Source organism: Erithacus rubecula (genome assembly GCF_903797595.1).
Source record: "Erithacus rubecula genome assembly, chromosome: 5".
Lineage (NCBI taxonomy): Eukaryota > Metazoa > Chordata > Aves > Passeriformes > Muscicapidae > Erithacus > Erithacus rubecula.
In genome coordinates, this window is record NC_136687.1 from 55171860 (window position 1) to 55302627 (window position 130768).

Consider the following 130768-nt stretch of genomic DNA (forward strand, 5'->3'; position numbering starts at 1 on the left):
ATTAATGAAACAAATTGTGTGGGCAGACAAAGACATGATGAAGGAGAAGGAACATCAAAAGCACAAATGGAGGAGCAATAAGAGGTCATAAAACCAAGTGAGTCAGATGCAGAGGTTCAAACTATTGGGGAAACCCAGAGGAGTGACTGGAATGTGCTTAATATATTCCATGTGAATATATGTCTGCCAGCTCCCTTTCACCATCTTCTGTTTCCCACAGCCCACCACACTTCTCCTGTGGAAGAACCTGCTTGGAAAGGCCTCAGATGGAGGACTTCCCACATACCCTATGTGGCTCTTCCAAGACACCCTATGCATAACTCACTTCACATATCTAGGGCCTTTTTATAGATTCTGGGATGAAGAAACAAAAACATTAAAAAAGAGGGAAAGTTGAACATATGTTTCAGTGAAGTCCAATAACTCCTGTAAACAAGTACTGTGTGTACTATTTCAAAACTATTGTCCTATGAAAACCCTTAAATTAGAAATATCTGGAACACAACAGTAATGGGATCTGTTCCCTCTGGCCCGTATAATCCTTCCTAGCTTACACCACCCACTCAATTTAATGTTGCTCTGTCATAAAATTGGCAAAAGTATATGCAGAGGTCAAGATAATATATTGCTAGAAGATTGTTTGAATCACATTTCTTATTCAAGAGTCTAATTTCCTAATAAATATCCTAGTGATCTGTGGTTTTGACTCTTGCATGTGGTTCTGTGAATACTAAAAAGAAATTGTCAAGTGCACAGTGAAGACTGGGTGGGCAATAATGAGTGATAATAGATCTAATGGCAATCGGGAACTAGCTGGAACACTCTCTTCATTCCTGGGTTTTCCTCATATTTGAGGTTTTAGAAGTGTAGATATTTTCAGTATGTACATTGCTCTGGGTTCTTGGTAGGGGTCCATTAAAAGGCTTTTGGGTTTTTTCTGTTGTTCTCGGTGTTTTGCTGGCTGAGAGATGTGGTCCCAAAAGGGGAAGCGCGCAGTGCTCACATCCAGTACCTGAATTTCAGTCCCTCTAGGTATCTTTAACCTCTTTTTTACTCCCTTTGAGTTGTTTCATTAGAGCTAACTCAGTTTTCACAACTGCTGTTGTGATTGCTTGGTGACAGTCAGTACTACTTCATTTGAATGAAAGGAACCTGTTTAGATAATCACAATGCCATCACAATGAATAAATAACCTGTCATGTCACCACAGCTTTCCAACTACATGACCTGGGACAGCATCCAGACAGCACAGAATCAACATTTCATATTGGTATAATTAGAGAGGGTAAGAAAGAGATCATCATAGTGTTGTCTGAAAGTCAAAAAACCAATCTCTTGACAATGAATAATTTAACCCCTTGCTTCCAACTAAACTTATGAAACATTACTGTGGTCAAACTTATGAATTTTTTTCCCACACAAAAAAAGTACAATATGTGACACATTACTTCTGGTAAACAGTGTAATATTGACGTGCTATTTTAATTCCATTGCCTTTTTAATCACAACTACCATACCTTCATTCTTAAATGCTGTATTTGATGAGATCCCCCTTCAAATTTATGTGGAAAAAAAAAGTTCTTGTCCAAAGTAGTCAGTATTGAAGATTGAGTGCTAAAGATTGTATTCAGTGATGTAATGAAATAATTGTTCTATATTGCTGAGGCATACATCTAGACATATATTTTTTTTCCCAGTAGTTTGATAGAGAGATGAAGACTGCAAAGTACTTTCATCAAAACTCAATAAACACAAAAACTCAGTTACATAAGTAAACTTAAAGCAGAAGATTGGAGTATGTTCCTAAGAAAAAGCAAGGGACACTGAATTGTGAATATTTTTTGTGTTATGTCACAGGTCTTGCCTCACAACCTTACTGAAATTAGTTGCAATGAACTGCACAAACATCTAAAGAAAGGCAGAGCCTGGTCCATTTAATCATAGACACTTCTCAAAACTGATGGGTTGCACAAACGTGACTATAAACTGAAAATAGATGACTGAGTCTGTCATGTTCCCTGCAATTGCTGCAACCAAGGACAGCAGTCTGTGCAAGGACAGATGCAGTACTTTGAAGAGAGTATCCTGGCAGGCTTCCAGCTACAGATGCCTTTTCCTCTCTGCTGAAAATCTCACCACCACATTGTATCTCTTGGTTTTGTGTTTTTTTGACAACCTATACCCACCGCTGTCACATTATTGATTTTAAATTGCTGTGTCAGCTTGGAGATTTTTGCTTCACAGCAAATAATCTCACAAAATAAGTACAACTGAGATGCGAGATGTGTTGTCCCAGAAACTAAAGAATTGTAAACACATGCAAATAAAAATAGACTTTGTCCTGTCAGTATTTTTCTTTGCAAAATTATTTACATTACACTGCAGTTCTGCAGAGACAACAGTGACAGTGGCTCCATTTCAGTTATCCCTACAGCTGGGATATAAGGGTAAGCCATGTGTACAAGCTGCACACTTTAAACAGTTGTATTCAAACAGACTGTTTCATAGTACAAATGCCTCAAAACCAGACTACATCTAAACTGCCCAAATTCCAAATCTAAGTACATCAGCATTGTCTTAGAAGCATGTTCTCTTAAGGAAGCAAATACAGGCTTGGCTTTAGTGACACCAGTGGAGCTACTCATACACCTAAGTTGGTGCCTCACTAAATGGCCTTGGCCAGTGCTGAAGAGAAAACCTTGTGTAGTTCTACAAGAAATATTAAAACAGGAGTAAGTAGTGCTTTTAATTCTGAGCTTTGATCCCTTTGGTTGAAATCCACTGTTGAAATCCATGTAGTCCAGTGCCTGATGCACGAAATTCTAGAAATAGAAGTATTATGTGGTTTTCAAGTCACGTTTCTTTCCTGTTTCATTTTCTAATACATGCATCCCTGTTTTGTATTTGATTGGAAATATCTCAGGTAAAGAATATGTCTAGGAGTTCGAAAGAAATTAGCATCCTATACATAGAAGCAGAAGCCCATGTTATTATTCTTCTGAATGATAATTTGAAATTGTATTACTTTTCTAAGTGTTCAGTGATACAAAACTCACAGTTCTTAGTGGGAATTTTGCTAAACTCAAGAGCTTAAAAAAAACCTGAGAAGTATTTCAAAATTTAGTTAAAAAGAAATCATTATTGATGAAAGAGTAAAGTTCAAAATCCTATTTAAAAAGCAAAACTTCCATTAAATTCAGTAGTGGTGTAAAAATCAAATGTTCAGGCTTTAATTACACCTTAAAAAGTGATATTTAAATATTTTTTTCAAGGAAAAAAACTATAGGGTAGTGCAGCAATCCAGAAACTTTTGATTTCTGAGAGTATTTTTGCTTTATCTCTCAATTGGCCTGGATATATAGAATTGCATCAATGACACACTTCTGTTCTGTAAACATTTTAGAGCCTTTTCTTCAAACAACTGTTTCATAGCAACAGAATATTACCTTAGAGCTGACAATTAGTAAAGCCCATTAGAGTGTTTCACACCATGCTTGCCATATCCTACTGTCCTTTTTTCCCCGAAAACAATTACTTTTCATATGCTCAGTGTACATTTAAATGGCTTTTTGGAGCATAGCCCAAAAATTAATAAACCTGAACTCCATCAGGGCAAACTCCAGAACCAGAACCTTTCAAGCTGCTACCTCTTTATACTTCATGAGAAGTATAAAGGTGCTCCTCTTTTTTATGCTCAGATTTGTTTCATAAATAAAAAATGGGCATTGAAGCACTTCTGTCTCACATGCTCCTGTTACTTGAAGAAAGTCAGGAAAGGGTAAGAGGTGCTGGAACAGTAAACAAGGCTTTTGTAAATTAAGCCCAGTGTATTGCTTTCTTATTTGACCCCCAGTAGTATATTGCTTACTTTTTCCATTAATTCAATAGATGTATGGGCATTCATTTAAGTGAATGTGTTCCTCAGTACAAGATAAATTTGCATAACCCAGAGACATGACATAATCTACATGATGGCTATAGAATGGCATTCTGCTTTTCTCTTTTATACTTAAACTCTGTGGTAGAACCACAGGCAAAAAAAAAAAAAAAAAAAAAAAAAGGTAATCATTGTATTCAGTAGCCATGATTTTGACAGGACTGTGCAATTTTGTTCTGTATGTGTCTTCTGAGATGGAAAAACAGGAATAAAATAAGAAACAAACTGAAGACTAGTATGGTGTTCATGATTTCCTACAGGATGAAAAGACAGACAGAAAAAGGCAAGGAATGGTACATGGACACATGGGCAAACACTGCAGATCCAAGAATATGAAGATGAAAATTTGAGAAAAAAGAGAATCCTTATTTTCATAACAAAATAGAAACAAATATTGTTTGGACAAATATTCATTCTCCAGCTGAGTCAGGTGGTGAAAAATTAAGTTTTAACCCCGATTCAGCAAAATTGTTAACTTTGAATGCATGTAAAAATGATTCACCAACATTTACTAAATATGTGATTAACTGAATATATGACTAAAATTAAACCTCACACATATTAATGGTGGACACTATAACTCTCAGCAAAGAGTAACTGAATAGTCAACATAACAATATGCAGAAATAAAAACAAAAATCCCATTGCTGATTATGTCACAGATGGAAAGTTTTGCCCAGCAATGACACCTTAATTAGTACCACTGTCAGCTGCAAAAGGTCATCTATTTTCAACTGCAATAGCAGCATTGTACAAATTATGGTTGGCAGACTGGTATCTCCTTAATCAAAATAAAACATAAAGTGATCCTTAGTGGACCAACTGCAGCTGTCCAATCATAATAAACAAAATTCCTTAGTTGATTTCTTTTTCTCAATCTATGTTTTCTTCACCTTTTCAAGAAATTAAATGGATATAACAGAGATGAAGGAAAAGACATTTCAGGCTGATTTGTGTATGTGTTGGATTATCTCAGATACACAGCTAAATCTGGGTGTTAGCCTGAAAACTGTGCAGTGTCAATTTCAAAATAAATAATGGTTATGGTATTTTCGGGATCAGCTATTTTTTTTTCCTTTCATGTTCATTGCCAAAGCATTTAGAGGACCCTGTTGTACTTGTGATATAGTGAAAAGATTTACCTCTACAGATCTGTTGTTTCTAGAGAACCTATTGCATGTTGCTTGAGAGCACTGAGTGCAAAAATTAACATAATTAACCTTGATGCTACCTAGGATGTGAAAAGGCGCATTAAGCAAGGCTCTTACAATAATAGCATTACTAATTAAATACTGAGTTTCATATGTTTACAGTAATTTGCCCTAGGAAATGTTGTAGAAAGAGCAAATAAAGCATGTGTTTTCTCCAGTCCAAATTTACTTGCACAAAAACCCAAAGTCCTTAGTAACACAGTAGCAGTTTACTGAGATGTCAGACTCAGACAGTATTTATTGAACACTACATATACATTCACTACCAAGCATACAACAAAACACAAAAAGTCCCTCCTCTAAGGTGTGAGATCTGGTCTACTGTAAACCAATCAGTGCTAACAAGTCTTTGGTAGCCATTGCAAATGTGTTATTGCACTATGAATGGCATTCATCTCACCTAACTCTAACAACTGCATCTAGTCTAAATGTACAAGCAAAGCTCCATTTCTAGTAGATTCAGAGAGATAGGCACTTACACAGGCAGAATTTTGATTCAACTTGACCCCAGCTTAAGCAGAATTAAATCAGTGTAACTGAGAATAGGAAGAATGCCTATGGAATATTTGCTGGACTTAAGAGCTTTGAAGTTACTCTGTACCTTCTTTCAAGACACAGTCTCCAGCCACAGTTTGTCACTTTGGAGTTATTTCATAAAATTTTTGGTTATTATTTACAGCTAAGAAGTAATGACTAAATTAATGTCATAGCAGATCTCCTTTCAAAACTCTCAGGCAGAGAAAAGTTTTATTGCAGGTCTCAGTTTAATCTTCCTTCCCAGAAGCTGCTGGGTTTTAAGTACTTTGATCTTTTCCTCAGCATCACCTTCCCACTAGTCATGTGTCAAGCATCCTTAATGGGTGAGTCTCAAATGTTCTTAAAGTCCTGTCCTGCAGCCTCAGCAAAATGGCCCTGTGAGTAGCAACTCTTCCTCAACCAAATATTGTCAGTCAGACAAATATTCATTCCACAGTGATTCCTAGCAACCAGCAAGGACTTTGTGGAATTTTTTGAAGATAAATACCAACAACAAGCTTCATTTTCCACAATTCTATATAACTAAGCCATCATTTTACCTAACACTTTTCTTATCTTGCTTTCTAATGTATTTTGATTCGATTCCAGATACTCTGCAATGTATTGGCCCAAGAGCTACATCAAAGATTAGCCAGACTTCAGAAAAAAAGGATGGCACAGTAAAATGGACATAAAATCATGAGGAAGCAGACTTAAATTCCAATCCTAGCTTTATACCTGATTTGCTAGACAGCCCTTGTTTCTTGGCTCCCTCTTTCACAACTTATTTAGAGTTCTGCACCATCCTTTAAACAAAGAACATCAGTTTAACTGGCTTTGAAACTTCTCTTCTGTGCCCAAGACTGCATCCTGAGTCACACAGTGTAAACAGGCCACAAAAGTGAGTGGTACAAGCTACAAAGTGAGGCAGCAGTCCCTGCAAGAGATTGGCACTGTCACAATTGATCTACTGCCTGAAGGTGAAGAAATTTCTCAAAGGAAGCTGCTAGAGGAAGAACCATCAAGGTGAGGTAATTCCATAGGACTGATTAAGCCAGTGGAAAAGAGTGCTGCACTCAATGTATTTCTCCATATATTCATCAAATTCCACAAACCCAGACTTTGCAGGGTTAGGTAATGTCTGTTCAAGCCAATGGTTCTCAGTCATTTCAGATGTGCAATATACTTCAAATAAGCTGAAAATGCTAAGGCATCGTTATGCTAATTTAACAGTCTTCTGTCAAAACGAATATTATGTAAAAGCAAATCAGTCTTCTCTAGTTTTCATAAATACTGCAGAAAAAGCTAAAAAACCACACATGAAGTTAATGACTTTATGTCTGATGATCTTCTCCATCTAAAAGACACTTTTCATAGTGGTGACTCGAAAATTGCACCCAAAAAATCCTCAATATCTTCTGCATGAAGATCTCCCAGAAGCTACTTCCATTTGTTTTGCAGAATTTTAGTAACTTATTTTCTTGATTATTTTTTTCAAATTAAATCTGTATTGACACTAGAAGTGTGAAGATGAACATTTTAACCTGTTTTCATAGACAACACTATTTTTCTCTTAAACGCACCCTTACAAAACCAGATTTAATTAAACAAAGTTTAAAGATAGATAACGATCTGTTGATGAAAGTATATGCAGAAAGATAAAAAAATTAATATTTCAGTTGCTGGTGTCCTCATGAAAGACAAAATATTGGTGATACAATCCATTAGGTGCTTTCAGAAAGGCTGAATCTTAGGAGGCCTTTTACAGTATTGTTTAATTCCACGGTGATAAAATAAGCAATTTAAAAAATATAAGAGAAGTTTTGGGGAGGAAAAAAGATAAATTTAACAATTACCTCTATATTCTACTCCTGTAAATGTTTATAATTTTAATATATTTTGATCTACAAACATATTTATACCAACCACAGTAAGAGTATTTGTGAAAGGACTTCATTGGCCTCACACAAGCTGAAGTCAGGGTGGAGGTGATGCTAGATGTTTGGGAGGGAAAAACAAGATTCCATTGCACTTGAGCATGACCTAGTGGCTGGTTCATTGAGTGGCATTTATGATAGAAACAGAAAAGACTACTTGTCTGCTCAGGGCAATTAAAGTGTGTGCAGCAGCTCACTGAGGATTGGATAAAGGGAAAAAAGGGTGGCCTAGAATGAGGTATGTAGATGAAAGATCCATATGCCTACACAAATTGGCCAGTTGGGACTCATGTGCCTGGTATATAGACCAACCAAATGCACTCTATTTTGTGACTGAACAAAATGCTCAAGCAGATTTGCACAGAGGATCAAAATCTGTAAACTTTCTCATTCTTCCCAAAGTATTTAGTATAAAAGCTATTTAAACTACATAAAGGCTTAATGGGCTAAAAAAATAGACTTAGTAGCTCACAGCTGCTATCACCATTAAACCAGAGGTTGATACTTCTATTATTCTGTATTTAAATTGGGATTTCAGTCAGACAGCAAGTGAAAACTCCTTTAATAAAATAAATGGTAGAAGAGTATATAATCTGTATTGTTTACATGTTCAAATCGTATCTATAGTTTGTCCAGGAAGACTGTACTTTAGACTTATGAAATAGTTTCCTCAAAGTCAGCCAAATTGTTATTTAACTTTAGTATCCTGGCTAAACTATCTGGTAAATGAAGCAACTGACATCTGTGCCTATTCAAGAGTTATTGATGCTACTCACATTATAAAAAATTTATTGTGATTGCCTTCAATTTGAAAAACATTAGTTTGCTTTAACCATGAAATATTCCACCATAATATACTCTACATACTTGAGGCCATAAAATACAAAGCTGTTTGACCTGTACTAGTCAAACTAAAATGGTAAATGGATATTTGTATTACGCTTTCATTACCAATTTTTAGCTAAATCCCTTGAAATGTAAAACAAACTCACGTTACTGAAGCTGAAACAACTCTAATACTGCTGTGTCAACAGAATCTGAATGCTTGTTGATGATGACTGACAGATAAAGATAAATATATATAAAATGTTTTAAATCCTCATCCTCTTTATCCACATCCTGTGTCATCAAACAGGCTTTTGCACCCCTCCATGTTAGTGGTCAAAACACTTAAGGCTTCTAGTCATTAAAAAAATTACTTACATGTGCATTACTTAATCACTCTTGCTACTCCCTGACAGTCATTCAACCACACAAAACATTCACCTTGCTATCAAGATCTGATCCACACCAAAGATGAAAGTCTTGGCTCTGATCTATGCTTTCATTCATTCTGCTGTCTTCTCCCTTAATAAATCAAAAGGATTAAAAAAAAAAAAAAGGTATAAATTTAACAGTTCAGTCACACTTGTCTATGTTTCAGCAAGATACAGCTTGCCCTCATGATGACCCTTAGTTTGAAAACCCAGAAGCAAAGGGAATAGGTATGTAATTTAGCTTGTAAATCATTAAAGCCAGGACCTATTACTTGGACTGTGCGATCAGATTTTAGTCTCAAAATTTTCTTTCAGGCTGCCAAAAACCACTTCACATAGAAGCAGAAAATATACAATTTTAGTGATTGGTATATTCCTTTCTGAGTAAACACGTGTCACTTTAAGAAGAACAGAACACATAGGGAGTGAGTAAATATATTCCAAAAAGAACTAAAATAACATTGTCTTTGGTCCTGATTCCTGAATGGGACATTTTGAAAAGTCCAAGGGAAAAAAACCAGGGACTATGTCATCTCCTGTTTAACTAATGAAAAATTATTCTTAGTTGAGATAATTCTTCGTAATGCCACCCTACAGAGTTCATAAGTCAAATTTATATGCAGCCTTTTTGGATGAGCAAACTGCACAAGGCTACTTACTGTACACAGGCTGCAAATAACGTCAACCAAGGGAAAGGCAAGCCTACTGCACAAAGCCACATAGGAAAGAGGAGAAACCTCCACAACAGGAAGTTGTGGAGCTGCCTGTGGGGTGGAAAGCACATGGAACTAAGCTCCCTGCCACCCACACACTCACATTTTACTGGAACCAGGTACAGTATCTTGTATGACTTCCTTCTGTGTCAGTGCTTCAGTAACTTTCCTGCACAGGCCTGCAAGCATAAAGAACCTACTCTGTTAATTTGCTTAGGGGAGGAAGAGAAAGAGAGGAACATTTTGTGGTAAGGAATAATGCCTTCCTTTCCCTACCTCCCTCCCTTCTTCCCCGGCTATCATTTTGTTTTTGTTGGATTTGTTATAATGAAATGGCCAATATTCTCCAGCACAGAACATCCACAGCTATGTAATTGTCAGGCGTCTTCAGGTTTCATATGAACAGAATTAGGTAGAACCAGTAAATCCATCTCAGAAAAGTAACCCCAGGATAGCTGTAGTGACAGACCAGTATTTTCATAATCCAAATGATATCTAGTCATTACTTTACAGTTTCTAAGAGGGAGACACGTACACCTGTGTTACCTCCATATTTTCACCCAGCACCTCCAGGTTTTAAAGCACACATTCACTTGGTCTTCAATCCCACACCTAATTTGCAGCTGGTGGCAGGAATTAAAGCCCACACTGTGCTTTTGCTTATGCTGGACCGCCCACATCTGCAGCAAGGCCCAGCCTTTCAACACCTTTTCCACACTTCTTACCAGAAGACAGACAAGTTCTTCTGCAGTAGAACTAAATAACTGCAAAAGAACCCCAGCGTGGGCACACAAAATCAAAGAGTTATGTGGACTACACAAATAAGAAGAGCACATCAGTCCTAGCTGACTTGCTCTGTAGAACCCTCACCACTGATACTTGAGCAAGTGCTTAGCTAGGCAACTGTGGATGGTTTTTTGCTGTAAAAGGACAGTAGGAAAGGAAAGAGGATGAGAAGAAAGCGACCACAAATGAGCAAAGAACTCTGATTCATGAATGAGAAAACACTGATCTTGGCAGCATTACAAAAGTAATATTTTCACTAGAATGAACAGTTTTCAAACAATTTATCCAATATGTTAGATACAAACAAGTTCTGCTTCAGTATTAGGCATGCATGTCTTCTCTTTCCACCTCCTTTTTTTCAGTTCCAAACCCAAATTTATTGTGGCCAAAAGTACTCAAAAAATAAAAATAAAAATAAAATACAAAAAATATTCTAGTCTCTGTTTGCATTTTAGCTGTGTTTCTCTCTCATGGTATACCACAGCAGTGATGCAGTATGAGAACTCATTCCAGAACAATATTTCCCTTTCTCGATCCTTTTCTTCTAATAGTCCCGTCGCAGAGAAACTACCAGCATTTAGGGATTTTCTATGTGGCACTTGGTTTTGGAAATTAATGAGATTTTCTTTGTCTCTCAAAGATATTAGTAAGTCAATACTAATGCTTTGACAAACTCATAGTAACCAATAACATGTTATGGATTAGTTAAACCACAAGTGAAACATAACTGCCTGTGGGAGGAAATGTGGCAATTGTTAAACATTGGCTGGCTTCAAAAACACTTTAAAGTTTAGACAAGCAGCAAAGTAAAGAACCAAACTTAAGAGAAACTTGAAAGGAGATGCAGACAGGCAAATCAAACCTGGAGCTTGGTCACTATAAACCCCCCTGCTTTTGTAGGTCCAAGTTAATAACTCCCTATGATAAAAATCACCAGTTTGCAGGTCTGATGAAATACAAATCAGCAGTTTTCTAAAGGAATGCAATTCCACACCTTTTCACGGGGAAGCTGAATATGGCCTTCTAATTCCAAAAGCACTGCAGTAGAGGACTTGCTTTGGTATTGATTCAGATGAGATACCTGAAATTAGAACTCTCGTGTGTGAGGGCAGCCTGAAGAGATAGATTTTGTGCTTGAAAATTATATGCTATTTCTTTATTACAGTGGCATTAGCAGCAAAGAGATTCCTGTTGGATATCATGAGAGTGGATACTCATTAAGCCTTGGGGTAGGGACAGGACTTCCCCATCTGTTTTGGCTACATCTAGAAACTAAACTGGAGTTCATGGAGTCTGGAACTGTAAACAGGGCTCAAATCCCTACTACAGAAAAGCTTACTACAAAGTTTAAAAAGCAGTTTAAATCCTGCCCCTGAAAAAGACTCTAAATATCAGCATTACAACACTGAAAACCTGCACTCTTCTGAGATCACACAGAATTATCTGAATTAGCTTCCTGATTTAGAGATTTCTGAGCTTCTTACACATTCCATAAATTTTTTTTTCAGAAAACTAACTTGATGTCCTAAAAAGTATGAAAATAAATTGACTATCCTCCATTATATTAAACCAACCACCAGAAGCCTCTTTTCAGTGGCTATAATTCCTATTTATTACTTGAAAAAGGTAGAAACTAGATAAAAGTCTTAAAATGTCCATAGAAGATAATATTTCTGGAAATATTTTAGCATGATGTTGTAAACTCTTGGCTTTCATTGTTACTTCAGCTCTCTCCCTATCTTTCTCTATATCGACATTAAATTCAACATGACAAAAAACCTTGGTGTGTGATGTTTTTGCAAAATGGACATGTTTCAGATGTGAAAAGTTCATAGATTTAAGCTCCAATCAGGTAAATTATTTGGATCAAGAAAATTTACTCCAAAATACTCTGAGAACTATCAGTGAGACTTTAAACAACAGCCTGTCAGATCATTGGTGTAAAATAAATTTTTGATGTTTTAAGAGATTTGAAGAAAACAAATCCAGAAACAAACGGCTACCAGAAAATCCAATTAAAATGGGACAAATGAGGCTACCACAAATATACAGTTTGGGTGGGTTTGTTTAGCTTTTTGCAGGTGTAAGTCTTTTAAATGTATGTATCTGAATACTGTCAGGAAGTAAAACCTAGCAGAGGGAAGTTTTCATGGCAGGGACTTCAGGTCTGTGAGATTAACTGCAAGGAGTAAAATATCAGGGAAAGAAAGGAATGCACAGTATGAAAATAGGATGTTAGATAGAGAGATCTGCTTGTCCATCAGAGAATTTCCATTGTCCCTATTATTAAAAACTGACAAAGTAAACCTTGCCTCTGAGACAGTGCTACATCCCCCACAGAACTAGCTATCAGTTGGGATTATGAGCTTTTTACATGGACTAATGAGGAAATGACTGAATGTCCTAAGGAAAATCACTGTTGTCAGATCCACAAAGTATGGATTCTGAGAGTTTTGGCTGAAGTCTCCCAATGTTGTACAACAGCAATCTACCACATATTTTCCTGGCTAGGTAACAGCAAAACAAGTGGTAATAACTCACATGGCAGCAATGTAGCATTTTGCATTTCTGTACAATAAACATGGGATGGAAAGTATGTCCTAAGTTCAGAAAGGAGCTTTGTTATCTAGCTTCCACAGTAGATTTAAAACAGCAAACTATTGCAAGTCCTCTCCAGCAGCATCTCAAATTACAACTATATTTGTCTGTGTATGAAGCAAAATACACTGCACAGTGCATTTGTAGCAACAAAAGTGAGCAGATAACACTGTAAAACCATAACGAAATAAAAGCCTCACTGGGTGAAGGAAAGGTCTATCCAGCTCACTGTTCTGTTTTCAACAGTGACAATAACTGATGGGATTTCAGGAGAGTAGTCAAGCCTGGCCTTGTCTACAGGTACCTATTTTTAAGGCTTTGTTTTAATGACACTGCCAATATTGCATGTTGTTGCTGCCCATGCTAATTTATTAGCTGTCACAAGGTTTGTAAAAATCCATACACTGTTATAAAAACCAGACTCTCTGCAATACAAAGTAGTAGGAATTCTTTAGGTATTTCCATTGAAAATTACTGTGAGCAAAATGTTGCCTTACAAAAATACTCCCAAAATTGATCTGACAACACTTATCTGAAAAGCACATATGTTAAAATGCCACAAATAGTTTGGTAAATTCTGAGTCACACAGATTTATTTCATTTATGACTGAATAAATCAAAATGTTGATTTAGATCAGTATTGGAACACTGTTCATCAGCATTTTAGATGCTGCTTCCATTTTACAAGTGCTGCTAAAATACAATGGAATTTCGGATGCTCTCCACACTGACTTAACTCATCTGTTACAGAAATCAATTGGGAATTATTCTAAATGTCCCATTTGTGAGAGAACAATTTCACCAGCTCATCCTTGTCTCCAAAAGCCAGAGTTCCAGTGCAGTAGTTTGCTGTTGTGATTTAAATATTTCCATGAAACCAAATGTCATATTTTTCTGACAGTAGAATGTGTAGTGAAAATTGAAAACATGTTATAAACAGACTGAATTACTGTATAATTAGGATTTCCAAGAAAGCAGATTGCAGACTAGTCAGCATTTTAAAGATGCAGAAATAATAAATAATGGGATTGTTCATGTAATTGCTTCTCAATAAATATAGGTCTGTTATCACAGACCCAAATGACACGGATCCAACCTTTAATGATCAATATTTGTTAGTCTGTGATTTCATTCACTTTATCAAAAAACAGTGGAATATTAAAATAGTCTATCCAGGTGAAATTTAAAAATAGAATGAAATAAACAGAAGCTGTGAAGCTTCCAGTGCTCAGAGTCACAAGTGCAGGTGGCTATGGAGGTACAGAACATTTTTCATCTAATTCTCTTTATGTATTGGTATAAACCCTTTGCTTCTATATTCTACCTCAGTAAAACACAGTTGCATTCTTCCTGGTCTGATCATACAAGTCCAAACTCAGGGAACCCAGCTGAATTAGAAGCCTGGAGCTGAAGTAGACTATATGCTACATGGTGCAATGCACAAAAATGATTCAGGCTTCCTCACCATTTCTTGAGCTGCACTCTTCCCCTGAGAATCTTTGTCTAACTCAATGGCAGTTTTTACTTATCTGAACCATAACAAGATGATATTTTAATATTTGCTTGATCAGACTAATCTCAATGCCTTGCTTTTGGCAATGAAGTAGGATTATCCTTAAGAAGGTGGTAACAAAAGCATACATAGAATCACAGAATCATTTAGGCTGGTAAACTCCTCTGAGATCCTTAAGTCCAAATGTTAAATCCATTGAATTAAGTTTTCTAAGTCTACATTTTAATACATTAAAGTTCTAGTGGAACTGTAGGAAGTGAACTGACTTCCAATTTTAAATTGGCTAAGGAGCAGAGCTCATCCTCATACCTTTGCTGGGTTTATCTGGACAAGAGCTATCAGTCATTGAAGTGAAAATAGATAGGAAATTATTGCTGGCATAAACTACCAAATAATGTTTTGTCACCAGAATAAAAAGTGACATATGCAGGGTACTCCAGGGATGAACTGACAGCAAATTCCAAAAACTAATGACTTGCCTGAGAATACTCCTGTAGTTTCAGTGAATATAAACATTGTAATAATTTTTAAATCACTCCAGTATAACTCTTTTTTTCCCAAACATAACTTTATACGTAAGAATAAATAATTACCAGTTCTCATGCTCTTGCACATTAAAAATAGACAGGAGTTATGGTGTTATTTCATTTTAACTGATGCAGTTGATATTGTTCTTATAAGTAATTTGAACATATCACTATGTGTATCACTTTGCTTTTAAAGTACAGAAAGAAATCCAAAACATGGTTAAGAGTCAATCCTGCCATTTTATTAAGGCCATGAAATATCACAAAAGTTATGACTGCAAGCTGTTGTAACAGTGGTCATAAAATGTCTGTTATCTCAGCATAATCTTTACCACACATCTCAGGAGATGCATTATTCTCACAATCAGCTCTCCCTGGCAACCTCCTTACACTACACCTTCCTCCAGAGCAATGTCTGATCAAGGGCACATGTGATTTCTTTCTGTGAGGTGATTTGGAGTTAGATAGATAGTCCTATACTTGAATGGGAAGCCACTGGAGTAAACAGGAGAGTTTGCTTCAAAAGATTCCTGTACTGAAAGTATTAATCAGACAATTCAAAGGCATTTTATAATTCAAACTCCTAAAGCAGGCCATGTCTGTCTCTTAGGGATGTTGTAAAGCTGGCCACCTCTGTCTGTCTCTGACAAGGGGCAGCAACCTGTCACTTTGCAGGCCTAGAACCTTCACAGTTATCACTCTTCACACCCAGGACCATCACCACACTGACCAGGACTGTATCTGTTCCAGCAGCCTGTTCCTAGGACCATTCTTACTGGGTCTGGCACTTCAAGAGATATTTCATCCAAAAAATATTTATAATGCAGTTATTTCAGATGTGTACGTGAACAACATGTAAATACAACTGTCTTTGTTTCTTCCAACTATATTTCTTCTCATTTTTTGAACTACTAAATCCTCTTCATAGGAACAATCATGTACAGAATCTGTTTTTTCCTTGGTGACCATGTGGGAGACAAATCGAAAATGTGAGCAAAACTTGCACTTTGCAAGCAAGCAAATGTGCAGGTGCACATTGCCATTAAAAATAGCACCATGCAAAATATGACAATGCATATAGTAGAAAAATACAGCATCCAGCCAGAGCCAAAAAACACTGAAAGTAATCTGAAATATCTACCTTAAGTATTTCTATGTGGAACATCCATTTAAATACTTCACATGTGTTCTTGGAAAGGGGTTGGTGAGCAATCAAAGGAAAATTATTCTAACTGTGAACTGCCCAAATAACAGGTAAGAATGCTGTCATGAACTGTGATACACTTTTGAAAGATGAGCAAGGGAAGGAAGAAGAAACAACAGTAGGACCACATTGCAAGCTGAAATCAGCTTGGATGCAGTATGTTCTCTTGCTACAAGAACAAAAATTCCTGAATCTTCTGGATATTTCTGAGGATCAAAACAAGATACAATCACCTAAACTGAGTGTTTTTCTCCATTTTCATTCATTCTTTCAAGTTTCCTGCTACATTACTTCTTTGTGAGCAGTAAAGATGGGAGGAAACCTTGTTTCATTTTTAAAATACTTTTCTATTAACATTTAATGTTTTTACAATTTGCTTCTTCTTTTTATGGAACAACAGTATGTAGCAGCAACCAAAGAACCCTTTTTTTCACAGTGATAAACTGATACAAAAGTTGGAACAGTTTATTACCAACATTTTCATGGTGTTCAGTCAGAGTGATGTCATACTTTTGATAATATTTTTCCAAACTCCAATTATTGGTTATAAAGGCATCTAACAGAGATTAACATCACACTCTGTATCAAGTGATAATCTAAAGACTGAAGTGATTGGCAGTTAGAGTGATTTGCTTAGATTTCAAAACTCTTCTGAATAGAGGAGAGTAAACATACTGAGATTTTTTCTTTCCCCTACAAGACAATTATTCATAGAGGCTCTTCTTTATCAACACAAGGAAACAGATGAAGAGAGTCATGCTGGTTGGTAAATATTGATGTGTTTAAGATACTAACAGTATTTGTCTCTCCAGAAGTGTTTCATTACCAAAAAAACTACTAAAGTTTGGTGTGGAGAAATCCTGCACCTTCTAGTACCATGTTCCCTGGCAATTTTTCAGAACTACTTCTAATTTTCTGTCTCCTCAAAGAATCAGTTGTCAATGATATATCAATTCAATATCCCAAATTAAATGGTTTTTTAAATGCAAAATTTATTTCTTGTCTAATTTGCATATTTCATTATGTCTTTTTAGCTGCCAAATTTACAACAAAGTGATAAATAGAGCTTCTTAAGGGATTTATTTTACTTAAGCTTGGCTTCAGGGTGGTCCTTATTTCAGTCAAAACTAGAAAATTGATGCATGATTTCCAAAGCAAAAGCCACACCAAGTTGCAAAAAAATAATCCATTCTAATGTTTTACAGAATTCCACTGATGTGCGTTCATGGTATGTTCAATATTTTATTAATTACTTATGTATTTTTGTTCTGTATTTCCAACAGCCTATAAAAAATCTTGAAATGGAGCTATAACAAGTGGTACAGCTAAACATATCCTTTAATTTTTTATTCTGAAATAGATTCTTTCACTGGTACTTCTAATAAGCAAATACTATGTTTTTTCAAACCCCAATTCTTACAGAATACTATAGAACATTAAAAAACTTCTATTTTTTTTTCTTTTTTCAGTGCTTTTAGATTAAACCTGTTGAAGTTAACACCATGTTGCACACTTAAAACACTTGGGTACAGATGTATGCTCCTATTTGGACTAAAGACTAAAACTGTATGATCACAGTTGGATAATTATGGTGCTGAATGTTCTCATTCACAAAAACAACATATTTTAATTCCAACCTGCCATCCACAAAAGTATACACTGTATTTTTAAAAAAGCATTTGCTTTGTATTTAAATGCCAATGCCTCAGGAACCCAAGTTTTCAGGTACATGATTAAACAGAATTACAGCATTTGCTGATGTCAAAACCATAGTACTGTCAGTTTCTGTCTTGGCACAGTTTATATAGCAATAAGCCCATTTGTTTGTAACGGAGTCAAATAAACATTTATCTTAATTTTTATCTATAGAAATAGTGTCTCAAACTATATTAAATAGGTTGGTTTGTCACATAATACTCTTTCTGAAAGCAAATATTAAAAGTTTTAGCATTCGCACTAAATAGAATTCCTAGTGAAATGAAAGAAACAGAAATTTTAAGGCACCTTCTTTTAGTGCAATTTACTTAAAAAAGCATAATGTGAAGATTAGAGTCAATTACTAAAAAATCCTGGATGTTGCAGTGCTATTGCCTTAGCAAGTGTCTTACTGAAAATAATCAAGCCTAGTCATGACTAGAGAAACAGGCTTCAAGAAGTATTACTTACTTAAACTGTGTTATTACTGTTTGATATGACTATACCTCAACCTCCTGCAAATTGCAGACGCAGACTCATCCTCTACATCAGTAATTAGTAATTGCATGAATTTATAAGCAGTAATTTCCATCAGTTCAATTTCAGTCAAAAGAAACAAGAATTACTTTTCCATACAAAAATTAAAACAGTACCAGTGTATTCTATGATACATACAGAGAAGCTCCAGGCAAATGCCAAATAAAGGAAGACATAAAATTCATGTCTCAAAACTAATTCTGATAAAAGTGACATTTACAGTTCTTAGCTCGTATCTTGGAGCATAGCTTAAAGGGACTGAAATCAATTTGCCTAGTTGAGCTAGGAGAACTATCATGCCTAAAATACAACTTAAAATATTTTTTCACACCTTAAGTCCAAATAAATCAAATGGGAAGTTCAATACATCAGGCAGTAAAAAACCCAAATGTACTACAAATAGCTGCAATGGATGACAGCAACATTCTTTTGGTACTTTCAGTGAGCATGCCACAAACATTGGTCAAGCACACTATCTTCACTCTGCAAGCACTTCTGTTCCAACTTTTAGCAGGGATGAGCCAGCCATGAATAGCTGTAGTGAGCTTTCTTCTTACTTCAGTTCCTACCAGTGTTGCTGCACTGTGTATGCTGACATACTACAGCTGGCAGAGTTCTAAAGTCACCTCACCCAGCCCTCGTGCATTCAGAAGTGCTTTGTGCCTTTCACTTATCCTCTATCATGACTAGATTGAAGCAATAAGATTTCTCCTAATTAGTAAGGAAATTTATTCTACGGTTCCTTGAAAGCATTTTATTTTTCCCTTGGTACATTCATCTTTCATGTATTCTACTTATGAGCAGAGCTGTGAACATTCTCTCTTCTTCCTAGCCTTTCTTTACATCTGTACAGTTCTTTACAATGTTCCTGTATACATCCCTGTCATCCTTTGGTTCCTGCTGTTCATTCCCTGTAGTAATTCTGCATGAACTGCATGGATTAGATAGTGAGCTCTGAGAGGAAACAACCAGATCTCTGGTACATATGGCATCATTCTCCTAAGAGGTTTCTTGAAATATACTTCTAATAAACTCCTATGAACATCCTCCACACAAAGCACAGATAAGATGACCAAAATTAAGGTCCATAAAGAAGTCTGTTGAATAATAATGACAGCAAACTGAGGTTAGCCACTCATTGCCAAATAAGCCACTTCTCTGATTATTCTAGGTCACTAATATCATGTAGGAGAGCCAAATATTTGGGGCCAGATGGTCCAGTTAATTCCACACTTCATGGCAATCATTAGAAAGGCTAAGCACTTCAAAGGGTGTCACAGGAACTTACGCTACTTGGCCAGACACCACAGGACACAACACTGGAGAGGAATAAATAGCAGAGCCTGATTGGAATGAGGTAACTGCCTTTGAACCAGAACTTTGCACCACTGTGATGACCAGACTTCAGAAATTAAGACTTCTCATCCCACAGAACTGAAACCCACCTAAGAAAATGATTGAGGACATAGATCTGAGTGTTTCCATGTTTTATATGCCTTCTCTCAGGTAAAAACTGAAATATCTGTAAAACAACATACATGTAGGTAGCCACAAAGTTTGGCCTATGTGATGTAATCCAAACACATTTAAGTTAAATTACGACAGCTTCTTCAGCATGACCATTGCCTTTTCTCATTCTTCTCCAGAAAACTGGAGTTTAGCAACCTACCATAAATCATGGAATGACAGAATGGTTTGGGTTGGAAGGGACATAGTAACAGAATCAACTACATTGGAAAAGATCTCTGAGAAGATCAAGTGCTATGGACAACAGTACTTGGTGGATGATATATTTTCAGGCTCTGATGAGGATAAGCCACAGAAGTTGTTGTCTAGTAAAGTGTGCCTAAGAAATAATCCTGCTATGCATAACATACTTTTGCTACCTAAGAGCAGATAAATAGAATAGCTGAATAGTCAGAAATGGCTGCTGCCTGGAGAGCATTAAAAAAGATGTCAGCTATTAGAGAACTGTACTTGTTTCAAGAATATCTTGAGGCTGGGCTGGAACAGATTCTACACAGATTCCAGAAACTTGACCCAGGTATGCAAAACAGAGGTTGGTATTACAGATGGTAATTATATTCATACCATATGTCCACTGTCATCTGGTGAAGGCACAGCTGGATTAATGGAGTTCTCTAATATTTATTCAAGTCCTGCTGCTTGTCAATACCATTCTCAAAAAGTTGTCTTTCCTCAAAATCCTTGTGTGGTCAGTTTTCAGCTTTTCAAATCCCCAGGCACTTGATTTGTTCCTCTTATTATTCGCTAGCCTTTTAAATTCTCCAAGTATCCTACAGGCCATGGATTGGCCAATGGACTATTGGGCTGTGCAGTTAAAAAATCCAGTGGACCAAGGGCAACACTCATCAAAGACTTGGATGGAGGTGGCCAAAGGCATGACAGAACTGAGGGTGGGCCTGTTCCACAACTAAGCCCTGCATAGCCTCAGTCTGCTCAGTAATTCTTTTTAATTCATGCCTCCCCCATGGGGTAAGAAAGCTGGAGTAGGTGGCCTGCTGGTCGTCTGCCAAGCTTGTTTCCCCAGCTCCTACAAATGCCCAGACTTGACTAAGGGAAAACATACTGACCAACTTACCAAGACCTCTTTCCCCTGCACAGCTCACCCGCTAACCCTTCCTGTCCCACACCTCTAACATCAGTTTACTGCTCTTGTGGACAGTCTCATCGTCCCCCGTGTGTCCCTGATAAATCTGTTGCTGTTTCCCAGTGCATCCCATCTCTCCTAATACATGCCTTCTGTGCCTCTGCTCCAACTGTCTGCTAACCCAAAGGCCTGGAAGAGCATGAGGGAATAATGGCTTTTATGCTATAAAGTGGGCAAGCCTTGTTCCCAGTTTCAGAGCCATGGTTCTGATCTTCCTGGGTGGGCTAGTCATGACCCTGTCTTGACAAGAATTAAGGACTTTCCACATGGGTTGGGCAATATTTAGGCACACGGCATGAGGGAAATGAATCAAAACAGGGATGGGTGGAGGACAGAAGGCTAAGTTGGCAGGGGAGAGTCGAATGAATGTGAGAAAAGCAACTTAGAAGGCCAGAGGACTTTGTAAATCTAATTCTGGAAGGCTATCTGAGTTAGATGAATACTGCATCCTTGGGAAGTGGGATTAAGGTCAAGAGGAGGAAAAAAGGCTGATAACTAAGAGAGCAACTAACTTAACTACTAACCTTCACCTAACTAATCCTAATATTAATTTCAAGAATTTTTTCCAGGAAAAAAAATTACTCATTCAGCTATACTAAAAATGTTTTGAAAGCTATACTGAAAATACAATATTGAAAAAAATATATACCTTATTTTTTTAAAACACAGTGGTATCCTTGCCCCCTCACTGCGTTCTCCAAGGTTCTTTGAAATTTGATGGTTAGAAGCAGGCTGCAATTTTCTGGGATAAATACCATAATCTCTTTAAATCCATGAAGTTATATTCAAAGAAGAAATTAACTATCTGTGATACCATCTATATTGCATTTGTCTCAACAAGTACCTCTATTATGCCCAATAAAAGTAGCAATGAAAACAAAATTAAGCATTTGCTTCAGAAATTGGAATTTAAGAGAATTATATCTTGTATTTGACCAGGATGCAGTAGTAATACTGTGTAACTTTTGTGATAATTGCTAACCAAATATAATAAACTTTAAAATATTTTTTTCAAACACCAAGTCATACTACGTTCCAAATTCGTGAAATATTTTGTTAATACATTAAGTTTCAAGTAACTAAATTTAGTAATTTCAGTGGTTTATGGATATTCAGTGAAGATTTTTTTCCTTGGTAAACTTGTCACTACTATTTTTATTTCAGCCACTCAATTTGACTCATGTTCCAACTGAAAATTGACCCATCTTTATTAAAAACATGATCATTTTTCTATGGACTCATAAGAGAACTGGAGTAGGCCCACAGAGAAGAAATACTCCCTCCTTACTCCTTGATACAGAGCATTAACTTCAAAACAGCGTTTTGAGTTTCCTACAACACTTCCACTGATTATGCTGTACCCATTTACAACTTGTTAGTTCATTTTTTATTTCTCCATCCTCTGTAGACCATGTTGTTGATCACAATTCAGGCACAGTTTCACAGCTAGTTTCTTTCACAATCCATGGCCACGTTGCCACCAAAAGGGAAAGTTCTCCCTATTTCATTAAGCCTTTGGCCCCTCTTTTGTTCCAGCACCGGATCAGATGGATTGACTCTATTCAGCTGAAAACTATAAAAATTAATTAATTAGTTTTCAGGCAGATCAGCTTTTTGATCTAACCAATTACACAGCTGCCTGAATGTTGGTGCCAGCTGAAGAAAGGCGTTATAACCCATTGCCTGGAGTGGAAAAGTGATGGGACAGTAGCAGAATAGACTTAAACTGGTTTACACCAACTGTGAAACTGCAGCCCTAAAATCACATGGTACTTTGCTGAACATACTGATCACCATCTTTGGCAGCACAGCACTTTGAATATTAAATGGTCAAGTAAATGGTTGTTGATGTGGCATAGTTAATACGTACAAACAAGAAATTAATATATCACATTAGCAAGCACTGAATCCCCTGCTTATTAAAATGCATACTATTCTACATTTGCCTTAGGATCTTACTGAAAAAGGGAACTTTTAGATAAATTTTTGCTCCTCATCTATTTTTTCTCCTTCATAAATATTAGCATTTTTTTAACTTGCTATTAAACCTAACCTGACAAAAATACGTGTATTGTCATTTCATCACACAATGAAAATGTTAAATAAATTTTATCCTCATTTTATGTCAGATCCCTTAAAAATTATTTTTATTGTTACTATACCCATACTAGTCATACATTCTAAAAAAAAAAATAAAAAAAATACATTATTTTGATCAGTCTAAGAATATTTAATATATTCACATACAAGTTTCATCTGCTTCCTCTCTGTTCATATGCTTTGTTTTATTTGTAATTTTTAGCCCCACTGAAGTTCCTAATAGTTAAACCTAAATGGGTGTTGCATATGTGAAACAATAAAGACATATCAAAGGTAATAGGACACATAGCAGGAATTTTCTAGAAATGTACTATTCCTATCTGTTGAAATTATTTTATTTCTAAAATAAAAAAGTAAGTACAAACTGTCTTCTTTACTCCTTTCTTCTTAACTATATGATGCTCAACATGAATTCCATGAATTTGAGCCAGTCAATAATTTTATGTCAGCTTTGCAAAATGCTGTTGCAGAGCTCTGCTGAAAAATCAGTGTAAGATTTTCCAAGGAATTGCAAAGTCTATTGTCAGATATTACATAATTGTAGGCAGAAGTTTGTCCCAGAATACTGATGAGAATTAGAAATCGCCAGCTTCCTTTCCTCAAATATTACATTCCTAGCCATTCCAGCAAGAACTTCATTTTGCTTATTTCTCCCATGGACTCTCTAGACTATGCTACCTAACTACTTTACTATAACTGATATCCTTGTACTCTACCTAATTTCTGAACAGACCTCTAGAACTTTCACTGTTATCAACATACTGCAATCACAAATTTTTAAAAATTCCAAGCAAAAAAAACCCTAAAAAACAAACATAAAAGAGCCAGAAATGTCAGGTTTCTGGCTGTAGTTATTTCATTTCACCTTTAAATGCCAGAAGTCATTTGTCACTTCTATTGGATTACCTCATAGATGTACAAAGTCCGCCAAGTGCTTTTCACTATTATTTCCACCAACCTTTCAGTGTGATGACTAATCTGCTGCAGGACTACGTGATGTAACACAATGGATAAAAATAGTAAGGAATAGCTTCGCTTTCTTATATTGCCAGTCATTTCTGGAGTTCTTCATGCCCTCATGTAACTTTCTGTCCTTATAAAATGAAAATTAAAGTAGCTTTCTGTCCTTCGGTAGCACTTATACATCAGTCTGTCTGCTCACAATATATGACATACATATATTTATATATTTATATATTCATATAAAATATATAAATATATAAATATATAAATGCATATGTATAATTATAAACAACAAAAATGCATATATTGAGATTACAACTGGAAGCACTGAAAATTTATAAAACACTGGGATTAGTGTTGTTGGTACAACACCACTCAAAAAGTAAAGCGTGACAAAAGTCTTACAAAAATCTCAGAAAAAAAAGAATAATTCTACCTTTGAACAAATATTTGGAATGTCTGTAACAAGAAGGGCTTGGAGCCATGCATGATAAGGGCTAAGCAATGTATTTAATAGCTGCTCATTAAATGCATCCTACATGAGTTAGGAATTCTGTGGAAAAAAAGTGTAATCTCAAAATTAAATGTAAACACATGAGGGACCAAGTTTATTCCATCAAAACCTCCCAGGCATTTTCTCATTCCTTATCCCTTATTGAAGCTCTGTTATACCTACTGTCCATGCCTCTCTTGTTCTTGTCCCAATTCTTTCCATTTATTTATATGTGTTTGCCTTTTCCCAGCCTACATTCCACCAATCAACTCCTCCTCTATGTTTCCATGGGTGTTCAAAACAAAAAACAAACAAAAAACCCCAAAAAAACCAAAAGAAAAAGAGCCTGATTTATTTGTTCCAGTGACTGGACCTAGACCCAATCCAGTTTAAAACAGTGCAGAAATACATTTGTACAAAGCAGGAGTTCAGTTCAAGGTTATTATATCTAAAGAAGAACACAGCTGAAAACTTGATTTTGTTACAGGTGGAACTCTGGAACTCCAGTAATAGGCAATCCCATGAGCCTGCCCACAGCAGCAAAGTCACATCTTAGGCTGTGTTTTTCTGCTGTAAGTACTGTTGAACAAAAAGTTGGAGGTCATGTAATTAAGCATGGTGCATACACAAAAAGCTCAAATCAAGCTGCACAGGTCATGCTAATGCATTAAGTCCTATGATTTGACTTCTGGATTTGAGAACTCTAACACTGTTCTCTTAATACAGGTTGTGCACTTATATGCCTGTGTTTGTACACAATGTATTTCAAAATAAATTTGATCAATCCTCTTGATCTAGAGGAGGTGTGATTATCTTCCCACACTGCTTTACACTACTTTGATTTCAGTCTAGTTATTTCTGATGCATATTAATCCACCAGTAAATTATTGGCTCTTGTCACACACATGAGTACCCCCCACATATAAATCAAGTTTTATAAATCATAGAGATGCAGGTACCTGCATACTCAAACATTAAAACAAAGAGAGTGTAGAAAGCATTTCATGTCTATTACAGTTTGTGTATGGCCATGTCTGACTGCGTTTGTTCTACTGCATTTTCAGGATGATTATCTTACTAAGATCCTATTCAAGCTTGCTGCCAGAAAAATTTAGTTTAGCACTATACTGAAAGCTAAACTAAGGCAATAAACTAAACTTACCCCTTACTCCCAGAGGGGGTCCAACAAAAAAAGAACATAAAAGCTGCTTGTTCAGCTGTGGAACTCCTCCTTTAAAGCTATTGTATGACTGCCTCTATTTCAATGACACATGCTGCCTGTCAGAAGGTGATAGTCTGTCATACTTATTAAAAGGCATTTTGGAACTAAGCAGTCTTAAGTAACTTAACTAAAGACTGTGATATAAATTGTGTGGCATTATAAGACACAAAAAATGGTTCTCAAAGTAGTTAGCAATAGTGACCCCACTATATAATATTTTTAGCAACACAAATAGATCAGAAAAATATTGTCTTACAGGGCAGAAGCTTCAAAACTTTTGAATGTCAAAAGCCATCACTCTCAACAGTTGAATTTGATTTTGCCTCTCTCTGGTAACTGAAAAGGTACAGAATCCTGCAAGCTAGAAGCTTTCTGATAGCTATGCCTTTCCAGGGGCTCATGAGAATATTTTCATCCAACTCACTAACTCTATTTTTTAAAGTGTTCCCAATTGCTGATCAAAATACACAATAAATTATACTTTACTTTAGCAGTACTTATTTACTATACCTTTTCTAAACATAATCTTCTAATGCATTATTTTTTACACAGCAATAGCATAACATTTAAGGGTGGTATGCCACTGCTAATTTGCATCACAGCAAGAACTGTACAAAAGACTGAAGTGCAGAGATGTCCAAGCTCACTTTAAGCCACCTACAAGAAGACATCCTGCTGCATGGCCATGGCCAAACATATCAGCTTATTTAGCCTGGAAAACATGCATGTTTCCCCAGCAAGATTTCTGCCAGTGGTTAAACTTGCTTATTTATACAGGTATTTGGGTACTTTTACATTATGCTAGATGTGCAGATTTCGTTTACACATCTCTGGTCCAGCCTCAATTTAACAAGACTTCTTGACTTGGCAGCACTTTCCATGTTGCTGCTATTATAAACTTGAAAAGTGTATTTATTTTTCCCTTGGAGATGGCTAATATGAAATCCTGATATCACCCTAGCATGTAATCCTGATCACATACACAATTAAGGTTTATAAAGACACTAACCATTGCTTTTCTCTTACTCTACCTAACACCAGTGTATTGTTGGGTTCTTTCATTAAAATTGGTGCAGGTATCACAGTACTTTTCCTTTGGACAGCAAAATGCAAGGAAACACAAAATTTCCAGGAATAAAATGCAATTCAAATATTTTATGAGGCTAAATATTAAATATGATTGTGTCTTTAATAAAGGTGAACAATTACTTTGTAAGGAAGAAAAAGTTGGGTTTGGCTGTGTAAGAAAATGGCAGAAGAATAAGAGACCCTGTAGTACAGGCCTTGAAATTAATATAAACCACCAGAATCGAATGGCTATGAGAGTAGTACTGCTTATTTCTCTCTGCAAAGAGATAGACAGACATGTTCAACACATATTCAGGTACAGAGATATCAAGTCTTCAAATTACACAGAAAGAAAATAGATGGGTCTAAGGAAAAAAAAAAGAGATGAAAGCCTAATGAACTGACTGCACTACCTAACAGTTTTCATGTTAAATTCCATTTCTTATTCCTAAGGACTCCATTACCATTAAACTAAACAGCTCAATTTCTTTAAAGGAATGAGAAAGACCATCCTATCAATAACCTATTTTGTGGGTAAGAAATTGAAGTTTCAAACCTGAACAAGAAATTACTTTGAATGACTGCTGCTGACAATTGTTTTGCTTCATGCTATTTCTTGACATTGTATCTGGGTGGTAAACAGTTCCTTCCCTCTGAAATTTTGAAATCTCAGAAATATTTCTTTCCCACATTAGAGTTAACCCCAGAAGTTTCAAAGTTTCCCCACATAAAAGCAGTGAAGACAGAGTCCAGAACAGCCAAAAGGCATCAGTTGTCAGTGTCCTTATTTTAATAGCAGAGCAGGAACTTGAAACTCAGCTTTCTGCAACCCAATCCCAGTGCTCCCTTTATTTTTAATATTTTTCATTCATTTTTTCTTTCTTATTCATTCTTTGTAGAAGTGATCATGAAGTAGCATTTTCAGGGGAAAAAATTATCTCTTCTTAACAGTTTTTGTAGAAACAGAGAAGAAAAACAGCCAGGCATTTTGCTAGTTCTTAGTGCAATAAGCAAAACCAGGTATGTGAAAGAATATAATAATTTGTTTGATGAAAATATACTTGTTTATATCAAGCTGAGATTATTAAGTTCTAAGGTGTAAGTATGGAAACCATTCTGTTGAATAAGATATTAAAATAAATCTACATACTATTAAGAACTATTCCAAATACCCCAGATTAAATTGGAAGTGAAGAGATCAGGCTAATATTATTAGCCAAAGAATTTTCACCACTCATACAAATTTAAATTATTTAAGCCAGTTTCAACATTTGAAGAACTTTCCTGCTCTCAAGGGAAATATTAAACGTATACGTCAGTAATTCACAGATTGCTGCTGCTGCTAGTCACCAGAATCTGGCTTTAATTCCACACAGTTAAAATATCTTTTCAAATTAAGAGTGTTTAATTCACTAAAAATATACCAAAATCAAGCAGAAACTAAATCAATTTACTAATGATAGACAATTTAAAATGATGCCTTTCCTTTAGAACCTGAGAAAGAAGGTGCCTGTTCATATGAATTATCTGGAGAGTGAGCTGTGATCAATTTACACAGCAGTAAAGAGCACATAGCATTCTAATTACTTCCTGAAACATTTGCACACTGAGCTGACAGAATTTGGAGTCCAGAGAGCAAAGAATATGACACGATAGGGAAAAGGGACAGTCCGAGCCAAAGGAGGTTACAGTAAACATTTGGATGCAATTTGCATGGGTGTGAGGAAAAACCTGGTTCATGATGTGGCAAGAGTTCAGTAGTTTTCGTTTCCCACCCTTCATACATTTTAGGGCTACTGTAATGCAGCCCTGTTCCCAGAAGGAACAGAGGATGAGGTAGTAGATAGTGATCCTGGCAACTCCTGGCAACTCCTGCCTTAGGGAGGGCTCTTGTTTGTTGTCTCTTCTTGAATGACAGCATGGTTTCAGTATGGCCAGCAGAGGATGTTAGGTTGTTAATTTGTCATTTCATTCTCCCCAGCCATTAATCAGATAGGCAGGGGCCTGCTCTTCTGTTCCTTCTGAAATTCTCCTGAACCATTCCTCAGTAAACCTGGCTATCAAAGGTAGCTTCCAGAGTAGCCACCAGCCATAGAAGGGATAACAAATCGTTTAAGTGCTACCTGACTACTTGAGGAAAGAGTCTAAGATCTAACACATTCTCTGCAGATACTGAAGCTGACCACACTATGAATGCCAAAGAGGTTTCAAGGAATGCAAAGTGGTCCCACTGCTATGCAAGAATCCATTTACAGTAGTATTTATTGAACAGCACAATAAGTCATTCCTTTTTGATTTCTTTACTGAAATGAGACCAAGTGTGAACTGGCTTTAGCTTGTCTGACAACCTTTATTTCATGCAGACTATCAGATACATGTTTTAAAAACTCCAAATGACAACTCTGGTTCCCCCAAAAAGGTCGGGGTTTTTTCTAGGAAGTCCTGTTCTGCAGATAAATCTAGAACTTTCTGTGATGTCAGGCAAATAATGCTGCCTCTAGGAGTCCTTTAAGTCTGTGTGTGCTACACACTTCAATTTAATGGACTTAACCCCGTTTCTTTAAAAGAACCAATAAGTACTTTCGTTATACACTTCTCTCTGTGTTAAAAAATTCTTACAGCTGTTTCACTGAGAGGGTCTTCAATCTTCCCTCTTTGAAGAAAGGACTTAAAATTTGGCAGGATCCTTTTCACTGTCACTATGCAGTCTCACCCTGTGCAGACATGCTCTAAACTTCTGAGAAAAATCAGGAGTTTGCACGTGCTCGATGAAAGCTTGCTAGAGGGTATCAAGCAACATTCTTTACAGAGCCTGTTTTCACATTTTGTCTTCCAGACTGAGCAGAGCTTTTCCTTGCAACAGCTCCTCATGGCTGCCAGAAACAATTATGGCACTGGGCACTGGAACAGAAAAGAGGCAAACAGTCTTCCTGTGTTCTCAATGTTCTTCTTGTTATACACACAGCTCAGAAAAAGAATCACTTGGGTCGGAAGATGCAGTGCTCATAAAAAAAGTGAGTGAAAAGTGTATGGGGAGACTTGACAGGAGAAAAGCAGATGGGGAAAATTGCTGGGAAAAGTGTGAAAAATATTAATTAGTACTAGTAAGTCCAGCTTAGCATTACTAAGTACAACTACTTCCCACAAGAATCTGGAGTAGGAGACACAGTTCTCAAATTTTAAGATTCCTCTGCTGTAGGTATCCTGTTGGGAAAGTCATTGCTGAACTGCATCTTCTCCACAGTGTGGTCAATCCACAAAGGAGATGACAGCTTATGGCTGTTGCCAAATACTTCATTTGAAGACATGCAAAAGCCTCTGCCACAGGTCAGTAAAATCTCTATTTAATACCAAGATAGCAGCCTGTCTGCCTCAACCTAAGAAAAATTCTGTTTTTCAGGAAGGTCTTATTTCCTTTACTACATTCTACCTTGTCAGATAGAATAGTACACTAAAATCTAGAGAAAATATGACACCTGCTGCAAAGTCTTACTCAAAGTTTAAAACAGGTCAGCGTTGGCTTCACCTGTACAATCTTTAATTGCTTCCAGTGCACAGAAAGAATCTACTTTTTTTTCTTTTTTTTTTTTTGCTTCATCCAATAGTCAGTGTTTAGGGAACAATTAAGGCCTAGACTTTGAATAAGGACATTGTCATTAGATTTCTGCCTCATTTCCTCCAAAAGGCAGACAATACCCTGAAATGAAAAAAAAAAATCAAATGTGAATGTGAATTTAATAGTCTCTCTTGAGCTGAATAAGAGGAGATCCAGAGGGAAGGAACAGCATTCTAGCCCTTGAGGGAGTAGCCTATGTCAGGAGAAAGGTGAGGGAAGAGAAAGCAAGGTCTCACTCATGCAATGGAAGACTGCTCTGTTGGAACTGTTTTGCCTCTGAAGTCTGCCAGAAGACCTGAATTCTTACAACAGTGACATAAGTCAAGAAGATCTCTGCTTTTCACACTTCAATCTCTATAAGCACCTCAAAACCATATGAGCAGTCGGGCCTAAAGTCTCCTGCATTCTGAGGAATAGGCATTCATGACAAAACAGGATTTGCTCTCAGTCTTTCAAGTACACAGCTATTTCTGCAGGGGCACAGAAAGGTGCTTACTTCACAAAATAAATTATTTCTTACTTGCAGAAAACTCATTTAATATAGCAGCAATTGCACAGAAAAGCCCACATGGAAATTAGTTACTTAAAGCAGGGTTTGGCTAGAGGTCACAAACAAAGCAAAAGGGGAAAACATTGATTATGCAACCACAAAGCTATGCTGTGTTGTCAGCTCATCTGAGGTATATTTAACTGGAGCAACACAGCTCCATATACGGATAGCCCGGCTTGCCTGAAAGACAGACACTGTGACCTCTGGGACAAAACACCCTACTGCCCAACAGGGCTAGTAAGATAAAGGATTCTTGAATTAATTAAAATAAAGTTATTGCCCAGAATTTACTGATACTTCTGTAAACAATAGGTGCAAGCTATGAACTAGGAGGTAGGGCTACAGGAAGCCAAAAGGGCTAGAATACCCTCAGCTTTCATGTCAGTTCAGAAGCAGCCAGGAGAAAAGTCACTGCTTTTCTGCACATTTAGTTGGGAAGCAGATGAATGCTCTCTATTAAAATCTGTTGCACCAGAACATAAAACTAAAACATGTTTTACTTACACCTTGAATAACTTTGGAGATACAGAATGGATTTCAACTCCGTCTCTTTTGGACATTACATGTCATTTCCTCACAGAACTTAACTCGAAAAGCACAACCAGCAACTGATTTAGTAACCTATGTGACTCAGACAGGAAAAAATATTGCAAAGAGTCCTGAATTCCCTGAATGTTAGGCTTATGAAGGAGACTGTCTTCTTGTCTGAGGATCAGATTCTTAAGGTCCAGTCTGCGTAAATGTTGCTTATATGGCTCTTGGCTCAACAGAAGGACCACAAACGTTGTATACTATGGAGCCACTCAACATAATCTGAAGAGAACATTTCCTTCAATGTAGCTGCAAAATACCATAAATAGGCATTCCCTCTGCTTCCTTACAAAGAATAAAATCTCAGACTTGGCTCAGTAAGACATCTGCTTCACTTGGGGGAGAGAATCCCCATAATTTCTTTCCTACAACTACGACTATGTAATAGAATCAATACTTTAAACAAAAAGGATGAGCCTACATTGTGCTCATTTTCTCTGACTTCATTATCTGCAAAAAAAGATTACAACACTATGCAGAAGTAAATTTCACTTCCTATATGCCCTCAAGGAGAAGTTAATTCACAGCAAGGGGACAGAACAACATGGATATCAAAGGGCTGTTATAACCACTCTCAGGCCTACTTAGCCCAAACACTTAATGGCTCAGAAGCTAAGTAAAGTTTTTTCTTTTCTATTAAGTGGCTATTGACTTGAACAGATTAAATTGTCATGCCAATTGTTTAGGTATATGCATTATAGTAATAAGGGATATACATACATGGTTCACTCTGATACTGAGACAATTGATGCCTACCACAATTGGTAAGACTGGCGATTGGGTGCCTGCAGCTATTCACAGTACAGTGTTCCCTGTTCTTTCTCCCTTATTGCCTCTAAATTGCTATAAAAATTAATAATTCACATGTCAAAATAATACTCCTGTTAATGAACCTGTAACATACAATCTAGTCTCAGATAAAATGTTCCTTTGGTTTTGAATAAAGAAAACATTCATCTATTTCATTTTTCTCTTCCTTCAGACAACAGTTGAAAACAATTAGCAGATAAAACATTTCTTGCTCTTCGTTCTTTATGTGCAAACACCATGGACACAGTGAAGATAATAAACAGTATTGGTGCCAGTGGAGACCCTTGAGGGACACCACACTTTGCTGGTTTCCATTTGGACACTGAGCCATTGACTGACTCTTATCTGTCTAATAGTCCTTCTGTCAAATTAATGTCTTTCACAATTTAGAGGCAAGAATGTTGCAGAAGTCCAGAGAGATGACATCAATAGCTCTTCCCTTGTTCACTGATGCAGTTAATCCACTCTTGAAAGCTGCAGGATCAGTCGTGCACAATTGGCCCCTGGTGAATAATTGCTCTTGGTGAAGCCATGCTGGCCACCCCTAATCTAACTTCTGTAAAATGTTGCACACCTTGTTGGTGTTTTAGGTAAGGATATGCCTCTGTCATTTTAATCTGACAAAACTCATGGTACTCATATGTGTGATACCATTTTTTAACGTAAGGCTTCCAGGAAATGGGGTTTTCAAGCAGAAAAAATGTTCCAGCAACAAAGGTTATGCTCTCTGATTGTTCACTGTGAATAATGTGAGATATTACAGAGGATTCATTGGTTTTCAGTAAGCAGCAGACTGTTACAATACACACCACACTATCATAACCTTTGGGAGCCAATGAGGGGTGACCAGGATTTTGGAACTGCTAACAAAGCTACTAAAATGATCTTTTATTTTGGAAATTTAGTCCTTGCACATATTGCAATTGAAAAGCTTGTGATTCTTTTATAGGACTGTTACTCCAGCAATGCCAGTGACTGGCTACATTCTGCCTGTGGTCGTGATTTCATTAAATCAGGGTAACAACTCTGAGAATAAATTTTTGTTAGAAAACATGAATACAAATAGAAAAATCTAGACCCAACCTTTGTATCACAGTAGATGCAAAAATTTTGACAAACCACTGTTCAATGGGTAACTATGACCTAAATTCCTCTAGATGAATACTTTCTGCAAGCCAAACAAGGAAGAATTTACCAGGATGAAATATACCCCTTTTCAAACCCATTGGCTTCCTAGGACTTCATTGTCTTATCCATAAAGCTTTGCACCCTCTTGAAATTGCTTTAATTAATAGTGTGTGTCTGGTACCCAGTAAACTGGTTCTGCTGCCATTTCCACTGCTCCTGTTTTTTCCATCATGGGTAACAGAATTATCACTGCTTGTTCTCAGCTCTGTGCTACTTTTTCTGGTTTTCAACCAGCTCCAAAGACTTTTTGAAAATCTTTATGGCCTCTGATTCACCATATTTTCATACATCATGTGTAGCTTCCTCATGTGATTTATTCATTTTTTTTCTTTCTCAAGGTTCTTTTATCCTCCAGTGCCTTATCCTCCATTTTATTCTCCGTGAACACTTCTAAAGACATGAACCCTGCAACTATTCACTAGATTTACTTAACAATTATAACTATGTTTTGCCTCACTTAATCTCTTTTTAAGCATAGTCCTTCACACAGTCCTTCTACAATATGGCTCAATGTAATCATCAAGTAAAATTCAGTTTCACTAATGAATAGTTACCCACAAGAAATCAGTGGGTTTGTTGCTGTTCCCATTAGATGTTTCAATTCACTTATTTATTCCTGAACAGAACTTTTCTCTGAAAGCTGGCATATGTTTAATTTACTTCAGCTGTTGTCTTCCCTTCCACTTTTCTGTTATCATCAGTCATCTCCCAAATATATGACAACATTAAGGAAGGCAAAGGAAAACCAAGAGGGCTGTAGGACAGTGCAGTAAAGTGAACAGAGCTGAAAGAGAAGACAACCATCAGACTGAAGAATATGGGAAGCAAACTAGGAGGGGGCGAACACCAAAGGAAGATGGGGTGAATCACTGTGCAAAAGAGAGCTGAGCATGAAAGGAGAAAAGAAGGCAAAAGAAAGAATGTAGCCATAGACAGCATAAAGATTTGACAATAAGAAAGAACAGGCAAAGAGGAGACAGAAAACAAAGAAGATTAATAAAGACCAAAAAAAAATGCCCTGGGGAGATGATCTGTATCAGAAATAAGGGGTGTTTTTAACCAAAATTGGAGATGCCCGATATAATGGGGAACACTACAGACTAGAGTAGGACAATAAACAGAATAAATATTTTAAAATAAATGAGCACAGAGTGACTAGAGCAGTTATGCTGCTGTACACACTAAACCAGAAAGAGGTACATGAACATTAATCTGGTGTTTCTCTAAAATTGAAAAGGAAAGCAGGATGGTGAAAGGATTAAGTATAAAACAGGTTGAATATTAGGGAGGGTTTTTTGCTATATGCTCTTGGTACCTCTATATGCAACAGCACTTACATTGAACAAGGGTAATAAAACCACAGAGCTCTGCTGTTATCACATAGTAATACACAACAACAGTAAATGTACATTTGACATTGGGGTATACTGTTTCTGATTCCTTATTTCAGCCTTTTGCCAAGCTGTAGTCTGCCCCATTCTTGCTCAACATTATAAATATTTTTATGGAAATGGAATACACATCAAAAGATGTGATATAATTGTTTTATGAGGCACTGGTTAGACCTCATGATTAGTTTGCTACAAAAAGGCAATTATTGTACAATATCATGGAGTACATGGGATCAGTTCAGCTTCTGAGATAATTTCTTTTGAGAAATTGTATATTGGCAGATGCACTGATTTCAAGTGAGAAACCCATCTGCATCTGAAGGCACAGGACTCTCCAACAAAAAGAAACCTGCAAAGTAACCAAATGAAACCCTTTGAACTGATATTGTCAATTTGACAAAATATACTTGGTTCTTAGGGTGCTTTCAATGCACAGTGCTTGGTTATTGCCATCATGCTCATCTTGCCCAAGGAAAAAAGGACTGAGTGACTTGACAGAAGGCACTTAGCAGATGCAAAGGCTGAAATAAACCCATGAATTGGTAACATCAGCTCTGTTGAAGCTGATATTAAAATTCTAACTAGCTCCTGCTGTGCTGGGGCTTAAGTGCAGTTTTCCTGTCAGTTTGTCTCTTAATTTATCAGTCTAACCAGGAAAAATTACAGTGGCCTAGGTCTTTTAGGGACAGGTGGCAGCTCCCACTTGTAGCATCCTCTTTGAAGATTGTTGAAAGAACAGCTAGCCCCCTAGACAAGTGGCTGTGCTGGGGGAAAGGAATGCCTAGTGCCAATCTCCTTTTCCAGGTGGACATGGCACAACAGTTGGGCTTCAAGTTGGGTTCTGTATCTGAGCAATAGATAACATGTGCTTGTGAGGGCAGTGCATGCCCTTACAGGCATTTCCTAGCTCCTCCTTGGCAAATGCAGCAGGCCAGATGGAACTGTTCCTTGGGCTGCCAGTTGGACCACCCTGGTTTATACCAAACAGGATTTTAAAAAACTCAAGGGAATGGAAAAAGTCTGAAAATTCGCAACTAAAAATAAACAGGAAATGAAGGCAGTACTGTTTCACATGAAGTGCCATAAGTAAATGAAACAGAATTGTCCAGTTGGAATTATCAAAATTATGAATTTAAGTAAAAACACTGTGAATAGTGAAAATAATGCCAGGGCAGAAGGGAAAGGAAGAGCTATGTTTAAACAAAAAAGCTAAACAAACACAGCTATAACAATGCTATCACTTGAACCACACCACATCTTCAATGTGAGGTAAAGGAATGTGTGCAGAAAAGTATGGCATTTTGAAGGTCTGAAACATGTTAACTGCAGCAAGTTTCCTGTAACCTCCTTTGGAATTCCTTATTTGTCACAGCAGAGTCTGTTGCTTGAAATTTTTTTTCCTTTATGTAATAGCTCTGAAAATTTAAGGCTCAGTCCAAGTACATAACGGAAGCTTGTATTCCATAATTTGTAAGGATGAGCAATTAAATAGGAGAAAGTCACTGCATAGTAACAACAAGAATACTTGCTACTTACCCAGGGTCAGTTAAGACTTAATGCAGATTTTTTTCAGATGAATGTTAAGACACTGTTGGTCTGTGAGGACACACCATTTTCAAAATACATTATTTAATGGAAATATAATGCCAAAGAGAAAGAGCATCACTTACAATTTGATATTATTGTTTAAAGCTCAACAAATCAGAAGAATTTCTCAAAAATATAAGGCACAATCCTCTGTTGACAAGTTAAAAACTAGATGATCTACACATGACCTTTTCTTCTATAGGTTCTGATACTGCAAGGAGCTGTGAAATTGCTTTCTGACTATTCTATTTAACAGTCACCCCAACAAAATGGAACACAGAAAGCAAAGCATAAACAGATATTATTTACACAAGGTATCATCTACGCCAATATTGAGATACCAAGTAAAATACTTCAATATGCAAATCCTTTTGGTATTCCAGTCATCTGAGACCTTGAGAGACACTAAAGGCTATGTTTTATAATTCTGGAGTTTTACACAAATGCAGGCACTGGAGCACTTTCATCATCTAAACAGTTCCCCAAGAAATTCAAACACAGTGAAGCACAATCAAGCCTTATCAGATATCTTATTAAGTAGGACTTGCTGGGATACTTGAACTGTTAGCCAAAACAACACAAGCAGCCTGTGTTTGTGCAGCAGTGCAGGAGCCTTGAAAAGTCTTGCTCTTCAGCAAGGTGAATTCCACTGAGCAACACTTGGTTCTGTGGGGTAGGTGGGAGCTGAGGAGGGAAACAGCAACAAAGAAGAGACACTCCTTTCCTGCAGGACATAGGGAATGTGAAGCATCCAGGACAGCAAACTGAAGAAGAATCACTTCAGAGTTCTTTGGATTTGGTGAACTCTCCCTACAGATAAGGCCAGCAACAGAGTCAGAATCTCAGGTGTTTCCACACCATCTCTGTCACCACTTTTCAAGTTGGCTGTCTCTGAAGTGTCACCAAAGGAAGAACCTCTCAGTGGCAATGCTTGTCTACCAAAAGTCTTAAGTGAACAGGTGAAACAGCATAAGGTTTCTTTGGTTTTTGTTTGTTTTTTTTTTGTCCCATGGCTACTAGTGTAATCTTATTCTGGTTCGCTCTGCCTTATGAGCACCAACAGTATTTCTATATTTGGAATTTAAAATGATGTGTGGAAGACAAATTCAGTACAGCACAGGCTGGCTAACAAAGAGAATATCATAGACCATTTAAGAGGGTAGAAGTAAATTGCATCCTGCTTTAGTTGGCAGGCCACCTTCTTTCTTTTGCCACCAAAGTGCCACTACTCTTCAATACCATGAAGTGATAATGCACAAGATTGAGCACAAAGCATTTTGTTGCTGTTTTCAGGGTATTTTTTTGCCTCTCAAAAAAAACCAAACCAAACCAAACAAAAAAAACCAAACCAAAACAAAACACAGAAGAGTCTTAATAGAAAGACCCTGGGACAAATTTGTAGTTAGAAATGGAAATCAACCGAGATGGGACAGTTTCAAAGAGCTGATGTGCCTCCTCTTTTCCAACTGGGACTTGAATGTGGCCAGAAAAGGATCATAGGAAGTCCCAGCACAGAATTTCTGTACCTCAGACATCAAGGACAAAAATCCAACTCTGCTACAGGTTTTAATGAAGCTTTTTCTTCCTTAATTCTTACAGCACAGACACTTCAAAAGCTAAGAATTTTGCAAATTTTCAGTAATGTAGGAATTTTCAGTCCTATAGAGAATAATGGCATATGTTTTCCACAGTTAAAATTTACATAAAGACCAACATTAAGAATAGTAAGTAAATGAATCAAACTATTAATTTAATATTTTCTTTAAAAAATTAAATCTTTATTTAGAATTATTTAAAGGAAAAAAACAGGAAATCACCATTTAGAATATTATCTAGAGCTCAGAGTTCACACCAGAGTCCAACAAGTCTCAATTACTACCCAGAGATGTTTAATTTACTAATAGAAGGAAGCATTTTATCCATATGCAACACTACCCTAATAACTTTTCCTGCTCCATATTTCCTTAGTGTACTTCAAATTTACTCTAATGCTACTCTATTGACTACTGTAATATGAATTAAATGACAAAATCAAATGCAGATTGCTACTGTGCGGGGCAACATACAAATATATTTAAAATACAAATGGAAAATTAATTTACAACAGGCTTAAAACAAAGGACTAGTGTTGTATTGAACTAACTTACATAATGGAGATTTTTAAAATAATTTATTCAGCTTTCTCTTCCATCATGTCTTATTCCAGCACTATGACTGTAGTAAGTAAATTTCCAAAAGCAGGCGATTCAAACAATATTTTACCCATGACACCATGTGAAAAAAAATTAATTTCAATGTACATTGTACTAAAATATCAATACAGGTCCTTCAAATAGTGTTCCGTAGCAATACTCTTATTTTTTACTGTCAGCTAAAGTGTTTAATGAAAACTAATTACCCATTCTCAGTATGAAGCATCGATGGAGCTGGCAGTGGAATCACACTTGGGTTGCAGCACTCCTCACCATCTCAGCCAAGATCCACACAGCCAAGGGTGTTGGCTACCTGTAAAGCAGTGATTTCATCATTTCCAATTGTCTCCTTTCTACAGATATGTAAACAAATCAGAGCATCAACCAATATGGCTCTTTGGAAAGCTGCATTTCCACAAACAAAACAAATTCAAGAAATTGCATCTCCACAGTATTTTACATTTTATTTTGAAAATGTAAAACTGCAACTGTGAAAAAGAAGGAATCTTTATCATTCATTTGAACAGGAATATTTGAGTATTCATGTGCTTCTGACATATATTGATACAACCGATCTTCAGTTCTTTTCTGTCAAGACAGTAATAAATATTCCACATTGTTTATAAATTGTGACTCATAAAGCATCAAACCTGTGTGAGAAAGCACAAAATCTCTCAATTTCATTGCTTTATATTGAAACAGCTTCTCAGAGCCCTTGATACCAATGAAAAAATGCATGTTTATTACATGTACTAATTTAATAACACTAACTACTGTGTTCCTGTCTATTTTGTGTGTTGCCATACACAAAGACTGTATCTTACATGCCAAATGAAGCAATGACCATTATTCTCATTTAAACACTACAGAAAGTTACAGCACAGCCTGGCTAAATAATTTTCTGAGAAGAGCTTAGGTTTGCAAATGGAAGAAAAATTTTCTATTATAAACAGTACTTAGCACTTAAGGAGCACTTTGCATTTCCATAAGACTCCTAAAAAAAGTATGTAAGGATTGTGAGCAAGAAATAAAGTATCAGCTGAAGTTCAGGTCCAGAAGAGAAGGATCTCCACAGTGACGGGAGGATCAAGAGAGAACAAGGGGTAATGACTTTAAAAGGACAAAGGACAAGTTTAGGTTGGATATTAGGAAGAAATTCTCCACTGTGGGGGTGTTGAGGCACTGGAACAGGTTGCCCAGAGAAACTGTGGCTGCCCCATCTCAAAGCCAGGCTGGATGGGGTTCTGAGCAATCTGGTCTGGTGAAAGGTGTCCCTGCCCATGGTAGGGGGTTAGAACTGGATGATCTTCAAGGACCCTCCCAATCCAAACCATTCCATGATTCTATGATATGAAATTCAGAGGAACCTGTTGAATGGGCTCTGGATCAAGCCACAATGGAGGGGATAATGCATATGTGTAGGAACTTTGATTTCATTACTTCCTTTTCCGTCTCTATTTTATCACTAATTGTTGCTCTTTTCCTTTTTTCTTCAGTATTTTTTCAGTTATAGTCTCATTCTATTATTTTTCATGAATCTTAACATTCTTCAAATAAAAGATATTTACCTAGTTCTACCCATTAGTGCAGAATCCTGTTCCAGAAATCTCTAAGTTAAGGATCAGTAAAAAGGAAGCACAGGACTGCATCCCCATCAAAGTATTTTTCTAGAGGTGTCCTATTTATGTCCTACATGACTCCTTCCCTGTAGGAAAACAGAAAGATAAATAACTCATAGCTACTATGTTATCTGCATGAAATTACATTTTTAACATCTTGTTCATATCAGTATTAAAACTTTAAAACTCTGTCTCCCATCCAAAAATACTGGAAAAATTAGAATTATTAACCTGCCCACTCAGCTCTGTCAAAACAACTTGATTGTGCAGACTGCCAGACTAGTTTGCTGATTTCTTGGTACAACAGCACTCTCAGGGAACATGCAGCTGTCACTTAGAAGTGTTTCCCAAAGTTTTGTCTATACAGATTACCTCCTCCTGAGACATTCAAGTGGCCCTGGTGTTAAAGTTCAAACCCTTTGGAAAGCCACGCTTGGTGGAGCGATACACAAGCCTCCCAGAAGAAATGAATGTTTGGTGTGAAGTTCTACTAAAAAAAACACAGGTCCAGAGAGAACAACCCACACAGTCCCTCTGCTCCTTCAAGCTGCCAGAGGCACAGGATTCAAATGTCCTCAGAGCCTTTCTTCCTTACATATATTCAGATAAGTTTATCATAAACAGTTCCACAGAAGTACATCTCAGACTGTGTATTAGAAAAAACTTTAATGCTGGAACAAAGAATTCCCTTGTGAATATCCAGCTGACCCCTGCATTTCCAAAAAACGTTGAGTGGCAATAGAAACTCATCTGCCTCCCACTGATACTTGACTGATTTGCTAGCAAGACTCAACAACTCGTCCATGACATAGACATGGGCCTGCAAACAAATGTATTTCCATATTAAAAACTATTAAGTATCATTATTCCACTGGATGTGTCTCAAAAATTTGATCCCTTATGAAAGTCAATACTATGTCTGAGTGTCTATACCTGCTGATCTTTTCCCAAACACAGAAAGTAGTCTGTAACTTTGTATCATCCAATGCTATTATTATAAAATTATTATTATTATTAATTAAAATTATATGATAAAAGTTAAAAAGCTAGAATAGTGATGACTTTAAATCATGTTTTTGCCCAAATTAAAATCTAATCTCTGCCGTAAGGGTTAAGTGCAGTCTGTTTACCTCATTCAGACAACATCTAGTCTGCAGTGACCATTCCTTGGGAAATTAGGGATTCCCTCACATCTGTAACAAATTACATGGAGCGGTACAGCTCATCCTTAAAGTTCATTTGATAGTGATTGTAATACATGCCTTAAGGTTAGGATGGAGTGCTTAACTCAATCACTTGATTATATGCAGAATTTCAAATGCTGCAGAAGCCAGGCTGCATATGGAAGTTCTGGGATTGAGGACAACTCACCTGGAAATCAAGGCTTCTATTGTTCATATCCTACCACAGGCAAACCACATTCACAGGGAGAACACTACTATCTAATAGAGAAAGAAACATGCAATAGACTTGGAGTTTTCTATTAGAGCTGTCCAAGAACAGATGGTTCCAGCATCTGCTATTGTGTCTCCTTATCCTGGGTAATTTATTTATTTTTTAAAATGTGGTTCGGCCTTAAGTTCAGTCAAAGTTCATCTGGCATCCACATCAGTTTACATCTTTATCCAAGGATCTTCTTTGTTCATGCATCTTACAGTCAAATGAAAGAAATTACTCACACATTGCCACCTGTGTGTGAACCCACCACCTACTTAGATTTATTTCTCACCAAAGTTAATGGACTCTTTGCCTCAAGGTTTGAAGAATTTAGACAGTCCAATCTGTCTTTGAAGACCACATTCCTGGCAGAATAGTATCAGGCTGCAAAACCAGGGAGTCCCAAAACCTGATGGTTTCTCAGTACTCTGCATAGATGAAGCAGCTTTTGGCCACATCCTAAGCTACTGGCCAAAAAAGTGCTGGCATTCAATTTTAATCACTGGGAACCAGTGCATGGTTTTTTTTGTTTAAAGATGCACTATTGTACATAAGCTAAGATCCATATGCTTGAAATTTGCTCTGCATCACAGGAGTGTGAGGGGGCACAAACAGGCCAAACTAAGTGACTTCAGTGATGGATTCCCCCAAAAACATCATCTGTAAGAATTAGCTTGTTTACAAAATCACTTGCTTCCACCATCTTTTGCTTTACAAGACTGGGACTCAGGCTACAGCTTTAATCCTCTCCAGACTAATCTCATCCAGTCAGGATTCAGGTTGGTAACACAATGTTCCCAACAAGAAAACAAGATGGTAAAAGAAAAGAGAGGGTAAAATTTGCAATCACAGGTGAGTGGAGTCTGGACAGACACTTGGAAACAATGGGCTGATGTATGTATGCACTGCTCAGAAGTGCACACAGGCCTGGAGAGCTCATGTGTGATGCCAAAAATGTGAGGCAGCATTCAGCACTACTCAGAATCACTTAACATGGCAGGATAACTGATTTGGGGCAGGCTGTTAGCACGGGGCTGAGGGTGAGTGTCAGGTACAGTGTCTTCCCTGTGTGCAGGACTCTGGGTGGCTGTGAGAACAATGCACTGAAGAGCAATTGGAATAGAGCTGAACTCTACTTTCCAAAAGATAAATCATGGTACTGAACTAGAGATATCTTTCTGAAAGCTGCATCACACATACAAATTGGACACATGCTGTTCCAGAAAAATATGTGGCAATGGTTGTTGGCCTCACTGTTATTTTCCATCTGTGTGAGAAAAGGTTTTTTTTATTGTTTGTAAAGTAGCCCCAAGTTCACGTAGCATGTATGCCTGATATACAGCAATGCTGTACACAGTGCCTTAGCATGTATGATACAAATCCTACTATGAGGAACTTCCCCAAGCTTCTATATCAAATAGGAATTTGACTCACACTGATCTATGGAACAAAGGGAAATGCATATGCACTGAATTAACACAGGGAAAGCTGTGGAATCCTGTCTGACATCCCAGTCATTAGGCAGCTCACAGCAGATCCTCATGATCGCTTACTTTTAACACTGCCAGGGAAAAATTTCCATCCCCACACTCAGCAGGCTACAAAGAATACTAGGAACAAATATTTAAGTTCATTTGTTAGTTCTGGGATGCACAATATCAATTATTCAAAAAACCTTTATTACTTTGGTAAGTATTACAAGCATTTCAGAGTTCTCCTGTTGACATCTTATGCAAATTGTTCCTACAGCAAGTTATGGATACTTCAAACATTGGAGCAAGGCACAGCATACACGTGGCTTGTAAACTGCAGTACAGAGTGAGATTACCACAGTCCCTGGCAGGAAAGAAAGATTTTTCCCACAGCAGCTTCCTTTGTCTCTTTGTAACACACATAAATAGAGACCCGCTGTTGAGGTGAATTACAGCAGGTAGTGAAAGTATGCAGGCTATAGGCAAGAGGGCCTCTTGAGTCTTCATTCCCTCACAAAATGCTTTGCTTTATCTGCCTCCTAGTTAGACCAGCCCTCATTGCAAAACTGAACACACGTAATTGAAGGTTTGTGTTAGCAGCTGACGTGATGTGCTAAAACAATCCGCAGGTCTTAATCCCTGATGAGCCAATCAAGTGGAGTTAGAATCAGTCCAATCCTGCTTTTGTACACAGATGGGAATCAAGGTTTTTTGAAGTCTTGCCTAGAGAGGAGACGCATTAGTTTACAGACTCAAATTGTCCAGGTGGCTTCAGCTGAGTGAGAAGATTTCTAAGAGCCATGGGGAAATCCGTGGTAAAGGCATACCCTAAAAACCTTTCTGTGACTGTCTGGGCACCTATTTCCCGTAAAAAATATCCTAACAAGTCCTGTTCATTCATGCTATACCAGCTTTCACACCTTGTATTTGTGGTATGCAAAGACAAGCAACATGTTATTCTCAACCTCATGAAATTATGTAGGCTATAGTATAGGGTGGGGAGAACCAACCAGAAATGTTTTGAACAACTGGAAAAATTCTGTTACATCACAAACAAAAATATAAGCAAAAATATAATGGTTTTATAAACTTCTGACTAACCACAAGACATTTTAATGAAACCATTCCAGCAGTTTTCCTTCTTCATTACCAGAGGAGCTGCTACAGCAAGTGGACTTGTGGAGTTCACAGCTGTGGGGAAGTCCTGCCATTAAGACTGTCCCAGAGTCAGAGTTTCCTGATATTTCAGTTTTCTGCCCTGAAGCCACAGGAACCCCAGCCCCAGTGATGCAGCCCAGAGCCAGAAAAAACTCTCAACCTCACTTCTAATGGGACTCTCAGGACAGTTGGGCTTTCACCCAAAGAAAGCCAGAAGCACAGGAGTCCAGACTGCCAAACCTTGAAACTCCTGCCCAAGCCCTCATTCCAAATTTCCAGATTCCTGTGTCTCTGTCCATCTAGCTGACAGAAAACAGGGAGATGGGAACTTGAAGTTTCAGGAGCTGCAGCTGAGGCAGAAGCTGGGCTCTCAAGCTTGGTGGTGTTTCAAAGTAATTTAAACAAACTGTGTGACCTTTAGAAAGATTTTTCTGCTTTCGTCTCTGAATGCAACATACCAAATTTCAAATTAAAGGCCTTTTTTTTTTTTTTTTAGAATTGAATCTAGTTTTGAGCATCTACAATACAGAACCCATGACTGTTTCTTACTGGTCTATGATACAGAGTAATTCCAGTAAGACCACAGAATTTTAGAATATTTTAAGTTGGAAGGGATCCATAAGGATCATCAAGCCCAACTCCCTGCTCATAGAACTACCCAGATTGAAAAGGAATCACTGGCTTCACAACACATCCTACAGTTTATGTAAGGACTCAGTGAAAATAATAATGGTAATGATATATGGAGAGATTTCACCCACAAGTAAGTGGTTCTGAAAAAAAAAAAAAAAAAGAAAAAGCTTTTTTCTCTTTAAAAAATAAATGTGTTTCAGGAGTTCAACTCAAATTCCAGCTAAAACAAGAGCAGAGTCACTCTCCCACAAGGACTGAAGTCCACCTGCTTTATCTAACTGTGCTATTGAGACACAGGGATGATGCTCCCCTACTATTATCTGAAATACCATAATTTCTCAGAACATCATAATTTCATAATATAATTTCCAAGCCAGCTCCAACACTGCAATATTCATCCTCATGGCATGCCAGGTATTTGCCACCAGTGTGGAAGGTTGGAATTTAGCCCTGATGAATACACATCTCCCACTACATGGGCTTAGCTTTTCACAAGTGAGGTGACCACATGGAAAGTTGCCCTGTGAATCACAAGAATATGCAAATCTGTGCCATCAAACAACATCTGTTGGCAGTTTAGGGATAATTTGATGCTACTGTTTGCTTCTATCAAACCCAGTGCCGTGAAATCACTTTGCCCAGCTTCTGCTCCTATCTGCAAACTCCTGTGGTAACTGTATTTCCCAAAACTGACTCTAGCTGCTACACATAACTACACATTTCCTCTTTTGTTCAAACTGCTGGGGAGTTCATGGACCTAGAATCATAGAATCATGAAGGTTGGAAAAGGCCTCCAAGATCACCAAGTCCAATCTTTGACTGAGCACCACCATGCCAGCTAAACCACAGCACTGAATGCCATGTCCAGTTGTTTCTTGAACACTCCATAGAGAGTTCAGCCCTCCCTGGACAGTCTGCTCCAATGCTTTAACCATCCTTTCACTGAAAAAAAACTTCCTGATCTCCAACAGGTCTTCAAACCTGAAAGCAAGTTTCTTGGTGCAGCTGAATTCCCTTGCAAAATATGTATAACATAAAATAATTTGAGAAACAGTAAGTTCAAGTGCATGCCACAATCAGCCTTACACTGACACATTCAATCCACACGATACAGGTACCCAAGGATGCATCCTTAGATACATAATAATACTGAGGAATTAAAGTGATAACTAAGCAGTCTGCTTATCTCCAAGGCAAAATAAGAAGAAAATCTAGATGCATTCAAACAGTGTGGTAGAAACAGCTTCCCTTTTAAAAATTTTCTAACCTTTTCACACATAATTGCACTATAACCCAAAGATTCTTACTTATATCCTACAAAGATTCTCATCTACATTTGAAGAAATAATAGAATTTATTCAGCTCACTTATGGCATCGCCATGTTTAATTATTTTTAGTAATGAGCCTCATGTGACAGAATCCAGGTTGCCTTAAAAAACTGACATGTTTAGTGCCCGTATTTCCTATGTGTATGTTTTTACTTCCTAAGTATTCCCTTATCTCTTTTTATCAGAGGCTGGAAGTCACCTGAAGTTAACACTCTGAACTGGCATACACTAACACTGATCTTAACTTTGCATTATTAAAATGAAAATAAAATTCTGTATCAATCAAGAAAAATACTTCATTGTATTAGAAAAGAAGCCAACTGGTACTTTAAAAGAGTGGAAAGGAACATTAGATTAAATCAGGTCATCTTGCACAAAACCCTGAGGATCAGCAATTTCTATTCACAGGTTTTAAAGAACATTCAACCTTCTTCAAATCTTGCTTATACATCTTTACATCACCCCATTACTATAGAGCTTGAAGTTTTGAATACTTTATATTATACAAGGTCAACAGTACATTCCCTAGAATCTCTGGGAAGTATTTCCATTATAGATCCATGTAAAATCACTTTGTAGAAACAGCTCCTCACAGTCAGTTCTTTCTTAGTTTGGCAGCTTGATCTCAAGTCCATTTTGGAAAATCTTTATCTAATTAATTCACCTCAAACTCACCTCCTCTGAGAACTGGTACAGATACATATGCCTGCACAGGGAAAGAAACATACATACAGACCTCTTGCTCTGTTCTTAGGCCACTACAGTTATGACAATGTAACCCCTTGTGAGGGATCTGCTTGGGAATAAAAGTGACTTTATGATGATACTGTTATTCTGCTGTATACCAGAATCACTTTCATTTCAGAATAATCTATGCAGTACCCCAGAGTAATGGAAAGACTGTTGTCATAGAACTGCCCTGGTAGAGTTCTGCCATGCTCATGGAACAAGTTATAAAATAGAACTCTTCTCTAAAACTACAAAGCAAGGATATGGTATCTCAGAAATACACCTTTATTACATTCACCAACATGAGTGATGAAGCCCAAGCTGCACCACAGGCCTTTGCACCTCTAGCTGCTACATATTTCCTCTTTTGTTCAAACTGCTGGGATGTTCATGGACCTAGAATCATAGAATCATGATTGGAGAATCATATCATTTGGATATGGCTCAAGCCTTGGTTGGGAAAACCTTTGGTCAAATGAGTCAGTGGCAAGACAAGGGGCAGTCATGAGTTGCCTTCAAAAATGCGCTGGAAGAGGAAAGAGTCTTTGTGTCTACTCAGTGATTTATCTGATGTGTTATTTATCCATGCCAAACTCCTATTTAGTTCAGTGTGGCTGTTTAAGAGCTCAAGTGTAAATATGAAGAGACTCGCTTTGTTTGGTAAAAAAACAGGAACGGGGCCTAGTCAGTTTAGAGACACCAGCGCACGTGAGGAACTTAATGCAACACTTCTTTCTCTCTCTCCCTCCTAAGGGGGCTCTTTGGGTACAAGCCAATTTTTCCTTAATTTCTGGGATGAGCTAGTCCCTGGTAAACACACCTCTGACTTTGGTTATACAGCTGCTCTTTGCCTCCAAGTCAGCGGCTGTAGCTGCACCTGCACCTCAGCCGCCTCTGAGGGCTTATCCTGGGCTGGCGCTCTCTGTCTTTTTCCTTCATTTCACGGCTGTTGGCCTTCCCATTCTGGATGGCTCCTGGCCTCACAGGTGCTTTCCTGCCACCAGGTACTCGGATCTTCCTGCTCTTCCCTCGCACAGCTCTCTCTTCTGGGCACACTGAGGATGCTCCCCCTCCACACGCCACTCCCTCACACCTTTGCTGACGGGCGCGGTGCCGCCATCGCCAGCAGGTTGCACCTTGGCCACTGCGCCCACACACACCAAGGCCCTGCCAGCTCACGGCACCTCCAGAGCAGCCACGGTGCTGGGAAAAGCCACTGGGAGCTGAGGGCAGCTCCCGCCGTCGATGCTCTGGATGAGCTGCGGGGCGATGGGCGGGCGCGGCGGGCAGACCCCGAGCCGAACGCCGAGGGAGCCCAGCCCCGGGCGCCTCGGCCGTCGGGGGCGCAGGACCCACCTACGGCGCTCGCCCTCCGCCGGGCACCGCCGCGATCCCACCGAGAGAGGGGAGCGGGAAGCCGCGCGCCCCCTCCCTCTCTCCCTCCCTCTCTCCCTCCCTCTCTCCGCCGGCCCTCTGGGGGCCCGGCTCCCGCTCCCCCGGGGCGAAGGGGGCAGCCGGACCCCCGGCGGGGGGATCTCCTCGGGGCGGGGCCCCCGCCGCTCCCTCGCGGCGGGCGCGGCCCCCGCGCCGCTGCCGCTTCCCGGCGGGCCCCCGCGGGCGGCACGCGCGGCCGGTGGATGCCGCCGGGTGACGTGCAGGGCGCGCGGTGGCAGCACCTCCCCGCGCGCCGCTTAAAAAGAAGAAGAAAAGAGGGAGCGAAACATGAGAGCCCGGACGAGCCGCAGCCGCCGCCGCCGCCGGCAGCAGCAGCAGCAGCAGCAGCGGAGGGGGCATCGCCCGGCCCGGCCGCCGCCGCAGTCCCGCCGCGGGGACACCCTTCCTATGGGACGACAAGTGAAGGGCTGCTGCCGCCGCCCGCTGCCCGGCCCGCCCCGAGCCTCGGCGCTTCGGCGCGGCAGCGGCAGCTGCTAAAACCTGTGCCGCTCGCACAACTTCGCCGGCTTCGAGCATCCTCCCGCCGGGGCTCGGGGGCTCGGTCCCCCCCGTTCCTGCCTCTTCGCGTCCGCCTTTTTGGAAGAAGCGGGGTTGGCCGAGGTGCTGTTCCTCCGTCGGCTCTTTAACCGCTGCTGTTATTATTCTCCTCCAGACTTTCCCCTTCTGGGGGAGGGAGGTGGTTTCCTGATCTGAAGTGCAAAGAAAAGTCAGTGGGATTCCCCTCCTTCCTTCTCCCCCCACCCACCCCCCCACCCCCGGTTTGGGTGCATTCACACGCTCCCTCAGGCATGATGCTCAAGATGCTGCCGTTTAAGCTGCTGCTGGTGGCCGTGGTTCTGTGCTTCTTCGAGGGGGATGCCAAGTTTGGGGAGAGCGGCGCCCGCAGGAGAAGGTGCCTCAACGGGACCCCGCCGCGGCGGCTGAAGAAGCGGGACCGGCGGGTGCTGTCCCCGGAGGCCCCGGGCGGCGGCGAGGCGATGTGCCGCGGCCTCTACCCCCGCCTGTCCTGCTGCTCCCGCTCCGAGCCGCAGGGGCTGCCGCACGCCGAGCCCAAGGTAGGCACCACCTGGGGCCGCGCCGGGCTTTGGGGGACGTTTTTGGTGGTGTGTTTTTTTGGTGGTTTGTTTTGTTTTGTTTTGTTTTTGCGCCGAGCCACGCACCGGCCGCGAACCTGCCGCGTTCCCACGCGGGTGGGGGCGATGCCGCGGCGGGGGGCGGCCGCTCCCGCCCGGGGGGCGAGGGCGCGGCGGTGCGGGATCGGAGCGGGTCTGGAGCTGCTCGGGAGGCGCGGGGAGCCGCCGCAGGTCCGCGCCCCGCGGGGGGAGCGCTCTGCCGGTCCACCGCCGCCTCTGCCTCCCAGTTACTTTTGGTCCCGAGTTTCTGGCGGCGGCCCCGGCGCCGGTCCCGTGGCGGTGCAGCGATGCCGGGCCGCCCGCAGGTACCGCGGCTGCGGAGAAGGGCGGAGGAGCCGGGCGGGCTCCCGGCAGCGGAGGGGCTGTGCGCTCGCCCGGCGGTGCCATCCGGGTTGGGTTTTTCCTGGCGTGGAAAATCGTGTCCAGTTTGCTCCGCGTGCTTACTTCGGGAGGGGGGTTCGAGTAGCGGCTTGATGCCGGTGTACCAACATTGCTGCGTGGTCTCCGGCCGCCTCGGGGCCCGTGTGCTACTCACGGTTCCGTGTGTCAGCGCCGAAAGCCCCCCGCAGTGTCCGCTGTGCAGCCCCGGGGCCGGTGTCTCACCAGGTGCCGTGAGACACTCACTCTGCCTTTCCACATTACCTGGCAGCCTTGTCTGCCCAGTTTCAAGCTGCGGTCATGTGAAGGGAAGCACCTCCTCTGCTCACCGATTTCTTAAAATTGTCAAGTTCTCTGCATCCTTTAGCAAGTTAAATTCTGCTTATCAGCCTGTTGCTTAGATTTTCAAACGCGTGGGTACCTAATCGGGCAGGACCGTGTTTGATAAGATGTGCTGTGCTGGCCAGTGCTGCATCCGGGGGTACGCACAGGGAGGGAAGTCGCTGAATAATGTCATTAAGAATCATTGCACATGAAATAAACAATCAGGTGTCTTTTTTTAAAAATTATTATTACTTGTCCTTTTTTTAAAAAAACATTTCATCCTCCTTTAGGTTTAATTAAGAATTCCTCAGTTACAACTCTCTAGTTGTCAAGGTCTGAGAGACTCTTGGAAAACTTGTGTTTCAGTCTTGCTGGCCCAAGCATAATAAAAAAAAATACCCAGCCTGAATCGAATTTTTATGCTCAGTTCACGGTAGATTTCACTCCATTCTCATGTAAACAGCTTCTACGAATCAACATATGTGTCTGGGTGGTATCTCTCACTTTGTTTTGTAACAAAAAGCCATATTGCATCATTTAATTTGCTCAAGTCATGCAAATAGGAAAAAATCAATAGGACAAAAAGGGGTCGACTTATCCTCCTCCCCACTAAACTGCTGCCCACACACAGAGTCCTGTTGCTTATGGCAAAAGAATAACAACAACACCATTGTGTTTGTTAGTTGGTTCACTAATGGGTGAAACTGGAGAACATCATTCTCCTTCAGTCCCCAGCTCTGTCCAAATGTTCATGCCTTTTGAGGGAGCATTTGTCCTACCCCCTCTATTCCCAGATGATTGAGAACTGTCTTACTGCAGGTTTTCAGCTGCAGATCTCTCTTTATTCATACCATATGCAGCAGCAGTTTGAGATTCAAGGCAGATATATTTCTTCATGTTGTCTAGAGACAGTGTCATTAGGCTCCTGTGTGATGATTGAATTAAACTATAACCACACACAGATAACCTGAAAATCTAGCTGGAAAAAAAAAAAAAAAAAAAAAAAAAAAAAAGGAAAAAATAATAAGGACTGAAAAATATGTCCTTAATTCACCCTGTTTGCAATGTCTCAGTGGCATATATGCTACTGAGATTATTCAGTGCTTGGAGACCCTTGTGGTAATTGGTTGAATGCAATAAACTGGAAGTTCAATTTTGGTTAGTTTTCCATCCCCAGGCAGTTGAAGTGTTTATTCTCTTCTTACTATTACTTCAAAAGATCTTTTAATTCTTTTTCAATGTGTTTTTTTTCTTACTGACAGTACTAAAAACCTGATGTAAATGTGAAGAAGTGACCATATATGCCACAGTACTTATTTCTGAGCTGTTGAATACGTTTTGTATTTTCTTTAAAATATAAATTATATTTTTAAGGAATGTTATTTTACAGGGTTGTAAAATCAGACTTTTTTTCACCAAAGATTAAATTTTATGAAACTCACAAATCTGCTTTATCATATTTGATAAACATATATGTTAAAGAAAATATGTCAAAATATATGTCATTTATACTTGACAGAATGAGGTGGTCATTCTGTAAAAGACATGGCAAAACATTATGCTATACATTTGAATGTAACTTTTCTAGAAACATATTTTTTTAAACTGTGTTCTACTGCAGTTTTCAAACCAGCTTTTTTTAATGCCATCATCTACCTACATGATGGAGTGGCCATGACATGAATAGAAATTTGAGCACTACTATCTTTAAAAAAAAATTAATTGGCCATGCTCAGTAGATGTTCTAAGAGCTTCTTGGTTAAGATGCTGAGTCTGTGAGAATTTTTTACCAAATTATTGATCTGTGCTTATAAATGAAAACACCACCTGCAGTTTTGGGAACAATAATGGAGCTACCGTAAAGAGCAGATAAAACATTGCACTGACTCAACTAAAATATTTGCATCCTGTTGACATTTAACTCTTTTATTTTTCTGACAATAACTCCTTGTTTATGAAGGGCTACTACATCCCGGCCAAACATTGTAATATCAATTTTTCTAGAAGTTTGCTTGCAGCCTGACAGGCAAAGAAGTCCTCTCTACCTTGGATGGTTTCACAGCCAAGGCTGTCAAGGAATGGGTGAAAAGTAATTGTTTTCAAGTGTGCCCTTTTACAATCATTTGTTTGCTCTGGCTCTTTCATGAACAAAGGCTATTGTTGAGCACATCCAACTAAACAAATAACTCATCTTGGGGTCCCTTTAACAGCTGCCTTAGTACAATGATCTATTTAAATATTACCCTAAAATTGAAACTGAACTCTTTAATGACATAATCCAGTACTATAATACAGAAGAGGCATATGTTCAACTCAACAGCTGAACAATCTCGTCAGCACATGATTTTTAGACATAAATGCTTGTATATCAAATATGGCTTAATGCAATCACTTATTTCACTGGTTTGTTCCTTCTGTTAGCATCCAAATTCTAGTGCCCTTCTCTAACTAGATATGACAGAGTACACAAAAAAGATGACAATATCAGTCGTAAAGAATTTCTGTCTATTGTGTCATCTTCTGTCTATTGTGTCATCTTCTGTTTCGCCTTCCTTGCACTCTTCCTTCTGTTGATAAACCAATTTAGTATGCTGTGCTTTCCTGTGCATTCCAGGATTTATCTTACCTTTAGTCTCCCCGTTTTACTTTCATGTGGCTAGAGATTAAAGGATGATCTTACAGATGTTGTAAATTAGTCAGCAGCAGGCATAATCATTATTAGGCATGTTGCAATAAATGTTTGGAAGTTTTACATATTTTCCAGAGCACAGTTAGTTTAAACCACTGCAGTTTGATGGTTTCACATACGACTTTAAAAATTGAAGCAGGAAATTAGTTTACATTTCATCAAAAGACCAAAGCCATTGTCAACTTTAAGGTCATTTTCAAAGTAGACATCCAACAGAAAAAACTTCATTTTAAATAAGTATTTCAGAATCTGCTTAGAACTGGTTCAGTATTCTCCAGGATAAATACATTATCGATTTACTGAAATTCAGAATAGAGACTTGCCCTATCTCCAAGCCAGTACAGTTACACATCAGACCTCACACAGAGCAAATGTTACCACCCTATTTTGCTTGAGCATTCTAAAAGTTAAGTAACTTTGTACTTGATTTTCAGATAATTGATTGACTCTCATTCCTTAATCTTCCGATTAGCTATTATATGACCAAGATTCATTCCAGAAATGACATGAGGGGGTGAATTCCTGTGGTTAATTCCTGGATAGCAGCTGCTCAGGGGGATTAGGATCCTTTTGTCTTAACTTTGAGGACTGAAATGTTGGCAAGCCTGTATCACCAGGCAACGTCAATTATGTTTTCCACAAGAAACAGTAAATTAGCTTTGCCATCCTGTAATTTTTTTTTCCCCTCCCCTGTTCACAATATGTTCTGGAGTCGTCCAGTAGATGTACAGTTTTCTATCTGCATCTCTGTGGAGTTAATTCAATAAACACACTGAATATTTACCTAGTAATACCTTGTGTTTACTTGTACTTCTAAACACATCATCACACTGTTACCACAAGAAAGCCCGAGATGAACTCCCTGATGAAAACTTCTGAGACTTCTGCAAACCAGGTGGTACTACTGCATGTGGGCAAGTGCTTTGGAGGGTCTGTACTCACAGTCCTTTGATGGAAGCACCAAAATGGGTCATTTCATCCTTACTGCAAGAGACAAGCAATGTGATGTTATTAAAAAGGAGCATTTATGGATAGTGGTTTTTCTCATCCCCTATTGGCTTCAGACTTTGTCCTGTTTGGCAGCCAGTGACCTGACTGAATTATACAGGCCCCTTCCCTGGATCAGAATCACAACATCCCTTGGGAAAGTCCAGCTTTGCAGAATATTGCCTCAGAAGCATGGATTGCTGCAAGCATGACAAGTCTCTACTACCTGGACTGCAATCCTAGGCAGTATTCAAGATCAAAGATGTATTTTAGTTATAGTTTATAGTAGTTATTGTGATATTTTTAGTTCCTCTCTTCAAGATTTACCATATCTAGAACAACATCTGAAACTCAAGAAAGAAGACTAAGGTTAAGAATTCTACTGTTGTGGCCCAAATAGGCAGTCTAGGAAAAGGAATCTAAACATTTTCAGGAGAAAAGAGCCTGTGGAAAAATTCCCGAAAGAATTCAGGACTAATGCAAACTTTTTGCCATACATGCAACATGCAATTGATTAATTGATTAATTGATTAATTGAATACTGTCTTAAAGTTTAAAAAAAAAAAAGACAAACCTTTTACAAGATATGTGAGACAATTATATTCTCAAGAAAGGTTTCAAAAGAGATAATAAACTATATGTGGCAGTTGTTAATCACATTACTTGCCTACAGGTGCTATGAAGCTGAGAATAGTTTGATAGCAGATAGTCTGAAGAACAGCAAATTTAATGCATTTAGTGATCCTGGCAAACCTGGAGGAATTCTTTTTAAAGCCAATGGCAGCATATCCAGAATAAGAGTAGAAGCCAAATGGTGTTCTTCTAATCAGTGGTCCAACTTCCAACACTAAACTTTAGTGCATATTTCAGATGGTCTTTTGACAATACATTTATGATAAGACTAAATTTTCCTGTATAGAATTTGCCTTCCAAATTAAGGTTGTTTTAAATAGGATGTTGTTTAAATGTATGAGCCATATATTGTGTAATATTTTGAATACATATCTGTTTTAAACAATTTAAAGTGCATTTCTCTCAAGCATTTTAGGTCTATGTAATTATGCCCCATAAATAAAAGCTGAGTTCAGACCTGTGTTATTAAAGTACAGCATCCTAGAAGAGAGATGACCTATGAGACAGCAGACTCAAACATACCCAGAGTGTTCCTGCTCTAAAGAACTTATCCAAAGTAATTTAGATAATTCCTTTTAATGTTGCATGGCAAGGGAATGACATTGGAAAGTCCTTCTGTAGATCAGCTCAGAGATATGAACTACAGAAAACTAGCAATATTGTCAAATGTGTGATTTGCAAATATTTACAAATTTCATACAATACATGTATTTACCACATCAGTATTTCTTAACATAAATGTCTTACAGTCTCTGTTTATAACTGCATTATATAAATAGCAGAAAGAACCTGAGCTTTGTTTTTGCCCTGGATCAGATTCAGACCTCTCAACAGAGAAAACACATTTCCACTGCCCACCATTGGGATGAATGATCAAAAAACAATCCATGTGGTTAACAATAGATTAACAAAGTGCACTGCATTCAAAAGCTAATAAAGACAACTACGCTGTTTTCCATTATTTTTCACGATTTGATGACATTGCACTCCTTAGGCTCCTGTGTTTACTTAAACACATCATCAGTTGTGGTTTCGTGCCTCTTTAAGTGCTATGCATACATAATACACCCTTTTTTTCAGGACAAAGTTACAGTTTCCATATTGGCACAAACAAGACATTACAAATTCTACTTTTGCACTTATAATAGAATAATATGTTTGAAAACATACTTCCCACCTCCAAATAGTGTGCATTAGAGAGAGAAAAAGCAGAGCAAAAAGCAGAGCATTTAAAGCATGAAAAATCAATGGCACCTGCAGAATTCCACAGCAGCCAGGCTGTGGTGTTGTTCAAGATACACCTATTTTACAAATACCTAGACATGGTTTTCTTGATGTGTTCTGATGGGAGAATTTCACTTTTTAGTCTCTAAACACTTGGGTAGGCCACCTTACAAGTTAGGATTTTAGGTATTTCTTGTAAGAGGGCAAGCCTGCTGCTGTAACTCCCTCATACAAATGATTCCTCTAGTTCAGAGATTGCCTGTGTGATGGCAGGCACGGGTCCTTAAAATAACTTGAGCACTGTATTCTTATCTGAGAAGCAAGCTCAGATAGGAAATCTTATAGAAGATTCTGTAAGAATCCTCTCTAAGAAATCAGAGAAATCAAAACCTCACTGTTCCAATGGCATATTACACATTTCATGGTAATAACTTCTGCACCTCCAGAACCGTGACATGAAGCTCGATGCATTGATAGTAACTGTATTGGTTCCACTGGCATTACTTATGGCATTAGGCCATGTAATCCTTCTTTGTGTAAGATGGGGACATGGGTCACAGGTTTACTTGTCTCTGGTTTGTGGCTTGCAGGTCCTTTCTGTTACCAACAACACAGAATGTGCGAAGCTACTGGAGGAAATCAAGTGTGCACACTGCTCACCTCATGCTCAGAACTTATTCCACTCACCTGAGAAAGGAGAAACTCCTGAAAAAGAACTTACGCTTCCCTACCTGTGCAAAGACTATTGTAAAGAATTCTATTACACCTGCAGAGGTCACTTACCAGGTAAAACTCATAATAAAATATGGGGCTAAAAGATGTCCTGATATGTTGATATTGCCTGAGCAGTTATAGATCCAGCTTTTAAACAGGAAAAATCCCCACTGATATCCTGGGGAATTTGCCCAAGCAGGGGCAGAATGTCTTCACAGCAGATCTTGTGTAGGGAGGTAAATACTTTAAGGGCTTTCTTGCCACCCTCCTGTTGAACACACATGATTGATTGTTTCAAAGGCATGTGAAACTATTACCTTTGCTGAAATATTAGTGTGTTCATCTAATCATGCAAACAAGCAGCTGGCCATCCAGAAAGCTATTCTAAATGACAGATTGCTTTAAAATGCAAGAAATAAAAGGTCCTGGCTGTTTGTAGCCTCTAATAGCTGATGAGTAAAGCGTTTTTTTCTGGTTTTGTTACCCTAGAAACTGGTGTTTTTTCCACAGGGTTTAAGGCCCATTGAAATCAAAGAGCCCTATTTGATAGACTTCTGTGATCTTTGAATCACTTCCAGCATGCTGTTAACAACCAGCTTCTTAACTTACCTAACACTTCCTCACTGTAGTCAGGAGTTAGCTGGACATAACCAAAAGCAGAGTTTGCCCTGTGTTGTCTGAGGCAGTCACCAAATGTGTGCTATCACTTGTAACTATATCAACAAAATAACCGCAGAAGATGGCTCTTTTAGAAACAGTGTCTTAAGACACTATTATGTTAAATAACATCTTTGGTATTCCCAATAGTAAATTATTTATATGTTTAAGACTGTCATTTTTAAACTATGCTTTTTTCACTGTCCAAACTACTTATAAACAATGCCACACAGGAGAAAATAATTAAATTGGTTAAGATTTCTTTCTTTTTTTTTTTTTTTTAATCCTTTAAACTAGCAACACGGACTGGAAAAAAGGACTTGATAATGAGATGAAAAATGAATTTGTGAATAGTCACTTTTAGCATATGAACACAGCTTTGTAATATAATATAAACATATTTGAGTAAAGGGGATAGTTTAAGTGGATGGGATTTGGAGGACGGTTTTTTAATTGCATGTGTACAGTGTGTACTTGTTTTCTCTGAAACCCCAAGAGTGCAGGGATTTTTTTGCAGTGTTCTTTTATTGACTTGAGAAAACATTTTGAATTTACTTACTTTTTCCCTTTACTGTGGTTTAACATGTATCTCAACCCATTCAAATATGAAAATATTATTATTGTCTTTATAAACTAAGAGATGTTTCTAAGGGTTTCTTAAACCAGCTGTTTCTTGCTCTTTATCACATTCCCCAAAGCAAAGCAGAATAGATCATAGTTGCCAAGACTGCCTGCTGAACAGTGATAACAGATTAGATATTCTAAATGTTTGGCCCATATAAGAAGTCAGCACAAAGACATTTTTGACATGAGTTTGTAGCTAGCACAAATGATTTTCATATTCTGCAGAGCAAGACCCTCCGAGTTGTTTTGTGAAATTCTGTGTTTATGAGGAAACAATTTGTTTAATTGAAAAAAGTGAAAGAGGGAAAAGGGGGAAAGAAGGAGGAGGTGGAGGGAGGGAGGGAGAATGAGAAAGGGCTGAGCAGCACAGGAGCTACAGCCACAGGAACCTCACTCCTCAGATCAACATATGTGGTGACGAATGACAAATTTATTTTTCTACAAAGTTTGTGTATATGTAAAACTGCTGAAGTGCATCAAGATGTCAAGTGCTTTTTGTGACCACCCAGGTTGCCTTGAAAGATAACCAGATGAAAGCATAACTTTAGCACTGGGCAGAGCACTGTGCTTTGCAGGAAAAGAGCTTACATACTTTAGCATCAGTTAAAATAGGATTTTTCCTACATCAATCAGATGCTAATAATTGTTCTAAATACTTGTCCTGAAAGTAGGTTGTACTAACAAAAACTTATTGCATGCTTACATCCACCAACAGGATTAATTTGGTGAATTGACTGGTACTCATGGTCGTTGATACCTCTTCTTTCCCAAAGGTATTAATTAAGATTCAGGTCTCCCTTTTTGAGAAGATGGCCTATAGGATTTTAATGTCCTTTCATAGACTTGTTTATTTTGAAATATAAATAATTAAAATAACTTATTTGGGGGTTCTGTTTTCCTTGTGAGACTTGTTCTGTTTTCCTTGTGAGACTTGTATATCCATAATAATATTTATTGCAAAAGAAATAAAAAAGTAGAAAATGTGGAAGCTATATTTTCAGCTTAGCCTGGAGGATTTTACAAAGAGTTGAAAATTAACAGGCCCCCAAACCCAAGGTCTCTGGCAATGATTCACTGTGCATTTGTTAAAATGTCGAATAATTACTCTTCCTCCATTAGGGAGTGCTAATTGTTTCTGAACACCAATACAACAGAGTTTAAGGAAATTGCTGACTACAAAAATAGTTTTATCCCTTAAGTCTTGTGCAAATGAGAAATATTATTAACATTTTAAGACAGCAAGCATCTTTTCTAGGATTGAAATGTTAGCACTACATATTAACCAAGAAGACTGAGAAATTATGCATCAGTTTTTTTCATGAGTTAGCTTCAAAAATTCATTTATTTTTCTGTCTCCTGCAAAGATGAAAACTCTAGCAGATCCTTGGTTAAGTCTTTTGAAGACAGTTTGCCCACCAGTTATGATTGTATCAGAACTGCCACTAACTTCTGTAGGAATATGGAGAGAAAAAGTGGACCCTATTCTTTATTCAAGCAGAAGAATATCAGAAGCTGTTAAGATTATATGGATGAGCAGGAGGGTGTAATGTTTCACACAGACTTTGAGATTAGAGCTTCTCTGCTTCATTCTAGATAACTGTTCTGGTTATTTCTCATCTAATCTTTACTGCAAGCCTCAGTTTAAGGGATTATTGATGGAGACACTGAAGTTAAGTGATTTAATGAAGTGTCTTCAGTCAATATGAATTTTAAGTTTTCCCTTTCCATAAGAGAAGACTAATGTTTTACTAACATAGCTAGTAAAGAAAGGCACAGCTGATTCTGCCTTTAGACATAAGCAGAACCTTGATCCATGCCATTGGAAGTGGCATATTCTAACCTGTGCCACAGCCACGGTGCCATCCAAGGACATGGGAGAGATTTTGAGCTATCTGGCCTCCACTATTTTAATTTGAAGAAATGGGTTCCAGATGACTGTGGGTGAATTAAGATCCCAGCCCAGATCTGAATCCAGACATTACCAGAACAGATGTCTGATAGGATTTTTCAAGTACCATACAGGGTGTTCCAAAATGTTGAAATTCTAGCCTAAAACACTGGAATTCTAAAAAATTCCACAACTCATAGAACACTTCCAGAAGTTCCAACATGGCTGATTAATAATCACAGTCAACCTGCAGAGAAACAGTAGTGGCTGGTGAATTTGTCACTGGTAACAAGAGCACAAAGGGGATCAACCCTGGCCCTGCCTGTGTGCAGGAACCTGTCTGAGCAGAAGAGAGTCACCAGTCACTTGAAAACCAGTTGGAAATTATGGAGCTACCAGCAGATTTATTTTGAAACAGATGCATTTTGAAACAATCTGTCTGAAATCACATCTTTGGTTTGGTTTTTGCTGGCAGTTGAGAAGAGAGGAGAATATGGGGTTTTTGTGAACAAATTCACATTTAGCTGTCAAAGGTGCAAATCAGAAAAAAACCCTAAAAGGTGAAGGTTGCTTTGACACAGTGTTGAACTGTATGCTCAAGGTCACAGCAGAAATAAAGCAGGTGAGCCTGACTTCCAGATGCCCTCAAAGGCAGGGCAGGTTTACTCAGATGAGTGGATGATACTCTATCCTGTGTGCAATGCAAACAGGAGGGAGTGAGTAGGAACTTGACTTGCTGCAAAGACTGAGACATGCTACCATGGCACTGGAGAGTGTGTCAAAGAGCAGAGGCAAGGGAGTGATCAGGAAATCCAGCAAAGTGCAATTTGGTGAAGGTAGGATAGAAAGGGAGATACAGTGTGAGGAACAACTGGCTGCAAATACAAGTGGAGAGAGGAGGTGGGGATCAGCTGGGAGCAGTTTTCCTTTGAAAAGGCTTTTAATCTTGCAATTTATTCCCACAGTGTTTTATAAAGGCGAACACAGAAAGCCTTCACTGTAGCTGCCTTAACTGAAAAGCCTGTCGTTGGATTCTTGTTTGCAAGACAGAAAGTTTAGCATAGAAATGCAAGCCTGTGCAAAATCTGACACTTAAACATGATGTTTAATCATCCTTTGTGATTTCAATTTTCTTTGTTAACACAGGCACTGCTCTGTCAACACGTACACAGCTGGTAGAAAATTTGTAATAATATGTATGAGTCTTTTAAAATAAATTAGTAAGTACAGAAATTCACACAGGACCAAGGGTTGCAGTCCCTATTACTTTTTTTTTTCCTTTTCTCCAAACAATTCTAGTGCTTAGGGGCACTTGTCAGGGACCATTCTTCTGGACACTGTACAAACTGAACAAAATGGCAAACTGTACACTAAAGACCTTACAATCTAAGCATGAGAAAGAAGATAATAAATGGCTACAAGCAGATAGGAGAGTAGAAGAAAATGTTTCTCTAAATGTCCTCAGTGAAGCTGTTAGTATGTTAAATGAAGCATATGTAACACATGGAGATTTTTTTTTTTTTTTTGTAAATTACTATGGTTTTTATAGAACAAAATAACAAAATTCCACCCTTAATGCACAGGTGAAACTGTATTTACAGAGGTTACATTCCTTCCAGTAATGCAACATTTTTCATAGTTTAATTCTAACTCCACTTTTTTACAAGCATTTCTAATGAAAATGGTCCATAAGCCTTATCCTTTCTTGGAATCTGCTGATGGGTTTGCTAAACAGCAAAAGGCAACTGCACCATGCACTTTACTGCATGGTAAAATATTTCATGAGGCAAAGGGATTAGTCTTACATGTAAGAAAAGGCATTGCACTGGTCAAGTGAGTTTGCATCTGATTGTAATTTGAAATGGACACATACCAAGTGAACAACATGCTCACAACCTGCTCTGGGTTTCCCTGTCTAAAGATAACACTCAAGCCAAGATAAATTTATCTTTAGTAAATAGTAAATTGTATACTATTCTAATTCTAGAAATTCTTAGTAATCATACATCTCTAATTTGCTATTGCATTTTTTCAAATGACCCACTGTGCCTATAGAAATAAATTATTAAAGGCAAACCCCTGTATTCTTCAGTCAAATAATTCAACAGAAAGATTTTAGATTACCTTTGATTTTGGCATTATATTTGCAAGTCTTGGAATACTACTCTATGATTATATCAGAGTTCCTCTTCAGTTGTTCCACTTGAAATTACATCTCCCATTTTCTCCAAATAAGTACTATAAATTAAAAGCAGCTCCTCAGAGATGAAATTCACTGAAGCTCCAAATCACAGTAATTAAACTTTTACACCACAACACGCTACCACGTGTTTCCAGATATTATTTTATATAAATCAAAGGCAGGTTTTGTAGTGCCATTTTTCCTATATTTTTTAAAGGAAGATGTATATGAAAAGATGTATATAGTTGGGTGGGAAAGGCTTTTCACTCCACAAGAATTCTGGGATCCAAAAAATTTTCCTATTCCACATAAGGAAGAAATTGAACTCTTTCGAAATTTTCCATGAAGAAAGCCACAGAGAGACCACCCCAGGATAGCTAATAAAGTCGTTGTTAGGACATTTACTTGGGAAATGGGAGACTTAGGGTCAAACTCTTGCCTGACAGATGAGGGGCATTGACCTGAATATTCCTCTTCCTAATGAAACACCCTAATTACAAGACATTGGAGTATAGTGATACAAGGTTTGCTGTCTGGTTCTGTCTTTTTCATTTAGACCAGAAGTTTGAGCTTGGACCAGAAACCTCATGCTAACTAAAATTTTGTCAAAACTGATAATGTTTCTGAAAAAGCTTTGCTTGTAAGAAATTGGCATTTTCCAACGAAACACAGCTGTCCCTGATCAGTTCTTATTGTACGTTGTAAGCCAGAGGTTTTATGGCCAAGATCTATGGATTACTGCATTATTCACAAGTGGTAAAGCCATGCATAAATTAGCCTCTAATGCCAATTAAGTGCTAATTCCATGTATCCTATGAGTTATGTCCTGGACTGTAGTACATCCTAAGACAGTTGCCAGTAATGCAAACAGGAATGAAGGTAACTTAAGACTTATTATCTTAACAATGTTCTGGTAAAATAGAACATGTATAACTAGCCAGACTCTGTCTTCTTAGATTTAATACTCTTGATTAAAACATGGATATAAATGACTAGAAATAGGTTTGTGAAATAGAATAGAACAGAAATAGATTTTTTTAATGTCCTTAAACATAATGAAAGAAAGTAATAGCAACAGTGGCAGAGTTTTTCTTCAAAGCTCTCATTTTATCAACTCTCATTTAAGCTTTCATTTATCAACTCTCATCAAAGCTCTCATATTATGAACTTTGTGTGTTTCTCTGGGTCTCGAAAATCCTTCCCATTTTAACCTAAAACCTAAGGACCACCTTTCATCCAATGCAGCATGAAACACATACCCTGTTTCAGTGGATAGGACTGAGGAAGTCAACTTCACCATGGGACACTGCTCAGCTGCTTTAATGCTGGGAATCAACCAGAGGCCAGCTGGATGTCAACACAGTGCAGTTTTCACCACTACTTCCCACTTCTCACCTCTCCAACCACTGTCCTTTGCTGGCAGCATTCCACAAAAATTTTACTGCATGTTTTTCACCAGAGTCTTCACTGAGATTTTGACTAGAACTAATCACTTATCCAAAAAAAAAAAAAAAAAAAAAAAAAAAAAAAAAGTTAAACAGAAGATGCTCAGGCTATTTTACAGCAGATACTACACTTGATTGATAGGGTTAAAACTTGGGAGAAGTGCATCACAGCCTCAACTCTGAACTTTTTCTCTTAACTTTTTAGTGAGTGAACCATTGTGTCATTTTGAATGAAATTTAAGCACACTGAAAATGAGGTTTAATACAAATACAGATAAATAAACTGTAAAAGGCAATGCTCAGTTTGTGTTTATACATTTCTGTTTACTCAGAGCAGACTCTTTTTTTGCAGATAGCCCTTTGTTTAAAATGACCTCTTTTTCCACTATAATCTATTTAAAGATTAGTTTGATGACACAAAACTGCATACATGACAACACACTAAATATTTGTATGCTCTTTTGCATTTTTAAGGTTTCCTCCAAACTACAGCTGATGAGTTTTGCTATTACTATGCAAGAAAAGATGGTGGTGTGTGCTTTCCAGATTTTCCAAGAAAACAAGTGCGAGGGCCAGCTTCTAACTCCCTGGACCACATGGAAGAATATGACAAAGAGGAAGAGATCAGCAGGTTCATAAAGATAAATGCTGTTTAATCTGAAAAAAAAAAAATCACCCTAGTAAAGCCTGTGGTTTTCACAGTGAAACAGCTCAGTGTGTGCTTATGCTGAGCAGCTGTGTTTCCAGATGTGACTTTCTTTTGCTGCTGCTAGTGTATGTCATAAAAGAAAGTTACATGAGCTTCAACACTTCAGTACCATTTGATATTTGCCTTGCTGAAAAGGTGTTAGAATCCTGCTCTGATCCACCCTGTGGATCTTGGTTATCATCCAACCCATGGATCATTTGTAGTTCTGGGAAGGAATCTGCACCAAAAATTAATATTACTAAACAACTATGATAAGTTTGTTAGTAAAATATTTCTGTTGTGATCTTCAATTTATTTCATTTGTGGTTTTTTTTTTTTTTTTGGTGAAAATAATTCACTTAGATTATTGTATCATAAGTCATTATTTTAAAATGGATTTTAGAAGCCAAATTTTATCCAAGTGATGAAATATACTGTGTTTATTTTTTAGTAGAAATTCTGTATTTCTAAATTTTCTTCTTTCACCAATTTTTTTCCCTCCCAGTGCTCCACATTTTGGATCTAAGTTTATTTAATGTTCTCTTTTTTCTGTATGCTGACCAAATTTCCCTCAAGTGAAGCTCAAGCTGATTTTCTGTTTTATGTGCTGGCATACATTCAAGAAAATAATGTATACACATTAGCATATTAAAAATGTTTTATTATAAGCCTGCTTTTAATGTCATTGCAGAGCAGTAATTTTATCTGATAGGGACATTGTTGTATCACAGTTGTGAGAAAGAAGAAATGTCTCACTATTTCTTTACATTTCTTTAGAAAGCACAAGCACAACTGCTTCTGTATTCAGGAGGTTGTGAGTGGACTAAGGCAGCCTGTTGGAGCAGTACATTGTGGGGATGGATCCCATCGCCTCTTTATCCTGGAGAAAGAAGGATACGTGAAGATTTTCACTCCCGAAGGAGATATACTCAAGGAACCTTTTTTGGATATACACAAACTTGTTCAAAGTGGAATAAAGGTTGGATTTTATACTTACCTCTACCTTTTTATATTTTAGCATGTATATTGGAGAAATGGGAAGAATAGTTTTTAGATATTAATTAAATTGAAGTAACAAAAAAGAGTAATGACAAGAGACACCACAGTTCTTTCTGGCAAAGAAAGTAAAACTCATAGTGGGAAGGGAAAACAGTAACTTGTAACTCTTATCAAACTTTTTTCTTTCCCTTCATTTTTTCCTCACTTTAAATTCAAATTAAACTATCCAGCACCAGCATTCTACAGCTATATTTTTGTATTTTCATCCTTTGAGCTCATTTCCATTCCATTTGAATTGGTGAGTTTTGCTGTGGTGCCAGTGGGAGCAAGTTTGGCTTAGGGCCTCCCCTGCCCCCCAGGTGCTCAGTGATGCCCAGGGAACTGGACACAGGAGGGGGCCTGGGAATGCTCAAGGGTGCCCTGGAGAGGAGCAGGGGTGCTCATTCCCTCTTGGCTCCACCCCAAATGTAGCAGAAGCTTCCCTGGGTGGGAGGCTGCTTAAAACTGTGTGTATTGGAGGGGCATGTAAAAGTGACTGAGCCCCTAAATTCAGACAGGATGGTTGGTGGGATGAACAGCTTCCATCCTCTTCACTGGGAACACTTTCATGGTCAGGGCAGTGAGTGGGCAATAGGCACTGATGGGAATGTGTTGGAAGGTGGGGCAGAGAAATTACATCTAGTTATGGGGTAAGTACCAATGGAAAACTCATAAGTCTGTTAGAAGATATTTTACTTCTGGAATGCTGTCAAGTGTTGTTCCATGCTAATTTCCTGTCACAATTCAGAATGGTAATGCAAGTGAAATCCAGCTATATAAAGAAGTTTTAAGTTGTAGTCAGATTATGCCCAGAATAGTCAGGACTATGTATCAAAAAGTCTTCTTAGATGAAAGTTGTATTGACATACTCTTCATAGAGGAATCTTAAATAATAATTGTGACAAACCAGATCAATTTAAAATGTATAGCACATGTTAACTGATAATTTTGTTCCAGCTATAAGGACAAGAGGTCAGTTAGGACAGACTTTTCTGAGAGAAAATCTCTGACGTTTTTAGTGTGTGTTGAAAAAGAGAGCAATGAAACATACTGCACCTTTTTCAGGAAACAAAACACTTTATATGATTATGTATTTTGCTGAATGCTTCCCTTTCTGCCCCTAGAGATAACCATTATGTTCAAGATATCCAAACAGAAGAGACTTATCAAGGGTGTTTTTGAACAGCCATCTAAGGCTGTTTCATATTTCTTAACCAAAAGTTCTGATCATTTGTACGTGTGGAAAACTGACAGTGAAGTTTCCACAGAACTGTTACTGCTCCCAAAGAAACCTTTCTCAAGGAAACTTTTATAACTGCAACTTAGAGACAAGGCTAAATGGAAAACTGATTTTCCATGCTTCTGAAGAGGCACTAACATGCTTGACATGACTCTTAACAGGTACCCTCAGGATCAGATTCAACTCTTAGATCTGTTAAATCCATGACCTGATCTTTTCAATCTATCCTATTCAAACCATCATATAATGCTCTACACTGGATCTGTTTCAACTGTAACATTTTGTGCAAATAATTTGATGTTTCTAGGCTAGAAATCCTAATTCAATTCCCTAAGATAACAATCCAATGACCAAGGAAAGTTGTATTGCAGTGTTTAATGCAGGCTGGCAAGAATGGAGGCTATTTTGCAGGTAAGGAGAAAGGGAATGTGCCTAGGAGCAAGACTCCAGCTCTTAAACAGAAAGTGTAAAGAATCTGTGGAATGAGTACATTACATAAAATAATAAATAAATCAAAACCCCCAAACCTCATATAACCAAAATGGTAGTTTTAAAACAAGGGTTCTCAAACTTATTTACATTTATCCTCTGCAGTCTGATTCCCATAATCGTTGTCCATGGTCCCTTACCCACAATGATGGGAGATCACTGTGGCAATGGCAGCATTGTCACTCCTTGATAGAGTATTTGGTTTTAGTTAACTGTTACATGCTTCAATACCAGAAATCAGTAATGGAGAATAAATACTCTGTGGATAGGTGATTTTCCAGCAGGCAGTGCAGAACAGGCAGCAGTTAAAAAAAAACTCAACAAACCAGTATGTAAAACACTGCATCCACTTGCAAAGTGCAAACATTAAGAATGTGTCTTCTGTGCTCTCTCAGGAAACATGTATAGTGCCTGATTTTGGATGTACACTCTTTGAAGAAAGCAAAAACCACTCACCTGTTTTCCAGCCTCAGAGCAATAATAGCAAGAAAAGGCAAACAATTTTTTTCCCTCAAAAGAAGTGTACAAATTTGCTCTCTTATACTCAAGTGTCTGAAAACTGCAGATTCTGCTATTTTCTTTCTGTACCTGAAATACAAATACTGAGCTCCAGTGACAATAAAACCAGCAAAAATACTTTTGCAGACTTCTAGAGATATATCTTGTACCCAGTAAATAATTAGAATAATGATAAAGACAATGCTAATGCTAATAATGCAGCTGTGGTTGAATCAAAGTTAATATAAATTGATGCCCCTGAAAATAATTTTGGACAGCTATCTCAATAAGATATTTTTAATGCCAATAGATGGAATAATACAGTGGTGGTTGATTTTTTTCTTCTTTTTTCAATTTCAAAAGGAAATTTAGCAGTGATAAAATCATGATATTGTCATAAAGTAGCAAATCTCTTCCAAAGAATCAACTCAGAACTGTCTTGACGCTGATATAACTAAGAAACTGAAGTGATATATTTCCTTCATAAAAATAATCCTGGAGGTTAATTCTGATCTCACTAACATATTTCACTCATTACTGCACTGGCAGTCAGATGAGGAGGAAAACAATATACAAAAGCAGAGGAAGAGAGGTGATTTCATTGTATAACAATAAGTCAGGTTTCCCTCCTAAAAAGATGCCTTTTTGTTTCTCTAATGGATTTACAAACCCCTGTTTTGATGAAATTCATTTGGAGCTACTAACTTTGCTATGAGCAAGTTTGTAGGGTTTCTTCACTGGCCCTGCTGCCTTAAGCACATCAATAGGATTGTCTGGACTTGCTTCTTGTCCATCACTCCTGGGAAGGTCTGTGGATATAAATAGAAAGTAAGAAGAGTGGTGCAACTCTTTGCCTAAGTTTTATTGGTCCATTGGCTTTTAATGTTCATTGAAGTCGCTGGGGTTCTCTGCTTGAAAATTGTTGCTGCAGTACATTTACTGACAGTTACATGATTTAATTTTAAGGAATTCAAATTAAAAAGCATCAGCTATAATTTTATCTGCTGCCAGTATCTCAGAAGGAATTAGCACAAGTGTGAGTGTGGAGAAGAATTTCATAACAGAGATAGATTCCATGAATGGATTATGTTGACTTGTGCTCCTTGGTGGCCCTTCTCAGGAGAAGATTAGTGCAGGATTCCTGAAAACTTAAAAAAAAGCTTCAAAAAAAAAGAATAAATTTTCTTTGCACACCTCCTAGTTTCAAAAACTCCATGACAGCACAGTAAGCAGGTATGCTTTTTTGATCTTCTATTTTTTAACTCAGTTGTTGGAAGCTGTGGCTGGATATTAATCAAGGATTTGCTAGTTCAACATCTGTGGCTTTCTCCAATGCATTTTATGTCACCCTGGCTACATCAGTATTGTAGTGTGTGTGCACAGATTGGGCTCCTGGCCAATCCACTCCTGTCACCTCCCCTCTATGTCAGGAATGTGGTGACAAGAAAAAGCCATGTACCTTGGTTTTGCCTCAAAGCTGAGCAGGGACATTAGTTAGACATGGATCTGGAACTCAAGTCTAGGTCATTCACATGGCTCAACTGCTTAGCAATATCTAGCCCAGTGGAGAAAATACTGATTCCATCTCCTAATATATTAATGTACCCATTAATATTGCAAACTATCCTGACTTTATACAGAAAAAAAGAATGAACCTTTTACCAAAAATAAAAAAAAAAACAAAACAAAACATAAAACACCCACACTAAAAGTCTGGTTCCCTGTTTTGGTGATTTACTGCTCCATTATGTTGTGGTGAAGAGAGTTGTTAGTTGCAGAGCACCATTTTGCAGTTCTTCCTTTAAAGTTATGTAGCAAAGACAAATTTTTAATGAAAATATTAGAACCCATTTTTTCTTTCAGTCTGATTTTCACTACTGTTATTTTCTTTCTGTTTTCAACTATTGCCAAGTAGAAAAGAAGAAGAATGTAAAATGAGAAGCTATTGAACTACTAATGGTAATACACTTAAGGAGACCTTAATCAATTACCTAGAAAACTTAGACCTGATGTGTTTGAATCTATTGTCAAAATTTAGGCAAAATAATTAAAGGCTACAAAAGTATCATGCAAATCTGATTTTATCCCATAATGCACTCAGCAGGGGAAAAAAAAGTGTCAAAACATTCCAAGAACTTGGATTTAATGATTTCCTGAGATGCAACAGTGCTGAATAAGCTGTTATTACAAGATCAGTCCAGTCACCTTGTACTCAAGATTGTATCTAACTTACAGAAAAATGATCAGTGCTGTAGCAGTTCTCCTACTTTTCATACTCCTGTGACCATATTTTATCTTATTAACTGTATTATTTCCTAAGATTGGGAAACCTTTAGGTTAGCAGCAGTCACCATAAAATGTAGCACAACCTATTACATAAATTTTCACTTACTTTTTTCTCTCCTGAGCCCAAAAACCTGTATTGGTCTAAAATATATTGGTCTCAAATATATTGTTCAGAAGGGAAGGCATCAAGGTATGGTTTGGCAGCAACAAAAAAATTAGAAGCTTACCACTTCTCTTGGGAATTAAATGCTATAATCACCTTTCAGGATACTTTTTGAAAAGCTAAGTGGCTCTAGTGTTGCAACTGTTAGTCCTTAAATCATTTTTGTGGTCCTTCCCTATAATCATTCAACTTCCCCAAATCCTTTTAAAATGAAGGACCTCAGAACTGTACAAAGTAGCAAAGTTTACATCTTACTGCTGCTGATGGCAAAATCAAGTCCCTGTAGTTAGAAGGTCGTTTTCTACTTATAAATCCACTGACTGAACGAGCTCTTTAGGCACAGAATTCCAGCAGGGCTTTGTGTTCAGTTGCTTGTCATCTCTGATTCTTAGGTTATTTTCAGTTTATTGCTTCTTTTTTTTGTTTTGTTTTGTTTTCTTTTTGATTGTGAGTAAGCTCTGGTGAAGCTCTGGTGTGTATCTGCTGGCTACAGGGTCATAAATTGTGCAGCCACCAAGAACGGCTGCACTCTGCTGCACTTTGCCTCACACAGTGCTGAGAGCAGAAACCCCTGCAAAATGGTTGTCCTTCAATTTCCCATTATGCAATTACCACTTGCACTTGTGTAGAGACTCGTTTATTTATTATTTTTTTAGCTAGTAATAAAATATTCCTCGTTCATGTCATGAAAATACCATGATAAAGGGCAAAGTCTCTGAGGAAGGAAAGGGCAGGGAAGGGAAGGGAAGGGAACAGGGACACAAAAATCTCAGTTAAATGGTATCAGACATCACTGCTGAGAACATAGGAGTTAAACTTGACCTCTGTCACCTTCTTCTCTGACTGAAGACTATGGTTTTCCTTGTCAGAAACACTTAAAGAGAAACTTCCCCTAAATATTAAGCCATAGTCACCTTCTTAGTTCATCTTGCTTTCAAATTAATATCAGTAAGACTGCTTTATGTGAGTTTTTTAATTCCCAAAGTTTTTTAAAATGCTATATTCCTATTTAATTCCTTACAAATATTTTAACAGTCAGTTCTCTTTGCAGGGAAAAAAAAAAAAAAACTCCATAGAAATATCTAACAATTATTTTAAGTGTATGCTCAGCAAATTTCCAAGTAATAGCCTTTAAATGAGTTAAAAGCTTACTGTGCTTTGGTAGTTTTTATATCAGATCACAAGTGCTTTCAGTCCTTCAGGATCTTCTTAATGAGTGATCCAGTGATTCAGGTAGGAATTTTCTGTGATGCCATGAAGACAGCTGTAGAACACAGAAATTCATATGGTCAGTATAAGAATATAGGAGTGGACTGTGAGACATTAAATATGTTGTTAACTGTGCTGCTCTGAGCCAATTATTCCAGAGTTTCTCAGAATCAAATGAGCATCTGGTGGCCACTGGTATCTTTTTTTCTGGAATGCATGATTAGTAGTGAAACATCTACTGTGCCCTCATCTTTATGTCAAGATACTGAAACAGACTGCCCAGGGAAGTGGGGAATTACCACCCCTGGAAGTGTTCAAAAGGCAGGTGGATGTGGCACCTGGGGACGTGGTTTAGTGGTAACATGGTGGTGTTGGTTAATGCTTGCAGTTAAGGATGACAGGGGTCTTTACCAAAGTTAGTGATTCCATGATTCTGTAACATCTAATCACATGAATATGTATTACTCAGGTCATTCAACATATAATCAAATATTTATTTTTTTTAATTGCCACTATCTGCAGCACTGGAAAAGCCTGCTCCAAGAAGCCTGTAAGAGATTGTGCTGTCTTTGCAGTGAAGAGTGGCCACAGAAAACTACAGGGATATAATTATTTAAAACATAGTGTGGGAATCAGATTGTTTGTGTTTTTTGCTGAATTACTCAGTTCTGTCACTGATAAAATTTCTCACATAATTCCTCATGACTGGATGTGTACATTTGTTCTTGCATTTTGTTGATACACAGACAGATCTAAGTTAATACAAATACTGTCTTTTGATATCCTGAGGATTTATGTTACTGACAGAATACCATAATTCACACAATTCATGCTAATCTTTCCATCCAAGTCGAGTAATTTCAATTTATTTTCCTCAGAACATTTATATGGATGAGGCAGAAATCAATGAACCTTTCTTGAACTTTTTGTCCTGACATCACAACCAGCTGTGCTCTCCTCCACTAAGCACTAGCTTGTGCTCTCCACAAAGGTTATTTGCTCTCTGCTGCCTTGAAAGCAAGACTTATAGTGGCTACTAAATTCATGACCAGTTGGTCCTGAAAGGGATTATTTTGATGAATGCAGAGAAAGAGGAGCAGTGGAAGGTTGTATTTTTCTCCAGGTTGCACTGGAAGGGCAATTGAGAGATCCTGTCTGAACTTCTTCTTTCTTAAACCCAATGGGCCTGCAATTCTTCAGAATTATTCAGAAACAAACTATGAATACTCTGGAAAGTAAATCATTATTATTCTACCACACCAAGCTGTCACCTCCATATGAAGATTAGGGATAGTCCTCTAAAATAACAACGTTGAGACACAGAACATAATAAGTATGACATATTCTATGATGAACAAACCAAATTTCTTTTGAATTCCATTCTACATAATTAATTGCACCAGTGCTGAGTGCAAACTCTATTTGCTGTCCTGCTCCTGTATTTCTAAAAGCAATGAAATGGTAAATGCATGTAAGATATGTGCATAGGCCCAGGCAGGGGGGCAAGGTGAATAAAATCATTGACATGTAACAGCAATACATTTTGGGGTATTCTTGTGTGTCCTGGAATGCATGCCTTTGGTGAGAAACTGAAACACTACATTGCCTGTGTTGTTGCAAAAATGACAGACCTCAGATTTCTCCTGGTGACTGCAGAGGGAAGTGTGAAGTCTGTTTTTCAGCACAGAACCTGCAGGTGAAGTGATGTCAGCTCACAGGACACAGGGGTTTCCCACTCATCCCAGAGGTCAGAGCAGCAGTCAGACCTGGGGCAGAACAGACATCATTTTTGAAGCCACAGCTCACCTGTGACCTGCCCACTAGGCACCACAATTAATTGCTTTTACATGTCTTGACATAATTGGAGCAGAAAACTCAGAAAGAAATAATGGTTAAGGTGTGCAAATGGCCAAATGTGAAAAAAATCAGGACATTTTAAAGATAAAACCACATAGAATATCATGCAACATTAAACAGTAACAAAACAGGCAAAATGCACACAGCACAACAGTCTGCATGAGAACTCAGCCTTCTTCCTGCAAAGGAAGAATTTTTTTTTTTCTTAATCAGTGATAAGTTCTTAGTGATTTTTGAGAGGGTGATATTACCATTGTGAGGACTTAATATACTTTAACTGTTCAGAAAATGTAAAATTCTGCATTTTAACCAAAGATTGTATAATGACAGTGCAATGGGCCTGGATTTCTCATTAATTATTTGCAGATTTTTGTTCTAATGCTAATAGGGGCTCAACAAGCCTTTGAAAGAGGTTGTATCTTAGATTTGTTGAAAATCAAGTTTCTTACCATGTAGAAAGCATGTGCCAAAAGCTCTAGAGACATTTATTTTTGTGTGAGAGACTGCACTAGATAACCATACTCAAGCTAGCAATTGTGGAGCAGTGCAGTGGCTCTCAGGTTGTAAGCTGACCAGATGAAGAATTGCCAGTTTATTCTGAGGAAGTTTGAATCAACAAAACATAATCGTTTCTGTTGATTTTGGGTAGCGTGTCTCAGATTTGAGGAGCTGAGAGGGGAAAGAAGATAATACTTTATCATTTTACATGCACATGTGTAGATTTTAATGTTCTGTGTTTCCTTGAGAGGAATCCCATGGTGCCAATTAACCTAACTTATTCCAAAACAATTCTCTGTTTGGAAAGAATAATTTTCATTGTGGGTGTTCCATGAAATTGTATGCCTCATACCCTGTTATTACTGAGATGTGTGCAGTGCAATTGAGAATGCCAGTTTCTTTTCCATGCTCTGTATAGATTATAGCTGTATCCCACACACAGTGCTAGATAATCCCTACTTTAATTTTGTTATGTGTACAAATCCTTTTTGAACATTTAGCGGTTTAAAAAATGTAAAAATCCATCATCTTCTGAAACTACATTTGTTAAAACCAAAAGCTGAATTTAGAAGTGATCAAAACCAATGAATAACATGGCAATTATCTAATTAAAAGGAAATTATTGCGTTTGCTGAAATATAACAGGGAGATCATGATAGCCAACACAAAATGGCAAAGAAGGAATAAAGTTACGCAGAAAATTCCATGGTTTTTAGCCAACACAGTTTCAACCACATGTTTTTCTTTAATGGGAGGAGGTTTAACAGTCCACTAAGGCTCCAGGATTCATCATCCCTTTAAGTTCTTGGACACCCCAAAAACTGTAATGAGGTCCCAAGAATCCTTCAGGGAATCCATGACATACTGGAGTGCTCAAAACCAGTCCTGTGTCCTTGGGATTTCTCTGTGCTTTCCTGTCCATCAGAGCTATGATTTCCTTTTGTTACATCCCTTGTATTGTGCCACATGGAAAAAGGGTCCTGTGTTTGTCTTGAAAGAGGTGAAAAATTGAGTAATACATTTACTCTCATAGTTAATACAGCCCAACTGCTATTCCTATATATATATTTCCCCCAGATGCCACAGAACAATTTTCCTTTATATCCCCTTACACATTTTCTCACAAGCTCTTAAGTCTTATTCCTTAGACAGGATCAGCAAGTTGGGTTGAGGGAGGAACACTTCCTCCAAGGAGCACTGGTATATTATCATGTTTTCCACCCATTTTATCCCCTCTGCAATAAAAGTTGGACAAATGATCTGCCCCTAATTAATGGTTTATATATAATTCTAGCTTTAAAAACAGTCAGAACTAATTTTTCCCATTACCAAAAACATAAAAAGCTCCAAAAGATGAAACCACTTAGTAGCTGACACTTATTTTTCTTCATTGTCAGTGTCTGCCTACATTCTCATATTGCTGGAATTTTAAAAGAAATTATTCCATAAATCTCAATAAAGTAATATTCTCTCTTAGATTTAATTTGGAAAATGGAATATACAATCTGTGGGAGAGACTTCTGCAAAATACTTTCAACCATTTGTTTTTAATTTACAGCAGATACTTTTTAAAACCTTGATCTATCTTCACTGGCTTTGGATTGCAATCCCTACAGCTGAATTGCAACAACTTTAATTTATGTAATAATCATTATTTTTATGCTAGCTGAATGCCTTGAAACAGAAGAGTGAGTAAATCACCCAAAAACTTTTATATTTTTGGCATTCTTAAAAATTTGGTGTATCTCCATCATCTGGATTCTCAATCACTGTAACAGCCCAGAGACAGCACACAAGTGGTAGTAGGTGTCTGGATCTAAGTGATGCTGTAGTATAAATGAGAAGAGGTTTTTTTAGCATCAAACCACATAAGAAAAGTTCTTACTGAGCTCTTCCTTAAAGAAAATACTTGCCTCTCCATAACAAAGTGGATGCTTAATTGTTAGTAATGAATGTGCAATGATGTTGCACACCTACAGAGGTCAAGTTGAAGACGTGACCAAGTGCTATTGACTCTCTTTATCAAGTAACAAGCCATGTTTAGGGCTGCTAAAACCTTAAAGATCTCATCAAATCAGTAGAATTTCAAATCAGAAGAGAGGTGATGTGAAACTGTGGCAGCTTCCAAGATATGACAGGACAATCTTATCAGGACAGGATCGCTCCAGTGAGTTTTGGAGGGAAAGAACAGAAGTCTCAGTGCTGTCATGTAACAAGCAGGTGTGTGCCTGTGTAAATGAGCCAGAAGATCAAATAAACCTTAACAAGCCACCTACAAGATTACAGATCATGGCCCTGCCAAACTCAGGGTAGGTCCAAACATATGTCCAAAGTCTGCAGCAGCAGGCAAATCCAAAAGTAGGGAATATCAGGGAACTACCCCACAGAAACCATTTTATCCCTCTGCTAGTTCTCTGTCACTGGGGAAAATTAAAACTCTTTCACAGACAGGATCCATGTTTCTCCAATGGCCTGTGGAGCTAGGTAGGCTGCAGGTAAAATTGGATCAAACCCTTTATTTAGAAATTTTTGGTAAAGAAATGTGTAGTGGATTACTAAATTTAAAAGTAATGTCATCCCTGAAGCAGAAGGTTTGAAAACTGTGGTTTTTCTGTAGTTAATGAAACAGAGTTTTGTAACTTGCAACATTTTACACTTCTTGGAGAGATACATTCTCCTTACAAATTGTATGGGCCATTACATTTTTTTTTTCTTTTAAAATGGTATATTAGACTTACATAGTACAAATAAAAAACAAAAGGAACATAGTTCTAAACAACCCACACAATCCCCTACTTTGTATAAAATGCATATACATTTCATCAATGTACACAAATTTTGTTTTATTTTACTATCTACATAAATAGTTCAACTTCCAGGACTAAGTATTCTAAGGAAAAAAAGGTAGCAAATAACTAAGTGAAGTGAACTTAATTTGCTCCTTACTAGCCTAGTAACTTCTGAAATCATTTTATATGAATGGTCAAAAACAAAAACAAAAAAACAAACAAAATGCATGAAAGAAAATTACTCTCAATCTGAGCAGAACTAAAGTTACTTTTAATAGGCCTTGAGAATTCCTTTACTCAACAAAACAAAAATGTACCTTTGACAACCCATGAATAATTTAGGTGAATTGAAGCATAATAAACTAGAATCCTCGGTACTGAATTTTATTTATTTGATTTCCTTAAGTGTTGCAGTTCATGAAAGTAGAAACTACAATCAATGTAGAAATTACAGACGATATCATGAAAGTGAAGAGAATGTCTCATGCATGTGTTAGAAGTTCTAAATATGCAGTGAAGGGGAGGTTTTTGGAAAAAGAAAAGAAACCAAAAAACCCCAAAACAGTTCCAAAACTGAAGCACTGGATTTTTAAGCAGAATCTGCCATGTGCTGATTTGGTTAGCAAATGTGTCTGGGTGCTCAGCAGCTCTCAGTGATAAAGCAGAAAGTGCAAAGGGTGTTGCTGTGTTACAGTATCGCTCTGTCTGGAGTATTCAGAGAAGCTCCCAAGGCTGGGCTGCACAAAACTTGCACTTCTTCCATTATGTTTCCTTGTTTTCTGTCTGAATTCTGCCCATTTACAAAAAGGTAGAATAGTGTTTTCTTAATGCTGTCCTCAAGCACACAATTCTTCATTTGATCAAAAACTAGTGGAATTAGGATTTGTGTTCAGCTGATTAAAGGTCTGGGTCCATGATACTTTGTTTCAGTTCTAGCTGTTTGAAACTTTATCGTCTTAATTTTGAGACTGAACATACACTGTGTTGTTCTAATTGCACTGGCTTTTTGCAAAGAACTTTGTACTGTATTCAGCCAAGTTACAGGGTTTCCAAGATCATGGTCTTGGCTCAGGATAAATGGAGCCAATGAGCTAAACAAATTCCTGCTTTCTTGGTTCTTATAGTACGAGAAAAATGGAAAGAGCAGGATACTTTTACTGCTTTGTACAAGTGAAACAATCCTGGAAACTGCAAAAATTTAAGTTAGCTGTGTTTATGTCAGAAAGACACACTATTGTAGAAATTATTTTTAGCTTTCTTTTGAAATGTGAACTACAAATTATAACATTAATGAAGTAAACATTTCTTTCTTGGAAAGTTTAAGAAAAGTTCGATTTAAGATAATCCGTTTGGGATTTAAAATAATAAAGAAATTGAGTTTAGTACAGACCAAATATTGTGTTCTTGTAACATGTAATAGTAATAACTCTGTGTTGAACGAGGATACACATGTCTATATTTGTTTCAACTTCTGTTATTGAGAATGCTTTTCTAATGAGATAGATTTTAAAACTGGGGTTGAAATAAATGAGTAATGGAAAAAAAAGAAAGAGAAGGGACTTCTAATCAGGAAAACAGTGTACATTCTTTCAAAGTCATGTTTATAAGTTCAGAGAAGCAGTGGATCTAGTTCAAAGACAAACCATATTTCAATCTGCTTTTCAGAACTACCCTATAGTTCACTACTAATGTTTGTTTTCATATAAATGGTAGCCCAACAACAACTGATTACTTGAGATGCATTACTGGGCATCATCATGGGCTTTCAGTTGCAAGGTATCACAATCCCTATGGAATACTGAAAAGGCAAATCTAGTCTTGATGCAGATCTTGAGCGAAATATATGAGTTGATTCAGGAAGTTAACATGGTTGAGCCACTAAATAAAAGTGACCATAATATAATTAAGCTCAACATCCTCCCGTGGGAACCTACCATAAGGTAATAATATTACAGTACTTTTCAAAAAAGGAAGATTTTTATATTGAGGAAGTTAGAAATAGCCTGAAGGGGAAAGTTAGGAAATTAAAATCCATAGAAGCAACATGGAGGTTCTTTAAAAGTACCTTATTAGGCTTGGGGAAAATACGTATATACTGGAACAATCAGGAATCAAGAAGGTGAGAAATATTACAAGGTACAAGGGAATGTTCAGGCCCCCAAAAAATAATAATCCTATAATAAAATGGAAATCCAACTCAAGTGACACTAAGAGAGCAGAATATAAATTCAGAACACCAGAGTAAGGGTTATATCCTGCCATTGTTTCAGTGACAGAGTAAGTAGGAGTTTCCCATAAATATTCATGGTAGAACAACATTCTGAGGTTTGAGAGGAAATTTGAAGGACAAATAGGGGAAAATACAGAGAATTTTTAAGGACATTGTGATAGAAGAACTTCATCAAGCTAGGTGATGATCTCTGGCAAGGGCTGGTTAGGTGGGCCAATGGAGTATAAAAATAAAAGATACAACTTGATTTCTTTCCATAAGAGAAACTGAGAAAAGCACATCCTATAGTTGGTGTTTAACATCTGATGCTTTTCCACCTGTAGGATGAGAAGGGTGAAAAAAAAAGAGGGAGAAGAGAAATCGAGCGAAGCACCAGTATAAATTACCCTGAAAATAAGTGCTCTAAAGAACTGAAAATTTGAGTAGTTAAGGTAATGAAGCTGTGCTATTTGTTTTTACAATATCTCATCTTTGAGTCTGGCTTTAAATGAGCTCTCTCTGAAAGTCATCCTGCAAATAATAGAGAAGGGAGGACAAAAAATCCTGGATTAAAAATTAGGAGAATTGTGAAATTAGGACCAAAAAAGCATCTTGTTTATGTATTAATTTCTTGCCACAAACAGAATACTGTCGAAGAATCTGTAAGATAATTAAGAAAGATTACTTTATATTTCTAGAAGTTCTATTTTGTGTTTCTGAAGAAAGTGATATGAGGGATTTCTGCTCATGCAATAGAAACACCCTGTTGAGGTTCTGACTGCACTCAGGCAAGAACTGCACTCTATCAGCGCCTCTGGACATATCTCCAGTACACTTCTAAATTAGGAGTGAAAAACAAATAAAAGAATAAATAATCCATATCTAGAAAATAATTTTAAAATGTATGATATTATATTACTTCCAGAAAATCAGCTGTTATTTTGAAAAATTCATAACTAAGTGTCAGAATTTGCTGGTGATACAAGATTGAGTGTGTTGGAAGGAAGTCCAGAGATATTTTTTTAAATATAAGTAATGAAATGCACAGTAATTTAATATAACATAAAGAATCTTTCAATACACAAGGAGCTCTCTCATCTTATTCTGTTCCATCCTGGAAAAAATATAAAGAGTGTCAGTGACAACTCCAAAAATCTAACCAACTATAAAAAGCAGGTATTGAGCAGTATCTAAAAGAGATATTTGGGTAATGAACACTGTCACTATTTAACTCAGCAGCATCCTCAGCAGGACAGCAAGATACGGTTGACTAAAATAGTATTAAAAAGGGTTTATAATATATTTATTTTGGAAAAAAACAAGATCTAGCAGAAATAGGTGAAGTAATACATTTCAGAGAAGGCAATACTGCCTTTTCATTCTATTTTTTCTTTGATGAAAAAGTTTAACAAATTGAATTGTCACACTTGAAAGGAATGACATTTAAGCAACATAATCACTTGTCTGTTACATGCTGCTGCTTTGATGGTTTTGATTCAGCACCAATTAATGAAGTATTTGCCTGTAGCTTTTCTGCTACTATAATTTATTATCCAATTGTTTACAAAAAAAATACAGCAGCCATGTAGCTTTCCTGATAGAGAATTGGGCCATCTGTCCATAAAACTGGGTGCAGGTAGGTCCTGTGTCTGCTGGTGTGGTAGCCTATAGAACAATCACTTTTAATCTTTGCTCAGATCCCTTGTGCAGAAATAACATAGTGCTAGTGTTTGTTTTCTGTGTGGGACAGAACCAAGCATCTCAAAATTAGCTTTTATGTGAAACTTGAGGTATGCTGCCAAGATTGGTGACTTGATAACTCATTTAGGCTACCACACTCATATGTACAGGCTGGTTTGTATTAGAGCTGGATGCAATAGAAAGCATTTCCACCAGTAACTAGGAATTGTCAAGATATGCTTCTGGGGAAGCTTATAAAATTACAAAATATTGGACACAATATACAATAACACAATTAAATTCAGAGAGGCAGCTTCAAAGGCAAATAAAAAGTCAATGGTCCTTGCTCACAGAGACCTGCTGTGCTACTGCATGAAATTAAATACTGTTTGGTAAAAGGGACTCATTGCTCTGTAGAAATCAAGCACATTTTCCAGGATATGCAAATTAAAGATTGTAGTCCCTGTCATGAATCAAGTGCAGAATTCCTCTCCTGATCCTTAGGAAGGTTGTTTGGAAACCTTCTCAGGTCAAGACTAGAAATTCTAGTAAAAAACAGAAAAAGGAGAAAAAGTCCATAACAACATAACAAGTAGCTTGATGGGTTAAATGTTTAGATTAGATGCCTAAACTGGGGGGTATTTTCACTGATTAGGGTTTTCCAACAATACCTGCTGCAGAAATGTTTTGCCAAAAACCCTAGATTAGCACAGGAATCACAGACTGTCACAGAGGATGATTACATTGGGGATGTCATTGTCTAATTTCATTGCCACACTGAACTACCCCACTTGCAGAGCAAGGTCCTGAATGAAGCCTTCTATTCCCTGGGCTGAACAAGCCCCTCTCCAGCAGCCTCTCTGCAGAAGGCAAATGCTCCAATCCCCAGCCCCCTTCACTGTGCTCACTGTGGTGTAGTGACACCACTCTGGTGCCGAGGGGCTGAAAAACTCAGAACTGCAGGTGCAGTGTTCTCCTGCAGCCTCCTGAGTGCAGAGAGAAGGGAGGATGATGTGTTTCTCTGCTGCCTGTGCTCTTGTGAAGCAGCCCAGTCTGCAGCTGGTTTTCTCTGCTGCCAGGGCACTCTGCTGGCTCACGTTCAATTTGCTGTCTGCTGAGACCCCACACTCTCTTTCAGCTGAATCTCCCCAGCCAGCCAGCTCCCTGCCTGCATTGTTGCAGATGTAATGGGATTTGGAAAAGAAAAAGTCTGCAGGAATCTCTATCTGTAGTTCTGATTCATTCCTTCTGGCTAGGCTATCCAGTCAGAGGTAGTTCTTACCCAACACAAAGAAGATCAAAGTTTCTGTTTAAAACCTAGAATCTAGAGATAGCTCCCCCCCCCCCTCCAAAATATCTTTCTTATCCTTCAGTCCCTCTTCCCACCATAAAACCCATCAAGCTACTTTAAACACTGTAAGGTTTAGAACTTCTTATCAGGCTGGCTCCTCTCTGTCTTAAGAATTACTTTAATTCCTCAAACACCAGAATTCAAATGAAATTTGCTAAGTGCATGGATGTGCATCAGAGTTCAGAAATAATAGATGCTGTGATGCTGTTGGCTAAATGGCTGTGAACTGCAGATGTGCATAGAAGGGTGTGAAAGAAGCCTCACTACTCACACTATTTCCACTGAAGACTGTCCTTTAAGGGGTTGATTTTCAGAACTCTTAATCACTGCTGTAACCAGATACTTAGACTTGAATATTTATTATATACGTAAGGCATTAAATACTTATTGTGATTTATAGCTTGGGTTAGGATGTTATTTTTAAATAAGCCATGTAAAGTACCTTCAATCCTGTCCATTCACACATGCATGAGGCAGACTCCAAAATCATGAAATTGGCTTAAAAAGCCACGTGCTTAAAAAGTCCATTTGAAAACAGGGAGAGTGGAAATTCACTGCCTCCTTACTTTTTAGTTTGATTTGTGTTCTCAGACTTCTTCCTGCAATCAAGAAGTCTGAAGGTTTCAAATTAAAAAGCTGAAAACCTACTTGCAGTGCTTTATTCTACTAATTTCAGCTTTAAATACACCTCTTATACTTTGCAAGGCTTGTAATTTAATTGCAAGCACTGGCTACACAACAGACTAAGATGTGTGCACACAGCTATGTCACTGAAAATTCCACAACATAATGAAATATTAGTTGTAATTAACAAGAGACTGGATTGCTGAGGTTCTGTGGCATGCCTGCAAATGTTTGAGCCCACATTCCTTCCATACAGTCAGCTCTGACAAGGCTCATAAGTCCCTCATGCAGTGAGACTGTGGGAAGAGCCCATATGGGCAGAGAGCAGGGGAACCTGCTGGTGTTCTGGAGAATATCTGCTTTGTTTCAATCTTCTGAGCAGAAAGGGCAATTTTCATATTACACTTATTACATTTCGTGTGTCCCTGGGAGATTTTTCCTCTATCAGTTCCAAGAACAATTGCAAGGAAATATTTTTGAGTTTATGAATTTGTAGAGGAAGTGAATTTACCACTTTTAAATATGTTTAAGCAGTTACATTTTTATTCCTCAGATACAGCAAACTGTATATAGCCTGTCATTTTTTCAGAAGTTACTGTTCTTTCTCTCCTAAGGGAATATGGTTTCTATAGCTTTAAGGAGGCTCTACTAATTATTATATACCTCATATTGCTGAAGAAGAAATTATGTTTATGTTAGCTATTTTTCTTTCAGGAATTGTTCCATTCAGTATTAAGTATAGATTGCAAATGTGTGAATTTCTTATTCCTTTTCTGGGGGAAGAAGTATAATAAAAAATGTTGGCATTTATCAAGGAATAATATATCAGTGTATTACAATATTCTGATAGCTCTAGTAATTTTTTCTACTTTGAATTTGAATAACTGTCACATTTAGCTAATGTCCACTCAAATGCAAAAGTATAAATAATGACATCATTTAAAACAGATGCCCAAATCTTCCAACAACAACAACAAAATCAGGAATAACGAATAATATTTACTTAAATTTCAAGTTTATATTAAGTAATGCAATGGACTATTTGTAAAAGTTGACAGGGGTCTTTGGATTAAATTGGCCCACATCATATGTGTACTGCGTATCTTTGAAAGATGACTTGAAAGATAACATCCCAGTCAATAATTCCATTACAAATTAATCCAACTGGTAGATATTTGTCTAAGGACAAGGATGCTGATGACCCAGTCATTCTGGACCACAGAAAATGATCCCATGACTCCTCAAAAACATTTTTTAAGTGTCATTCCAAGAAGCCTTTGCAGACCAATTGTGCTAAATGTGCATTTGTCACATGGAAGGGAAAATTGTTTCCTACATAAAACAATTATGATGATGCTTATTTCATTTAGAAGAGAGCAACACCAAAGAGCATGGTTCCTTTCTTCATGTGAGACCTAAGAACCCAGGACTGAAACTTTGGCTCTTATAGACAATCACATTTTTGACAAATTGCTACTGCTGTACTCCTATCATTCCTGGACTGTTTGGGGTTTGGTTTTGTTTTGTTTCAAACAAGTTACAAAGATGGCTTAACTTCAGAGAGATTTTCTTAATGAAATCCATTCCACCCAGAAGGTGTTCTCTCTAACAAATGGGAAACATCACTAAATTTAACCCAAAGTCTGAGCATATGGAAAGCTACATAGATGATGTCAGACATTACAAATATTATTTGTACTTGCTAGTTTACTTCAAGGGAAATTATGAGAATGACATCATAATGATGACTGACTAATTTTTATTAGTGTTTTCTCTCTGAAACTCTAGACTTAGAGTTATAAAGAAAAACAGCTTTTAAAATGCCGTATCTGTTATTCTTTTCTAACACTTTGTGATTTTCTTATTTATAAAAGATATTCATATTTTAAAATACCATAGATACTATCAGCTCTTATTCTACTCTGACACATCAAATATTTTATGTCAAAAAGAAAAAAAAATATTCTTTAATGCTCATAAAAGATAGGAAATGATCACATCTTCTTTTAAATTAATTGCTGCTTGGGTTGGCCTACGAACCTATAAACTCTGCTGAAAGAGTTGTTGCTAATTTCTTTACAACAGTTTCTTACTCTGGGAATGAATTATGCTGATGAAGGGGTGATGACCAGTTTAGCAATAGCGATATGTTCCTGCAGTCAGCAAAGACAAATCACAGGGTGCCACAGCTTTGGAAACATCCAAAATCCACAGGACCTGCAGAGCTCTATTTTACAGCAAGAAACCCAGTAGTGCAGGGTTGCATAAGTACTTTTTGCAAAGGTCTGTTGGGTGATTTTGCTTACAGGATCAGCTCCAGGTCTGCAGGGCTGCTCAGGTGCTCTGTGTTACCTTCAGAGCCAGACACAGCAGCAGCCAAGGACAACAATAAAACAGTGTCTCCCAGGGCAAGGCAAGAACTTCTTCAAGCCCAGGCAAAGGGCATCCCTACAGGAATACTGTGGGAGTCACCAAGGGATGAGACACCATGATGCAAGTCAGCAGGGACTCCACAATTAAAACCTGGTGGGTGGCACAGCAAGCCAGAGAATTGTGGAGAATTCCCCTCCCTATTTTTAGGAACTTAGTGCCACCAGACTGCATTCCTGGGCTCTTTACTGAGGACAAGGTTAGGCCACAACACCACAAATCTCCATGACCATATTAGTATCTTTCTCCAAATGCTCTTGCCCCATTCAGCACCATGGTTATGGTTGACCTCAAAGGCAATGGTGTTGTCAATGTGTTTATGGTTGAGCATGCTCATAGATGTCACGCATATTAGGACCTTTGTTTATCTGTGAAGACTTGTTTTCATGAAAAATTAATATTTATGGTGTCACAGTGCTTACACACATTAGGGTACTTTAAATGCTGTGCCCCAGTGGAGCCATCATATTCATGAATTAATTTAATATGCAAAATTCAAGGATTAATTTAGCATCTATAATCCCTGCCAGATCTGCATATTTGGCTCTGACTTCTGGCATAAAGTGATGCATTGTCAGTCTCAACTCCCACGTAGATATATTTAGGTGTGATACATTAGGTGTGCAAAGGCAAGGTTCACAATGACACTCCCATGGCTGAGTTAAAGTCCCACTGGTCAAGCTTTTGAGAAAATGCCCCCTCTCAGTCTTTGTCACCCTCTTGCCTTAACAATGCTGACTGAGTGTCTAACTGCTCTTATTTCACTTCAGTGCAAAGCAAAGAAAGTTCAGCAAATAACTAAGGCTTGGTACCATCATACAGCATTACAAATTTTTACTTCCAGAAAATCCAGCAACATCTTCCATAAATGCCATGTATGTGAGTTCATAGATACCCCAAAACAAGAGGTCTAGGTCGTATCAATGGCATTATTCAGCTCAGCACAAAAGGAAAGTTAGTTCTGAGACTGACTTTCAGAGCAATTCTTAGGAGAGCTACACCACCATGTAATGGGCCTATGCTCCAAGGAATGCTCCCCTAACCAGCCCCATTTACAAATGATTTGCAGGATAAAAATGAGCAAATGATCTGTAATAGATAATAAACAGCTAATCATTACATCACATATACCACATCAGTTAATATAGATATATTTATTAAACCTCTTTTATATATGACTTATGTTAAAGCATTCTATTTTACCAACGATTCAAAGGGATTAGAATTTAATTTGTTATTTTAGTATACTATACCTTTAAATTGTTGACATATAAGTTGTATAAATAGAAATACCATAAATCTCTTAAAAAATGTACCATAAATTTTTTATGTATGACCTTTAAGTAACAGCAGTCTGTTGCATAACTCTGCAGGGGAAGTCACATGGTGGAAACCTCATATTTCCTTAAATTTATGGTTGTTTCTTGGTGGTCTAAAAGACTTCTTTCTTTTTTTTTCCTAAAGTTGTAATCTTAGTAAATTGTTTAATGTTTGGTCTAATGCAGGTCAGTGTAAGTTCTTATTTAGATTTATAATAGGAAATATATAATGTCAGATACCAATGAAGCCTGGCTAATAAAGTCAAGGATACCAGTGTTATGTTTCATTATAATGATGTGAAGATAATGCCTTTAACTGCATAACCACCACGTTAGCAACAGACCATAAAATAATCTTTATGAAATATCAGGGTAAGATTAATTAAGAGAAAATTTTCAATTTTTTCCAGTAATTTTTTTCCTCCTCAATCAGAAGCATTTTTGATTGATAAATGCCCTCATCAACATTGTATCATATCTCATTTACTGATACCAAAAACCTGGAGAGAATTGGCTGCCTCATGTTATCCTGTTTTGCACTAGAAAAAAAAAAAAAAATCAGTGGAGTTTGGGTATGTTCCTAAATATTTGCTGAATTAGGGCCTTATGAAACAAAATTTTATATTAAGGTAATGATCATTGCCATTACTTAGAGGAAATTCTCCTCTTTCCAACTCCAAAGAGTTTGGTTTACACTCAGAGCAGTGTTATCAGCATCAATAGAAAAGTCTGCCTCAAGTTAAAACATGCAGGTGAACATAAGTTGCGTGAACAAGAAGAAATGATTAGTGGTTTTCCACCTCCACTGAAATCCTCAGAATCCAAAACAGGAATTTACAACATTTGGCAGAATAAAAATTAAACCCCACTCAGAAATGTCAATATTTAAAATATGTAGTACAACCATAATTTAATGAGTTCTTTAAAAATACACAGGGCACATACATGAAGTGCACAGTTTTCAAATCCCTTTTTCCCCAACAGTGGAATTGAATGTTGCAGGCATAAGAACATTAGTTTATTCTTTACTATAAAATAAATCCTTCTAGATAGTTCAAAGACCATTTATTTAAGCCTTAGGATATGTAAATCAAGCACGTGTGCACTGTTTATGCCCACTCATATTCCACTTTTGGGGCTACAAAAACAATTACATTTGATGGGAATTTAACCTACAAGGCCAAGGAAAACTGTGTTCACCTAAATGCTGGATGCAAGTGTATGTAGTGAATACGTGCATAACACATAAGCATAAACAGCTTGGAAAATCCAAGCCCTGCACAGTCATAAATCCTCTTCTGAGAGGCAGATGTGCAAGGCAGATGTGCATGTTCCACAGGAGATGCAAGTGAAAGCAGTGCTTTGTGTGTCCAGCCTGGCAGAGGATGAGGGCAGGTTTAGATTGGATATGAGGAAGAAATTCTTGACTGTGAGGGTGAAGACACACTGGCACAGGTTGCCCATCAATCAAAGATACCCAGTGTTGTGCTTTCAGTGTCTTAGAACCATTTGGTTCAATAGATTTTGGTCATCCTGTCTAAAGGTCTCAGGTGCTATGCAAGTTAAATGCTCACTAAAAAAGAATGGAAAATAAAATAATTAAAATTATTTTTTCTATTTTTAGCATTCAGACTTCTGGATAAGCACTAAAATAATTAATACATGTTAAATAAGAACCTTCAGGAGTGTTTAACAATGAGAAATCAGATATGTCAAAAATCTGCTGAAAACCAAATTAAGACCAAGATACAGTAACAGCCATTTTACTGTCATCATATTTACTGTCATCATTGCTCAGTTAAGGAACAGGTAATTTGTAAAATGAGTGTCTTTGAGCCTGGAACAGGGTTAATCCAGAATCTTGACACACTTGAAAGACTAGCAAACATTTTATTTTCTCCAAAATTTTCTTCAAAAAGAGCATTTAGAGCCTGAACTTAGAGGAAGGATGATAGTACTCAAGGCTAGTCTGGAGCAGAAGGCAAATGTGCACCAAAAAGAGAGTCTGGAACTTTTTTCTATCCATGCAAGGCATTCATTATCCCCACAAATAACAGAAAAATCAGCACTGCTGGGGCTTTCACAAGTAGATGAGGGTGTCAAGGGAGAGGCAAAAATCCATCCCGCAGGCAGCGAGTCATAGGAACCTCAGAATGCTGGCAATGGCTTCGTTAGAAACCAGAGAGCCTTCCTATGCCAAGAACAGACACTAAAATCTCAGACAGTTAATGCAAGAACAGGATAGAGAGGAGTGAGAATATTCTGAGATTTTGAAAACATGCTCTCACCAAGTGTGGACTGAAAGGTTCTCAGAAAGGGCCAAATGAAATATTTCATTTCAGTGTTGACATTCTTTTAACTAAAACTAATTTCTAAACTGAAAACAACTCATTGAAATAATCAAAATTCCGACTTTTACACGTATTAGAACTGGATGTTTCAAGAATTTCAGAAATATTTTACTTTTTACCCCCCAAATACAACATGTGTGACAAGGAAACCTCCCTTTCCATCAGGGAAAGTGGGCGCTTGGACAAATGAGCATTTTCCAGCGCTGTCTTAATTCTGAGAGTTTCCAGCCATTTGTACTGAAGACATTTTTCATAGTAATTTACTGGTTGTCTTAGGACAAATGAGTTCTGAAGTTCTATGTCTGCATCAGCTATTGACACACACAAACATATTCCTCCAATTATTCCATATGCATGCAGTGCCTCGCCCTATTTCATTTTTATAACTGTGCATGCTTAACACATTCCTTCCTTGCAATGTCCAAAACTATCTTTGCATTCTCAACAAGAAACATATTTCTCATTCACACATCTTGGGCCAAACCCAGATGGTATTAGTTTCCTACAAGGGTATTTCCTGTATGTCTGAATTGTCAACACGGCTGTGGATTGCCATCATTCTCCTCTTATATACAGATTCTAGTCATGGAGAGCAAACCGTATATCCTCCACCACCCTGGTTTTTCCACTTGGCACATTTCATAAAAATATTCACGTCTCTCTTCAAAATATTAATATTTTTCTCACTGTTTTAGTTGAGAGGTAAAGACGACCTATATGAGGGATCCACAAAAAATGCTTCATTATTTTAGCTTCCTCTGGTGTTTGTAGAATGTCTGTGGAAAAAAATCTGGATATCTCTGGATTTATTTACTCCTCGTTTTCAGGTAGCTGAAAAATACATGTATTTTTTAAGACTTACTGAAAGAACTAAAATAATTGGATTGCTTAAGGCAGTATTTAAAGCCAAGCTTAACTGCAGCAGTGTAGGTAAGTTGTTCACTGGCCTTTCTGCCCTTGGCTGCTCAGTTCCTGGGGCACTGGGAAATTGATGGGATTGGTAAAGAACCAGGGAGAAAAATCCTTGGGCAGTATCAGAGAATTCAAACGCATTTTTATTCCCAGCTCCTATCTAGTACCTTTTCAGAAATGTAGGGTTCAATGCTTAAATATATTTCTGACCCAGGTACAAACACAATGCACATGTGGGATTTTTGTTGAAAAAATGCGATCACAGCTTTTTTTGGATTATTTCTGGCTGCATTTGTACCAGGACTCCAAAAAGTGCAGTCTTTATATTTTAAGGAGCTTGATTTTAGATAAAAAATGCAGTTCCAATGCTCACACTCACATGTGGAAGCTTAAAACTCAGTAGCAGATGCTGGACATCTAAATGGGTTTTCTGTTTGCATTTGTGCCAGTAAGACAAGGCTGTTTACTTTTTGGAACAGCTGAATGGGCAAAGAACATAGGTATAAACAATTTCAATACTGGAGTAAGAAGACATAGCAGAGTGGCCTAACCTTCATACAGTAGTGCTGTTGTATGTCTACTGGTAAAATCTTGAAAACTCTTACAGAACTTCTAAATACAAAGCCTGACTTTGCCTATTATGTTCAGCTTAATAATTAATGAGAAAACCAGCAACACATGCAACCAGCATTTGCTTTGAAGATATGACACATTATTATCAAAACTATGCTGAATGCTGATGATAAATATAGGCTGAAATATGCCTCTCCCATGCATCCAGATTTCAGAGTCCAAAAGTTCTTTGGATATTAGAGAGCGGAATAGCATTTGCTTTATCACTAGGATTTGCACAAACATTTTTGGGCAGTTGAAAAATAGTGACATTTTCCCATCTTTCAGGGCCTGTAGGCAAAGCCTCATGTTCTACATGGGGTCTCTGCCCTCAGGAGAGAACCTCAGACAAGATCATATGGAATATAAGAATCAATTGCAGTAAACCTTTTTTTATCTTTTCTGTTTCTCTCCTGTGTTTTTATGCTACTTGAACTTCTATCATTCAAATTGTCTCCCATTCCCCTACTAAAAACCATTCAGATAATGCAATTTTCCAGTTTCTTACAGTAAGAAGGCAGAAATCACTATAAAGCCTTTCCTAAGTATCTTTAGAACCCTAGTGACTAAAGCAAGAAATTTGCTTAAGAAATAACCTTCAATGAAGAAGATTACTTTTACATCTACAGCAAAGATGAGCTTCATTTGATAAGCCATGGAACTCACTCTTCTCTTAAAACAGTGACAGAGCTCATAAAGGCCACAGTTTAATCCAGGTTGTGTTGCAAACATGAATGATTATCATGGTAATACTTGGCAAAGAAATACAAACGGTGTGGACTGAATGAAGTGCCTCTAGCCCTTTATTAATCTCTGGCAAAAGGTATCCTGTTGAAGGGGTGCTCTTTTAAAATTCTGTTAACCATTTCTTTTGCAAGATGCAGACTGCTAGCAACTTTTGGCACTTGCTGAGCAAGTTTTAATATCCATTAGCATGCAGACAACAGTAAGGACATGGAGACCAATCTAAGTGGAGATCTGAAGCTTTTTTACCTTCAAGGTGGCTGTGGTTTTCTGTGTTCTCCCCCAGCCCCACAATATTTAAGTACATAGCTCATGTGAATGTGCTATTCCTTTTGCCACCAGGGAAAGCAAATACCTGTTCTAATAGGTGACAGTTCAGCACTGAGAGCCAAAGAAGAAAGGCAGAATTGTTTGTAAGAATAATGTCATCATGGCATATTCCCATTTGCACCCCTCATTTTTGAAACAAGTTATTTTTAATGCCTACAATTAGACAGATCAACATTTCTGGTTTTAATTTAATGCAGAGAGTATGATAATTACTGTTATTCTGTTCTGAATTATATCCCTAAATTTCCATATAAAGTGGTCACGGTAAAACAGCATGAATTTGTTTTCGATTATCAGAGTATAGAATTTGTTGTAGGTTCATTCATTTTACATAAGCACTGTCAAATTTGCTTTGTGTCACTATACATCTATTTTTTCCCCTCTCTCAGCAGAAAAGAAAATAAGTCTTATAGCTCATTTAAAGTGCTATAGACTTTTTTTGTGGACATTTATCAAAATTAGCAGCTCAAGAAGATCTTTGCATGGTAGTAGGATTTTTATTTTTCCATAGCATAATTTTTATCCATAGGACAGACGAAAGTGACAGGAGAGATTGGCTGAAATGTCATGCCATAAAAAAAAAAGCAACTTATGTATTGAATGGTAATTCTTAGAGTCTTCTGACAACTCTCTGCCATTAATCTTAGACAACTGTATTTTAAACAAAATGAAAAATTGTACTGAACATGCTACTGAAAAATCAGGTTAAGTTTGGTATACATAGTGAAGGAAGGAGTACATGAGAAAACCAGAATAGATGGCTGAGAGCATCATAGTCAAATTAAAGTATTAGTAGAACAGCAAGTCACTAATAAGATAAATTTGTACTGTTTGTGTGTTTACAGAAAAATAAAGTCAGATAGCATCAAAAGAGGGTTTAAGTTTTAGAAAGTCATTCTTGATTGGAAAAGGTAAAGCCACAGTTTTGGTGACTGGGAAAAAGGATTATTAGTGTCATGTCATCATGTCATATGTATTTGTGAATGTTAATTGAACTTAGTCTTTTCTCTGTGGGGCATCATCTGAGCCAATTTTATTGGACTGCCCATGGAAAGAGAGTTGTAAAATTTGGCTTTATCACAGAAGTGGCGTGGAAAGGTGGGTAAAGCTTCAGAGCAACAGAAAGGAGGAGGAAAAAATACAAAGGTCATCAAGTCTATTCTCCCCTATTAATGAAGGATTTTCATGGTCAGTAAATTTCTGAACACTTACTGCAATCTCATTCACTGGAAGGAAGTTTTCTTGCTTTCCTGGAAGGCTAATTCTGCAGCACAATAGGCCTCAAACCAAAGCAGCAGAAAACCTGTCAAGGAAAGACAGTCTGTAGTGGAAGAATGCTGAAGAGGAAAAGTGTAGGAGAGCAGATATGCCAAATAAATAAATAAAAGACCAGAAAGTGGAGGCGTGCCAGGGAATTGAGAAGGAGCATGCTTATTTTTTACCTTCCCATAGTGGCCTCCGCTGGTGAACCACTCACTGAGTTTCTAGTGGAATGTAAAGCTTCCTTGAAAATAAATCCAGCTGGGGACAGAGGTGGAATCACCACCTGTGTTCCCAGAGGATAAATGCTGCTTACAGCTCAAGAGGCCTCTGTGGTGCAGGAAAGTGTGTAATTCACACCTTCCTGAGCCAGCTTTAGTGAATGCAATAATCATCTGGTCTTTATTTGAATCTCCCTCTTCCGGGACTGATTTCCACTGTCTTCTGTTATTCCAATTCTCCTAAAGCAGTGCAGTACATAAAGTTTCTCAGTCCAGATGCAGACCTCACATGGGCTCATGGCCACCTCCTTGCAAGCACACTCACAGCCTTATGTCACTCTGCCCAAAACCTCTCAATTATTGGCTGGCTCTGGGCAGTCTCAAAGCTTTCAGCTGCTCCCAACCAATAACTGGGAGAGTTGTGAAAGCAGCATTCCTGTTGTACCAGAAGAGTGTGAAGGAGGCAAGCTGTGGGTTTGTGTTGGGTTGGCATCTGCACTTATAAGTTTCATGTACTTTCTTTAGGAGGACGGGAAGAAAGAATTGTATTATCAGGGGACGAGGATTGTCATTTGGATTAAACTAAAGACTTGCCCAGCAAAACAGCAAAATCGGGAGTTGAGGAATTAAAAAAATAAGTACAGAGGACTAGGACTAGAAGTGAAAGGTCCTGCATTTAGTGACTGGTATCTTCAAAGGATTGTGAAGGTAAGGAAAAGAAAAAAATGATCCCCCATGTCAAAATTTTGTCTTTGTTGCAACAGAAGTAAGAAGACAAAAAGAATTAGGCTTTAAGTTATAGTCTTATCAAACACCAGAACAGAAAACTCTGTGATGCAGGCACTTCAGCCATTTTTAGCTAAATCCTGCCCTGCACTAACTGAATAAAAAGCATCTCTAACTTTAGCAGGTTTTGTGCTTAAATTCCAAATCAGAGTACAGCCCTTTAACTATTTCTCATGCATAAATTTAATTGTAAAGTGTTTGTGTACCTAGAGTTATTTTAAAGCCAAGTATTAAAATAGTGGATTTGTTAAAATCAGTTAAAAATGATGAAAATGTTTAGAAAAAAGAATCCTTAGATAACTGCAAAGCCCTTTATAAACAAGGGGAAAAAAATGAAGCTCTGCAATACAAGAGGAAAAAGGAAATGCTTTGGAGATAGGGTCTAGTATGTAGACCATACTGAGCCATGACATCAGTGTAATTATTTTCCCCTAAGGTAAATGTCTTATGTTTCAAATCCTTCCCTTGCCAGAGGCCTCAGGCCCCACAGATAGCAAAGCACTGGAGTCCTTAACACCCAAGAGGTCTCACAGGAGCTCTGCTCCTGCAGCCTGCCTGCAGCCCAGACAACTTCTGCTCCTTTCATTCTGTGTTTGCTGTATTTCCTCCAGCCGGGGCAATTCCCTCTTGTGGAGCTCAGAGTAGGTGGTGCAGCTCGAAGGGCAGGGTGTACCCCTGCAGCAGACCTTGGCAGGCTTCTCCTTCTGCTGGAGTCACGTTTCTGTCCTGTGCTGGGGCCAAATTTCCAAAACATGGCAATTAAGCAAACACTTCCCACTGAGAAGAATACCTGACACTGATCTTCAGCCCTCCTGAATCTCATTCTGAAGAGTTCAGATGGTGCTGCCTGATAAGAGGTTTTACCCTTCACTCATGTTTTTTACAAATAAAACTCCTTAAGATCAAACACTTGGTGAGGCATATTGGTTATGCCATTTACTACATAGGAAATAAACTAAATTAAAGGTGATTATGTTACTTCAACAATTTATGCAGCACTTGCACAATAAGAATAGATGACAAAAAAGATATAAAGGTATTAGAGTTAAAATATGAAGTCAGTGTTGAATTTGCATATTTTAAGCACAACCCCTTTTAAGAAAGTTTGTTACTCCATTCCAGCATGAGAGTGAGTTTGCCCAGACAAAAAAGTCAAGTATGAATACCATTATATACCATATATATATATATATATATACACACATCATAATAGTACTGTTAAGTATAAATACTGTTATTTTATAAGTATTATATAAAGAGTGCATTTCAAAATCAATTTTAAAGGAAAACTTGGAATATGCTACCTACATTGTTTACTATTAAGCCACACAGAGTAATGGAAATAAATGGTCATGTCTGGTTTTGCTTACTAGCATTAAATACTACTAAGGATACATAATTAGGAGTCATACTTACAATATGATCTATTTTAAATTAAATAATTTTAAATGCCAATTAAAGCATTCCTGTGTTTTTCTCTGTATTTACTGTATGTAATAACACATATATAGACATAATTAAATGGCAGTGTGGCTTAAAAATAACTACAGCATATGTTTCTGTATTATAGAAACAGTATAATATCTTAATAATATAATAAAACTTCTGTCTATTATATCAGAGGTATACCAGAGAACATTTGAAAGCATGTAAATTGGAAGCAGAGCCCACTTCTAAGGAGTGGTTCCATGAAAATAGCACCATCCTATAAAAATCCAGTATTCACATGCCTCACATCCAGTATTCACATGCAAGTTACTTCTCTTAGTGTTAGGTCGAAATACAAAGTGGATCCTTTTGTTAACTTGTTTAACATTTTTACAAGTGTAAATGCCTTATAGCAGAAATTGCAACACAAAAAGAAGTATCAAAAACATCCTTCAGTTGAGAATACATACTGCTGCAATATACTTTCAGAATTGACATAAGGTAGCTAAACAGCCCTTTAAAAATGAAAAATATAGAAAGACTTGGTTTTAATGCTTACTTGGCTTTGTGCTGATTTTATGGAATTCTGATTAAATTATTCTCACGGCTATAGTCTTAAACTAGACCAAACTGGAGTGTAAAGATGCCAGGTTCCTGGCCCAAGGAGACCAGTTTTGAAAGAAAGGGCAGTGTTGGTGTAGAAGGTGTCATAGTCACAGGAGAGGGGAGCTTCAAGCTACAGAGCAGCACAGGCAGACATCGAAAGTGGGAGCTGCCAGATTCAGTTACGACACAAATTTCACGTTGGCCCCACTCCACAGTATGTTTAAGTAATTAATACTCATTTCAGCCAACCATCATTCTTTGTCTTCAACAGACATCCCAATGGAATACAAAGATTTGTCTCATTCTTCTTGCCCTTCCTTATACAACTGACAAACATTAATGGTTATTCCATCAAATAGTGCAGTGCAGAATCTCATACAAGCTGCTTTGTCATCTACAGTTTGTTGGTGCTGGTTTCATCTAAAGGGAAACTTTCAAAGACCTTTCAAGGTGCCAATAAAAAGATACAGATATTTGACACATGGTATCCACAGGAAAGTCTGCAAAGCCAGGGATGCTGGTTTCATATCAGAAGTCCATTGATAAAAAAATAAAAGTAAGGAATATTCTATGGAGAAAATCTGAGATTTTGTACATAATTATTCAGTTTGAGAGTACTAAAATTACTGCTTCTAAGGGATTTTGCCAGATATCTCTCCCTTTACCATACAGCATATAAGACAACACTTCAGAATTACAACTGTATACTTTCTGGCACATAGAGGGCATTTCAAAAGCTATGGAAGTTGTAGCAGGAATTTGATTGAGAAGAAAAGGTTTGCCAGTGAGTGACAAAGTTGAAAATATACATGAAGAATCAGTTTCCAAAACCAGGAAAACTAAATATGGAAAAACTCATCTGGATTTCTAGTTGAACATGAGCCGACTAATGGCTTGATGCCACACTGATTTCAATGTCTTGGAGGGATATTCACAAAGTTTTTATTAACTGCCTGAGTAAATAGACTTTTTAGAACAAAATGTGTCTACCTGACTTTGAAAAACAGCAGTGTGACTTTTTAAGAAGCAATAGAAACAATCTAGAAAGTGATACATTGCTCTCTAACAACCATGCAAGACAGCAATGAGTAAAAGTCATGGCTTGATCCTACAAATGCAACTTGCCATAGTTACTACCTTGCAGGTCCCATGTTTCATTCATTTTTCAAATTCTTGCTTCAGGTGTACTTCATTAAAAGCTCTTAATTTAATTTTCACCTGTTTACGCTTTCAACAACTTTGCTTTCACACTGAGACGGCTGCCATGGCATCAAGCACTAAATAAAATCTCCAGCTCAGTAACAAAAAGATCTTTTCTTACTAATACTTTCAATAACTCACCTTGCATGGCAGACCTAGTGTGACTCACTGACATTCCTGGGCCCTTAAATGAGTTGAACTCATCTCTCAGGAGAAGAAATAGGACTGTCTTTGTCTGGGCACAACAGATAGAATCATTCATCAGGAATCTTTGAAATATGCCTTCCTGTTCCCAAAGCAACTGATTTGCCTCCCTTTGCTTCAGACTTTATCAGAGCAACTTGGTCAAAACCCTTAGAAACTCAAACAATAATATCTACAATCAGTTCAGACTCAGCTGCAGAATTGTTTTTGGCTCATAAGGGAGAAAGAGCTGGATTGGCCATCCCTTCATCCATGATGACTGCAACTGATTTGGCAGCTCTAGCTAGACTTTCAAAACTAACCTCTCTGATAACTCCCTGAAACTAAATTTTTCTAGCAAACAAACTAGCAAATTTTGTCTGCCTCTAAATTAGCAGGATCCAGATTTCATTGTACAATTCTGTTTGTATGGAAATCTCTTGACCTATTTACATCTGCATTTCTGACTCAGGTTTCTCTTTGGTGGTTGTGATTAAAAAGGAAGTATGGCAATCATGTTGAATTAAAATAAATTAAAGCTGTGCACTTTCCCAATTAGGCCCTTTGTGGGATGACTTTCAACAGGAAGACAGGCCCATCCATCACTCTGAAGTGCAAATACATTTTAAAGCTTCATTCTCTCTTATAATTTCAAATTTCATAATTAGTTATCTTGGGTGTGGTTAGAGTTGCAAAACTTTGTCTCCTTATGGGTGCAGAGCTGGAGCACTTGAATCTACAAGAGAGTCACTGGTTTTGTTTTGAAGGGCTGGCAAGTCCTGAGTCAAAGCCCAAAACATCTATTCCCTTGTGAATAATCACATATATTAATTGAATTTGAATTGTTAACTATGTGCTGTCTTTATTTCTGTGCCTCAGCTTCGCTCCCTGTATTGCCTCAAGAGCAACAAATGAAGCATTATGCTTTGTTTATACAAATACAGTTTTAGGCATAGTAATAGTACATACATTTTTTTAGAAGCTTTTTAGTAGCCAAAAAGAAAATAGCCTTCTATTTAAGTTCACTGGGTATTTGCATTGTCACAATACATTATATGGATTGGATGCTTAACATATAACTGTAGTAATCTTCATGGCAAACATAATAACAAAAGAAAGTTGTTCTGAGATTTTTCTATTTTTATTAAAAAAAAAAAACAAAAAACAAACAAAAAAAAAACCTTTCCAGTGAGGGACCACATGTAAAACTATGGTTTTTCTGCACACAGACCAAGGCTGCTTATTACCTACAGTACACCAGCTATGATGAACAGACCACCATAGTTGTGACAACTGATGTTGCTGCCTCCAGGGTAAAACAAAGGTTTACATATTACACAAGCAATTTAACTGTTTTCTAAACATATTGCCAAGACAGTGGGAGTTGGCAGCCAGCACTATGTTTTAGGTTTTGGATACTTGGATTAGAAGTGACTGCTGATTATAGACCTTTTTATTCGTCTTCTACGAATTACAAGCAACCTAGTAACCCAGCAAAGAATCCTTCACAGCACTTAAACTTGTCTTCATGGCTTCCCAAAGATTACATACACAAATCACTCCACAAAAGTGGCGTAACAGACTTGTGCATAGATAACTACATAAGGCAATTGTCTTGTTCTAGCTCTTAAAGACTTCCCCAAAGTGAAATGTTTTATAATCCTTTTTGTGCAGTAGTCAGGAAAGAAATAAAAGAGTTTGGGCAAAGATTATCCACAAGAAAGAAACTTTTTTTTTTTTTTTTGGGTTCCAGCTGAAACACAATAAAGAACATAATTAACTTCACAATTCTTTGTGTTTTTCATTTGACTGCAGGGAGGAGATGAAAGAGGACTGTTAAGCCTTGCATTCCACCCCAATTACAAGAAAAATGGAAAGCTGTATGTGTCTTATACCACCAACCAAGAACGGTGGGCTATTGGACCTCATGACCACATCCTTAGGGTCGTAGAATACACAGTATCCAGGTATCAGTAGAAGTCTAAAATTAACAAACTCTGTATTTCTCAGCAACCTCTTCTTCTAATTTCTAAAATGAATATGAGGTTTACAATGTGAAAGCTTGGGCACCTGCAGAAAAACTATTGTGGATTTTATTTCAAATGGTAGTTTTGGAATGATAGTAAATACAGGTTTTTTCTTTTTAAGACTCTTTTCAGTTATTCTGTAATTTTTAAAATTTTAATTATTTCCTATTTATTATGTATAGGCATCAAAGTAATTGTTTGTGAATGCTAGAAAATAGACATTTCTCAGAAAAAACTGTTAGGCATTTTTCCACCAAGTTACAACATCCACATTTCAAAGCATAATTTGAACGAGTCAAGTTATTTTCAAAAAGAAGAATAGTGATTGTGAACTGTGTAAACTGTGTTCATATCTTTAACTTGCAGGAAAAATCCACACCAAGTTGACATGAGGACAGCAAGAGTGTTTTTAGAAGTAGCAGAACTACATCGAAAGCATCTAGGAGGACAGCTGCTGTTTGGCCCAGATGGTTTCCTATACATTTTTCTTGGAGATGGCATGATCACTCTAGATGACATGGAGGAAATGGATGGTTTAAGGTACAAAAACTACCAGTGGATAAACTCTATTATTGTGCTCAAAAGGCCTCTTTGGCTCAGCAGAATTGCAGGTGCTGCTGTGGTTTTTAAAGTATTTTTTAAGTATAAGGGTAAACTCAAAACCCAGACCAGAGGGCAATTGTAGTACTTGGTTTTAAATTAATGGAATAGAATTAATTTAAATCACGTCTTTTCAAGTTTATGAAAATAATTTTGGTGCTCTTCTACTGCTTCTCCTTTCTTCCATCACAATCACAAATGTAAGTTAAAACATTTTAGTTTCTCCTGTGTTTCATATAACAAGACAGTTCTGAATCTTTACCAAAAAAGTATCAACACCTCCATTCAAATAATACAATATTTTTTTCTCATTTGCTTTCTATATAATTAGTCTTTGGATTGTATTGTGACTAGAAATTGTTCAATTCAACAGTAGGATCTAAAGTGTGAGCAAAAAGCACTTTGTAATTACAATGTGATTATGTCCATAGTTACTCTAGGTGACACACAGTATAAAAGAGTTAGGAGCCTTATATTTGAGGCCCTAAACAATTATGATGTTTGGAAAGTATCTGAATCTTTGAAAGGCTCTGCTGCTCTTCTTTGGACTTGCATCCACCATGAAATCAGTCTCTATGTGATTAATCAGTAAAGTGGATTGTTTATTTTGCTGGTTCACTCTAGTATTATATGGATTAAATCTACCAGTAAAATACTTTAAAAACCCCAATTATTTTACCCTCCAACTCTCTCATCAGTGATTTCACAGGTTCTGTATTGCGCCTCGATGTCAATACTGACCTGTGCCATGTCCCTTATTCCATCCCACGGAGCAACCCACACTTCAACAGCACAAACCAACCTCCTGAGATTTTTGCACATGGACTCCACAATCCAGGCCGGTAAGTAAGTTTCAATTACACTGAAATTACTCTGGAGCAGACACTGTTTTCAACCAGGCTTTTTTTTATACAGTCAGGCAGCAATATTTCAATAATAAAAGCATTCGTGAACTTTTTGAATCTTGCACTCCTCCACCTCCACACATATGTCACAGATAGAAACAAATGTACATTGGCAAAGGGGAAAGAGAAGAACATGCACAACTACTACAAGTCAAGACCCAAAGTACAGGATTTTTAGTTTTAATTAGGAATAAAATTACTACCTTTGTGGAAGAAAATGGCTTAAAGCAGAGAGTTGGTAAAGTACAGCTGAGATGGGAATCTTGACTGTGAAAAAAAGGCACGTGGTGAACAAATGAGAACATCTGGTGATATCTAAACAATAGCAAGGAGGAGAACAATGCTTTAACTAAACAACACATAATTCAGCAAATTAGGTGGGTGGTAGTACTAAAGTGACATTTAAAGTCATGGTTTGAAACAAATCAGAAAGTCAAATTGTTCAGATAAGGACTTGATTCTTGGACTTTTTAACAGTCCAAAATTCCTACACCATATAAGTTCATCTAGCTTAAGGCACTATTCTTTTCAGGTGCTATTGTGCAGATGACATTATATCACAAGGGAAAAATACTTTTATTTCATACTACACAGAAATGGTGTAGGAATGTGAAAGTTATATTATCTCCTGTGTATAAATAGAACACATTTCTCAGGTAATTTGGCTCAGCATGAAACAGGTCCCTCAAATGAAGAGGCACCACAAAGAAACAATAACACTTTAAAATGTAATGCTTCATGTTGATATTATATGTTATGAATTCACCTTTCCCATTGATTTTCTCTTTTTTTGTTGTTTTAAAGGTGTGCTGTGGACCGGCACCCAACAGATGTAAACATCAATTTAACCATACTTTGTTCAGATTCAAATGGAAAGAACAGATCTTCAGCAAGGATCTTACAAATAATAAAGGGCAAAGACTATGGTAAGTTCTATCCAGGGTAAGGCTGCTGGCAACAGTCAGGTTCCATGTCCTTGGAATAATAAACAGAAAGCAAAAGAAAATACCTGTATAGCCATGACAGGAATCTTACAGCATAGGATAGACAACTTATCTGAGATAGAAGTGAAAAGTTCTGTCTTTTCAAGGGAAAACTTCGATGTAGAAGCAGAAAAAAGATGCAGGCCAAAACCAAATTGAAATGACTCAACTTTGTTCTTGTTGGTGTAGAATGTCATGTAAATAAGATTTAACAAATTCGACAGTTGCTAGTCTGTCAAATATCTCACTGTTGCTGCATGTTTTGGCTCATAAAGAGAATATTTTGGACTATCAGGAAATGATGAAAATGTATTCTTAGTCTTTCACAAATAATCTTTTAAGACAGAGAATGGAAACCTCATGTAATGTGCCTCTTATAATGGAAAAAGTGAGATAGACAACAACAGACCACAACCAAACAGGGAATGACTGAGCTCTGTTTAAACGTTACTAAAAATAAAAGACTTAGAAAAAGGCACTATGTTACTACTTCATAATAAATGAATAGGTTAGATTAAATCACAAAAAGATAAATACATTCAATTAGGGACTTCCAAATAATAAAGTGCTTCATGCTCCCTCTGAATCAGTATGATTGCCAGTCTCAATTGCAGTTTGATGTTTAACTCTGATCTCACCAAGATCCCTTGCTAGTTCAAGCAAGTTCGGACACGTCCTCTAAGCTATCACCTGCCTTGAGTGCCCATTTAGCAGCTTGTAAACTCCTGATGGTAACATGTGATAAATGCCAACGGTGTGTAAAAGCATTGACAACTGTCTCCTGGAATGTAGAATTTCCCTTTCTAATTCACATCCCTTGGTTCTCCCACCTGTACTTCCCTTAAAAGCAAAGCAGCTGTGCTGGCTGGCACAGCAATACACAATAGCATAATGCAATTGTACTACTTCAGTTATTGCATGGATTTTCTGTGTCCATTTTTTAAAAGCCAAACCAAAGAATAATATTTGGTTAACCACAGCTCCAATGGAATTTTGACTGCATCCTTATTGCAGAGTAAACTAAGCAATATTGTGTCTATCCAGAGCAGCTTGCCAATATTAATACTAAGCTGTGGGTCAATGGCTTCAATAAAAAGAGTTCATCATCCTTTTCTCCCCCATAAAATTTCAGCTCTAACTCATGTAGAACAATCTGGGAAATGTATTTATCAAAGACTTGCAGATAGCCCTCTGATTAAAAAAAAAATTCCTGTTAAAAATGGTCTACTGGCTGTGGCTTTTTTAAAAATTATGCATGTCACATGGAGCCTACTTGTACCCTAAGCAGTATTTGATTGCATGAATAGAAACTCTGAAACTTTCTTGAAAATTGTTTGATAGGACTGAACTCTGTGGTTTTGTGAAATAAAAAAGCAAAGTGGGGGGAAAGTATAGGAATTGCAACTACTACAGCAGCATAAAATAAATTACCATGAGAAGATACAGCCAGTAATAGTAATATTTTATGGGATATAACACACATACCATCTTTAAAACTGTGACTGGGAATGTTTCTCAAACCATTGAAAGGATTTCAAAACTAATTCTACTGAAAGTCACTGGAATTTCTGCACTGGACTCTACAGTGAATGGGGGTTATTTTGTTCCTCAAGTTCAGGAGATTCAGTCTGCAGATTGGATTGATATGTAGAAATTAATAGCAGTAATCACATTGATTTCAATGGAAGTTCAGCCTAATCTTTATGTAGTTTTATTCTCCCAGCTTGTGCAGAATGGAAGACAGCAATTATAACGTCTCCTTTAGAAATCTCTAATAGATTGTTTCACAAACATAATTTGTTGTAATTTTCTGGGGGTTTTTAACATCTTATTTCTGGCAACACATTTTGAATTCTGAGGAATCTTTAAGTAGAATTAATCTCTATCCTTCATGCAGTAGCATTTTCCTAAATGTGCATCAATATGAAAATGCATATGATCTAATGCTATGGTAGTTCCTTTTCAGAGAGTGAGCCCTCCCTTCTAGAATTCAAACCATTTAGCAGTGGGTCCCTGGTTGGTGGATTTGTGTATCGGGGCTGCCAGTCGGAGAGGCTCTATGGAAGTTACGTGTTTGGAGACCGCAATGGGTAGGTTTTCTACCACTCACTCTTAAACAAAACATGCTTGGGAAGTGCCTGTATAAAGCCACACCAACAGTCTTGCATATTGTGTCACTTTGCCAGTCTAGCAATGTGATAATTCCTAGATCTAGGAATAAAACTGATGTATCTATGTAGCTACTTGCAGCAAGTGTTTACTTATTTATCCGGACAATGAAAACTCTCTGTTCAAAATGTAATATGACTTTCTTCTCTTATGTGTTTTTGAATGTAGAAATTTTTTAACACTGCAACAGAGTCCTGCAACCAAACAGTGGCAAGAGAAACCCCTCTGTCTTGGCAACACTGGCTCATGTCGAGGTTTCTTTTCAGGCCCTGTCTTGGGATTTGGAGAAGATGAATTAGGTAAATACTAAAATAATTGTTCTTAAATTGTAAGGTTTATCAGTAATTCCTGCAGAAGCATTCATAATTATAGTACATGTTTAAAAAGAAGGCTATCTGTCCTATGCTGATGCTGTCTACTCTGCTCTCAGCTACACCTCAGCAGTCTTGTAGGAAGAACTGAGAAGAGAGTGTGTTGCTGGAAGGGGCAAAAATCCTTACTGTGTCTCACATGCTGTGAACCATGGCACTCACTGTGACACAATGTATAAAATACTTGCTTTTATTTCCAGCATTACAGAATTGAGGGGCAAAGATATTGCATGAGCAGACTGACCCCTCTTCTCACTTCCTCACCAATTTAATTTTTTTAATAAATTCTATACTATATGAAAAAATAACTTTTATGATAGAATATTCTTCACGTTGCAGCATCAATTTGGGGAAAGCGTTTGTATAAATTTTCAAATAGCAAATTATTCTATTGTATATTTCAGTGATTCTTCTGAAGTTTTTTAATCTCATTTGGTAAATACAACCAGATTACAAAAGTCATGTGTTTAACATCTTAGGAAAGGAGAAGTAATTTATGGCACTGTTTTCCCTAACAGGTGAGATTTACATATTATCAAGCAGTAAAAGTATGACACAGCCTCACAGTGGAAAACTCTACAAGATCATTGACCCAAAAAGGTGAGTACTGCACTTCTCTTGGGATCCCTTTCCTTCCATAGGCTAAAAACCAGAAGGTAATAACTGCCATTCTCTTCATGTGGCAGAATTATGCAATACTGACACTCAGTAAAAAGAAAAATTCTCTATGCAGTGGGCTCCCTAAATGCAAACATTCCAGCAGCAGGAAGCAGAATAGATTCACTCTCATAGCAAGTGAATGTCAGAAGAACAGAGGGGTAACCAGCACTAACTTCTGGGAATTTTTACACTTTGACATTGTGCTGAAAGCTGCCCACTTTCCCACCTAGATGTACATTCTTAGCATGTTTTCTTAGAGAAGTAGACCTACTTAATGTGGAATCATATGGACTGGTAAAAGATGCTCCTGAAGCCAAATGATTTTTAAGTACCACAAAAAATTATCCAACATAGTGGAAGGCAGATGCTGGGATTCTCCCCAGCACTGCTGCTTCCTCACCTGTGGTGGGACAGTGCACAACAGCAGCTGGCCCCTAAGATCAGCACTGTGTGACAATATCTGTGCTGTGCACTAAACAGCAAGGACAGAAAATAACTTGGCAGTCCTAGCCAGTGTCAGTTTGGCCATAAGTAAGCTCTAAGGGACTTGTTCAGTCTTTCCCAAACATCTCTTCTGTTGTACAGGAGATATCACCAATGGACAATAATAGAGAGGACTCAGTTCTCAGCAGGTGTGAGTTGCCACTGCTTACTAATAATTCAGCATCCTTCCATACCCCTTGCATTGCCTGTCTCTCCCTGGGCAGGCTTGGAGCACCAAGGAGGGAAATCCTCTGTCCTTGGACTCTGTGCCAGAAATACGTGAAATACTTTAACCATTCTTAAAGAACTGCTTCCAAAGGGCCTATAAATCCCACTCAAGTGATTTATAAGACATGGAATTAATAGGATTGTTCTAATTATCTAGACTAATTTATCAGTTGTAAAATGAGGATAAATGAAAATTATCAAACCAAAGTTCCTCAAGGCATGATCTTTGCAGAGCAGCTGGAGGTATGAAAGTATTAAGGAATCTGGAAGGACTGCAAAAAGCCAGTTCCTAACATGACCCAGGGGCCCCAGCAGCAACAGGAGCTGATGACTAGCAAATAGATATTCACTTTAGCTGGGGGAATACCATGTTCTTCATGATGGATCTTGCTGCTCTATCAGACCATGTTCTGACATGTAAAAGTAGCACATCCATCCTGCAAAAGTGTCAGAAATCAACACAAAATGAGACTGCCAGCAGAAACAAAGTTTGTTGCATAATTACTTTGACCCCATCATACCCTACAAAAGCAGCTGCTTATTTGTTCAGCATCTACTTCAGCATATTCCTCCATGAGTATTAGATACAGTCAGACATCCATTTTTGGCTTTGCTGTTAAGGGAGGAATTTATTTTCTTGTCAAACTTAAATTCTAAACATTGTTGGTGAGATAACAAGGGAATACAGCAAGAAACTCATGACACTGGATGCACACTGTACTATAAGTTACAGTAGAATTTCAGTGGTAGTGGAGTTTCAGTGTTTTATAATTGTACTATCCCAAAACTACAGCAAATAATTTGGAAGCAGATGTTACTGCAGGTTGGTGCAGTCTGTCAGTCAAGGTTATTATGTATGTTTTATTTATGCTTTCTGGTATTGAAAACATTTTTTTAGAACAAAACTTGCCATTCTTCCTGGGATTGTTTAGTCTGTTGGTGTATGGTTTTAAGTGAATTTTACACCCTAAATCCACTATTAGTATCTAATTACATGGGGCTGCCTTGTTTGACCTCAGCTTTTTGTTCTTGTTACCTCTTCCAGTAGGGTGGTCTTCAGCTGACATACCTGAAAGGCCAGACCTCCCATTGCTGCACTCACGGTTGGCTGTTTTCATGCATGGAAAAGGGTCAAGACTGTGTTTTGTTACTGGTGAAAGTAACCAGAAATCTATAAAATACTTTTTTAAATTGGCACACAGTTGAAATTAAACAGACTGTGGCAAAAGGATATCATTTTTGGTAAAACTTCTCAGAAACATGGGATAATTTTCATTCAGGCAGTTTTGAGTTTTGTTGTTTTTCAGTTTCACATCAGTACAGATTTTAAGGGAAGGACAATGAGTGACTTCCACAATACAGCACTACAGATGTATTTACCATTCCATGCAAAGTTCAAACCACACGTGTAAAAACTTAAAAATTCCATGGCTTTGGTAAAAGTTCCTGTAAAATTATAGTAACAATATACTGTTATTTACAACATAATATTCCTTTCTATGCTAATATTTTTTTGTCTCTCCTCGTGGTGTGCACCATACCAATACAATGAATATTCACATAAACCCTAACACATTAAGCTTTGTAGAATACAAAGTAAATATGCTACAGGTGGACTATGAGTAGCAGGTATAAATAAATCACCAAACTATTGATTGGTCATGTCTTAGAAATTCATTACTTATTAAAAAAGGTGAGAGGTAGCCCCTGGTGGACCTGTTAATTTGTAAAGAGAATCTTCCATGCCTGGGGCAGTGTAGGATACAATTATCATTCCTTGCAGTAGTCCCTTGCTGGAAATTAATTATTCCATGCAAACCCAACCTTCTTCTGCTAGTGGTCATTTGTAAGCTGCCCAAGTTTACAAAATTATTATTTTATTTTAAAAATTAAACATTACATGAAGGTGCAGGATTTTATTTCTTTTGATCTTTTTAGGTTATAAAAACATTAAGGTTGGAAAATACCTCCAAGATCATCAAGTCAAATTTTTGACAGATCACCACCTTGTCAACTAAACCAGAGCACTGAGTGCTGTGTCCAGGTGTTTCTTGAACACATCCAGGGATGGTGACTCCATTGACTCCATCCCTTCCCTGAGCAGTCCATTCCAATGCTTAAAAACCCTTTCAGTGAAAAAATTCTTCCTCATGTCCTGCCTGGCACAGCTCGAGGCCATGTTCTTTTGTCTTGTAGAAAACTACTGCATAATCAAAGTTGTTCTCAAGCATAACTATGACTTCTATTTTTCTTGTCTCAAATGTAGCTAAGACAGAAATCTCCTACTTGGATATATTAAAAAAAAAAAATAATAAAATTAAGTGGGCAGGTTAAAACATTATAAGATCAGAAGATGAGGGTAATCCAGAGAACTCTTTGCATTAGTCTTCAATACACAGCAATGAGAAAGTCCCATCCTAAAACACTCATTCAAATGTAAGAGAAATGAGAAATAAAACTGAGGTGATATATGACAAATTGATGAACATGATCAACACAGAAGTTCTGAATGCCACAATTATCAAAGCAGTTTGAAATACAGAATTCCAGGAACAACAGGAAAACTTTTGTTAAGTTCTTCCAAGTACTTAATATCAATAACTAAATAGACTCCCACTGAAATCACAGAGTGAAATAATCCTTCTCTTTTTAAAAAGGTTGTTATAATGATGCATTAATGCCTGAGAGCTCATAGACAATGAAGTGATTAAAGAAAAGCCCTAAATAAGTGAGGTGCTGCAAAATATAGATGTACTACATATCACCAAAAATCCCATAGAAAAATTACTATAGCCAATAACATATTTAGCTTTGAGGATGGAGGAGATGTGGGAAATATTAAAAATTACAAGCAATTATAAAAAAAACAATTACCACTATTTTCCAGGGATTGGAACTAGTGAGAAAATATAGGGAGAAAGACTTATGTTCTTCTCAGATAAAAGGTAGAGTCAGTCAGATATCCTGAAGGTCAGTGCAAATATTAGCATTTTATAAATTGTTTTTGTGGCCAAAAACCAAAACATTTTTATTATCTAATTGTCTACTTTCTGCTTCACAACTTTTCTGTTGTTCTTTCTGTTTCTTAAAATACTAATATAAATCACAAAAGTATTGATGAATTGAAAAGAAAAAAACACTAAGTAAACAGTGAGGTAGAAAATGTAATGAGGTAAAAAAAATCCAGTTAGTCGATAACAGAGAAAATAGGAGACAAACTCATTAGAAAAGAAAAAGTAATCATTTTTCTAGCATGATGAGAGGAGAAAATCAACTGTGAAAATGAATATTTAAATAAGTAAAATCTGTTGATAGGTCTATGCAGTCTGTAATTTAAACATTATTACTAGACCAAGAAGTAAGAAAATAAACTTTGGAAGGTGGAAGAACAGCCATAAAGAGGCTTTGTGAGTCTTCTTTTAGAATACTTACAATATTATCACCTTAATTTCTAAGGAAATTACAGATAAAATGAAAGATATCCAGAGAAGAGTCTAGAAATGACAATGAATGCAAAGGTTTTCCTTTTAAAAGGTGTGCTGTGAAGTTTTGAGTGTGAAGCTTTAAGAGTTTGCCACCATCCATACAGTGATTCAAAGGGGATGAGTAATTGTTTTGAGGATGGCTCACTGAAACCAGCAGGTGATTTTTATGAAAGAGGGCAGAGCCTGAGTACGTGTTCCTGCACACAGAAGAAGATTTCCTCTTCCTCTCCTTGTAACACCTTCTAGATCTGGATTTCAATGTGTTTCATATCAACAGCCGGAATAGCTGCTTCCCGTTGGATTGAAACTTGAACTTGATTCAAACCATCTCACTCCTCTTTCATGCCCCTCCAGAGTATATAATTCCACTTATCATCCTTTCCATCATCACCTTCCGGGATTTCCGCTGTCGGAGAGCATTTCCAAACAGACTGATTTCAGACATGAAGGGACAATACCTAGCTCATACTTCATTTTGATGCTGTTCAGGCTCTTTAGAAAACCATTAGTGATTTGATTTTTTAATAGGAGTCAGGAGTGTTTGGTGGTATGACAGAAGAAAAGCATTTATTAACGTGAAGCTCTGTTTGAGACTTTAATTCCTGTGGAAATGGAAACGCACAGTTTTAGAGTAATCTGCATCAGGATACACAGTTGTGATGGGTTATAGATAAACTCCAAAGCTCCTACTGGAAACTCTCTGTAGAAGGAGCCAATTTTGTTGGTGAATGCCCTCACCAGCCCAGGTGGGCCATATGATTTCTTTCTGTTCAGAAAGTTACTATCCCTGAAGTCATTTGAGGCAATGGAAAGCCAGAATTAATGTCTAATTATGTTTAGTTTAGCCGGAGCATGCAAAATTCTTATCTCATTTACCTACCCACATGCAGTTACTATTCCCACAAGAGACACTAAAGAGAAATTAGAGCTTTTTGTGAATACCAGCCTAGAGAGTTTCACTTTACAGAAGTACTTCACAAAAACTCCTTTGTAACCTCGATGGAAAAACCTAAGGATTTTTTTCAATCACATCACAGCTCACTGACTGTAAAGTTTTTGTTTTGGTTTCATATTTTTTCCCCTTTTCTTAATGTCTTTCTAGCACTGGCTATGAAGGAGTTCTCACTTTTTATCTCTTTATAAGGAAAAAAAAACAGCTGAGTTTATCTTTTGCTTATTTTCTGGAGCCTGCAGGAAGCCTCTGCCATCCTAAAGAAAGTCACACATAATAGAGCAGCTTTAGCCCAGTAAGCCAGTCGTTCCCAATTCATCAGTCAAAGTGTTATGCAAGTGGCCCCCTAAATTGATAAATTCCCACAGTGCCTGTTGACCCAGCTGCCAAGTGCTCATGCAGCAGGTGTTGTTTTCATGACCACCCTGACAGTAATACAAACTGTTTAGCAGTTGCATTGACCTCTTAGCTATTAACATTGATACAGACTTCACTAGGGACTAGTTTTCAAACATGACAGAATTTCTTAAGACTAGAGGTCATGAACAAGTATACCATATAAGAATAAATTTGATATGCTGCTGAGTTTAAATCTTAAAAGCCATGAGTTTTTTCCACATTATTCCCATGTAGTAAATCTGGAGACAAGTAACGAGCTTTTGGCATCTCTCCCAGGACTAAAGGTATACTTTTTAATTTTAGAAGCTGTACCTGAAGAGATGCTATATTTATTCTGTGACAAGTAGTAAATTTAGGTTATGACAAGGAGTGAAACAAAATTATTTTTTCTTGACATTTTCCCTTATAAAGGAAAAAGCCTCAACACCTAATGCACAAATGTTGGTGATATACTTAAGTATCAATCTAATACCTAAATCTTATGTGCAGGTAATTGAAGCATCATATTCCATATATTTTGGTTCAAAATCTCTACAGCAGTGTCTCTTGTTTGACTCTGAACATCCAGGAATTTTGTCTGCCTTTTTTTCCTCACTTTAGCAAGGAAGTAGAAATTTTTGATATTTTGTCAAAAGCCTGGTGGAGGAATTGTTTTCTGTTCAGTACCATTGTTTTACTGCTGAGTTTGGCCCTCTATTTGCATTGATTTATGCACATCTGAGTTACAGATAGCACATACAGCAATTAAATCACTCTATGTGTTTAGCGGAGCTACAAAGAGATGCACTAAAGAAAGAATGAAACCCTGAGCCATGCCAGGATGAGTTTTAATCTATTAAAGCATGTTGGACTTTTATATGCCTCTAAACAGTAGAGGCTGCTTTCTCCTACTAGCTATGGTAAGGCAGCAAAAATTATTTTACACATTGCACAGTCAAGAATTCCCAGCTCACTGCACACGTCAGCGAAGGGATCCAGAAAGGCCCCAGCCCTCAGTACAGCTTTTCCTCCATGTTCCATACATTTAGAGTTGTTATACAGTTTCATGAAAGCCTGTTTTAACAAGCAAGATATACTGTACTCTACTGTATATATGAACAGCTCTTTAAGATAACTAGAATTGTACAGACCATATAAATAGTCATTATCAGCTACATTTTTGGCTGACTTTCTGCGGACCAAATAGTGCTTACTGTAAGAGTAATCAAGCTGTACCCTTTAGAGTTTTATAGATTGAGGGATACAAGGAAAAAAATTTCTCTCCAGCCCAGAGTGTGGCTCCATCTATTCCCCTCCATTTGCCACGTCAGGAGACAGAGCAAAGCACTGGTTATATAAACAAAAGCATGGTCCTGTCTAAGTGCGGGAGAGCCCAACAGCCAGTGTCAGGACTCACGTTATCTTTGTGAGACTCACTTCTCCCTGTGCTGAGCCTGAACATTTCCACCCCTTCCAAGCCCTAGGAATGCAAAGTGTGAGCACTGTGGGGCAAAGGCTTTCTCTCCATACATGTTGGTCCCTGAGGAAGAAGTGTAGCTTTTCCCAGAGCACAGCTAAGGAAAACCAGCAATTCTCACACGCGAGGATTCCGCTGCAGCTGCGTTTGTATTCCTCTTCTCCTAAGGCACCCTGCCAACCAGAATTTTTTCCATCTTTGTTTCTACTCCACCCCACCATTAATAAATATTATCCAAGGCTGATGAGTGCAAGTTCTTGATTGATGGCAGAATAAAAGGCAAGGTTATATTCACAAGTACCAAGAGCAGTAGAAAACTTTAAATCATAAAAGTGACTAGCCATGCTCAGCTGGATACAAAAAAGTGTGACTTCTACCTTCCTAATTACATAAAAAAAGAACCATATATTATAGCACTATCATAAACAAATACTTCATGTCTATTAATAAAATAAATCATTACCTTGCCAAATAAAATATCTTTGTGACTTATGAGGTCATTCCTTGCTAAAGATATGCCACTTGAGCTCTTTTCCAAGAGATGCTCCAGGAGCCTGAGGTTATGCTTCCTGCTAAACACTGTACTGTGTACTGTACTTGTGTTTGAGCAAGAGAAAGAGAAGCCTCCCATTTAAAGTAGTTGAAATAAATGAGCTTTAAATAGTGACAGATAAAGAATGTTGCATCCTATGTAGCTGGCTATACAGGAACGATTTCAAATGTAGATCTTTTTCCCCAGATGTAGGAATTAGAAGACAGATCTTCCTACTTTAAATCTGAACAAGCATCCACTGAAAATCATATTTTTTTCTAGAATCATTTCCAAAACAGCATTGCATGTGAATATTGCTTATAATTTTTAAGTGTAGAAACTTTCTTAACCAGATCATATGTAATACACTCATTGCTCATTACAGAACTGGAATTCCTTACAGGTCAAAAAAAATAATGCATTCTATTTAAAAGACAGCTGTGGAAATATGTAAACAGTAAAACTGAAAGAGTTTCAAATATGCTGCACCAAAGGTGTCAAAACATGTTTCAAAGTCCTTAAATAACACAGGACCTTCAATCTGATTCCCAGAAATGCTTTGGAAATCAGGACTTGGTGCTATTCTAAAGAAGCACCTACACATTCTTTCTGTCCTTAACATCTATGGGGAACCAGTTCTTGTGTGTGGATGTTTAAATAATCATGGTAGTAATTAAGACTGAGCAGAGAAAGTGCTATGCTGAAACAAACCAGTGGGCCTGTACTGTATTACTGTTTCAAGGAAAAATGCAAGAAGCCCTGTAGTGGACCATTAACAAGATGCATGTCAAAATGGGAGGGGGAAATGTAAGCCCAGTCAGCTAGTGAGGGACTTAGGTTTGAATGCTTATTTTTAAAAAAAATTTTTTTTGCCCTATCTAATATTACTTTGAATGGCCCCATTGTGCACAGAAATACCTATTTAAAATCCTAGTAGAACATGGGCTTCAGATATCTTTTGATATGTTAGTAGCCACGAGTTCAGCTAGTTTATTTTATTTTGTTTAGTTTAATTTTTTCCCTTGATATTTCTTCTGATGTTGAAATGGGAGATAAACAGGAATGCCAAATTTTTCTCCTCTTTTTGTTCTGTCATTGTTTTCTGCACCTCCATCATGCCTGTTTTTTCTCAGACCCCAAAAACTATCCTTTCCTCTGCACAGGAGTATCAGTCTAGAAATTTAATGTGTGACAGAGTAATCAGTGCACAAGCTGCTATTCCAGGTATTTGCATATAATTGGGGTGTTAATACTGATGTCCATACAATGAACAACCTATTCTATTCTATTCTATTCTATTCTATTCTATTCTATTCTATTCTATTCTATTCTATTCTATTCTATTCTATTCTATTCTATTCTATTCTATTCATCTCATAGAATTTTGTTTTTGTTTGTTTGGATTCTAGTTATACACTAAGCCAAGGTTTCTCTAAGCTCTCCATGAAACTATTAAAACCTTTTTCCTGCTCATTTCAAGTTTAGTATGTATGGCAGTAGTTAAGATGATTTCCTTGGGAATGGTAATTTTGTATTTGTCTCTAATTAACTTAATTTTCCATTATGCTCCCATTCAATTACTTGATTAGATCACTTGGAAGATCCTGATGTTCTTTTCCAAACTTGTACCTGTGCAACCAAACCTACAGCAGAGAAAAAAATATGGTACCTCCACTGGGAACCTGTAGCCTTTGGATGATCCTATCATCCTAACCAAAACATCCAGGGTCAGAAATATTTTAAGTCATCTGAACTAGAATTTCCATTGTGCATACATTGCACAGAATCACCTGATGGTGAATGGCTGAGTTTGGAAGGCACCTCTGGAGGGCATGTGGCCCAACTCCCCTGCTCAAATGGGGACTCCCACCCACAGCCAATTTCCCAGGACCATGTCCAGATAACTTCCAAGTATCTCCAGTGATGGAGACTCCACAACTCTCTGAGCAACCTGTGCTAGTGCTTGGTCACTCTCAGGGTGAAAAAGTCTTTTCTGTTCAGATGCTTAAATAAGCATCTAGAATGCACTATCCAAACATCATTCCATGGAAATATGGAAATACAAAGCCAGCAGTTTAAAACTGAATTTGTAGACAGAGGAAATACTTCTGCAAAATTATTATATATCATAATGCGTGACATAAAGCTCGTTCAGGTTACTCTTTTCCCTTTCGTAGGAGAAATCTAGATCAGATAGAAATGCAAAAAAAAAACCACCATCAGATGCTGCCTGTGATAAGCTGGCAGCTTTATGAAGATAAACCTTCAGCAGGCTGGTTTTGGCAGGTTCATGCTTCAAGAATTCTCAAGGACTATTGCTTAATCTTGTGGAAGATCTCTGAAGGGAGTTACATGAACTAATAGCAAATTGCACTGTATTTTTTTGTACTGTAACATATAATCTTTGGGTTTACTGCTTTTTCTGAGGAAAAAAGAAATTTCATTATTTCTTCCACTGATAATATTACAGCAGAGAATCAGACCTTTAATAAAAAAATCAAAATTTTTCTTGTTGATCCCAGCTTTTAACTCTTTGTTTTGTGTGGTTTTTTTCAGGCCTTTAGTCCCTGAAGAATGCAAAAGAACAGCTCAGCCTGCACAGATACTGACATCTGAATGCTCAAGGCATTGTCGGAATGGGCACTGCACTCCCACAGGAAAATGCTGCTGTAATCAAGGCTGGGAAGGAGAGTTCTGCAGAACTGGTTTGTATACAGATTCATAACAACAAGTGAAAAAAGCAGTGACATGTCATAATTGGCTTTTAATTATTTGCTCAGAGAAATTATCAGTATATGTCGACCAATATATTGGCCTTCATTTCTAAGACAACATTAATGCATGAGCTGCAGGAGAACAATAAGTCTTTAGATGAATGCAACTGCTAAAACATCTAAGGCACTGTGAGCCAGTGCAGAATGCAATTGACAGCATAAACATGACAACAGTATACTTTTTTTTCCACCAAGATTTTCAAACAAAAGGAGATCAGTCAATACGTGTCCTGTATCTGGATATTCACCTTCCACTTGCAGTATTATCACTGTCAGTGTCAAGGAGAAGTGACTTGTCAGGAAAGATGGTAAATCAGAGCTGCAGGTCTCCATTGCATCTTTTGCACTTTACTAATTTAATGCAGATTTTTTAGTTTTGGCACATTTTTACTTTTGATCCTACCAAAAGAAATGGCTCCAGTTTGTTAAAGAGAATTCCATGTACAATATATAACAAAACAGCTAATTACTGTTAATTACTGTTACTGTGATCCATTATTATAGGGATTTCATCAAGTCCTATCTTGTTGCTTTAGCTTTTAAAAGTCACTTGGAAAAGTGATTGTGCTCAAACTAAGACAATGAGTGAAGGAGCCTGGAGGGCCACAGCTGGGCCATCACTGATTTAGAGGCTGTGGTTCTGTCTGAGCTGTGTCATTTTGGCCAGTACAGATGTTCCAGAGCCAGCCTGGGTACCAGGAGATGTTATTACAAAGGTTTTATTCCTCAGCATCAGCAGAGTTCTCTGACTGGGCATATTTGGTCAGCAAGTTTGACCAGATGCCCACACAAAGAGATGTTTATATTGTGGCAGTAGAATTCAAAGAAATAGCAAGGACTAAGGGAAAATAAGGATCCCATGATGGATGATGGATAATTCAGGTTGGAAGATCACTTAGAAGGGCCCTGGTGAAGCAGGGTCAGCTATGAAGTCCTTATAGGCTGGAGTGTAAATTTCAGCAACCTCCAGGTTTTTAGGGATGAGAAGGAGTGACTTTGGAATGAAATGAAAAGAATTAATCAGTAATAAAACATCTTACTGGCAAAGATTTATTTGACTATCTACAACTCAGCAATGAAAGCAGGTTAGAGAAATGACATTATCTGGCCAAATATCCCAACTTCAATTGTCCTCACTTGTCAAGGCCTTCCTGCATCTAGAGAATGAGGCCCATTCTACAGCCTTTGTCCAAGTGGAACTTAAAAATAAAAAATGCCTCCAACGTGAACATAAATGGGTCTTGAATAACCTATTTTGTTTAAAAATCACAGCTTTATGATAGATGATTTGATGGACACAGTGAGTGAGAAAGCCACAGAAGATTTGTAGACTAAGGATCATCCTTCACTGCATCCCACACAACAATTAATAGGGATTTTCCAAGTTGAACCTCAAGCTACTATTATAGTTTAAATAAGAAAATTTACCTTATGAGATATGAGTTTCAATTTTATGTAGTTAAGAAACTCTTGGAAAAAATCAAGAAAACCTGCATTTCTGTAGCATATTGTAAATATCCATATTAAAGTTTATTGCAATAGATAACATTAAGCAGCATAATACCTGCAGAAAAATACATTATATATATCACAGTCCTGTGACTACCCCAGAAGAAAATACTTCCACAACTAAAGTTATTGATTATTAATTTTGCTAACATTGGCTACAATTTAAAATTGGAGCTATATTTGAAAAACTGAAGCAAGCTGATTAGCCTAGAACTCTATACAGAAATCATCAGACATCTACTGAAGAGAGGGGAAAACTTTGAAACTTTTGTAACTGATAAAAATCATTGAAAAAAATACCCTGGCACTTTTTTCTCCATTAGGAATTCAATTTTGGTCCATCATTAAATGATTCAGGGGCCAAAGGAATGCATTTGGTACACTGCTCAGGTGTAATCTGCTTTGCTAAGGCACAGGTGTAGTGCAGAGCTCTGAATATACAAAGGTGTTTGCCTGAGATTCCTAAATGAAACTGAAATATGGGAATTGGACATTTAAAAAAAAATCTGTTATTTGAGTTTATCTGTCTTTTCCAGGTGACATCCTTACAGATATACAAAATTACTTCTTCCCCCTAATATTCTAAAACTTTAAAAAACATGCTTTCAAGAGTCCTAATATTTCCTTTTTTCTGTGTTGTTTTAAATTTATCACGACAAGTTTAGAAAAGCTCTAAATTAACATGTACTGTATCTTTTTTTTTTGTTTGTGATGTTCTAAACAAATTAGAAAATCGGTGTTTTTTTACCCACAGCAAAATGTGACCCAGCCTGTCGACATGGAGGTGTCTGTGTAAGGCCCAACAAGTGCTTATGTAAAAAAGGCTATCTCGGCCCCCAGTGTGAACAAGTGGATAGAAACATCCGAAGAGTGACGAGGGCAGGTATTCTTGATCAGATCCTAGACATGACATCCTATTTGCTGGATCTAACCAGCTACATTGTATAGTTTCTGGGACTATTTGGAAACTCCACCTTCAACGGGCATTTGTTTTGAATCCTGTCATTTTTGAAAGACTGTTATCCTGCAACAAACACCGGTGATTCGATTTACTTTATTAATTTAAGTGTAATATCCACCAATGTGCAGAAAAATCCCTTGTATGTGTGTAAATATTCCTGCACGTCTCCACAGACGTCCCGATATCCAATATGTGCACACATACACACGCAGCCGCTATCACGAGTACGGTTTTGCAGAGAGTGGAATCTTTTTTTAATATTTATTTCTTCATGAGAAATAGTTTACGAAGCAATTCCACTGTAAAACACATTTTTCGGCAAAGGACTTTCCTGATGTCTTAATGGATTCTTTGACATCCCAGAAATCTCTTTCCTGTACCTATCTGATTATAGCAGTGAGAAAGCAGTTTCCAAAACGTCGCTGTGTAAACTGCTGGACTTAATAAAATCCAGTTGTAGCAGTTTCTAAGGTAAACTGAACTCCATCATGAGACAATATTTCAGAACTGCTTAATGCATTCCTATCTAGGCAATTCATTGTAAGACTGTAACCTTCACTTTCATCAATGTAACTCTATTACAGAATGTTATTTCTTTATCTAGCATAGATGCAAAAATCTGGTTATCGCAGCTTAATATCAAGATTGTTTCAAGTGTTTAATAATTAAATTATATTCGCATATTTCAAAACCAGTCATTCTAGAAGGTCTGCTTTTTATCATATATTTTATTTAACGATGGGCACTGGGTTCATGTTACATATTTATATTATTTTATTTTATTTTTATAATATAGACATCACCTAGATGAGACAGCTTTACCATGTCCTGTAAAATACTAAAGTTACATTTTTCATCAACTTAATTGGAAAGACCGGGAAAGAGAGAGCAAATGCACACACACTTCAGTGTGTTTTGGATCTAATCTAAAAATGTACCCTTGTGTCAACTTGTGTTCATTTACAGCAGATGAGAAAAAAAGCAAACACCCACCAACCATAATAAAATTACAGCATGTGTTAAAAGTGTCCATAAAGTGATTTTCACTGTAGCAGGACAGTGTAAGAGGTGATGCACGGGCAGGCTCTGCTGATGCCACACCAGGCAGGGCATCCCGGGGCCAGAGCTCACTGGAGTGTGTGCTGCCTGTGTACAGTGTCACTTGTGCAAAACCTACAGCAGCTCTTGCCAAATGCAGTGCTAAATGTTCCTTGGAGAGCCAACACAAACAGTTCATGTAAATGTATCAATAAATGTGGTGTACATGCTGTAGTCAGGTTTTCTAAGGTATTCATTGATTAGATGTATCAGCAGAATGGGTGCCCTCATTTCCAGCTCTCTGGCAGTTTCTTTCTTCACTACTTACCAACTATCAGGTTTCCTTTGCACTACCTGCAAACTACCTACTGCAGCTTCTGCAAAATCTTACCTAAGAAAAGAGAGCAGAGCAGCCCCAGTGTGCACATCCTGTGGTCCTCAGAAGCAGCTGCTCATGCATCAAAGATTGACAACACTTCAGTCAAACAGATCTAAAAGACTTTCACCATGTTAACTCTCCAGTAGTAAAATCATCTCTCCAGGGCAGCAACATGCAGCAAATTTTCCCTTACAAAAATTTGTCAGTGTTCATTTAGTGAGCATCAAATGTGAAATTACAGCATAACTGATACTTGCATTTCTGTGTCTCACACATTCCAGCTCCAAGGAACAGACAATTACATTTGCCTTCCATATATGTTTGCCTGGGTTTTGAGTGACCTCATGCCAAATGGAAATTGGTTGAGAAATCTTGGTTAAGTGCTCAGAGAACAATGGTCTGCATTAAAAAGTGCATGCATAATTTTGCACAATGTAGATTCAACTGACAGTCCATTGAAAGACATCTTGGGATTAAATGAGCATGAAGACCAAATTGCCCTCTCACCCCAGAAAAGGGTGGTCCCTTATAGTCACACGAACACTTCATTGGCTAAACAGTGTGACCAATCTTAAAATGAACCCTGTGGTAGCATCTGTAGGTTAATAGCAGCTCTTTGTCTCCGCTGCTTTCTGCCTTTAGTCTTTTCCCTGAATTCCATCACAAAAAGTTTTACAATTAAAAAATGTCCTGACAACCATTTTTGTAAATTGACCTTAGCATCTAATCTTTCCTTATTCAACGTGGGTGACAAAAATGTGAACTTCTCATGAAAGAGCCAGCTGTCTGAATCTGTCACATAGCACAGTTTTATTACACTCTTCATAACCAGCAAGGCAAGAAAGTCGCTGAAGTGTTTTAGCAACATTTAAATATCTGACAGAGATAACATCTTTAACACTTTCTTCAATGAAATATATTTAAAAATAAACCCAACTTTAACTCCACTGTGGCACTTTATTTTCAACAACCAGCTGGGAAGATGTGATAGTTCTTTTCTCACTGCTTAGTGCCTTAAAAAGTACCACAGATGGCACCTAAATTGAAGATTCACAATAATATATATATATATATATATATATATATGCCACAGTCATGCAGAAAACAGAAAACAATAGTCTTGGAGTTTTGATCTTAATAATATAAACAATTTAGTTTACTAGTGAAATCAAAAAATAAAAATCCAGTAAGAGCTAAAAATTAAATTCAGGCCTCATTTAAATGAACAGCAAAACTCACATTGACTGTGCTGCACCTAGAAAATCAAATTTAAAAATTAAGCAAAATTTAGGCAAAATTCTTCTGTTTGTTCTATTAAAAAAAAAAATATGCTCTGAGTCATTCAAATTAAGACTTAAAAATTAAGAAATAATCTAAGGTTAGAGAAATTGTTTTGATTCATTTTTAAATCATCTTTTATATTGTGTGAAAACAGGCATCTGCATTAAGCCCACATGTTCATAGGAAGTCCCAGTGGAAAACAAGTATTCTCATAAAAAAAAAAAAAAAAAAAAAAAAAAGAGACACAAAAAATCCTAGCTGCTTATTTATCAAAAGAAATTATACTATTAAAAAGAGTGAGCAAATCCCAGGCCTAGCCACCCAAGATGCTGATATAAAAAGGGCAACTGCAGTAATTGCCCTGAGAATTGGCATACAAAAAAAAAAAAAAAAAGTGTCTGTAGAAAGCCTGTTGCCAGTTAGGTCATTCTGCAGCCATTCTCACACAACCTCCAAGAGTGTCCCAGAATAAAACTGAGCTTATAAATGAAACTAGATAAATGAGGCAATTAGATAAGGGCCTCCAGAAGGGATTTTATGTATGTGTTCAAGTTGTCTCTGCCTCTGTGTCTCTCTCTCCTAATCTTTTATTCCATTCATTTCTTCCTTTATTCATAGATACTGCCTCTCTGTTCCCAACACATTGTACATTTCAAGCATTCTTTCAGCTTTTCTGCTGCTAAAGGAGAACAAACATACCTGTTGCAAGAAACATGACTCTCCCTGATGCCTGCTAGTGTTAAACCCCTGCTTTATTATTTTGGGGCAGAAAACTCATCTTTCTCTTTTTAAATTCCACTGATCAGAAAGAAGGCATATAACTGGAATATAAGGAGAAACGTCTTTACTCCATAGATAAGCAGGCAGACAAAAAGATATTATGCAAAATCAGCTCCAAATCGTTTCACTCCATTTCAGAAAAACAGTAAACTCATTTTTCTACTGTGCCCAATAAGAAATACTAACTCAAAGCCTCCCCCTCTGGGAATAATTTTTTTCTGTTAACAGACAGGGACACAGATCCAAACCCTTTTTACCTTTAAATCCTCACACAGAATTCTATTTCATGCAAACAAAGTGTAAGTTAGGTATAAATAAGAATATAAATTCTGTATCACTGTCATGACACTTCTGTCTATCTCCCTCTTTCATCCACTTGTCCACATTTGGTTTTGCAGCTTCTTCTTTTCTAGACCCACAGCAAACATCAACAATCCTTGGTTGCTGCAGGTGCTTATTATTTTTGAAAGTGCCTGACAGATGTGTGCCTGACAGATGTGTGCATCAAAACCTTCCCAGCAACTGAGGCTTTTATCTTTTGGACATTCCACAGAAATTTGTTATTTTTTAGTGACTTCTAGCACTGTGTCTTAGCTGGCATTTACAGTTCAGGAGTGTCAGCCCCACACAACTCAAGCACAGTCAGACTGAAGCTGGAGGAAGGCAAAAATCACTTCAGTGACTGAACTTATCACAGTTACCCATTGCAATCCAGTGATCAGATGCCTTAACTGAATACCAGAATTATATCCCTGGCATGATGAAATGCAGCTCTTCTGTACACATTTTCTCTAATTTGGGTTGAGAAACAAGGACCTTTCCATGCAAAATTATGCAAAATAGAGATGCTAAAAATATGAACAAGTCATTCCACAGGTGTGAAGTTGCACTATGGTGAAAATGAGTATTCATACATGCAACTCTAATTGCATCCATGGCATTTATAAATTAGTTCTACATGTAAAAAAAAGTCCAAGGAAAGCCTGTTCTGCTAATTTCTCCTCAATCATTTAAATTCTTAAAGGACATTCATGCATTTTCATTTACTATCTTTTAGATTATTTGTGTATCAGTTTAATCAGGAATTATACCATTTTGATCTTCTGTCCAACTTAAAAGGTGTCCTTTGTCTTGGAAAAAAAAAAACCAGAAGGAAGCCAAGTGGCAAATAAAAATGAGTTATTTTCATTTGCAATATTTAAAACATAAAAAGTAATGTTCTCATTAAAAATGCAGCCAACCCTTTAAATTTATTTCAGTTCAAATTTGGAGAAAAATGGTACCAAATAACCTAGGTTCTGGCTACATAAACCTGATAAATAAATATTTCCCTAAGCAGTTTCAGGACAAAATGTTTCAGAAACATTGAAAAAAAATTAAGACTGTTTTGCTGTAAAGTTTGTTGTCAACAACAGAGTAATTCAGTGAAGTAAGGCACGTACTTTTTGGCATATAGGTGTGAAACAGCAGAAGCCACCTGAAGGCTTAATACAGGATTACTTTAATCTTTGAGGGCCTGACTCCAAACCCATTGATGTCAACTGATAATCTCCTATTGACTTCATTAGTTATAGGATTAAGTCCTTAAAAGATATCCACTTAGCTGGCAGAAGATCTTAGCTTCAGCCACCAGTGCACACATGACCTCTCTGTGTCTGCATCTGCAGCATTACACCAATGTTTTGTGGAGTAAGAGTGCAGACCCAGCCCTGCAGAAAGCCCCACAGAGCTTTCCAGTCCTGGGTTTCCTTATTGGAATTGCCAGGATTTACACAAAATCTGCCTGACTGCTTGATACTTTTTAGATGTCCAGCAATCAGCTGATGTGAAAGCCAAGTGACTCACCTGCTTCCTTTTCAGTACTGAAAAAGTGTCATCTAGTGATCATTCTATGCTACAGACATTCACAAACATTTAAAATTCTGGCTTATATACAAATAATGTTGTGTTTACCTATTGTTCACTGCAGACAGGCTTCCATAAGCAAAATTGTCAGGCATTCTTGCACAGACAGCAAGCTGCATTACTGGAGAAGAGTTTTATTTCTATTGATAAAAAACAACTTTCCATCTATTACACATTATCAAGAGGGTCCAGTGTATCATATAGTAAAGGTCCTTCTATGGTCTATGAGAGATTTTCCTATTTATTTTCATTTTGTGATAAAGTAGAAAAGTAAAAAATATTTTAAGTGAAAAACTGCTTAAATTCCCAGGAAATTTCAGAAAGGCAGCATCAGCTAAAGCATGTGAATATACACAATGGCTGTGCTCACAGTATTCTTGGAAAGAAGGCAGAGAGAGTTGGCTGGTTTGGAGACAGGGTTTGTTTTTTTTTATGTAGGATACATTTTACAGTAGGACAAAAGGGTGTTTTGCATCACAAGGCAGTAACAAACAACCCCATTTTCTGAATGTTCCTAGGAGGAGCTGTAAAAGGAAATGTTCTAGGCAGTCAAAACTGGTGTGCAGAATGAACTCAATTCATATCAAGGCATACTGAGACCAGAAACCACCTGGTATTAAGTCACCAGATGTCACTTGTAATGGTCTCCATTAGTAGCAGAAGCAGTAACCCTACCCTGTGAATTATCCAGAAATGCTATTAGCTGTCCCCCACAAAATGTACTGCAGAATTAAAACTTCAATTCGCCTTTGAGAACAATTAGATCGTAATGGGAGCCAAGCAGAAAAGGAAATAACAAACTTCTGTCACTTGAGAACATTACTGTAGTGGCATTCCCCTGTTCAACAAGTTTTATTTCATAGTAGCTGTCAGGTGCTGTACATACATTTGAAATGGGGGAAAATAGCTTAGAAAGTATCACTCAAACTAGGTTTAAACATCTTCTGTAAACTGAATTCTACTACTAAGCATATACAGGCACCGATCTAGCTGGAAGCACACAAGTAATTTTAAGCATATGAGCCTCACTGAAGTCATGTGCTTAACATTATTAATATAATTAAGTGCTTTCTGGGTTTGAGACAAGTCTTTGCAAGTCTACCTACACAGACTCCATATGCTATATGTGCATTTCCTTTTAGGGAGACAGCAGGACTGAAATTCCCAACAAGAGAATTCAGATGCTGTCACAAATTCTTTATAACCTGAAATAATTGCATCTTTGTGCCTCCACTTCCCATCCAAAAATTAGTGAAATCAATCCTTGTAAAGCGCTTTGAGATGTTCAAATGAAAAGTGCTATAAAAACTACAAATAATTATTATATTATTGAACACCATGTATGTATACACACTATTATGTAATATATAATATATGTATAATGCATATAAATTCTAACAAATGTATTTGTGTAATATCTGAGAAATGAAACAGTTGTATCTGGAAGTGATAAATACATAGAGTTGGATTTATTGTTAATCTGTGGATTTAATGATTTTTTTTTTAGACAAAAGGATGTTTAAGTGTATAATTGCTTTTCTTAATTTAATATATTTATGTAAATGCATGCCTGAAATTCTGATTAGATAGTTATTCTGTGTCCCTTAAGCTAATAAAATATATTAAACTTTATCTTACTATATAAGGTACACCTGCTGCTTTAATTTTTTTTTTTGTTTTAATATTTTTTATGACTAAATTCATAATTTAAAGCTCATGAAATTTTAATTTTAATCAGCTCTTTGATCTTTGCAGTAAAAGAAAAATGCCAGTATTTTATATATTCTTTGAAATGTACACTAGTTTTATTTATATAAATTCTAAGATGCTTTCATAAAATGTGACTCAACACTGCTATTATTTTTGGAATGGGAAGTTTGGAATGGCGTTTCCTGGACAGAAAATTAAGACATCCATATTGAAAAGATACCTGTTGCATGGCAAGCAGAGTATGAGTGGACTTGGATCTGGAACAAGGGGATTTCATGCACAGGCTTTAGAAGTACAGATATCTTGGATAATCAGTTCAGCAACAGTGGGAAAAAACATTGGGGTAATTTATTTATTGTTTATTTCATATCTTCAGAGGAGGATGTCATCAAATCAATGTTAAATTGATAATCAGTGTTAAATTCAGAGACACCATTTTCTGTGATTTAAGTGAGGGCCATAAAACATGGATGCAGTGTGGAATTCCTTCATTTTCTCCCCATCCTAAGTAACAGGTTCTGTTCCATTGAGCTCAGCACCTGAGCATGCACATGGGAGCAGGGCCAGCTCCACAGCTCAACCCCGTGTTTTATGATACAAGAGAACAATTAATCATCACAACACTTAAATGCAAACTGCACTTGCATCTGGGACAGCAAAATCCAGTTGGGACAGGGAGTACTAAAGTGCCAAGGGCTTCTTCACACACTAAGTTTACTTTGGTAGTGTGAAATGCTGTTGAATTAGTCTTACACATTTAACTTCTTTAGCCTGTCCTGTGTTTATTCCTTAAACTAAAGAATGAAGCATTACCAACACTACGATATTGATGCTATCTCTATGTTTCAGATTGAAGCCAAAATAATCTTGAAATTTTCATGAAACCGTTTTTCCATTTTTCAGCTAGCTATACCATTAGTGATACGGGCTGGTGGCCAGCCAGGGAACTAGGATCCAAGGAAAATTTGAACTTCACCCAAATTTGAGGATATTTGGAAAGTGTATTTTACTTCAGCTTTTCAATTAATAAATACAGCAGTTGCAGCGATGTTCTTTTAAACATATTTTCTTGAAAATTTTCTTCATTTGAAGAAGTGCTTAGAGCAAGAAAACAGCCTAAAGATGGCAAACAAATAATGAAGAAATCCATAAGGATAGTTTTGATTTTTTTAATGGTACCTATATATTCATGCAGAGAGTAAAAAGAATTCTGTGAGTTTTGTACATAATTACAATAAATACAGTGCAGCGTGTAGTTCTGGTGACATCATGAGTCACTGAGTTTGTTCCTGTAATTTATTAAGACATTATGAAAACCCACTGACATATTTATAAGCCTTGGAATTAACAGCTACCTTTCATTCCTTTTACAACACATAAGACATGAATTTTTCTTAGAGGATTATATACACTCAGCTGTGTACAGCAGGACTCTAATTCTACCTAAAGCTTCTGATGGCACCCTACACCTGAAAGGCCAAATTCTGGATCTCCTTTCAGATTTACCAAACAAGGTATCCTTGGCCTCTTGAACAAGGCTGATGGCCAAAAGCCATCAGAACTTTCAAAAGGAATCCAAAGTGTAAATGCAGGAGCATTTCATGTTAGTAATACAGTTACTACTCATATATTTGATCATTATTCCCAAAATACATACTTTGAACAATCTTCTGTCTTTCTATTGCCTTCTTTTTATTTCCACATACAGCTCTGTTCCTTAAGTCCTTGGTTCTTCATTTGTTTTTTCATAGACATGCTGCTACTCCCATCTATTACACTAAATTCACTACATATTTACAAGTGTTTCATGAGACTGATTATGGCATAACTGCTTTTTTTCTGTTTTACTTTAATAAAAACACTAAGTAATGGATCAGTCCCTGGTTTAACTGTAAATTAAAAATGCACCACAAGTAAGTAGGGTAGAATCTTTAGGATGCCAAAGAATCATTTTGGTCTATGTGGTTGGATTTATTTATTTTGGGGGAAGGGTTGGTTTGAGTCATATTTGATGACATGTCTATGGGTGACATACATCTCTGGCAGAACTGGGCAAAGTGGGACATAGCTTTGGTTTGGAAAACCTCACTCAACAGTGGCTTCCTTGTTTGCTTGTTTTGGGGTGGTTTCTGGGGGGTTTTTTGAGTTCTTCTTTTTTGGTTTATTTTTTTTGTCTTTCAGAGCTAGGACTACTCCTGGATTTCGCATGAATTCCAAAATTTTGGGCTAAAATAGTTGAATGAATGGCTCTTACAGAGGTCCAACATTCAATATTCAAAATTTCAGATAACTGAAACATTGACAATATCTTCAGCTGTCACTTGTCTTCCATTAGCACAAACTCACTGATACCATCATTGTCAGGAGGTGAATCGGGCTAAGCAGTGGCTTTTCCTTTCCACTCTTATCACTTCAAATGCATTTCACACAGAAGTGTCTTGTCACATTGTCCCACAATGAAACTGGTGTCATTATCCTAGCACAGCTTGCTCCAGTTATACACACTGGAGCAACTTCTACATGTTTCACCTTTCACTGTGCACATTTGATTACTCAGAGATAGACTGAGGGAGGGAATGCACGTGTTGTATACCTGTCCTTCATTAGAACAAGAGGTGTGTTCTCCTTTCAGTAATAGAAAATTGGGATTCTGTGAGATATATATATATATGCAAACTATTTCCACTTCAGGGAAAGGGAGTATGCATGTGAATCAAATGGCTGCCTTGGGTTCAGGAGATTTATAAAGAAGAGATCCAAACTGCACAAACTCTCCTGCAGTGGAATTCGTGCTTTCCTGGTCGGATGAATAGAACAGGTGCAGACACAGCTTTCAGGCCTTTAAACTACACCAGTCCAAATAAATTACAGCTAGGGAGTATGTTTAGCAATTTCAAGCAAACATTAGAAATGCAATGCCCATGGTGCAGATAAAGTGCTTATGAAAAAGGTGGACGTAACATCTGTACTGGCACAGAACGCCTGTTCTAAAGTAATAGCTGCAAAATGCCTCCTATAAAGCATAAGATTGTTAGTACAGCTGCAGCTTTTAATAGCTATTGAATTTCTTGATCAGGGAGGCAGGTCCAGAGCAAGGGAAATGGACAAGTGAAACTATAAACTGCTATTTTACACCTATGAATGTAATATCAAATAAATGTGGCCGAACCCACTCTTATTTTTTTAAGAAATCCATCCCCAGAGAGCCTCGTGCTAGATCTTAGCTAGCAAGCCATCAGAAGGCACTTATGTCAGCCTAACCCTGAGCTTTCCAAGATGTATAGCTATGCAGTCTACATATATATACATATACCTCTTGCTTATTATATCTGTAACACAAACCTGCAGCCACACACACATGCTAATACCTCATGCATCATTTCTGCACTTACTCAGAGCTATTTGGTTCTAGATCGATGCAAACAAGCAGTGAAAAGGTAAAACAATAGGCAGTTTTTAAGAGGGTTATGCAAGAACAAATTATAGCAAAGAGACTGAGTTGCACAGACTTCAGTATGGGCAACAGGATGCAACCAGTAAACTCATTAGCTTATTAAATTTATTTCAAAGAATACAGCTGTCTGGCATTTTCTCAGGTTTCTTATTTAAATACCTTAGTAGTAAGATGAATTCAGTCTAAGAGGCCCCTAAATTACTAGAATCACTTTTACTCTGCATTTATAATTTCAGCTTTTTGTTTCTGATGGAGCTTCTATGGAACTATCAGATTTTCAGTATACAGATAAACTGCATTTTAATATTTTTCAAGCTTATTGTCTTGCAAATTCTTCACATCTTCTATTAGCTTGGAAATGAAGACCTTCACTTAATACTCAGGTGGCAATGGTTGCTGAAACTGCAGATTCACCCAAAATTACCCCAGATGAAATATTCACAGAATATTCTGAGTTGGGCCCACAAGGATCATCAAGTCCAACTCTTCAGGAAAAGGCCTATGTGGGGATTGAACCACAGCCTTGGTGTTGATGTCTCTCAAGACAGATCAGACAGGACTGGTTTGGTTGTTTTGCTGTGTTTAGGACTACTCTCTCCTCCCAAAGCAAGCAGTTTTCAAGCTAGATGCTATTAATGTCTACCCAAAGTGTGCCCCAGGCCTTTAAACCCTTCTGAGTCCCAAAGAACTCCATCTACACAATTTCTTAAATATCCTGGCACCTGAACTCACTATGTTTCTTTTAATATGGCTAAATTCTTTTTCTGGCTGGCATATATGCTCAGAAGTACCCGAACAACATGGAGATAGATAATTATCTCCTTCTAAAAGTAATGCAGGATAAGACATACAACTGCCAAAGCTTGCTTGAGATCTTGGAGAATCCTGAAAAGTTAGTCATAGCCAGCACCTCAATTAACTTCATGGGTGGTGGTGCCAGTTTAATGATAAGAACACTGCTACGATTCACAAAGAGGTGGATCTAACTGCTGGTTACTTCCCAAGAAATTGTTTTGACTGCAGTCTTTCTGGGTGAATCCAAGGTACAGTGAAGCCAGAAGGGATAAAAGCAGTGGATCAAAAGAAGAGAGGGAAGAGCACAGTCAGAATCTTCTGGCCTAGAAAGCTTATTTGAAAGTGTAAATTGGAACACTAAATTAGTCCTGCTAAGCAATTTAGATAGACACACTCAAGGAAGCAGGACTGAGTGCCCCAGTGCCTCCTTCTAGGTGAGTCAAACTCTTTTCTGTCTCTGTGTGCTTTTCCAAGTGGTCTGTTTGCAACAGGCAGCACTGACCATGCTGCCTCTTCCACACTTCACTTAGCCCTCACTGGGGCAGAGCATCTCTAAAATCTCCAAAAGGTTTTGTAAAAGAATTAAGGGACAAAACCTAAATTGTTTGTCTATAGGGAATAGAATAATCAGGGATTTTTAAAATTATTACTTTTTAACAAATTATAAAAGGCCCTTTTCATAGCACAGGCAGAGCATCTCCTCCACTCTGGTAAGAGCTCACCTGCAGTGCTGCATCTGGGAACCCCAGCCAGGAAAGACACCAACCTGTTGGAGCAGGTCCAAAGAAGGGACACAAACATGATTGGAGAGATTTTCCCATGAGGAAAGGATGAGAGAGTTGGGGTTGCTCAGGCTGGAAAAGGAAAGGTTCTGGTGAGACCCTGCTGGAGCCCTTAAGTCCTTGAAGAGGACTTGTAAGAAAGATGGGACCAAACTGTTGAGCAGGGCCTGTTGTGACAGGACAAGGGGCACTGGTTTCAAACGGAAGCAGGGTAGATTCTGATGAGATATGAGGAAGAAGTTTTTTTACAAAGAGGGTGGTAAAACACTGGCACAGGTTGCTTGGAGAAGTTGTGAATGCCCTATCCCTGGAAATACTCAAGGCTGGACAGTGCTCTGAGCAGCCTGGTGCAGGTGAAGACATCCCTGCTCATTGCAGAGTAATTGGACTGGATGGCTTTAAAGGTCCCTCCTAACCCAGACTATTCTGTGACTCTGATTTACAGAGCAGAGAAGACTAACCAGAAAAAGCACAAAGCCATCACGCCAACTGCTAAGAAAACAGTGCTAACATAAAAATTACCACCTAAGAGCTACAAATTTTTGGTTTTCAAAATCCACCTGCCAGAGGAAAGTCACAGAGTAGATCCAGGTCCGTTGATGTCCACAGGAGCTCTGCCTGTCTTTTCAGAGGTTAAAATCTGGTGAAACTGAACAGAGATTTCAGGAAAACAAGTTCAGGCAGCAATGGGCTTCAGTGGAGCACATGACTATCAGTCAGTTTTGAGCTTCAGTCCTCTGAAAATAAATACCCCAAAGAAAAGCTCAAAACAAAAGATTTGCCAGATTACAGCAGTGAGACATTAAAGCCCCACAGGATTATATGAATCCTTTCCTGCATCTCTTGAAGGGTAACAGAAAGTGCTGCACTGTTTTCTATATTATAAAAGGAAATAAAAGTGAAGACAAGTCTTTGCTGAAGTTTTCAGTGACTATTGAGTTGAACAGAAGTCTGGGAGACAGCTTTGAGTCAGCTGGAGTATGAGCAGCAGCACAGGGTGGCATCAGGAAGTCTGGGGCAGCAGAGACATCCCAGGTAAGCCCATGAAGCTCTGCAGGACTGTTCTAACTGCAACCTGTATGCTAAAGTGCTTACAGACACCTCATGCACAAATGTATTCTGGCTGCTGCAGTCACTGTTCACTGCAGCACAGGCACAGCAGAAGGCTCATCTTCAGTATTGTTACTCATTTAAGCAGAACCTTCCAGAGATCAGAAAATGATCACTAGAATTAATAGGGATGAATTAATAATTCATATTAACCTTTTTATAAAGAGTAAAAAGAAGCAAATGAGATTCTGTCCTCTGACTGTTTTCAAAGCTGCCTACTCAGAAAGGGCTTTCTTTCAATTATCTGTAATTGGATTATTAACACATTGTCCTCAGTAAGTTTCTTCTCAGAAATAGATAATGCTGATAAACTTTCCACAACACCTCTAAGAGACCAGCAATTTTAAACCAACTTATATTCTCTGCATTCCAAATATTTAGATGAATATTTAGGGAAGTGATCAGCACTCCTATAAAATGACAAAGCACTATAGGATAATGTTCAAAGTAAATAAAC

General features: G+C 37.6%; 1 protein-coding gene and 1 long non-coding RNA gene across 3 annotated transcripts; one reads left to right on the plus strand and one right to left on the minus strand.

The window, feature by feature from the left end:
- Positions 1–49475: 49475 nt before the first annotated feature.
- On the plus strand, positions 49476–121395 carry HHIP (hedgehog interacting protein). The gene is made up of 13 exons (XM_079307233.1): positions 49476–49759; positions 56663–56858; positions 64057–64213; positions 65048–65249; positions 98399–98550; positions 98977–99150; positions 99909–100052; positions 100920–101041; positions 103065–103188; positions 103436–103566; positions 104157–104238; positions 114390–114538; positions 116871–121395. Exons 1-13 carry the CDS (start codon positions 49493–49495, stop codon positions 117062–117064), a joined length of 2094 nt encoding a protein of 697 aa, XP_079163359.1. The 5' UTR covers positions 49476–49492; the 3' UTR covers positions 117065–121395.
- Positions 66904–105449, minus strand: LOC306802714. Of its 2 annotated transcripts, none has more exons than XR_013774437.1 (3): positions 105360–105449; positions 72825–72959; positions 66904–67625 (listed from the first exon to the last, which is right to left on the minus strand). It is a non-coding gene; the product is annotated as an uncharacterized lncRNA (long non-coding RNA). The 2 variants fall into 2 exon arrangements; XR_013774438.1 differs by lacking the exon at positions 105360–105449 and adding an exon at positions 100882–100987.
- Positions 121396–130768: the final 9373 nt, after the last annotated feature.

Bases quoted from the DNA above. Each gene is read 5' to 3' on its own strand.
- HHIP (XM_079307233.1), top strand. From the start codon at position 49,493: ATGATGCTCAAGATGCTGCCGTTTAAGCTGCTGCTGGTGGCCGTGGTT. The intron at 56,859-64,056 runs GTAAAACTCATA...TGCATTTTTAAG, and splicing joins CTGCAGAGGTCACTTACCAG to GTTTCCTCCAAACTACAGCT. The intron at 98,551-98,976 runs GTATCAGTAGAA...TTTAACTTGCAG, and splicing joins GTAGAATACACAGTATCCAG to GAAAAATCCACACCAAGTTG.